The following is a 144,179-nucleotide window of genomic DNA, read 5'->3' as shown; positions in this document are numbered from 1 at the left end:
TCTCCATTTTCTGTCTTGCTTGATTTATGTCTTATACAAGTCACATGTCAGTGTTCTTATATTCCTCAAAGACATTGAGGAAAAACTGTAGGACTCTGTAGTATTTCAGTTATTGATAAATACCAGATTGTATTTTCCATTTTTATTAAGTAGGTGTTCCTCTGTTAGCTTTTACTCTTATCACATATTTATCAAGACTGCTAAGTAAATATTTAAATACACCCTCCTCCAAATTATTCTTATTATACAATGTATGTCTTGCAATTTATATAGCTCTCAAAAAAAAAAAAAAAAAAAAAAAAAAAAAAAAAAAAAAAGGAATGTAAATGTAGCTAAACTATCTAACAGGAAGCAATATATGAAACTTCCAAGTACAAGAGCATTAAAACACAAATAATGGTGAGTATTTAAGTGAAACAAAGAACATAGTTTTAGGATTAATCCAGCTATGGCAGATATGCAAAATCTGATAGGGTTTTTCTCATTCCTGCAGTTTAATCTGTTGTTCTATAAATAGCACCATTCTGTAATCCTCAGACTTCTGTTGGACCGTGAATATTTTGAGATAAACTTTTCCAAATAAGCTTGATAAGCCTAAACCATATTTAATATAATGTCTCATAACTTTAGGTAGCCTATTCTAAGGGGATGTTTTGTATGCATGTGTTTTTAACAAACACACATGGCTTCCATGAGAAGACACCAGAAAGTAAAAATGTCACTGATCTTTAAATATATGACAATTCTGGGAGAGTGGTGGCAAACCACAAAACTACAATGGAGGCCAGCATGACTAGGCTCTGACAAACACTAACAGTGATCAAGAGAATTTCTAAGACAAAGAATTTAACAAGAATCAGGCTGGATCAAGAACAAACAGGCTGGAAAGGCTCAAATTTTATTTTCATTGCTTGAGGACGCAGACTGGGAACAGAAGTACCAGGGACTTGCTGCAAGTCTTGGAGTCTGATCCTGCTGGATCATCAGGAGAAAAGGTGGGGTATTTGTTATAAGTGGCTAATAGAGAATGTCTGTAGCTGTGGGCAGATGAATTTTGCAAAATATCTCCTAAAGTCTTTAGCAAACTCCGCAAGCACTCCCACTTCCTTTATTTCCGAGTCCCTGAAATAATCTGGTTCTGTTGTAGAAATTTTGTCTGAATTTCCAACCATGACTTTCACAGAGTCAGGAGAAGTTAATCTCATACACTTTGTAGAAGTGGCCAACTCCAAAGTAAGCGATGTCTTTGAAATAAATAATAAAGATTTCAGCACTGGATTTTGAATATGATTCAGTCTCTTTCAGATGAGCAAATTAGAGAATGGAACAAGTTCAAATCAGTGTATTCATCATAACTTTATTACTTTGGTTAGGAAAGGAATTAGCCATTAAACATCTATTTAAGTATTTTGTGTGCATGTGCATGATGGCCAAGTTATTAAGACTGTATAAAAACACAAAGAAAAAAATACAATTCTTTATATAGTGAGAAGGATTAATCCATACTCTACATCAGTTTGGGGCCTATTATATATAGAAATGGAAGTGCTCTATTCAGCTTGAGTTGAGTTGCTCATAATTCTTTTAAGACACTAATTAAATGTCTTATATCTAGTAAGTAATAGAGCCTGCTGCCTCTGACAAATGGAGTTTTGGCCAAAACCTATCTAGTTCTTTAAAAAATCTCTGAAGAATGGGAACACTACAATACATTGTATAGAAACCTTAAATCTAGTTTCAGGGAGGAAAAAAAAGAAAAAAGAAAATATTCTTTGATGAACTTATGAAAGGAAAGATCTATTGCAGGATGAAAGTCTGACCTTCTGAATTCTACTTTGCAGGACCTGTGATGTGGGTGTCGTGGTTTAACCCCCCAGCTGAAACCAGCTCAGTGGTGAAGGTAAATTTCCTTGCTTAGAACATTAATTCTGTTTTAAACAATATATTTAAGTAGAAGACCTACGACCCTTACGAAACTTCAGAAATATTCCCTTTCAAAAAAAAAAAAAAAATAAACTAGTTTCTAAGGAAGAGTTTGATTCCTCCTTTCCCTCAGAAACCTCAGAATCAAATTATGGTAGCCCATTGTGCAGAAGCCCCTTCATGTGCATGGCAGAATTGTGGCTAATTGCATTCCAGTGGTGCGATTAACAATTTGGAAGGAAAAGTGTCAGGCATTCAGTCTCAAAATGTGAGCTGGAGTTCACAATCTGGAAAAATTGTCTTATCTATTTAGACATGCATTTTTTATTGTTTCAGCCTCCAGTTAATTAACACTGCTTGTAGAACCTTTCTTACTACCTGTTACATGTGGTACTTTTAAGAAGACAAACCAGATGATTTCTGCCTCAAGCTCTGACAGATTTTGCAGGATAAAAAAGGGCCTGTTGTGTATTAGGGGATGCCTCAGCCTCCTAAATTTTGCACCATTTACTAGAGCTGCAGAGGTGAGAATTGTTCCCAAAACTGCTGAGAGGAGAGTGCTTAAATCTTGTGTTCATTACAGCCATTATTCTCTTATCCCTAGGTTTTTGCCTAGAAGGGGCAAAATATGACTTTTTAAGCTCATGCAGGGAAGTACAAAGTTTGTCTCTTAAACCTAAAACAATAATCTGCAATGCTGAAACCATTTATTTCTTAGGTTCCCATACCATTTATCAGATCTGATGAGAACCAAGGTAGAAGGAAAAAAAAGGCTTAATCTGACATACAGGCTAATCTGCCTCATGAATAACAGCTTCCCTTCCCTTCCCTTCCCTTCCCTTCCCTTCCCTTCCCTTCCCTTCCCTTCCCTTCCCTTCCCTTCCCTTCCCTTCCCTTCCCTTCCCTTCCCTTCCCTTCCCTTCCCTTCCCCTATTCATCATGACACATTTTTTGTGTGGTGTTCCAAAGCTCTTCCAGTTTACAGTTATGTTACATTTGTGCAGCACAAAGAATAAAAATATGTTTCCCAGAGGTACAGCATGATTCCTTCCATAATCTAAAGGAATGGGAATTTGAACAATCCAAAACCATGCTCTGAACCCTGGTCTGGTGTCTCTGGCATTATTGTTCATGACGTCTAGGAGTAAGTGTGTAGGTCAATCACATAGCAATGAATATGGCAACAACAGGCAGCACCAGTACAAAAAGGAAAATTAATTTTGTTTTATTTTTAAAGACTTTTCAATTTTAAATTTTTATAGATTAAAGATTTGATTAAGAATTCACAATTCCTACTTGCTTGTAGATTTAAAGGACAGCAAAATTTAAAACAGGAAACACAAAATGGAATTGTTTATAGGGGCATACATGGTATGCCATGCATAGGTCAATGATTGTGAACCTGTTTAGTCAGAATTACTTCAGACACTCTCAAGCAGTAGTAGTGAAATAAACCCCAAAAATGTATGGGACTACTCTTGACAGTAATCAGCAGGTATTGAATTAAATTCACCTTTCTAAAAGCAACTACTTTTCTGTGTAACATACCTGCTGCAGTTAAATCATGCTCTGAATATGTGATGTTCATTTAAGTTATTAATGTCTGTGCTTTGTTCTGTTCAAAGAGCTAAGTCAGGAAATGTTTGCATTTTACTGTGGCTGTGCCACAGCTCAGAAGGGGTCAGGTGTACCTTGGGTTGTCTTCCTGAGCAAATATGCAGGCAAACTTTTTCATCTCAAATTTCAATTACACTTCAGTCCTTCTCCTCCCCCTCCATCTCCTTTAATGAGAAAAGAGGAATCAATGCACATTAATGCTTTTCCAGACCACGTAATTTATTTCTCTATTTGGCTTGCTTACACTGGCTTGGTCGTTGGAGGAATGAAATCATTGTTCCTTCAGGACTGCTTCAGCGTCTGTGCAGGGACTTGCAGCCTGTTGAGTTCTAAAACAAGAACAGATCTCTTTCTCTCTCTCTCTCTCTCTCTCCCTCTCTCCCTCCCTAATTGCCTTAATAGAAGATAAAAGGAATTGCTGGGTAATTCATGGTGGATCCCATTATTATAATGTCTCTGGGATTTCTTGAGTAATATAATAATTTGCAATCTTCCAGATAGAAGTGCCACTTTTTTTGTTCTCACTTGTGCTAATTTTACATCAGTATGATTTCTTTGAAGCCAAATGCATCCTATCTAGAGGGAAAAGACTTGAGAAATCAAGTTATTACTCTTCCCTGCCCCATTCTGGAGATTCAACTATTTCTGTGCAGGAAGTGCTGTTACCCTACTGACCCTGGCGTCAAAAATAAGTCTCCAACCAGCATCTGTTGAATGAGGAAAAGGCCCTAATTACATCTTTTTATATGCAAAACTGCAAAGTTAATTTGCATTACTTAAATGTTAATATTGTTAATAATAAGCTTTTTTCTTTTTTTTTTCTTTCTTTTTCTTTTCCCCTCAGGTTAAAAGGGAAAAACTACAGTAACAGCACTTTGCTGATACTGAGGGAAAATCATGAACCCAGAGTAGTGTGGCAGAAGTTTCAGCAATCACTTTTCCAAAATCATAAATATTTTCTCTTCTTTTTTCTCTACAGAGTGTGTTCAGAATTGTAGAACATGGTAGAAAATACCTGATAAGCAGAGAAGTTGGGGTTGATGCTGGACACCTTGGACTTTTTGTGGGTTTTTTTTCCCACTTCCAGGCCTTTGTTGTAACATAAACATCCTGATACTGTTATTGCACAAATGTGTTTTCCTGCAGTAAATATTTAAGTGACTGTTGAGGTCCACATAGTCACAGTTTTTGGGTGTATTTTTGTACACTGAAGCAACTTCATCACCACTTAAGGACATTGTCACCTAGAGAAGTAGTGCCTAAGCATTCTACTCCAGCCTGACAGAAAAATCACTCAGTGTGATAACAGCATCTTCTGGGAGGTTTTCCTGGGAGTCCTGAGCTGATGTGATTTTGCACTTCAGCATCCACTATCATATTCCCCTACTTCAGAACCCTAACACAGTGTGCACCAGTTGCAAGGGGCACATTTCAACTTCAGGAGTGGTTTTGTGTCCAAAGAGCAGAACCAGCCCCTGGCTCCCAATCCCTGAGCTGGCAGAGCAGCTCTCAGCTATCACTCAGGCTATTATTTGCTGCAAGAGAAGATTTTGTCTGCTGGTCATGTGTTACAGCTGCATTGTCAGCTTGGCCACACCTGAAAATCAGATCTGCTGACTTCCTGGGGCATGGTGAAATGCCAGAGGAAGATAAAGCTGTGCCTGGACCCTGGCTTTCCCCCTGTTCCAAGCACTCTGCCTTTGCAATTTCCAGCTGTGAAGTGGCTTTCTCTTATGTACCCCTTATGCCTCCTCTGGCTCCTGTCCAGACTCTTTTGTTTGCTTGCTTCTCAACTTCATTCCTTGCAGCCATCAGAACTGGCTGCTTGCGTGGCAGGCTGCCAAGGAATTTGTAGTAGGATTCTGGTATATTTGCTCTCACTTATTGATGCTCTCAACAAGGTGTTTGTAGCACAATCCCCTTCTTACCATGGCTCTCTTCAAGAGAAATACTCATATTTTTGCATTTCCTTAGCTGTAACTCACAAACAAGTCAATAATAGCCCCTTTATTGCTTGAATTCAATCTATTAGCAAGCAAATACCTGAGAAAATGGATATGTGACCTTTGCCTTCCTCTCTAAATTCTGTGGACGTGAGGCTTGTTTGTCATGGAGTGTATGAGGGGCTATATATTAAAAAACCGATATAATGACCCAAAAAACATTTTTAAAACATTGTACTTAAGAAGTTATAAATTGTATGAGTAGTTTTATTTTTTTTAGTAGTAGTTTTATAATTGGTGAGTAGTTTTATTGTGAATCTCTGCCTTTCATCCGCTTTTACCTGCCACTAGGAAATTTTTATTCTTCAGGACATCAGAAAAAGACTCGGAACAATTTTATATGCAGGTAATGTTCTAAAATCTGCCTGAAAGAGAAATATCATGTCCAATTCTGCCCAGTTGCTTTTCCATAAAGCACCAATGCCTCAGGCCTGGAATGGACCTCACTGTGTAAAGTAAATCAATTTGCTGATGACTTATGGTAGGAAAACAACAGCTTCAATTAATCCAAACAATGTGTCTGTGGAAAATGGTTCCAACAAATTTTACCATTTGTGGGTATTTTCAATAAATATAAGAAACAATGATATTATTAATTGCCTTTGTAAGGGTATAATACTTGGTTACAAACACTTTTTTTTTTTTTTAACCTTAGTCCAAAATTTAAAAATAAAATAAATAAAAATATGTGCTGATATGAGTATTAAACAAACAGCTGTTTGAAACTTAGATGTTATTTGGGTAATTGTGGGATGAGGAAGATCTGTTCTACACTACAATCCTGGATCCAAACCAAACTTTTCTCTTCATGGTAAAATTTTCAAAGTTAATGTTAATTTTCCTGTTATTTCAAAGGCTAGATATAAGAAAGTTTGTCCACACAGCATGAGTGAGATAATTTTCTAATAAGAGTTATTGTCTTTTTAGAAATTTCTGAAAGATTGGAAAGCAAATCATAATTTTTAGAGTTGAAGGATTAGTGCAGTTACTAGGAGAGAGGTTTTTAGTGAGGATGAGGGGGAAACTCAGATGTTAGCACAGCTGTTGGCTTTGCACATCTCATAGCATGTATGTTTGTAGTGCACACGTAACCATACAGCTTTAAAAGTCCTGTGAAGATCAGTGAAATTACTTACTCCTAAACCAAATGTGTCCAGTTAAAGAAACAATAAGTTTGGAAGCTAAATTTGGACATTGTTTTTAAATTTGGACATTGTTGGACATTTAAATCATGGTAATTTGTTATTATCATGTTCTGCAAATGCTATGTCTGTGCATGCATTTCAATGGCCATAGACATTTTGTTAATCAGAAATTGAATAGTTTAAAATTTACTGGTTTCTGAGAGGACAGATTGTTCTTTGAACTGCTTGTGAATGAAAAAAATACTAGAGCAGAATCACTGTTTGACTAGAACTGTGTAAACAGTTGGGATGAATAATTCATGCAACCAATTTATTTTATTTTACCCTTAATGGGTTATCTATGAAGAGTAGAAAACTGTCTTGATTTTGAACATTTTGTAAAATCATTTAATAAGAAATTTTGCTGATAAATTCTTGGCTTCCAGTTGATTTATTAAGAACACAGGTAGTTTACTAAGTATTGATTATGTCTACTATTTTTTTTTTTAATATCAGATTTCATTGCAAACAAAATTTCCACTTTTGGCTATATTTTTGTATTAAAAACAGATTATTGGGCCTTAAATGAAACCCTTGAGTGTTGTAAGCTCAAAATTAGCTTCCAGCACACATTCTCCAGTATTTACTTACCTTGAAATATTTTTACTGGCTAACTTGTTGGGGGGCAGGGTTGGGGGGACACCTACAGGAAGTAAATTCATATTTCACTGAGTCAGGCTAACCCATCTGTTGGTTTCTTTTAGCTTTAGAAATCTTGAATTCAAGTATTCTTAGGGAACTAGCCCAGTAATTCCAGGTGTTCCCAACTGATTTGCTGTTGTTGCACTACTTACAAGTGTAGCAACCTGGATCTATTGGAACTGGTGGGTATCTTGTTTTATGAAATGTGATATTCTCACCTGACAGTGTTCTTCAGTAAAGAGCATTAAAAACCTGGATCTTGAAGGGGCCTTGTTCTTCAGGGCTTTTTAATGCTGTTTTGGAACCCTGCTTCAAAGAAGAAATTTACTTGAAATATTTTTCTTCTATCAGCCCTTTCTTTAAATATGTGAAGTACTTGACAGAGATTAGTGTTGAGGAAGACAATTTGGTTAAGGAAAATGGCATAAATGAGGTATTCCTGCTGTTGCCACTTTGTCAGTACTCTGAATTGCCAAGTACAGATGCAGTGCTTTCTATGTAATACCTCCTGTAGTGCTCCACAGCCCTGTTGTGAGGAATTTAAATAAACTGTTTCTAAAGAGAGCTTTTTATAGAAATTTAAATAAAAGCTTATCATCACCCCTTCTTCCATTTGCTAGTAAATCTTGATGAACCATTTGCTAGAAGCAATATCACTAACTAGCCTGTCCACATAACGACAGTACAAAGTCAATGACTAATTTTTGCTGGTGTTCTCCACATCATTGGCCCTATGCTTCATAGGCAGAAAGATATTTTTAATTCTGGAAGTGATGTCTAACTTGGCACTTTGGAGGATGATGCCAGTTTCCTATATAGTGAAACATAAAATGTGTGTGTTTGTATGTGTGTAGACAACATAGAGTCAATATCTTCTTCAGATTTTTGCCTGGGGAGGTTGTATTTTCTGCTGACTGAAGAGCTTCCAGACTGAGCTTAATACTTTTTCTTCATTATAGCCTTAAATTTCTTAAGTCAGAGATGAAGATATGGTCATACCTCTGCCTGTCCTAACTGGTATTGCTACCCTTCTTTAACTCTTTCTTTTCCCTACCTCTCTGTCACCTTCCTAACAATGTGCACTGTATCCTGGGTGGCTATATGTGTTCAATAATGTATTCAGTCTATTCACTGTGTCTTATTAAATTTTAAAGCCACTCTATTGTAAAGTATTTTATGTATGTGTAGCTTTGGTCTGCTGTCAGTCCACAAGCAGAAGAAAACAATCAAATCTTATCCTGCAGTTCTTGTTCATGCTGTATTAATAGCACTGGTGAGCAGCAAGCCAAATGGATGCATTTGTTTCAGGTAGAAGATAAATGAAAGACCTACTTAGATGGAGCAAACCAAGTTTATTTCAGTACAATTCAGGTAACTATTTCCCCTCTTTGTTCCTCTCTTTAAGATTTCTAAGAATGAAATCAAACAAGCCTCCCTCCAAAAAACAGAAGTTGACTAATAAAGATTTGAAATCAGCAATAAATATATCCATTTTCTTTGTCATGCTGACAATTGTCAAACAATTGTAATAGTAGCAGAAATTAAGGCAAATTTATTCTGATTACCTAGACTATTGGTGAATGTTAAATTACAGCACAAAAGAGTTTGGTGACAAAACTCGCCTCACCCAATAAATCAAAAATTGTATGAGGAAATTAATATTTTAACAGTTTAATAGTCTAAACAATTAGTCCAATAATAATTATGCATTATTTGATCTAATAGGCCAAATTAATAAAAGCATTATGATATTAATAATAATTCATAATTGCTATACAAAAAAACCCAATAGTCACCCTTTTATTTTGTGTGATATTCACCTTTCCAGTGTCCCACTGGATCCTAAGGTTGAATAGGATCTGTATTTTCCTTGTTTAACCTTTATTCATAATTTTCGAGGAGAAATGGCTTCTTTGGTATCTCTGCTGAAGATTGTAAGCATTGCATGGCTGAATAGCATGTCAGATCTTCTAGAACATTTTATTTATTGGATATTTCTGTGTATTTGCATCCTTCCTCTAGGTCCAGATCCCCTTCTATGTTAAGATCTCTCTGTACTAACTTTAGGGGTTTTAGAAGCTCAGTACATTGATGCAGGAGATTCCTTCTCAGGGTGTTGATATCAGGGCTTAGATACAAGCTTTTACTCTCTTTCTTTGTTCCAGAAATTGAGATGTTTATCTTCAAAACCATGAGTACAGGGAACACTTGTCTGCCTTCCATGAGGTCTCAACTGCTTTATGGAAGGGCATAATTTAAACTACCAATGTATTAATTAGCTAATTTAATTTTTTATAATTGCAGTCCTGTGCCCAAAAGATCAAGGAACTTGGCTGCAATCAATTTAATGCATTCTTAAATAGAGAGCTATTTTCAATTCCTATTCTTCCACTATATGGATCACAGCCAGTGTGCTACACAAAATCCATTCTTTTAAGGATTGCTAATGACACAAACTAAGTGATCCTGAAAGACAAAATCGTTGGTGTAGTTTTCATTGATTTTGGCAAAACATTCAATGTGAAATCTCATTTGCCTTTTATTCAATTGTAGAAAATATCTCATTTTGGATATTTTCAGATCAAGCTGAAAAATACATAATTTGTCTCTTGAAACACAATGCAGAAAAAGAACTGAATGATGGGGAAATATTTAATCTTGATTTTGAAATCTCTATTTCTATATAAATTGATCAAATGTTTTTGTCTACTATACAAAAAAAATTGTTTCAAGAGGCTTTAATCAGTATCTAGCCAAATCTTTAAAATAGTTCAGAGTAATAATCCTGCATATTTTTTTCCATAGGGAAAGACCTGCTTTTATTCAGAGAGCTCTCTGAAGCCTGTGGAGTTTTTATTTATCAGATACAAGTCCAGTGACTGGCACCTTGGAGTTAAGTAGCATCTCCTAGAGAGCAGTAGAATCCCTGAAAAGGAGATGAATTCTGCTGATATTTGATGGATAAGAAGGGATGATGGACAGAGGAGACCAGCAAGCAAGCTTGAAATATTTATGCTTGCATATTTTTATTCTGCTTTGGTGCATTTCTGTTTATAGTTACAGAAGTTTCTCAGCCACTAAATGCAGGAACCGTATCATAATGACTTTACATCAGCTAATTTTTCTGGATTTGTTCAGTGTGCTAATAATTTGGGAGCACAAATACCATGTAATGAAATAGAAGTCTGGTTAAAGATTTTTTTTTTCTTTTGAGATAAAAGCTTTTGTTCAGTGCCATGTATGTATCTTGTAAAATCAAAAACAACTGAGGAAGAGAGGCTGTAGAAGGGCTGAAACTCATATTAAGTACAGACTTGTGGTTTTCTTATTTTGCATATAAATGTGTATATCCATATGTAACCTGCAAGGTTTTTTTAAGGGTCACACCATGAAAACTCCTCAAGTTCTCGAGCTGCTTTTTTGAGGAACTTGATAGAATTTAAGCAGTCCAATGCCAGACCTGCATATTTCTCACACTTTGCAAATATGCCTAAATCTCAAAAGATGCTCTCAAATAGCTCCTGAAAAATCAGTTTATGTAGCTAACATGGCATCAGCATTGACAGACTTGTGTTTACCTCTACTCTGTTTATTTACCTGCCTGGAAATTGGAGCTGGATGTCAGAGGACAAGCTTTTCCTCTTCTTGAGGGAATTCAAGCTTAATCTCCCTCATGGTGAGGGACTTTTCAAATCAGGTTAATGCCCATGCTGGAAGGAAGGTGTCCTTCAATACCAGCCATCACCCTTCCTACCAGTACTTCAGCTTCAGTTTGCCCATAAAGTATTCACAGGGGACAACAATCCAGGTTCTGAATCAGCTGAGATAGCAGGGAGTTCTTGGGGTTCTAGTTCTACTTGTGCACTTCACATGAAATAGCAATAGGATGAAATAAATGTCTGTTTTACCAGAATTCATACTTGAGCATAGGCTTCAAACTCTTTGAGGAGGAAGAGAAAGCTTTGTGTTTTAGGGTGGTGTGATTTTTTGATTTAGGGTTGTTTTGGTTTTTATTTTCCCCAAAAATTCCTGAGAAGCATTGCTTTTTAATCACATTTTCAGAGAATTTTATTTAATATTATTTCTAAGAAACTACTAGTGTAAGTAAAGTATAATGACATAGAAAATGACAGTCTGAATGTTATGGGTGAATCTCATCCAATGCCAGACATTCATAGGGTTGAAAAACAGACAACCTATAGCTGCTGCTGCTCAGAATTGACTAATTATCTTTAATGGTATAGCAAGGGTCAAAATCTTCTTCTGACAACCCTTACAAGTACATGAGGAATAATTCTAAAACCAGTAATCTGTAAGACACTGAGCTGCCAGAAGCTTTTTAGCAGGTGATGAAGAAAGGTAACTTTTCAAGGACTGCTCAGGAAACAAAAAAAAACCAAAACAAAACAAAACAAAAAAAACCACAAAAAACTCTCTTTGTTATATTCATAATAGAATGTTCAGTTAGTTAAGTATATTTTGAAATAGTTTGGCTAGTTTTATGGGCCACGAAATTGGTGTCAATATTTGTGAGAGGGATGAAACAGGACATTCAAATTTAATTTCTTGAATAATTGATCTTATTTTTCCTACATCATATTGAAAGTAGAAATCTATACTAAAACTGGGATCAACCTGAGGCCAGCCTTAAGTTAACCATGAGCCACAGCCTTAGGACTTCATCATGCATTGGCAATTACCGGGGAGGGAGGTTCTTGTTTGCAAAGCAGGACCTTTCTCAGAACTGCAGATAACAATTTTTTGATAACTGTTGGTAGTTATGAAACCATTTGATAACTTTGGATATACAATTGATAACTATTGATAACTAATTTTTGATAACTAGTTTTTGTGTAGTTATTTATTTAATAACTTTGATAATTATTTTTTTACTTTTTCAGTCTTGTCTCTATTTATAAACAGTAAAGAGTAAATGATGTAAGGAAAGATACCAAAGAGCTGGATAAAAAAAAACCTGAATAGTGGATTTCTGTGCTGAAAGCGTGTAAGAAAATCCCCACCATCCTGCAAGAAAGGCTGAAGCGGCACAGAAACATTTTGGTCAAAATCCAAGGCTGGAAGCTTAACTCATTGATGTTTTACTTATTGAACTTATTGACAGTCTCTAAATAGTGACCTGGCTTAAAGAGTTAAAGTATAAAAAGCTAATGTGTCAAGGTCCTAGAGCAGTTATGATATGATATGACCAGCTGCACTTCCATCTAGAATGTTGTGTAATGTTCTTTTCTTCTGGTCCCATTGACCATCTCTTGGTTCTGCTTTTTGCAGCATATTTTTGTGGGAAACTCCTCCCTGCAAAGCCCAGCACATAAACATATCCTGTGACTACTATTATGATTTACTTACTAGTAGTTCTTATGAGCTACTTGCTGGCAAGTATTTGTGACATGCTTTTTTACAATTTTTCTTTTCAGTCCCTTCACTCTCATAAAGAAAATTCAACTTTGGTTTTCTATAGATGTGACATAGAAATGAGGTAAGCAGACATTGCATACATACACAGGCATAAGAAGACAAAGAATGTGTTTAGAATTATGGGCTTTACTTCAATAAAATAGAGATTTCTAAGGGCTAAGCATTATTCATCTCTATAAATCTTATATTCAACTTTCCTTTGATATTTTGAACATAGTTTAGTTTTATTTATAGCTCTGACAACATTTCACATTGGTTTTTGCACTACATATTTTTCATAATTTGGTTGTGAGTATTCACTGCTGGGTAACTAATAAAAGGTAAAATTCAACCTGTTGGTCTGTGAAAAAAAACCCAAAACTTTTGCAAAAAACTGGGAAATGATGGATTAATAAAACTGGTCCTTTCACATGGCTAGGGAAACTCATGTAGATATTCAACTTTTTTGAAAAATATTTTTTAGTGACTAATCCTTTAAAATGGGGAATCTTTGTTTTTTTAGTACATATGTCTAAGTGAAAATGTGTGGTCTTAAAATTTGATCTTAATTTTTAATTTTTCTAATATGCTATTTATATATAGAGCTGTAAATGATAATAATATCCAGCTATTTTTCTCACATAGGAGATAGTAGCTTTAAATAATTATCACACAAATGTAGAATTATGCTGATATTAAACAAAAACAAAACTTGCCTTTGATCAAAAGAAGGAATTTGGCTTTGATTACACAATGCTCTTTTAATTAAAAAAAATATGCATCATCTTTTTAGAACTAGTATCTCTTTAGTATTAACTTTCATGAGTTGTTATTTCATCTGAAAGACTTTTGTATGGAAATGAGGCTTCCCTTTCTAGTTGAACAAATGCTAATAGAGGTGCTCTACAATCACTCACTAAAGTTTTAACTGAAGTCACCTTAATTACTTTTGTACCCCAAATGTAATTTTCCCCTCCAAATATCCCAGCAAATAGGGTTGCCAGAATGAATATTTACAAATGAAGCAAGTATCAAATGTTTGAATATTTAAAGTTTTCCTTCAGTAGTAATCACTCAAGATGTTGATTAATCAAGGAGCACATGTACATCAAAGTTGAACATCAAATGCACAGATCCAATTTCCTATTATCAATTAATTCTAGTGACCTTCTTGTATCCAAACTACTCTATAATTCCTCATCTGCCACCTGGCATCTGTGGCATACCCCCACAGCAGTGTCATTCTGTTATCAGCTTGAGAATAGTGAATGAAAATGCAAGGTGAGGGTTTGGTAGGTGCTAGACTGAGGTAGGACTGCAAGAGGCATTGTGTTCAAACAACTTGATACGATAAGTGCTTCTTGAAACAAGTGAATTTCTCACTCCCAGTGAGTCCCACTCATCAGAATAAGGTCCATACACAGAGATATTTACATCTGGGGGTTAATGTTTGGCTCTGAAATCTCCTCTGTATCAGGTAATTTTTTTTTATGGACTAGATGAAGCTTTTCCTGAGATCTCTTTAGTTCAGCAGCATCAGCTTTCGTGTGTTGGGTTGGTTCCAAGTCGTTGCTGATTAATCAGCATTCAACTAAATAAAATTCCATCAAAGCTCTTCCTTTAAAGTAAATAACCTAGGAAATATTGTTATTTTAGGAGGGAAAACAGGAAAACAAAGTGTATAATTTTTTATGTTTGCTGTGAAATATTGCTTTTCTTCAATGTTCCAGTCATTAAAAAAAACAGATATTCATTATGATCTGATCCATTGAAATTGATCTTCAGTTTGTTCTTTGCAATGGGACTTATAATTTATATTCTTTCAATGTAATTTTTTAATGTTTGCTATATGCAAAAAATGAATTCTATGAATTTTGGCAGGAGAAGGATGGGGCAGAAGAGGGTTTAGGTGGACATGTATTAGATTTCTATTATGAATTGAAATGCTGTGATGATCCGCCAGACCAATTTTTGTAAATTTTTAAAAAGTTATTTAATATATAATGATATAAACAAGACACGGTAAAAAGATTCTACCATTTGGCAAATTACTTTAAATTTGCATATATTTTGAATTAGACAAATACATTCTGTGTTTAAGAAAATTTTCTCCAAGTAAATGAAAGTTTTAAACTTGGAGTTGGTTACTCTTTTCCTGTCTCCTCTCCTCTATGAGTTGAAATGTTTTAGCTTGGTTTTTTTTCTGTTTAGAACTGTATTTTATTCTTAAAAGGCATCACTTTTATTGTTATTTTTGGTTCAGGTTTTATGTTTTGAAAGTATTTTCAACTTCATCTAAGGAAAGCATTTTACTGCTTAGCTCTAAATGATGATAAAAGCTACATCATGTAGAGAGGTATGGATTCATCCAGCTTATCATTATGAAAGATCATTTTGATTTAAAATTAAATTTAGGAGGTAGAATGAGATTAAATGGAAAGCTCAAGTAGAACATTAAAGAGAATGCCATCTAAATACTGATATGATTTTAAATTATAATAAAGGACTTACTGTTATGTTCTACAGTCCCAGTCAAATTTCAGGGATATTTTAAAGAAAATAGTGTAATAATTCAAAAGGAATAGACCCACTGAGCCAAAGAAAGAAATTATTCTAAAGGCTGTAACTGAAGATGGGAGAAAAATAACAATACGTTATAATTGTGATGTAATACTAAAGCTTTTTTTTTTGTGTGTGGTCTTTGTTAAATAGGGTAATTGATCTCTATCCCAATATCAGAGTTGCAACCAAGTTTTTCTAAGTAACCTGCTGAGGCTGTATGACCAGTTCTGGCTGGGTCAGCACAGCAGATTTTAGGCCATCACAGGCCTTAAGTGATCAAACAGCTATTCCCTTAGGTGAAATACAAATGTCATACCTCATTGAATTCTGTATGCTAACCCACAGGGAGAGTTCTTCAGAATTGCTTCTTTTTTTACTTGAAATTATATTATTTTTCTTTGTATGTCAAATTTGCATCATCAAGGAAGAAAATTTGGATAATGTAATTAATGAAAAAAAAAAAAAATAGGAATTGATAGCTTCTGGAACATGATGCTTAGGGGAAAAGTTGATACAGAATAATTTCCCATGACATTCTGCCCAAACTGCTCAGTGGATTACGTGAGCACTACACATGATGGCCTCTCAATTTCCATGATGAAGAAATAGGTAACCATGGGTCATGTAAATATGAACCAACCAAGTGTTGATCTTTCACCAACCAAGTGTTTACTCATCTTTCTTGTCCACTGAGTGCTTCTCTGTTGGACACAAGACCTCAAGGGAATCTGGAAACCCTGGCATCCAACCACCTGGATATTTGCTTCCCCTCCAAATGTACATCTCCAGGATTAACAGTCCCCTAAAATGCCTAAAAATTCCCCTAAAAACATGATTTTTTTTTTTTTTTTTTAAGGAAACATCTTAAAATTGTCAAGGTTATCACAGACCTCTTAGGCAGTGATGAGCAAGGAAATACTCTCCTGCCTAAACTTTGCACCACAAGAGCCTCTAAGGCAGCTCAATCCAAAATGAAGCAAGAGGTCTTTTGATTTTGTCCCAGTAGCTGTGATCCAAGAGAAAACATTGTATAATCACGCCATATTGCACAGATGGGTTCTGTTGGAAAGGTCACAAAGCATCTCTTACTCTTCTTTTCTACTTCCCAAAATCTGGACTTAGTGGATGTTTCTTGCTTTCCCAAGCTCTGCTTTCAAAAGAACAGCAGCAGGTTTGGAAAACTTTCTCCTCCTGAGCAGAGCTCAATCTGCATCTCCCAAAGTGACTAAAATGACCTGGGTCTGTGATGTTCTTGTTTCCTTCTGCTGTAGCTCTTTTGCTTTTCGTGGGGCACTTAACCTTTCAGTGAACCCTTGACTTACAAAGGGCAAGATCTGAAGTGGGTGAAGGATTTAGGAGAAAGATAATGCTGTTGTTCTGTGCCTGGCACGTAACTTGAGAAATGGATATTAGTACAAGAAATTATTGGGAGTTTTTAATTTCTTCTGAAATGGCCCTTTGCCTTAATTCTCAGAAGTTAAAGATTGGTAGACTTATCCCAATTGACAGAGTAGGAAAGGTAATTGAATAAATTACATAATCTGAGCAGACTGGAGTTTTATTGGATTTAGCAGTAGATTCTGCTTTAGCATTTAAACTGTAGATTAAAAGAAACAAACAAGAATGCTTATTGTGAAAAACAAGTCTCGCTATTAATTTATTTTTTAATTTAATAAAGGATAAAAGGGACAATATCCAGTGCTAGAGTGCTTGGAAATCTGCCAAAAATACCCCATTAGCTTAAAATAATTTTTAATATACTTTTCATTATAGTTGTTAAGTGTATATTAATGAGGATTATACATATTCAAACATTCCTGTGGGTTTACATGTTCTGGGAATTCTTTTGCTTGGTTTTAATCTTTGACTTGTCTGCATGCCATCCTGTAGAGTAAATCAATATATTTTATTTCTTTTTCATTCTGTTGTTTTGACACTTCTTGATAACTGGAGAGTCAGTAGTAAATATTTCTCTTGGTGTCCTGGTTCTTGTCACTGTTATCTTATCATTCAGATAAGATAGTCCACAAATACAATGAATCAACATAGCTATTTCACATCACTATCTGAGCTAGTTACACAAATAAAAGTATTTAGCAGTACATAGTCTCTAATATTATGAAAAGGTCTAAGCTACTATTCAGAAGATATATGGTGCATTCCAAAGGTGACAGATTACACTTTCCCAAAAGCAGTTAAAAAGGGATTACAAATTTTACTACATCAGAATCTCTGTGATCAATAATAACTTGCAAAAGCCAATACATAAGTGCGAAAGTCAATAACTAGATTGTCATTTATAACATTTCTTAATGTGACAGAAGAACCAGATCCTGAAATATCCTATCATATATTTCACATGTGAATTTAGAAGTGCAAGACATTTCCCCTTTGATTATGTAGCTACTTTTCTGAAGCTAAGTTATTGGCAGGTTGAAGTTGTTACTGCTGTGAAATGGGATCTTGTTTCTCTTGTTGAATATGACTCTGAATTATATTATTCTGCTGTACTTATGCAAGTCAACTATGTGTAGACCTCAAATTTAAATACTTAGTCTTGTGAGAGGTATCTCTGGGGGTACAGGTATCTTTCTCTTGTGTTGTGTTCTTCCTCAGACCCATTGAAACCTCTGGAGAATCATTTGGAGCTTGAACTTCACACTTTTTTTTCATGCAAACAGAGTAATGCTCAATTCTAATGAGGCTGAGCTTTGGGGAAACCTTCTTCTGGAGCCAAGTGAAAGGGCTTACCACCAACCCAGGAGTTTTGCATCAATGACACTTCATGACTGATTTCATTGGGATTATTCCTATGAATAAGAACTACAGATTCTGAACCCTGAGTACTTTATAGTGACAACTTCATCTTTTGTGTTCTGTGAAGTGCTGTTCATATTTATTATCCTGTGGGGAAACAATACTCTGCTAATAGCCTAAACCTCTTTTGAACTCTCTATATGTTTGGGATATACAAAGTGTTCTGCAACTTGTCTATTGTTCTGCTTCCCAAATTCTTCCCAGCTGGGGACAAATTACCATTTTTAATCTGAAACTTCACTTGTTTATCTTTAATTCTTGCTGGTAGTTGTGTAAAGTGGTCATGAACGGTGCCTTAATTGGGCAGGAGAGTGATTTTTTTTGATTACAGTATTAAATGAAAGAGCTGTAACATTCGCAGTCTAGTACGCCAACTGAAAAATTGTTTTGGTTTGTTTGAGGGTTATTTTGGTTTGGGTTTGCTTTCTTTTTAGCCTCTCAGCTGTCACAGTTCCCCCATTATTGTTTTGTAGAGGCAATGTAAAGAAGACTACACACAGTAATATTTAATGTGCATACAGAACGACAAATATCCTTTATTCATGGAATTACTGCTGTTCACTGCCCATGAGTGATCTTGCATACCTCAATTCTTCATTCTGCCATAGAAAAATGTTTTGATATAGCTCTAAACACCTATACAAATGAAACTATAATTGCACTTTTTACATCTATTTGCATGTCTTGTAAAACTTTCCTGTTTTGCTTATGCCACTCTCTGTAGTTCACTTTCTTCATGGTCTCTGCAGTGTCTTACTCACATTTGCTTCTACACACTCAGATGGAACATTTTTACAATGTGTATTTCATGCCCCTCAATGACAGCCAGTGTTTTCATGACTTATGTATTCACTTTCCTGATGAGGTATTCCTCAATCATAACAAATTAAATGAGTGACATACAGTATGCAGATACTTGTTTGCTCTTTGACTAGTTACAGAGAAACAGCTTGTGCTAGAAAAACAAAATATGTAATTCTGAATTACTGCAATATTGCCAAGCTAAAGGTGCCACAGTTTATTGAATGTTTTTTCCTGTTTCTGAATACTGTAGTAAAGGTTTCGTACATGCCCCAGTTATCATTTCTAACTGACTTTTTTTGAGAACTTATTTTTAAAAGTTTGATTTGGTCTAATATTGTGTAATTCATACTCTCAATAATGTATGCATTGTATTTTCAGGAAAAATTAAATGAAGGAGCTCTTATATGTTTTTTTAACAACTGAAGGATTTGGAGGTTTGGGTTTTTTTTAAATCTAAATGCACAAAACAACATTCTATAACATTTTCCTTCTTCCTAATCAGTATGCTTGGTGGTTAGAAGAAAGGAGTTTTCAATTCTTGAGTATACTTAGTCTTTCTGAATGGTCAGAAGGAAGCTTATAGCAAATTTCCTTTTTCTTGTATTATTTTCCTCTATATTGTTTTCTTTGCAGTAAGAAAGTTTCCTCATGTGTCCTTGCTGATTGCTCCCCACGTTTTGCTGGCCATGCCTTTAATTGGAATTCTTACCAACTTTGTACCGCTGTAAAAATGAGGAATGGTATAATCTCCACTGTTTTCCTGCTATATAAATTTTAATTATAGAGGTTTAAATTTTGGAAGCTATATTTTGTGCCAGCAATCCTAGCTTTCAAGTCCATAAAATAAAATTTCTTGGATGAGGTTGGTGATATTCCTGCTACAGTGCTCCTGCAGATTGCCAAAGGTGAAAAACGGGTAAGGAAAGAAATACAGGTTCTTGTCACCTGTGGGTCCTTGCTCTTAAGATTGTTCTGGAGAGCAAATCTCCTGCTCTTCAAGATAAGAGAGTCAACAACCTGTTCACAATGGAGCAGCATTAAGGCAAAGTTTTACACTTCAGAACATATGGCAATAAAATGACTTTCAAATGGTGCAGAGGAGATTCATTTGTCTTAATGTGAAGTAGATTTGGTAGACAAAAGTGATCCAAGATCCCAAGAAAGATAAGGAAAGGAAAAGGAAAACTACAGATCCAGATATAAATTATCTACTGTGAAAATAATTCTAGGAGTGAGATATGAGAAAGAAAAACCATAGAGGGAGATAAAAGTGATACCAATGGATCCTGGATTCTTTCCTATTTGGATTTCTAACCTGTTTGATTTAGACCAGTAATCAACTTCCCGTTAAGCACCCATAATGTTCCCTTTGTTCCTTTTTGCATCATCATGTGTGGCTTTTTAATTTGTTTTTCCCTGCAGGTGGTCTATCATTTATCAGCTTTCTTAGAGATGTTGTTTGGCAATTCTTTTTTTTTTCCAATGAGAATCTCAAAAATGTGAACATTTATGAACATATCTTTGTGAAGATAAGGGGTAGGGTCATAGATAGCAGCTGATTTATTTTAACAAGGCCAGATTTGGCAACACAAATATTAGAATCTGGAAATATGATTAGTTTGACAATATTTCTTAGATTTTTTTCTTTGTCTTTTTAATTCTGTTTTCATTAGGTACTGCAATGGTTCTTGAACTGCTGAATTCCATCCTGCATGCATTGCATCTCACTGTGCCAGAAGAAGCTCTTCAGCTGCTTGTGGTTCCTCCCTTACTTGCATGACTTAAACAGTATCTTCAAGACATACCAGAATGCTCTTGCATATCATCACGATAATTTTTTTTAACTTTTTTGCACCTAAAATTGCAATATAATGATGTCTTTCAATACATAATGGTAGTAGTGAGTACAAAGAAATTAATTTCTTTTTATGTGCCTTCAAAAAGTGGCTTGTGTGCTTTAAAGCATTGTCTGTGAATTTGGGGGTCAGGAAAAGACTCAGAATTCAGAAAGAGAGGAATAACAGTGGAAAAGCCTGCAACAAAACTGCAAGAAAAGCAGAGTAGAAATTCCAGCTTCCAAATCAACTGCTATACTTATAATTTATGTGGAAATCAGGCTTCTTTGGATTCAAATTCTATTGTAAAACTCATCACTTCTGTATGTTGCTAAAGCCAGTACATAAATCAGAGGATCACAGAGGATAAAGGGATGCCTTGCTTTGACAGAAAAAATGAAGTTGGAACTGCTCTGCCAATCTGCCTTATGATCATATTGTCACATGGTTTTCCACAGGTGAAATTATGGATTTTGCTTCTTTACCTAACGACATGTATTTTTTTGGGGCTAGATCCAGCAAGAGATTTTCCCACCCAGTTCACAGTGTTCTCAGGTTTCATACACCTGAGTCTAAAGCTGGGCTGCAGCTGAGGATTTCACACTGCTGAGTACACTTCTGAGTGTACTCCACGATGCATTTTTAATGTTGAGATTCCCCAATGATCAAAACAAAATTTTCCCTTATCTCCTTCCTTTCAAAGGTATTCTCAAGACACATTTAATGCATCATGCAGTGTACAACAGGAATTGCTTTTTTTCTTTTACATAACCTGAGGAAACGCTTACGCAATCCCAAAACTTCTTTTTCTGCAATCCTGACCTTGCATGGGGGCATCATCTTCACAGGGTATGTTCCCTGTGCTCCAAGGCATTTTGCATGTTCCTATTGTAGTGAGGATTCCAGTTTTCTTATGCTGGTTTTGACTCTGAAACGAAATATATATCTTGACTTCCATCTTACATGAAGACAAGGTAGATATATTTTCTGAAAATTTTAGAAAAACATAATTTAAAACCAACATCTCTGAAACGTCTCTCAGAAATGGTTTTTTTTTTTTTTAATTGTGTCTGACAGACTACCTTCTGAAAAGGTTCATCCTCTTAAATAAAAAAAAAATTATTTAAATGACTTTGTAGTCAAAAGAGGTATCCCAGATTGAAAGTGTTCCATCCTAAGTATGATCCTAAAATGATATTTCTAAAGGCCCTTATTTTGCTTAATATTTGGTTTTGCAACTTAATTTCTTTATCCAAATATTTATGCTAAATTCCTGGAATACAGCAGGAAAACAAAGAATTGCTCTATATTTGATTTTTTCCCCCCTCATTTTTATAATTTACCTGTGTATAAGAAAAAGTCAATTGATCAAAGATAGGATTAGTACTTGATTCCAGAAAGAATAGTTTTTTCTACTTTAAAACAGGTATTTGGAATGTTGCTTTCGTCCTTCTGGAATGCGAGGTGGCTTCCCAGCAACAAAGTGAAAACCTCTGTAGCCCAAAGCAGACAAAATGGATAAATGTGGATAATTCAGAGACATTTTGAGTTAATTCTTTTTTTTCTCTCTGTGCATGAATGCTGAAGTTCCCATTCATATTGTATGCATGATCCTGCCCTTCACTTTTGTTTTCTCTCAACCCCTGTTTGCTCAGAAAACCAGCTGCCTGTGCCCTTTTCCCTGAACGTGAATGCACTTCTGTTTTGTGGGATTAAAGGAATCTGTGGTGATACATGATGCTCTGAGCTGGAGAGTGTATCTGTGTGTACTTCTGTTTTACTTCACACAATCATCTATTTACAGCACCTAAGTATAAGATACTGAGACACATTGGTAGTATTTTAGAAGTGATATCTATTTCTTTTAAAAGAGTTATCCTTTGTGAGGGATATTTACATCTGCCAGCAAACTGGGGTACTATTGTAACTTCTCAGTTATATTAATACAGTCTTCTTAAGAAATTGATTTTGTAATGGGTAAGTAAAATGATGGATTACAAGGTGAACTATGTAGGTGGCAAACATCTGTTCAGGAAAAAGTGCAATCTTAGAAATATGGATTGAATGACAAACTTTTGCCACAACCTCAATAATAGTTCCTTTTAATAGCAGTGCTGAAATCACAGTATCTTGTCACAGAATGTGTTCACTGTAAGCCGATGTTACCAGGTTCATTTCAGACATCAGAGTGCATGAATCTAAATAAAACATATTTGATTTGTGATGTTCATTCCTGATAAAAATATCATGGGTTTCAAATTCACTTTTCTTTATTTTTTAAATCATTTGAATAAAAAAAGAGGCAGTTTTTATACATATATATATATATATTTTTTTTTTTTTTTTTTTTTCATCCTAGAGTTGCAACTCTAATCCCAGCACAGCAAGGTCCTCATACTTAAGTACCTGACTTCATGCTGGGTAGTCCTGCTGACTTCAACAAAGTCTTGCTTAAAGCTACATATATTAGTGTGTATTTGGGGCTAGGTTTAGCTCATTAACATGTGACCTACTTTACAGGAGAGTGTGCTTTATGAATTTTTCACCAATATTCATGTCTATATTCTGTTTCCCTGCCAAGGTAAGCATTAATGTAATTAACATTGATAAATTCAACACACTTGTGTGGGTGGTTTCTACCTGAGGAGATGATGAATCTCAAAGCTCAGGTCCTTCTGTGGAAGCTCAAACTTCACAAAAATTACTGTATATAATTCAATAAAATAGCCCTTAGATGGAATGACTCCCTAGCAATCATAGTTACTGTGTTCAGAGGAGGTGCTTTTACAAGAGGCATTGAAGGAGGATAAGGAATGCTCTGGTTCTGTTGCATGCACAGAAGACTGTGCTGGTAAAATCACATATGTATGAGTTTACAGTGACTGAAATCTGATGTGCTCGAAATTGCTTGAAATTTCCATAGTTTTAAAAATTTGGCCTATGAAGCAGGCAAGGAACAGACACAGTAGCTTTAGTGAATTTATTTTTCATGTTGAGATTATGACCTTGAACTTCTTGCAGAGTTCGCACAGCATTAAACTATATAGCCTTATATTTATTTAACTTACAGTTATAGTAGTAATAATAACTATTGCCTTTTAAATTATTTGCATTCAAATTCATAGGAAAGTCAATAACATGGCATTGACATGCCTGAACTTATTCTCATAGGTAACTGCTTAGTCCTTTTGAAAAAATTGATTGTAACACACTTACCTGTGTTCCTGTTGCATTATTGGCCTTGTAGGTATCCAGATTTTGAAGACAAGCTCCTTAGCAAGACCCCAGAAGACCAATTAGATGCCCTAACTTCAAATGTAGGTTCACAAAGTCAACCCAAATCTAACTATCTATTAATTTGGATCATTTTGTAAAAAAAAAAAAAACAAAAAAACAAAAAAAAAAAAACCAACAAAAAACAACAACAACAACAACAAAATAAATAGCCCTGACAAGGATTTCAGATTTTCCATTTTTAGGCAAATTTCTTGAAAATAAAAGTGTGATAGTATCTTAACACTCAAGGGGAAAAAAATAATCCAAATCCATCTTATTTTAAAGTACATTGAAGCTTTATATTTTAGATTTTCTTTTGCATGCATTCTTAAAAGCTTTTAGTACTAAATTAGCATTTCTAAAAATGACAACAGCCTGATTTCAACATGATGAAATGCTTCTATTTTTAAAGTCTATACATTTATCTGAACTTTTCAATTCAGCTAAACAACATTTCTTAGGGGAGAAATACATTCCAGAAAATAATGAAAGTGAGACCTGACAGGATTGGAAATAAATTTATAGCGAGTCTTTATGTGGGATGCAAGGGAGCTTGGGAAAAAACACAAATGTAATAGCCTGCTGAGCATTAGGAGTCAGAAAGGGAATATTCAAGATATAATTTTAGTGGTTTGTGCATTCACAGTATTTATCTATGTTATAAATCAGATTAGATTATTTATATTTTCACACAACATAGGAACAGTTTTCGGGGGTTCTGGTTTGATTTCTTTTTTGGTGGCTGTTGTTGTTTGTTTTGTTTTTATTTGGTTGGTTTTTTGGGGGTTTGTTTTTTTGTTTGTTTGTTTTTTTTTAAATTTTCAACAGTTCTGTTTGGGCTACTGTACCTCTTGACATCCAGGTTAGTGGGCCAGTCTCTTAGGCTATGCTTGCACTGTCAATTTTAGGAGCATTTTGATATGCACTTGTGCTTCTTTGCCAGAGCTGATGGGGAAATAGGGAAAATGGAGTTATTAGGACTCCCCTATGTCATGAAACATTGACATGACCATAACAGAAGTCTCATTGACTTGAATTTATTTATAATTCTTACTTGCAGGAAACTCCCCTTGCCTTCATCTTTTAACTCCAATCTTTTTGGAGTTTATTACTGATGACTGAAGTAGCCTCTAAAACTCTGTACTCTCTAAAATCAAGAATGGTCTAACAAAGATATAAAAGCAATGCAATTTTCTTTCTAATTCATCATGTTTTCTGATTTCCTAAAAACCATATCTGTTGTCCACTTTGCAATAAAATTAAGGTTCACAGAGGCGATCTGATAATCTGAGTCATCTTTTCTGACTTTACACTGAAGAGTCCTGTAATTTAAACATGAAAAGAGGCCTGAATGGGACTATATGAATGACTATGGAAAGACCAGAAGAAGTCGCTCAGGACTGGCACAGTTGGGCAACATCTACATTAAGAGGTTATGAAGATGTGGGTGCATTTCCATGCAGCTTCTCAGCAGCTCCAGGATTAGGAAGAGGGCAGCTTTGTCAAAAGACAGGAGTCATTGGAAAGCAGCAGTAAGAAGGTGAGACATGACTGAAGTTTTATCTAACCCAGATAAGAAATGAAACAGTAAACAGATGATAGTGACTCATGGAGGTGAACTCCAGAGAGGCAAAACGTCCTGATCACCATCTGCTCAGAAAGAGTGAAAAAGGCACATCTAAAATCAGCACATGATTACTAGCTTCAAAACTTTCCAGAAGACATAATAAAATACTGATAGTCACCATCCCTTCTCTTCCTAACTAAACCTTGGCACTACCTTCCCTCTCAGCCATCATCCCAAGGAAAGCTAGCTATCATGACCACTTGAACATGCCCACTGGTGTGAAAGTCTGTGGGTGAAAACAATTTTATTCTAAAATAAAATCACCCTTGCTACCAGAGAGATGCATATGGTGCTTTGCTTTTCCGTTGCTACAAATCCACAATCTTATTTGCTTTCAAAGTGTTGAAGGCCAAAGGTAGGTTCTCAGCAACTCCTTCCTTATGACCCAGGAAAATGAATAATACCCAGATGTCTCTGTATTCAAGACTGCAAAGTCTCCATCTGCCTGGCACAGAAGTCTGAGTCCACTTGAGGCTGAGTAGCTTCATGCTGAGCTCCTAATGCTTAAATCCTATGAGAATAGGCACTTTAGGCATCTCTTTGATCATAAAGAACTGCAAAAAAAAATGAATTGAGAGTTGAAATTTCCTTTCCTTGCATTTCCTTTACCTTTTAAATATAAAAACTGAGCTTTTAGAGCAGTACCTTTAATGTTAAGGGAACAAAATCTGATGTCTTGCTGTTCACTAGTCTGCCTTATCAACCATGTTGTAAGTTTGATTTTTTGCTATTGTTGACAAAATTAGCACATCAAGAAAAATAATTAAAAAGCAAATATGTATGAACTGATATGGTATGGTGGAGCTCTCTAGTTCCCATGGGGTCCTGTAATAGTGTTTGTATTTTATTCATAGGTTACTTAATACAAAAATCTTCAAAAGGCACTGGAGCAGAGAATGAAAATCAGGTACCTTCAATTTCCTGGTGAATTCCTTGATATTCTTACCCTCACCTTTTCTACCCCAAAGATACAGTCTATCGATTTTGCACAAAACATTATCAAAAGCATCTGAGTGTTTTCTATGAAGTCTGGAATAGCAGAGTAAGGCACTTCATTCTCAGTTTGGAACTGGGAGTTTGAAACTGCTCACTTGAATGAATTTAGCCATAACACCCATATAAAGGCTGAGTGTTATGGAGAAGTGAATTATAAAAATTATCACAGGAAATATTATTTCTTGAGCCAGAATGTGATTGATTGCTCATTTGTGGAATAAAGGCTTGTCTGTTTACTCTGAGCAACAAGTTCAGAATGAAGGAACCTTAATGGCTAAAAGGATGCTTAACATGTTTTACTTTTCACAGCACTTCCTTTAACTTAAAATTCCAGTCCAGCTATGCCTGCTGCCTGGGTTGGTACCTTCAAATCCATAGTTGGAGCATAATTTATATGTGAATGCATGTAAAAAAGAGGAACTCATTATTCAACAGATCTTCTTCATGCCTTTGGTTGCAGCTGCTTGTTCTCACTAATAAAGTGATAAGCCTTTTTGTGTGGGTTTGTGGGTTGGGTTTTTTTCCATTCTTCCTTCCTGCACCTTCCTCCTGGGACAATGCTGAAATTGAATTCTATCCCACCTTACTATGTCTTGAGAAGAGTTGCTGGTCATGCTCAAGACTAACTCAGTGGGAACTGAATATAAGTTTTCTCTGTTTCCTCGGGTCCTTCATAAGCACAAAGCCTGGAGTTTGATTCCAGTATGCCAATCAAGGAGTCTGTGGGATTTTGGTTGAACATGGTTAAATTCAGTTTTACCTTGAATAATGGTATAGTAAACAGCATTCATTTATCTCTCAATCCTCTGCATGTTGAATGCTAGAAAACAGAATGATTTTTTTATGAAGAAAAATTAAAATTAAAGTTTTACTGGAAAGACACCTCTAAGCAAGCTACAAAACCCTCTAAACAAGCTGAATCTCTACTTCTCCTTCACTTGGGCTAACAAGACTTAAGGTGAGGGTCCCAAGTAATTCCCTTTCCTGGAGTTCAGATTAAACTGAAATGCTGCATCAATAATCTGATTTACATCTCAACCAACACCTTTTATGCCCAGTGTTTCCCATTAGGACCTTTTATTTTGTTTATTTTAGCCTTTTCTCTGCTGAAAGCTGCTCCCAGCGCCGTGTCCTTAGGCTGGGAAGGCTGTCACCAGGCAGTGGGATGCCTGCTGCTCAGCAGGGTTTGTGCTCTGCCTGGTGGGGTGGGTCGGCAGAGGAGCCTCACCACCTGGCGTCGGTTCTGCTCAGCAGATTTTGTATCTCTGTTTACACTCCGCTCAGCTATAATTGACAGTTCTGTCATCATTTCTTCACCATCTTTGGGTGCATTGTTATAGCTGAATACATACTATACAAGGGAAGAATCCTTGCTCATCACAGCTGTTGCTTTCCTCTTCTTCAGTTCTTCTTGTTCTTTTTTTCCTACGCTTTGAGTAGTGTAAGTCATGGTGCTTATATTGCATATGCATTGACAGATTTCTTGACTGACATGCAAATTAATTCAGAGGAAGAGGAAAAGAACATTTTTGTTCCTGACACTTCTTTATTTTTATCTTTGCATGCCATCTTTGACAGGCTTTAAAATCTTATTCGTATTTAAAAAGTAACTTTAAATAAAGAGCAATTTGTTATATCAGAACTGTGCTACTACTGTATCTTGCTTTCCAATTTGTTCAAGTCCACACTAAGAAAAGCTTCTCAGTGATTTGATTCTGATACTAAACAAGATCCCTGGAGTTCCAGTAAATTTATTGTCTTTTTATTTTTAATCTACTTAAGGGAGTTTTTATAATAGTCTTGGGCAAGGAATTTGCCTCTGGTGTCCTTTACTGTGCTCCTTCTGGACTGCACATGCTGAACCCTGAGAAATATTCATAATGGCTAAAATTAAAGAGGATTGGCCCAGAAAGGGCCGTAACTGAGAACAGAAAACACATTCTCATTAATCAAGAATAACAGCAAGAGTACCTATTGTGTCAGTATCAGTAATGGATCAGCTGCTGCAATATGAGACTCTTGAATTTTAAACCTTATTTATTGGCTCTCAAATGACTGCTTCTGGCTTTCTTTTTTCCACTTCAACTGATCTCCTACTATTTTCACTTTCTTTCAAGAAAACAAAGGGTTTATTTGTTTTTGCTATTTTATATTTACTTCCATTGGGATTAAAATTACCTGTGACCGGCCACCTCCCCAGAACATCAGCCTTGGAATAAATCTGTGAATTCTGAGGAAACAGGAAAGCAATTTTATAGGGAGGAAATTGCCTTCATATTTATAGTAGATGAATTATAATCTTGTGTGGTTTTTTTGGGTTTGTTTTGTTTTGTTTTGTTTTTTTTTTGCTAAAAGATCACAATTCTCCAGTAGAGTAGTGACCTCAATTTTTTCTCTTGTGGTGGGAAATTGTTGGATGTCTTTTCTCATTTCCTGTTGGGGCATGGTCAACTTTGAGACCAGTGCTACCCACTGGCTGCCCTGTGTTGTCCACCCCAAGAGTTCAAATGCAGTGCAGGAATTTCTATGTTATGTGTTAGTGGTTTTCAGGGAGGAAAAAAGCATCTATTGATTGAAGAGTAAGGCATGTGAGGAAAAAAAAGAACAGTGACAGTAAAAGAAAATATAAGCATAGGGACATGGGTACTGAAGAAATAGAAATGTCATTCAGAGAGGAACTATGGAACTATGGGAAAGGAAAAAAGTATAAAATTAATCCTAGTTCTTTATTGTCATTGTTCATGTCTTTTTCGCCATTCCCCCAAAATATGTTTCTTTCTAAGATAAAATACTCTCTAATGCAGGAATATGTCACAGACAATTTGGCAAGAAGCTTATATTTTGCAGTAAAATTTTTAGAATAACACATGATTTGATGCAAAAGACTAATAACTGATTTGTTGTTCTTCTTGTAGAGGTTTTTCAGTCCTTTGTGTTCTTGTGGCTGGTGCCTTGAATTTAGCTGAAAGCTATGTTAGTCAATGGATGTGATGCTCTTAGCTAGAGAGGAAAACTCATACAAACATGAAGAGTGAGTTTTCATTCCAGTCTGAGTACTTTAAAATTCTTTGCACTTCACAAGCTTCATTGTGCTTGATTTGTGCTCCTGAACAGACAAAGGAGGAGGAACAGCTTTGGAAAATTCAGCCCTTTGAAAGCCAATGACAAACCTTTTTTATTTTTTTTTAATAACAGTTGTTAGTCTTGCACTCATGGAGAGTTTTAAATATCCAGGTGTTACAAGATGTAAGAAATAATGGGGCAGAATAGTGATTATGAGTGGCAATTAGTCACTGATCAGCTCATTTTAGTGGCTTGTTTAGAATGATGCTTTTTTCCTACCCACAAAGTAGGAGTAAGGATTTAAATATTTTTCTTGTCTACTGGTTAATAGGTGTCTTAGAATAAATTTACAGTGACAGGTCCTTGTATCAATAATGAGTGTAAGTAATGAAAAGCCAATAAACTTTATCAGCCTGTAGACTTTTATTTTGCTTGCTACCATTTACCTTGTTTGCATTTCAGAGCAGCTATAGATTCTTTCCTTCTGTTTTTCCTCAGGTATTGTAATTTTAAGCAAAGTTCCACATACTGCTGCAGTTACGGAAAGCAGATATTGAATTACTGGGGTTAAAGCTAAGTATGGAACAATTTAGTTAAAAAATAAAAAAAGCTAAAGGAAATTTTTTGCTTTAAAGATAAAAAGTTCAAGTCCAAATGCTAACTTGAAGATGAATCTGTGAATCCTGTGCAGATTAACTACCTTGCTTTAAGTACTTCTTTTTGTTTGAAAGATATAAGTTTCTTTTTCAGTAAACTTATAGAAATGTAGTTTTTACTGACTTTACTCCATCTCAGAACACTTATTTTTGAACAATTCATTTGAAGGTTGCTTGCTATGGAGAGATCACAGTTCTCCCCATCTTCATTTGTCTGACTTCTTTCCTGCCCTCCCTGAATGTGCCTGTAATTCATCACTGCTTTCCCTATTTCTGAGGTCTATAGGAATGAACATCTTTTAGACAAATAAATAGTTGTACCTTTCTTATCACCTCAGTATTTTCTTTTAAAGTTTTTCTTACTACCTTTAGGGCATAATGAAAAGTCTGGAGAGGGGCGGAGATGGCTGTTTCCAGCAGATCATGTTTTTTCTGTTCCTTTTAGCAGGACAGCTGACAATCTCCTTTCCTTTGCACCAACTCATCTCCTGCCCCAGACCTGGAGAAGCTTTGAAAAATGAGAATATCGTACTTGAGACAGAGACAACAAGTTAAGCTGTGTGATTCTATGAATGAGTGCCTTGTTGTCTTTGCCTGCCAAGGCCAGCTCTGCAACTCAGGTGCCAGTGAATTTAAAAGCACAGCGTGGGAGCTGAGTTCCATCTCTAGGAAATTCTGAACAAAGTGAAAGAGGTGATTACATTCTGGATATCTTTTCATAACAAAGTTTTTGAGACAAATTATTAATATTTTCTGCCTCAAACACATCATTTAGAATATCTTGACTGAATCCCTGGAAAATAAGTAAAAACTGATGTTCCACATTATAGGTATCATTTGGCTGGGTTCAGTAATGACATTTTTCTCAAAACCGAAGAGACGATCATAAGAAAAGATGTTTGGAAGGGTATTGTCAGTAAAGCAGCATATCGGGTGTGGTAATTTATTTTTCATTTAATCTGTGTGTCTCCTCTTTCATCCAATACTTATGGAACATTTTCATTAACAGCCACCTGTGTAAAAGTCTTCTTAGATCCTCTCAGTTCATGTTTCTGTTATGCTGAGCACTGCTTAGCAGATGTGTCCCTTGGATAAGCGGAGTTCCAGGGAATTATTTTAAATTCTGAATGATCTATTTTGAATATTAGTTTATTTTGCAGAATAAGGGGGGGAATAATTTCTTTTCAAGAAAAGTTATCTCTATCACTGAATTGTGAAATAAGATTACTGGTAAATCATAATTTTTTCAGTGCAGCTGATGGAAGAAGTAAATCCATCTAGGCACATCTAAGCAAAGTATTTACAGCTCGCTTAAACAGCCTTTCTAAGTCATATTTCCTGTATAAATCAGTCTTGTTTGTGACCTTGGAAATACATCAGAATTACAAAAATAACTAAATTGCTTTCTGCCAACTCAAGCTGAGGTTCTTTTAACTTACCATTGCCTTCAATTTCACAGAAAATGTCCTCTCTGATTAAATACAATTTTAACATTACAAAATGCTTTAGGAAAAAAAAAAAAAAAAAAGGCTAGGTCTAGAGTTAAAGTGATACTTTCATACTACCAATCTGAATTTTTACTACCTTCTATGAGTTTGACCACAATACACTGTAAATATCTGTTGACATACAATCACAGAAAGAAGTCTGGCTCCAAGTCTGTAGTTATAAATTAATTTTAAATTCTTTTAAAAACCATTGCATTAGAAGTGCCCTTCTTTTAAGCTAAGATATATCCCCAAAGGAATTTCCTAACACTTCACTGGAGGTTTTTTGTCCCTGGGCCAAAAGGCCAAGACAGCTAGCCTTCTTTTTGTTCCCTGTCTCTTTTGAGGCTAACCTAGACTGCCTGCTGTTTCTTTTGAAAGTTCACCCTGCTTCCACTGACACAAGTCCTGACCCAAATGCTTATTGCAGCTTGTCTTCTGCCTTGTAGTTTCTCAGGCACAGAGAGCACAGCTGTCATAATCCTTTAGACTTTACTGATGTCAATATATTGATGTTAGATAAAGATCAAGCTGGAAGATTTTGGTCACCTTGCCTTATATCTGGGCAATGTCCAGACATGGTAGAATATAAGTTGATGACAAGGGAAGTTTTTGGTATTTAAGAATGGAGTGCTGATAAAAATCCAAACCAAATAAAACCAAAGCAGCTAATGAGAAAATACAAGGCTCAAATACCCTTGGTTGGTTTGGGTAATCTGCGTGAAAGTTCAGATTTAAGAGGAGCATTAGTGTTACTACATTCTCATTAGTCTTCCTTCTTTTGAGGGAAGAAATGAATGGAATTTTCTCTGAACTAGAAACTGTAATTTAACCTGGCTCTGCAGGCAGCGATGTTCCAGTTTCCTCACATAACAGTAATGTGTTCATGCATGAAGTCTTGTGAACATCCATAGTTTTACCAAAAGTAAAACCATAATTTTCCCATTCCCTCTGGAATGGTAAGTTATCATTCCTTTACATTCTGTACACCCTTTTGTACATTTCCTTTCCATGCAGAAAATCATACAAAACCAAAATTAAAAGTTTAAAAAAGGCTGGCCACAGCCTTTAAAAGAAAACACTTCACATTTAATCTGTGGAGAAGTTAATTAGTAAAATCTTAGAAGATTCCACCTACATTGAACGACCAATTCTTGTTACTCCTGTATGACATGGTTAGCACCTAAGAAACTAAAATTTACATGAGGAAAGGTAAGCAGGAAGAGAGATTAGCAAAGAAGAGGCAAAACAAAATAAATAATTGCAGAGGCTGAAAACTGAAGGCATAAATTTGTTGAAGTCCAGAAGAAGATTTCCAACTTCAATACTTGACTTTACAAATATTGTGTTTGTTTGTTTTGTTGGGGAAAAGGGTTATGGGAGATTTTATTGCAATTATTATTATATTTGTAATGCAACGGCAATTCTGCACAAAATCTATGACACAGCATGCTCCCTTCTAATCTGAAAACTTCCCCAAAGAAGAGAAGAAGGCACTTTCAGAGTTTCCCATGATGACTGAGAGGTCCCAGCCTTCTGATGGGGGTTCTCACTTTCCTAGAGTAAGGGACAGTGTGGGACACTGCTTTTATGTGATATGGGGATAGCAGAGATTTGCTGCCCAAGGGTTTGAGGAAGTGGGTATTGATTTCAGCCCTCTGAAATGCCACAAGTCCTATGTGCAGTCCCTGATCTTGCCTCGTCTTTTCATCAAGGTGAACTAAATAGAGTTTCTAAGCATGGGGATCCCTGTCTTATTTCTGCCTGAAGGTATTAAAAACACAAACTGATTCTGCAGTTACCTTTATAATTAAAGGTCAGTGCAACTTTATAGCCTTCAAAAATGTACCCCTGATTTACAGGAAAACATAAAAGTCAGAGGAGAATTAGGTCATGTAATTTAAAGATCATTATTGTCATTCGCTTTGAAATAATGCTTCCACATTGGAATTGAAGTTACATTATTCATTGTGATTTGTACTTTTAAAAAATTGGAGATGGACAATATTTTTTTCAGGCCTCAACCTTTAGCTAGAATGAATTATGGTAATTGTTGTAAACAGTATTAATGTTAGCAAAGAAAAGATGGCAGCAAATTAAAAGCAGAACTGTGCCAGGAAAACATTCAGGAAAGAAAAATTTATGAAGGATAAGGGAAAACAGTAGAATTGGAATATCATTGTGATTGGAAGGCTATTTGTTTAAAATAATATAGATATAATTTTTAAAACCAAAACAGAACTTAATATTGGCTTTGACAGTGCAAGAATGTGCATGCAGATGAAGATAGTGGAGCTTCAAGGGGTAGTTTGGACAGAAGGAGAATGGAAAATTTATGTGTGGAGTTTTGTATTCATGAACAACATTTACCTGAAAAAAAGAACTAAAATATGCAGGTTGTGGCTTCTCCTTCCCTCCTCTCAACACACTCAACAGGGTGAAGGAGATTTTCTTTCCTTTTACCTACAGTAAAGATTTAGCAAACTCTGTAGGTTGTACATTTATGCTCCTCTCAGCCTGAAAAATCAGAATTTTAAAGGGACTCAAGAAAACACAACTAAGTTTGGCATGAGAATGAAGCCTCTGATTATTTGTAAAGTGGGCAGAAATATTTTTCTTTCTCTAAGTGTTTAATTTTTTTTAAACTAGGAAAAATATAGCAGCTACAGAAGTTGGACTAGGTACTGCTAGTTGCATTCTAACAGGCAAAAAACTTTCAAAAGAAATCACAAGTTGTCCTGAATAGATCTCAGAGGATCTAAAGTAATGAATCTCAGACAAATTAAACCAGAAGACTTTTTTTTTTTTCTTCCAGTCTATTTTGTTGTATATCTAAGGAAATGGTAAATCTTTAAGCAAGAAGATAAGAAAAGGTGATAGTAAGTGAGCAACTGATTCTTTCCTGAATTTGTTACAGCTGCTTTCTCCCTCTGTCCTGGAGAAGTGCTATTCCAATTTAAATTGACAGACTCATCACAATGTAAAAGGGATTTTTTCTTACCTTCTTTACTCTGTGACTAACTTACTGGGCAGAAAGGAAGCTGACAAGAGGAAATATGAGGGGGATAGAGGCTACTACTGCATCTTTGTCTTAACTAATATTTCAGGTGCTGGTGTTAGCAGAAAAAGATCTAAAATTCTGCTTTTACTTTCCATTTGCAAATGGAACACACTAGAGTGATAGTAAAAGTCAGGGTTTCCAGCCATTTGATCAACCCTAGATATGAACTAGCTACTCACAGGAAAATCCTCTTTTGCTGCATTGACATATATTTCTGATTTTGCACCTGTTTATATATGTAGATTGAGTTTTTTCTTTCTTACAGACATTTCAATGTAGATTTATGACTGATACTTTGATTAAAAATTAATACCTTTGCTAAGGCTTTTACAGGTGATATTGGAGCTTTTTGTTCCTTTCATCCAAATGCAATGCAGTACTACAACTTGCAACTGAAAACTTAAACATTTATAGAAATATCAAGTTTCTGCTCTAGGTTCTGAAAGTGTTTTTGTAATAAAAATCTTCCTTTTTTGAAAATTATTTTCAGTAGCTTCATTTTTAAATGGGGAAAATCTATGTGGGGATTCAACAATGCTCATTATATTATTTGTTCCATTTTCATTAAAATCAAAGTAGCATATCAAGGTGATTTTTTTCACCAACCTGCACATTCTGGTCACATTCATTATTTTTCACATGGCTAGGCAAATTTCATAAGATAGAAGCAGATGGTGACAGCTTCCTCATACCATCAAATCAAATTGAGATAGCAAAAATAAACATTGGTCCCTTGCTTAGAAACTAGGTGAACAGTCTGCCTTCTGAAAGCTGTGCCAAAATTTAGAAACCATGGATAAAATAATGTTGATTAAGAAATAACCACGAACCTCCAAAAAGAATTCTTAGGAGAATATTGAAGATATGAGACTACCTAACACTTAATGTTCTATATCAAGATGGGGTTTGTTTGAAAAGTGTGAGAATTCTCCCTCCAGCCTTTGTGTTCAGAATGTTCTCTGATCAATAATTCAGTGCCACCTGAGGTTCACTATTTGAAATTTAGGAACTACAGGTAATATTTGCAGTGCTTCCTCAACCCTCTCTGTGAAGCATTAAAAAATTGTAGTACTAAAATTCAGTAAAAATATTGTTACTTTAGGATGCAAATCTATGTAGTAAATATCAGTGTCTTAATAGCAACATTAAAATTTGGTTCTGTCATTATCTCCTCTTATAAATTTTTTTGTGTATCAATTTTTTCATCACTCAGAAAGCCTTGCACCATGGTACATGGGAAACAACTGCAGGAGAAGAAACAAATACTTTGGGAATATCATACGTACAACACATCGCACCAGCCTAAGATGTACTCCTGATTTTGAGCATAAAGTATAAGAAACAAACATTTTCACTGATACAGGACTTGCAGCATGTTTGCCAGAAGGAAATGCTTGCCTGGTCAAAAGAGTGAGAACACTAGATTCTTTCAGTGAAATTATTACCAAACTTCTAAACCTAGGTCAAATCTCTCTGTGTTCTCAAATAACAAAACAAACCAAAACCAAACCAAACCAAAACCCCACAAATAAAAAAAAAAGCCCCAAAACAAACAAAAAAAACCCAAACATCCCTCAACTTGAAAACAAATAGCAAACTATTTTTCCATATGTAACATTTCCATCTCAGATGATTATCTTTGTTAAATTTGTATGCCAAGGAACTTGGGCATATTAATGATGGAAAAGTAGAGCAACTGATTGAAAAGTGATAAAATTTCTATATTACAAAACTGTTGCCTTTGAATGAAGTGTATCAACCATAGGTAAATACATAAGTAAAATATCTATTTTCATTAATGTTTTTATGGGACAGTTAAGGTGTGTGGGGCATTGCAAAGAGAGAGGTTTTATGAGAAGTAGGCTGGGACAATAAAATAACATTTGCCTGATACTAGTAGCATGTATTTTATAAATAGAGAGTATAACACAGTTCAGGCAGAAGCATTTAGGAGTCCCTCCATTAGGAATGTTATCTTTGTTATCTTCCAGAGGGTGACTTATCCTGTAAAAACCATATTACACAACCCATTATGTGTCTTGATATTCATCACAAAGTAAATGTTACGACAAATTAATTTAATGAGAAGATACCATTAAAAATATCACAGCAAAAATTAAAAGTGTTGTAATTAACAGAGTTCTAGTGTAGTCAAGGCAGGTTGTATTTTAGATTTTTGTAATACTCTGTACCTACCTGAAATAAGTAGTAGCTAAAGTTGTCATCTAAAATTCAGATGGCAAATTGTTTGACCACCAAGATGTGTTCCAGATGTGCTAACATAGGACTGAGGGAAAGAAAATCCTCTTGTGTGTCAGTGAATAATACTTATGAGTATTATATTAGAATATTATATATTATTTGTATAGTAATAATATTATAATACTTATAATTTGTTACTGTGTCCATACATATGGAAATGTCAGTCTTACAGTGATTTTTCTTGTCCTTCAATTAAATCTTCCTATAATTTTGAGGATATGAGAGAATCATGAAGGGTTACTGTTAATTTCAAGTCTAAATCCATAATCTCACTGGAGTAATGGGGGTATTTACTTCCTGATCTACATTTCTGTGCTGCCTGAGAAATTTGGAAGAGTAGTATCATGTCAGTTTAGATATGTTGCTTAGATTTCTTTTTTCCTTTGTAATCCCAAATGATATAAGCTCTTTTATTTTAATAATAACAAACTATTTTTTAGAACCTCAATCTATGTATCAGCCAACTTAAAAAAAATGCTATAAATCTTTGTGTCATGGGCTATGAAATGTGTTAATTTTCCTGCTTACTCCTGCTATACTTTTTCTTCTATTTATTGCATTGCTTTTAAGTCATTAGGCAACACATAGCATGGATTTCCATCTACTTCCTTGCTTATGTCAAGGATCCCTTTGACATTTGATTGCATTTTTCAGACCCCTCTTTTTATCTTTCCTCACCATTATTTATCTTTTCCCTACAGTGTCCTTTTCCCTCAAGTCTTCCTTTTACATGAAGGGATACACTGAAGAGGATCAGTAACAATTTGGGATTTTTGCTTCCACCTCTGTCTTGGATCTATTTTTCCTTAATTCAAAACTAGGAAATTTTTTCGAAGTCTTACAGAACAGCAACAGCACTAACTCTGTCAGATTCTTTTCCTGACTCCAAGTTGCCTTCCCATCCTCTGACACAGAAGTCTGTTGCTTCAGGGGAAAAAGGTAAGCCATTAACTAAACTTCAGACCTTAAAATTGTGGAATTCTTATTTTCAAATTATCTGAAACATAGTCCGAAAACAATAAAATGGGGGGAAAAGATGATTACTGTATACTTCAACGGATACATTATTGCTGAAAATGTGGGGCGTACATAATCAAATATTTAACAAAGGAGCTCGAACTTTGATTTTAACATGAATTTCCTCCAAGACTTCCTTACAAATTGCGTTGACATTTAAATAAATTTAAATTTATTTACCACAAGATATGTTGCAATGAGACAGCATATGTCCACTAATTTAACAATATTTCTGACAAGTTCATAGCATTTCCCTCATTAGAGCCATTTCTTCCTTACAGAAATATTCTCCAAGGACTCCTTTTAGCAGGAGTGTTTTGGTGTAAAAGCTCCTCCTGCAAATGTTCACAAAGTACTAACATGACATTTCAATAGTATTAAAACCTGTTCAAGTTTACTTGCCAACTTATGCCCTATTTGCAAGTAAAATATGCCTTCCTTTCTAATCATCTGCTGCTTTAAATGATCATATGATCATTTCCCATTCATTTAATAATATATGCCAAGTGCCTTCCAAACATGTTTTATCCTTAGTCTGTCTCATGATCATCTTGTGTGGTAGCAGTGCCCCTCTCAAAAGAAATGAACACCATAAGGAACTCAAACATCTAGGTGGAAGCTCATGCTATAAAAATACAAAATGTCTGTAGCAAGACCTATCTAAAAGACACCAACACATTTTTAAAATTCAACAAAAAGTGGAAAGCAGCTGGAGAAGCATTTGGGCAATTTTGATAAATCAATGACTGCTTTAAACAACATCTATTATTCGTGAGTTGAAGAATCTGTAATATATTACCATAGAGATGATACTGGAAAAGTAGTATCAGTTTCTAAAATACTAATTGGAAAATAATAATGATCCTGATTCCATAGAAATAAATGTGTTACACCAGTCAAAAAGGAATTACTAGTTTTGACTGGAGTGCCAAAAAGATATATCCATCAAAGGGGAAGAAAGAGCTATTTGTGTTTGCAAACATTTTGTGAGTCAAGTTTAATTTTGTGAGTAAAAATATTGCCACTGTTATTTGAGAGAGATTTAGGTAATCTAGCAACAGGATAACAAGTTAGCACCATCTTCCCCAAATAGCTTATGAGACCAGCTTGTGGAAAATGTTCAAGATGAATCTGGGAGAAGAGATATTTTTAACATCTTTACAACAGTGCAGCTATGTAGCAGAAAAAGGTATGACATAAATAAAACAAAATAAAATAAAATTTAAAAAACAAAGGATGAAATAAGATAAAAACTAATAGAAATTAGGTCAATCATCTTAGTATTTTAATCCCCTCTCCCACGTCCAACACTTTTAATATCATATTACTTAATTCTGGGCCTAGGCATATATTTTATATTTGGATAACTGTCACAATCACAGATTACTTTTTTCCCTACATGCTTCAATTGTGACTAATGGCCATGATATGGAAAAACTAGTTCTTCTTTTGCACTTGACAATTTAATATACAGTTTGAAGGATTTTTTAAAATGTTTTTGTTCTTTGTGAATACTGGTACCTCATTCTGGAGGATTTTTCAATTTTCTGTTTTAGAAAATGCATGGTAGAGTACAATTACTTCATAACACTCAGAATATTCACTATGGTAATAGAGCTGATAATCTTGGCACAGCTAATGAACAAAGTTCAATGCTATTTCCAGAATGGATGGGTCTATGCAAATTTTAAATACTACTTACAGCGTGTGTGCTCTCTCAGAATTTTATTAATAAAGACAGACAATATCTGAGCAACAAGACAAATAGTGGTACTCAGAAAATGCAGCACATGTCTTAGGCAGCTCAAGACAAAATAAGCAGTTAAAGCACTTAAATTGTGCTTTACAGTTTCAAAACAACTTGTTGATGGCCACAGCACCAGTGTAGGGTGGGTTTGTCCTCACAGTCTTGACTACCAGCCTACCTTTCTGTGGTGGTATCAAGTCAGCTGTTACTGATGAAATTATTTACTTGCCATTTTTAGGAGATAAAGAAATGGTGTTTAGGAGGAACCCAAAGCAGTTTATGCCAATAAGTCATCATGTTTGCACTTTTATTTTAGAAATGTTTGTCTGTGGTTCACATAGAGTTACTCATCACTGGGTATCAGTAAGTTGATTATGCAAAATAACAATCTGTTTTCAAGCTTCCAAAGAGATCCAGTATATCAGCTGCATCTAAACTCCTTCGTGTTATGCACTGAAAGTCAAAAAAAAAAAAATTATATTTGCTTCAGAAAATGCCATTATCTCAGGAGATGTCAACATTTCCTACAATATCCAAAACCACAATATAATCTTATGATTGAAATTTTTTTTTGTGCCAAATAGAATAAAACCTGTTAACAGAGATAATGTAATACACTTGTAAGCTTATAAGCAAAATAAAAAGCACCAACACCTCCTCTTCTCGCCCCTCACCTCTCCCTGCCAAAAAAACTAACCCATGCTGTAATTTTCTTATCTTGTCTGTTTTTCCTTGTCCCCGTTCTGTTTTGCATCCCCTCAGTTCAATACTTTCTCAACCACCATGCCACCCTGTTTTTCCCTCTGTCAGCTTGCTAAACAGTGTGCCATTAAATCTGAACTAGTTGGCTTTTAAGTAGTTCTCACTTTGCCCTTTGTCTGAGTGCAGAGAACAAAAGAATTGATACACCCTACCTAAAGGCCTCTTGCCCCCCTTATCTTACAGCCTTGTTTACAGTGAACAACATAAATAAATATGTTTAGATGTGAACAAAGGTAAGACAGCACCAGAAAGATCTGTAGGAATTTCAAATGAAACAGAGGAGTTCATGGAAGCAGAAGCCTTGAAAACTGTTGAGCACTGCAGAGAGAAAACAAGAAAAGCAGATTATAAAGTTTCTTCTTGTTTGAGCTCATGTGACACAAGCTGCTTTGGGATCATGGAGAACATACCTGGAGCTCTGAGCTGGAAACTGCCCCTTGTTAGGTGAATTTGTCTTTTATGAAGGAGATTTAATTGCATCCATCTTCAAACAAATTGGAAAATAACCAGGAGGTAAGTGAAAGATTCATTTAATAATCTTAACAAGACACAGCCTAGAGCATATGAAGGACTTTAACAAGTGCTAATGATTATACCTGAGAAAATATCTGGTTCTGACTCAGAATTATTAATTTAGGAGGGAGGATAAGAATTCATAACTATTTTAATGGAGGGAATTAAAAAATTAAAAAGTGTAAAACTGAATAAAATAATTAATGTTAAAAAAACTTCCAGACCCAAATATTTACTAGTTCTTTAAGACATTACTTACTTTGTCTTCTATGTATTTTTCAATATGGCTTTTCTATTGTCCTGTGCATAGTTGATTTATTGATACATTCCAACATATCCTAATAATTTCCCCAAAAGAGTTTTTCCTTTTGCTCTTGAAAAACATATGTGCAGAGTCACAGATCTCTGTAATGTCAGGGGAAAGACCTAGATGATATCTGAATCAAATACACTCCATAATATTCAGTATAACCTAAAATCATAATATATGGTCAAAGTAATATAATCACTGTAATATAACCAGGATCCAGCCTAAAATCAATCACTTCTTCATCCAAACTACAAGAAAAGAAAAACAATCTGGTTACAGAAATGAATCAAACCAGGGTTTGCTTGTGGTGGATCTGCCTTCCACTTCTCAGGTCAGGGTCCTTGGATCATCTTGTTGTGTGGTACTTTGTGGTTGATTGTTATAGTTAGGTCACTGAAGAAATACAACAAAAAATCATAAACACATTTGTCACTATCTTTTCAATTGTGGGAATTGAAAACTGATAATTAATTATTTAATTTTTTTTAAAGAGGTCGAGCATTCTTGAGTCTGCAGTACTGAAGCCAGAAATGCTCCTGTATCTTTGTTATCTGATGAGAGAAGCCTTGAACAGAACTAAAAAATCTGACTGTGATACACTGAAATTTTTCACTCAGTTTTCAACAAACTACTGCTTTGAGTCCTTTCCATGTTACACATCATGCCAAGTTTTCAGACTCTATGAATATCTGTATTTTATATTATTTTCCTCAAACATATTAGTTTGTATTTTTCCCATTTGAAGCTCATTTTGTAATTTTCTGCCTGATTCCTTAATCTCACTTGGTCCCATTTGTATTATGCCTTTGTGCTCTCTGGTGTTCACCTCAAATTCTAATTTATTCTCACCTGCATACTTCATTAATATATTTTTACTCCCACATGCACATTATTAATAAAGACGTTAAACTGAATGACTCTCTACAGAATGCTATTAAATATTCTTCCCCACACTCCCAATCTAATACTTTGAGCCCTTTTTTGTACTGCCAGCTCTCAGCCCTTGTGACAATGCTCTCTGCAAGTCATTGGGAAGTAATTTTCAGTAGAATTCTGCAAGTTATCATTCAAGCACCTCACTAGATTCCAGACATGTATATTGCATTCCCTTTATTCACTAAGTAGGTGATGGTGTCAAAAAAAAAAAAAAAAAAAAAAAAAAAGGCAAAACAAATAGCAAAGTCTGTTTTTAAAATAGGTGCTTTGTTCATTACTTGATGACTAGGTTTGAGATTGGGGAAAGAATTTTCTGAATTACTTTTTTTTAACCTTTGCACCATGATTTACAGAGCACTGTTTTCAGCTGTACCCAGGGTCACGGAATCACAGAATTACAGAATCACAGAGTTACAAGCTGGAAGAGACCTTCAAGATCATCGAGTCCAACGCAGCCCTAACACCTCAACTGAAACCTGGCACCGAGTGCCACATCCAGTCTTTGTTTAAACACATCCAGGGATGGTGACTCCACCACCTCCCTGGGCAAACCATTCCAGTATATTATCACTCTTTCAGCGAAAATCTTTTTCCTAATATCCAACCTATATCTCCCTTGGTGCAGCTTGAGACTGTGACCTCTCATTCTGTCAGCTGATGCCTGGTGAAAGAGACTGACCCCACTTGACCACAGCCACCCTTCAGGGAGTTGTAGAGAGTGAAGGTCACCCCTGAGTCTCCTTTTCTCTAGGTTAAACACCCCCAGCTCCCTCAGCCATTCCTCACAGGGTTTGTGTTCCAAGCCCCTCACCAGCCTCGTTGCCTCCTCTGGAAATACTCGAGTGCCTCAACGTCCTTCCCAAACTGAGGGGCCAGAGCTGGACACAGCACTCGAGGTGTGGCCTCACCAGTGCTGAGTGGAAGAATGACCTCCCTGCTCCTGCTGGCCACCCCATTCCTGACAGGCCAGGATGCCCTTGGCCTTCTTGGCCACCAAGGGCTGGCTCATGTTCACGTGGCTGCTAACCAGCTCTCCCAGGTCCTTTTCTGCCTGGGCACTGTCCAGCCGCACCGTCCCCACTCTGTAGCACTGCAGAGGGTTATCGTGGCCAAAATGCAGGACTTGGCACTTGGACTTACTAAACTTCAACTTGTTAGACTCTGCCTATCCATCCAACTGTTCCAGGTCTCTCTGCAGAGCCTTCCCACCTTCCAACAGATCCACACAGACTCCCAGCTTAGTGTCATCAGCAAACTTAGTAATGAAAGACTCAAAAGTCTTTTCCATGAAAGAATCAGGTCTTTTCAGTTCCCCTGGTATCAGCACCTGTTTCTGTTGCTTATGATTAGCACCAACCCTTTGCTCTCAGGATGGATAGCAGGGCAAAGGCTCCTTCAGACCAACCTTTCTGCTGATCTATAGCTCTACTGCCAGTGTTCCACCAGAGACAACAAAGTCACCTTTGTGCTCTCTGCAATTCTTCTATCACACTCTTACGTGGGAGAAATGGCCCCAACTCAAACTCCTGACCCCAGTTCCTGGGAAGGCAGCATGCCTTCTGCTGTTATGGTTTTACTTTACTCGGTCTGCTTTCAAAATACTTCCTATTCTGTTAAATTGTTTCCCTCCCTAGCAATTTTCTCCCAGATACTCATGTTCTCCTCTAATTACCAGGCACAATTAGAATAATTCTACTGCTTTCTACAGATTCTTCAGTTTGGCAGTGGAATTGGATTGGGATTGAGTTCAGCTGTGGTTTTCTGTCTAGCAGAGCATATGTGTGCTTCAGGAAGGTAAGTTGGATGCCTGGTGTGTATGTCCAACTGTTTAAAGCAATACTCAGCACCAAAACAACACTGAAACCACTCATTAGGAATTTATGCACTGACTGGAAGGAAAAAGTCACTTTTCTCCATTCTTTATTTTAGATTTGTGCAAAGATGCCATCAAAAGAGTCCAGCCACAAAATGAAATTTGGACTTGTCCCATAGATGCAACAGCTAAGAAAAAAAAACAGTTTGCTTTAGAATGACTGTTGGAATAGCTGCCTTTAAGACTTACTAAACAATTCAGTTCCAAACAGTGTATTTTGACATCCAAGCTGTGTGCCCTGGTGTTTCAAACCATACACTAGATAAATTATTAAACCTATGTGGGCTGCTTATTTCCATTTCAAATAAAACACAAATCAAATATGACATTTGAAACTTTTCTATAATGTCTATAAAGAGTGCTAAGAACACAGGCTTGTAAAAGAGGCTTATTCAGTGCTTTTAAGAGTGACCTATCAATAATGAAAGTCACTAAAAATACAGATCTTCCATAGGATTATTTAGGAGAATATTTGTGGATTAAAATGTTGAAACACTGACTGTAATGTCTGTCTCAGTTTTCCCTAGACTTCTTTCTCCAAATCCCTCTGGCCAGTGAAGTCACTCATGATATAGCCCCTCTTCCAGCTGCCCCTAAGATGTTTAGTTTGATTATTTTAGTGCTAAACTATGTGGATTCTAGTTTGATGAGTATTTTAGTTATATAAAGACAAGACTGCTCCTTTCTGTAAAAAAAAGGACAAGGTCTGGTAGGAGTTTTGTCAGTGTTTTCAGGCCTTTATAGCTAATAAAAGCTCATTTGCAATAAAGCAGTCCTCGAGTTTCTCTAGTTTGAGATTTACCCTGTTTATAAAAAGATTGTGCATAAGATATGGGTGTGATGTTCTAAACACTGATGTTGGGCATATTTTCTATGCTTGTTATGATAATATATTTAGAAGTTGCAAAGAATTTCCAGAGCTCAGTAAGCACAGTAAGAGGTAAGATTCACTAGCTCATCAGAGTAGGAAAAATAATGACTAAAGAGTGAATTCATGCCATGCTAACTTAGATATTCTGAATGCTCTCTGAGTAAAATTATTCTGGCACTAGAGTCAGGACAGTCTGCCATTTTGTTTAGATATATAAAGACAAGTAGTTAAAATATATGTGGTTGTTTAAGTGTCATAAATTTTATTTTATAATGCACATAAATGGAGTATTTTAACTTCACTGATATTTTAAAACTTGTTATGATTTTTAAGTATATGTGTAGAATTCAGCAAAACTAAGCTATGTCTTTAACTATTATAAATGTTGAGATTTATGATAGATTGGGGCTTCTAAGAGATTTATGACAGCTTTTTCAAAGTGGTCAAATTTAGAAAGCCACTATTAGGGAGATGGATCTACGGAAGCTAGGACAAAATGTGTACCTGAGAGTTTTCTTCCTGGGTGTTCAGTTTGGTTGCCCCAGCTAGAATTTCTAAAGTTCAAATCTTCTATGTTCGAACAGCAGTTCTTTAACCATGTCCCTGAATGAGATATAAATCACTGCAGACCATGCAGCAGATGTGCCATTGCTTCCCCTGAGTGAAAAACTTGCTAAGCAGACAGCCATAAATAGAGGTACAACCTGAAATTTCCAAGACTCCTTCAAAGAATAGTTCTAATTGCTAAAGTTTTAGTAAGAGTTTCATGCAGGAACATAAAATACATAGTCACCCTAAGTTAAAGTTTAGTGTGGTGTTGCTGGAGGAAGATGTAAAAAAAAAAATCAGGAGCTGATGAAGATTGACAAGGACATAATCTTTTGAATCTTTGTAACATGTCTGGTCAAAAATCTGCTGTTGAAAGCCATTTCCAACTTTAAAACAACAATAGTAAAAATAACTTTTTATTAAATTGATGTTTTGCTGTCTTTCAATCAAAGAATTAGCATTAAAGAAGTCCAAACTAAAAAACCTTGAACAAAATCTCCAAAAGACAATTTCTCTCTTCTCACTCCCTCCATTTTGCTTGCTCCATCAACATGCAGAGATGATAAACTCTTACTTGATTAACTTTTGACATCTCTCGACATTTGTTCCCTGTAGTTTTCTTACAGCTACTGTTTTGTTAAGTTTTAAATTTTATATCCAGACCTATTATTTTTTGTTCAACTCTGGCTGACAAATTTGTCTCTAGTCTTTAACACATATTTGCAAACCTTGTGGTATGGGAAAAAGAAGGAATTGGTTTTTTTTAAATTTGCTCCTCATGTCATGAAGAATAAAATAAGAAAGTAATTAGATTAGACTCCAGCATAAAGGAACATAGATCAGATACTATGAAGATTTTGATGATAAAGATATAGAAAGGAACAGAATAAATTGCTGGGGAAAACTGTAGCTGCCATCATGGGACACCTTTATTAATAGGTTCGATAAACCTCAGCCAGGAGTGACAGAGATAAAATTAACCTTGTGTGAGGCGAGGTGCCAAACAAAGCTTCTCGAGGTACTTTACAGACTCACTTTTCCAGGATTCTGTCCCGTAGGTGTGGATGTGTCATGAGCAGTTTCACAGCTGTCAGTGGGACATCTCAGAAATGCTAACCTCTTGTGAAAGACTTTCCATGGTCTGACTATTTACAGTCTGACTGAAGCAAAAAGAAGAAAAAACATATATTTTGGTAGCACTCTGTTTTCTGCTTTTTGTGTTGTTTACCATCTCTTCTCTGGCAGAAGTTGCTCAACATATATTCTATACTATGAAGAGATAAATGCTTCTTACAGGGTATGGAAATGGTCACATTATCTATTCCTTGGAAAATTCCTTTTCTGTTCTAAAACTGTGCTTTTACATAAAGGAATATCCTGCAGAAGGCAAGTGTAGACAAATACATTAACAATCATTACACAGTCTATCTTGAAAATTTTTAAAGTTAACTTGGAGAGCTTTGAGGTTTCTCAGGTTTTCTGTGTTCCAGTTTCCTGTTAATTCTCTAGTCACTAGGGAGATGAGAAACAACAACCTTAGAGAAACACAAGAGTTATCCAGCATCCCTGAAGCATGGGAGGCAATTCCTCATCAGGAAGTGCAGAAGCTTGAAAATTGTTACCTTAGCTCCCCTAGAGAGCCCTCACTGCAGCTGGAATTGGAACTGCAACTTGGAATTGTCTGAGCCACATTCTTCACTGATGTGATGCGGTGAGAGTGGGCTGCTGGAACATGCCTTGCTTGCCTCATGCCACAAGTTTGTTAAGCCTGTTTTCATAATTTTCACAATTTCATATTTTTCAGTCAAAATCTGCTTTTACTTGGAAAACACACATGCAGGTTTGTATTTAATGCTTTAAGCTTTGGATGCAAATCTTCTAAATTAAGTTTGTAAGGAAAAGCAAAGTTGAAACAAACAAAGAAAGAAAAAACAAAACAAGACAAAAAACAAAAACAAACAAAAAAACCCAAAAAAACCACCAACAACAAAAAAAACAAATTACATACCAAAAGTGAAATATATTTGCCTACAAAATCAAACTTATTTTATATACTAGGCTTTTATAATTCTGCCAATTTTTATGGGCTTCTAGTTACATATTCCTGAGGATTTTCATATTTTGCTCCTCTGTTGCTGTGTGGAAAATCTGTGCCAGCAACACATGAATTGACTAACAAACGGAGTGTATATTGGAAACAGTTACTTTGTCAATACACAGTGTACTGCCAAATGTAAAAATGTCAAACAAATGGGAAAAAATAGTCAAGAATTATTGGTTTAGCTCTTGTAGTTAGTATAGTTTCAGTTATTCCTTGTAGCAGTTGCAAGCAAACTGTTTTCAGGGAGAAATTATTTTAATTGGAAAATTTTCTTCAATATTACGTACATTTTAACCCAATGAAAATTAAACAATTAGCTTGAAATTGCCAATGTGAATTCACTGAAGACTAAGTTTACTAACTTTAGTCCTGGTATTTTATTCATACTTGGGTTGTTGTTGCTATGATGTTTTCATTGTGTTGTTAAAGAACAATTGGATGACATTAATATAAACTGCTTAAATATTTATGGTATGGTATTTAGCTTAGTTGCTACTACTGCATAAAAATAAGAATCTAGTCCACTGTATTTTAGGCAGACTAGGTTGAACCCTGCATATTCTGAGTAATGAAGAGATTTCTTGGATGGGACACTATATGGAAACCAAATCAGAAAAAAAAAGGGGAAGGAGACAGTGAAAGATCACAAAGTGAAAGATAAATTGCCAATACTTAAAACAGATAAAAGGAATCTGAAAAGCCTTTATATGACTGTATTTTGACAATAAATAAAGTCTGACTTGCAGGTCTATTCTAAGTTCTTGCTTAACAGAAATAGTTATTTTTTTTCTTTGTTTACTCAGAACAAGATCTTCATTTCCTTCTCTTCTTTCAGTCTGAAGCTTAATGACTGTGACTGCTAATTTTGACTACTTTGACACAATCCCATTGATTTTTTTTAATTAGCTTTAGCTGTTGTGGTACACCTGAGACATCAGATTTTAAACTCCACATATCTTGCAAGACCAATTTAGTGTCAGCAAGTCAGGTTTTTCCTATGTGCCAAAATTCACATCTGTTTTTACAGATGTTGGGGTGATTTTTAAAGAATATGTTCTGCTTGATTCTTTGTGAACTTGTCAGTCTCAAAATCCTTATAGAATGCTTTGCATAATGCAGTCCTTCTGTTTACTTATTCTCAGAGCACAAGTACTGTTCTCATGTATTGGGCATTCATATGATGGTTCTCTTTTTTTCTACAGCTTGGTGTCCTAGACAAAAAGTTTTGTTATTAGATTTTTCAGGTATTTCCCCCCTTAATTTCCTTTCTCCTTAATACTTTATGGTATTTATATACTGATTTATCTTTTAATGATTGCTTCTTACAGACCTTTTCAGGGACTATCTACTGTAATCTAGCTCTGTAATTCAATATATGATTTTTGATACACCTATTTATTTTGCATACACAGCAGTTCAGGGTTTTTTCCTGTGTTTTGATCCTAAACATTTGCTTGTTCAAATTGGGAAGGAAAGAGGGATGAAATAACTTTAAAAGGGTTCTTTAGAAGACATTAAATTTGTAGACAAATATTCAACCAAATCTTTTATTTTTTTCTAATTGCACAAAAGCTGTAGGGTGGATGTGTCCTCTTTGATGTGCAGGCAATAGTTCTAGAGATTTTCCACAGAAAGTACCCAAATCAAATGTGTCAGTTCACAAACAGCAAGGTTGTGTTAATGTGGGTACAGGTTTGCTACTGAATGTTTGGATTAAGACTTGAAGTGCCTAAGGTTGAACACACAGCTGAGCAAGGGCCAGGAGGAAAGAAGATTTTTCTTGAAATTTGTTTCTATTAATGCTAGATGTAGACTTCTTCAAACCCTAGAACCCATTTTGTTGCTGGCTGATGGACAGCATAACATTTTATTTCATTGCTCCAAAAAGTGCTGTATAATGGAATTATATTGAACATTAACTAGGAGGGGTGACTTTAGGTTGGAGGAGAATATCTTTAGATTAAATATTAGGAAAATATTCTTTCCCATGAAGGTGGTGAGGCCCTGGAACAGATTTCCCAGAGAAGCTGTGGCTGTCCCGTCCCTGGAGATATTCAGGCCAGGTTGGATGGGGCTGTGGGCAACCTGGTCTGGTGGGAGGTGTCCCTGTCCATGGTAGGGGGATTGGATGACCTCAAAGGGTTCTTCCAACTGAAACCATTGTGCAATTAAGTAAATAAGCATTTGAATTTAGAGAAAATAAACCAAAGATTTTTTTTTTTTTTAATTCTTTGCTGCAGGTCAGAAAGTCTACAGGAGTCCAACAGAATGTAATAGACTTGGAAGATACGTAGAGCGTTATCTTTCTTATACCTGCTAAGAGTTCTAATTGTTTCATTATTGGGATAAACAATGTGCCATCTCTCTGGGAACACAGGCAGAATTTATGAAATATTTCTTCTTAAAGGCATGCTGCACTAATAGCTATAAAATAACCACAGAGATGCATTTTTGGGAATGAGACTGGCTTGGGTCACCACAGGAGATACACTGATATTAGCCATTCAGCCAATGTTCACAACTGTGCTCAATTTATTGATTTTGTGCTGAAGGGAGGAAAAAGGCCAATCTATCTGCTTTTCGTGATGAAAATCAAAGAACAACATAAAAAAAACCAAACAACTCACTTCTCTTTTCTTACTAGATCCGTGACATGCCTTTCTTCACTGGCACTTTTAATGATGAGAAACTCCAATGTGATTTGGCTGCTATAAGCCAAGCTAATTACACAATCTGAGATCTTGGTTTCTGTGAGTCAATATTCAGAACAACTTAAAATCTATTTGCACAATGTAGACATAAAGGTCAAATTAAAATATTAATTCTTTCCAGCTAGGTCCAATATATTAAAATATATTTTCCTCTGTGTTTGAAAAGTTTCAGCTTTCAAAATGCAATCAAGATACTTTTGTCAATTATCCATTTACACCAAATGGCCAAGGAGGCAGCTTTGTACTGTGAACACTTTATTGAAATTTAATGATGTGAACTTTCTTCTGTCAGACATAAGAAATTCCAAAAAGTGACCTCTCTGCAGCTTCTTTAAGTGGTTCTGAGTAATACATAATTTAGCTGTAAAAATATGGACTTGTAGTCACTCAACATAGTTTTAATAAATAATAAGCCTGAATTTTTTCTTAGTACATGGTAATATCTCTTAATGCACAGGGTGATATTATTATATATTGAGTTCTATATTTTGTGAGTATTATTTTTCCTTCTTTTCATAAAACTTCAGACACTTCTTTGTGGGTTAGGTGGTGGTAAATTCAAGTCTGTTATGGAACTAAATACATTTTAGGGTAGCAGTAGATAACACATGCAAAAATTTCTGTAAATATCTTACACCAGGTGTCATTTTTTCACCCACCTCTGAAGAATAATATCTTTATTCTTCTGTGTGTTCCTGTTCTATTTGACTGCATGGCTGAATTTCCTCAGGTTGTTTGTCAGGTTTAGTACAAAGTAAATGTTGCTTAGATGCTCCAAATTGATTATGTTCACCCTCAGGCAATTTCACAATAACCTATTGCAGATTAAAATCACAAAATGCTATGTCACCTCCAGTCCTTATTAAGATAATTGACCCTCCTACTGAATTAATAATCTACCTCCTGGTTGCTTAAATACTCTTGCTACTAAATAGTTCTCCTAAAGTCTAAACCGTAATATATTTTGATGAGATAATTGAACTTGTTTTTCTTCTTATTCAGTTAAACATCCTGGACTCATAAAAGCAATAAAATTCATCAAAATACAATTGGAAGGCCCAATATTTGCCAGGGATATTTTCCATAATTTCTAAGTTAATTTATTCATGATAATTCTGCTATTCAAAAAAAAAACTACAGGTGAAAATTTAAGTTATTCAAACTCAAAATTACCAAGTCATGTATAATTTGACATTATAAATGTATTGGCTTTGAAACAAAGCTTTTTCTCTGGTAGTAGGATACCTTCTATATTTTTCCGTAGTATGGGTTTACTTGAATTCTCAAATTAGTAGGAAATTATTTAAATATGAATTAAAATGAAGCTGCTCTTGAATAATTTGTAATTTCTCATTGAGATAATGAGTTTCAGAAAGCTTTGAATTTCTGTCAGTGTGGTGATACAGGCACACATTTAGCAAGATGTATGGGAAATAGATTTATTTTGTTGGGGTTTTTTTATTGCCTACCCTTTGCTTTCTTCCCAGATGAATACAGATAAAATGAACAGACAGAAACACATGAGAACATTTTTTTTCCTCATTCAGGCAACAATTATGCATCTGATTGTCAGTTTCTGTACCCCACTGCTGCCTCATCATATTCCCTTTCTACCCACATCCCTTTTTTTATGCTTCTCCTTCTTCTAGCAATTCAGGTAAATATAGAATTCCTCCAGATAGGGCAGACAAATGGTATGGTTCATGCAGCCTTGCTTGAAAATATGAATCCCTTCATTTCTTAACTTTTTCTTTTCTCCTAATTACATAAGAGATTTATGTGGGGTGGGTGACTTTTAGTTAAAGCAATGGCAAACCCATATCCATGACTGCTTGGCTCATAATTAAGTAAATTGATCAAGTGGAATCCTGCTACCATGAGTAAACCCTGATCAATTTCTTACCCGGGAAAGGAACCATAAAGGAGCCCTGGAAGACAAAACATCTGCTGTTTTCACCCTTTAAATACCCCTGTGTACTTCACTGTCAGTGCACCTGCTCTTATCCATTGAATCAAAGCAGTTTTGGGTATTGTGTCTCAAGGCCTGACTCCACATGGTGCATTTACATAAGTAGCCCCTGGGGAGTCAGGTAAGCTACTGGCATGAGAAAAATGTTGCTGAAATTTGAACTTCAGGTTTTACGTCCTCTATAAAGAAGACAGAAAGTACTCTATAAAAATATATATCCAAACAGAAAAAGTTCAAAAGAAAAAGATCTTGTATGTGGAAAATTCTTCATTCTTGGATGTATTTTTGCATTTACTGATGCAGCATCATAATTTCTTTTCAGCTTAGAGGATGACAATGCATACTTGGAATTTCATACACTGACCTATTGGATAACTGGGCTAATCAGTCAATGCCTACTGTCAATTTTATTTCACTGCATCACACCTTGATCAAAACCCCTGGGAGCTGTATACCTCTGCTATTCTAGACCTACTTAGCAGTCCTGTCAACATACTTCTTTGAACTTCTTTTACAGTGGTACTGTATCTTGGTAACAGCTTCTTGCACCAGCCAGCTACACAGAGGACTAGTCAATAAAAAAACCTAATCAAAATACTATATAAAATATCCACAAAATGGCCAAAGGCATTGAAAGAGCTGAAATTAATTCTCTCAGCAAGCAGGTGGTGAGTGAGTCCAGTATACCAGTAAAATTTTTTATCCTTGCTGACTTTAAAGGACTTAGCCTTTTTCAGGAGCAGATCTGGAGAACAGGTTATTTTCTCAAGCTCCACCAGTGGCACTACATTTAGCCTTCTTTCTTTGTTTAAAACAAGAGTACAGAAAATAAACAGTGATTATAAAATGCACAGGTAAATAGATCTGAAAAAAAGTCCCCATATTAACTTCCATATTCACCTCAGTGAACAGTTTACCCATCCAACCTTGAAAATATCCCACACTAAAAAAAAGCATCATCCACATAAAGGAACAGTGTTTAGCTGTCTGAGATGTCTCCTGAAAACTTTCTATCTGATTTTCTGACATCCAGTTTGCAGACATCACTATATTTTACAAAAGTAGAGAGCTTTCTAAATAGAATTTGCTTTTAAATCGTAATTATTGTAGGTAAGTAGTTAAAAATGCATTCTTCCATTATAATTTATAACAAAGTTTCCCTTTACTTCCCTCAAGGCCCAAATTGCCACAATTTGATCTTTCCTTTTTTCCTTTTCCTTTTCCTTTTCCTTTTCCTTTTCCTTTTCCTTTTCCCCTGAGGCATTGCTTGCTCTTCCACATCCATATATCTGATACAAGTTTTTCACCCTAAAGCAGTTCTATGTCTTTATAGAGGATCAGGACCTACAATCTGTGTTATCCCTCATCACTCAGACCTTTGGAAAGGTGAAACTTTGGCAAAGTGAGCATGTGGGTTAATTCTTAGCAAAATATTCTAGTGATAGTTCTTCCCTGTAAATAATTGTTTCTCAGAATATTGTAAACTCATTCCTATACCTCTCAACATTTACTATAATACAGCAAAATATATTTTTAATTTTTATATAGTTTAATTTTTTTTCACTGTGGAATTTTCTGTTGACTCTAATGAAATTGTCTGGGGCTCAGGAATTATCATGGTTTTGATTAACAGTATTAAGATCTTTGCCATTCTGTTTCTCACCAACCATCAAGGTTCTAGATGTTTCAGGACTGATCACATTCATAATTAAGCTATGACTGTCATTCCCTCCATGAAGTGCTTTATATAGTTAGAAAATGAGAAATTCCACTAGGTTAAAAAAAAAACAAAACAAAACAAACAAAGAAAGACATAAAAAATATATTTTTTTTTTCAGTCTCTGTCTCTTTTAATTTGTTTTCCTTGGGGGACCCTTTTTTATTATGTATCAACTGAACTTACAACCTAAAAGGTTAAAAATTTTTGCTGCAACTCAAGATGACTGCTCAAGAGGTAACTACCATTGTGCTTTTTTGGCATATGTGTAAACAAAAAGCATAAAACACCAAAAGTTAACAAATTTAGTGTCTCTCCTGAGATGTGCTGGAGTGGGATCACTTCTACACCAGAATGAGAGAACTGCAGAGCAGATCCATGGCATGCTTGCTGTATTACAGCTATTAGCTTCTATTCTAAGGGAATTACCTTCATTCTTCCTGATCCTAAAAAATATGTGTTTCACTAGACCTGTAACCCTTATCTGCAGGAAGTAAGTGCTGGCTATTCTTTCTCTTATTCAGCAGGCAAGTTATTTGTTAACAAAATAATGCCTAATTAGAATACTACTTGCAAGCAGCACTGACTAGATAGAATATTAAAAATCCATTTAAAGAAAACACATGCCTTTTAGAAACAGGAGACCACTGGCTGGCTCTTGGTCACTGGGTCTTCAGTCTAACACAGTGAACTGGTGTATAGGAGAAAACATATCCATATTTTGTTATCAGTTTTGGTTTTGATTATTACATCTAGGGCCTGCATTTGAAAATGCTCTGGTGCTGCTGCAAGAATCAATTACATCAGTAGAATATAAACTTATTAGTAAAGAGCTGTAGGAAAAAAAAAAAAAAAAAACAAACTCTTGAATAAAAGCATGGTAAAATGGAGTATTTTCTCCCTTCAGATGCAGTATCTGGGATCTAACAGTACTGCCTCAGAATTTTTTGGTTGGCAATAGAAACCCAAGTAGAATGAAGCAGTGATTTGCTGTTATGTTGGTTCATGGAAGACTGACTGCATAATCTTGAGGAAAGGTGCTGTGCACACTTATCTTAGATTTACAACTCTGTAAATGCACAAAGTTCTGATTCATCTAGGTGTTCTCAATGTAAAAGATGTAAAACCAAGTTGGCTGCCCCACATAAATATTTAATCCACTGTAACCAAGTTAAGGACACAGCGACAGCATGAACACAAGCTTTTACTTTTGCATACCATATTAATGTGAGTCACTACAGTTGATTTAATTTGAATATTTTTAAATGTACACTTCTGCAAGAGAAATGGGTGTTAGACTTTTTTTTTTCCTTACATTGTGTTATAGATATCTATTAGGGAATTACTTTATTCTCTGTGTGTGCAAGACTAATGTTTTGAAATTCAGATAACTTGAGTACTTTTCCTCCCTAAAAACCCAGATTTTCCTCCCTAAAAGCACTATTTATATTCCTTAGTTGTTTTTGGCCACAAAATAGTCTCTACATGATTTTCAGTGCTGTAACTGCTGTCTTGTAACTGCTTCTAAATGTTTTTTCTTCCCACTATTTTTTAAAACTCTTTTATATAGCAATAAACTTTCATTTATTTTCTCACCTTGTGTGTGAAAAGTGAAGGAAAAATCTTTAATTTTAACACTGTTTTTATGATGTGGTGTATGAAACTCAGTTTCATGTGTGGTTTGGTACACGAACTCATGGAGTTAAATTATTTCTATGAGTCAGGGGTAGTCAAAGTGTAATCAGCCATGAAGTTTGTGTTTCACAAAGCTGCTTACACTGAATAATTCAAAATTTGAGCTTTAATGATATTTGAATAGGAATTTGTATGCAGACTGTACAGTGAATAGATGAAAGAAGGCAGACAAACTTTTGATTTCTGGTTGAATCATTCGTATGAGATCGCTTTTCAGCCTGCTGTGGGATCAGCCCTCCCTGACCCACACTCCAGCACCTCCACAGGTTGTGCACAGCCCCTGTGGCTTGTCACAGCTTTTCCCTGTGGAAAAAGGAGACCTGAGCCACAGAACACCCAGGGGCGGCTGACGCTTCTTCCTCTCTCAGCCCCAAATTATTAGACTAGTCCAGAGATACGAGGCATCAGGAGATGGGCAAAGATTCCAAAGGAGGCCCCCGATGTAGTTGTCCAGCTCTTTATTCCATGAGGTCCGGGGGGAAAGAGCAGGGGAAAGAGAGAAAACAGGGGTTTATCTATGCTCTGGACAGGGGGGGGCTTCTTGGCTCTCCGCCAACCCTGTCGGGGCAGGAAGGAGGGAACCAGGCTTATCTTGATCAGAGTCACAGGGGTCCCAGGGAATGGGGAAAGGCATAGTCCAAGTGTACTGTAACAAATGGCCTCTGATGGCAGAGCTGTCATCATTAGGGATGTCATCGTGAGAGTCAAGAGGCAAACCCCGTGGAGGTCAGGGCTGGCACTGCCCAGGGGACATTTCCATTCCAGCTTGGCTGGAGCCCCGGCTCAGGAGGGGTTTGGGCCTCTGGCTGGGGGGGGACAGACCTGACCCATGGCTCCTTGTCAGTGCCAGATGGGAGGGAAAGGGTGGAGAGGGAAACCAAAACAAGTCCAGAACAGAGGAAACATACTTCAGAAATGTCTGCATGGGGATTTTCTGCCTATACAAGAACAGCCTCTGGCCTGTTCTCCACAAAGTGTGATGGGGGCATGTGTCAGTGATAGGAAAGGGTAGAAGCTTATTTGTTGTGGTGCTTGAAGCATGGCTCTCCTGACCATAGACCCACTGGTAATCCCTGGAGCCAGGGCTGAAGCTGTGCTGGGCTAGGCACAGTGCAGGGGTGCTGCAGCCCCCTGTCCTGATGCACCACCCAAGCAGTCCTGCTGCAGGGCTATTGTAAATGCAGGCGAACTCAATGGGAAGAAATGACAATGTTTGGCTCAATTCAGAAGGCTGAATTATTTCTTTATTATAGTTATGATAAAATACATTAATATACTATATGAAAGGAGGATACTAAAACTACATACTACTTTCTCTGACTTTATCTCTCACTCTAACAAAACGTATCCTTCTCACGAGAGTCCAGCCCCAGGTGGGTTGGATTGGCCATCAGGCTCAAACAATCCTCACCAGAATCCAACTAAGCACTCACTCCAGGTAAACAATTCTCCAAACACATTCCACATAGGAAAAACAAGGAGCAGAAATTGAAATTGTTTTCCCTTTCATTTCTCTCTGTGCACCTCTATGAAAAATCCTGAGAGGGAGAGAAATGTGCTTGCCACACAGGGCTGCATCCTGCACTGCTGCCCCTGCTGCTCTGGCACAGGACGGTGCCGTGCTGGCCTGCCCTGGGGCTCTGAGGAGCTGTAGGATGGTTGCTCAGCAGACAGGAGCTAGGTGAAAGTTCTGTGGATGTTCTGGTTGACAATCATGTGCAACTAGAAGCCAAATGGGCTGGTTGCCCTCAAACAGCTTAGCAGCTCTGCCATGTGGACAAGAAGATCCTGGAAGGGCCCAGGCCACGACAGGAGCTTTAATCCCAGGGAACACTGATGGATTGTATTGCCATGCCCAGTCCATCTGGAAGAGCCCAGGCTCCTGTGATCAAGAAGTTCCACCTGAGTATGAGGAAGAACTTCTTCATTGTGCTATGACCAAGCACTGAAACAGATTGCCCAGAGAGGTGATGGGGTCTTCCTCACTGAGGATATTCAGGGTCTGTCACACTATGCCACATGCACTCACTCAAGATGTAAAAGAAGGAAATGAGGAAGTTTTATTTCTGACTTTGCAATATATAGAATTCCAAAAGTGACAGTGGATTGGAGGGTGAAATTGCCACCTCTCCAACCACACTTGTCAAACCAACAGTCCATCAATTATCTCCCACAAAGAAGAATACAAAACAATCATTATTTACATGAACAGTGTGAGATAACTCTAATAGAAATATGTAAACATCAGAAGACATAGCAGACTTCTAAAATTTTTAATAGAACAGGGCAACAAGGATCTGTCTGGACAATCTTGAGTTTGGGACGGCCCTACTTGAGCGTGGAGATTGGATCAAGGACTGCTCTAGTCCCTTCCAATCTTGTCCATTCTGTGATTCAGTAATTCTGTGACAAAGAGATGCAAATATAGGTATGCTGTGGTATGGAAATGGCACAAAAAACCTTTTACATAAGTCAGGCTTTGATAGTCAGTTGGATCCTAAATAACTTTTGAGTATATTCTGTCTTCAAGCAGACAATAAATCCCAACTACAGTATTATTATAGTATTATTGCTATAGATTTCTTCCTAAATAATTAATGTACTTAAACATTTTCTGAAACAAATTTGAATCTGAAACAAATATTTCTGATAAGCCACCCTAGTGCCCATAGTCATACTTTTCAGTGTGCTGTATATTTTTAAACTTTTGATTTAGATGGTATTATGTTATCACCATGTTATGAAGGATTCAGGAAGAAATGAGAGGTACAGTCCAAACTCCTGCATTATCTCAAGTAGACTGTACACTGAATTTCTAATAGAATTTCTTTCGAAGGGTCTTAATCTCAGGCTCTTTCTAGGGTAGTCTGAAGAGAACAAGATAGAATCTGCTTATCACCCTTTCCCCTTGAAAGCACAGGAGAGGTAAACAAGAAAGGCATCTTGTCAGCATTGAGACAATTACTTCTGTTTCTAAGATCACAGCTGAACACTGATAAGGGACTTTTATAAGGGGTTTTTGTATCCAGATTAGAAGAAATCAGCAAGTGTGCATGGGCATTCTACTATCTAGATTTCATGTTGTTTCCTGTGTCCTTATGTATCTAAGGGCAAAGTCGTTTCACTTTAATTTCACTTTAATTTCACTTTACTTGGTGTCAGAAAAAAAAAAAACAAACTAAGACAACAACAACAAAAAAAAACCCCCAACAACAACTAAAAAACACAACAGAAAAAAAACACCAACAAAATCAACCCTATTGATTTATTCTGGAATCAATTATTTTATTTCACCAGAGTAAACTATGAGAAATGATGCAGATCTGCATTGCCTAGCAGTGGAAGACACACCAAAAGAAAATACTTTTTCCACAAAGCTACAGATGTGGCACCCCAATGTTTGCTTTGCTTTCATTTAAACCTTGGTTTTTTTGGGGGGAAAAAAACCACAAAATACTTTTTTCCTTTTCCTGAACTAATTAGTTTATCATGAGGGAAAATTTCATTGGGAGAAATCTCTTTACTTAACAATGCTAACCTATTTTATTTTGAAAATTGAAACCACAAAAAACCATGTCAATGGTACTTAATCTTTGTATAAAATACTGGTCAAAATAATTGTGTACATGGTGAGCCTGTGTACCTTATCTTCTATGACCTCACAATAAGGATCTTAAAAGTCCTCACTGAGTGGAAGCCCAAATTTTTAATGTATCTTTAATCATTCATGTGGAAACAAAAAAGAAAGAGAAGAGCTGACAGAAACACTTTTTAGTAAATAGCACTTCCAAGACAAAGTTCACCATTGATAATCAAGAATTAGTAAATAAATCCAACATGTTATTATGACTGTAATAATCTCTTTCCAGGGTAGAATCACAAGCAGTTTATTCATTTTCCTAACCACCAAGAAAACCTTCCCGCAGAAGTTACCTATTTTTTTTTTTTTTTTAATAACAGTGAAATTTTTCTCTAGAATGCACAGATGGCACATTCAGTCAAATCAGGGAGAAAAGTTGGAACAACACTCAAGGGCAGACTGTGATATATCTGATTCTTTTCATTAATGCTGTGATAGTCTTAACCACAAACTAAAATGTCTATCAACAGGCCAAAGGCAATAAACCTGCAGTCATTTCTCAGCCCAAACCTCTGTCAGTCTCAGTTCAGAGACACAACTTGGGCAAAAGTGCAAAGCTTGGGTTTATGATATACCTGTCAATGCAATGACACTTTGCAAAATTTTCACTTTAAAGGCAGCCCCATAAATAATCTGATCTTAGATACACTAGCACTACATTTCTCTTCAGAAAAATGCCCCATTTTTCAGATTTATTGTATCTGTTTGATTTTAGTATAAATCTTTCATTAGTGTAAAAATTAGTATAGTATACTGTAACCAATACTGTGCATTGTGTGTGTAGTGTATAAGAAATATAAATAGGTTTTATTTAGTGTTACTATGTTTTAGTTGAAGGAAAGTAGTTATTTTAAAACATGATTATGTTAATATTTAACATCATGTAAATATATTAATAATTTAATATATTTAATTTTATAATGTTAATTTTTAAATACACATGTATTATTCATTAAGTGCTAAAATGGATTTTTTTAAAATGCCAAAATCCCAAAAATGGGAATTTTAAAGACTGTTGATGGCAACACAGAGTAGTGACAGAAATTCAAACTTTTGTGTGTGAAGAAGAAATTATTTACTTATATGTTTAAAGATGCATTGAAACTGGGATAGGGATAAGAAAATAAAAGTGACACTTGTCAAAATAAATGCTGACTTTATATTTGATTTAGATGAATTCTTTTGATACAGACCAGATAATACAATTCAGTTACTTCAAAGAAAATGGAAAATACACAGTAAACACTTAAATTTATATCATTCTCAAAGAGCTGCAGCAAGATAAAAAAATTTGTATTATATTAAAGTAATCACCACTAGTCAATCTAGTTTTTATAAGCTTTACAAACACTCATGTAAGCTATCTGTGTATGGGCTAAATGGATATTCTATTTTTTCCATGGGAAAGTATCTTTTATTTGAACTGTAATTAGCCACTTTCTGTCTCTCTCTCATTAGAAATTGCTTCTTTTGAACCTAATCCCACCCAGAATTTATGTAAAATCTGTGCATTCATTGAAAATAGCTGCATAAGGCTTAAAGTTCCCTTTAAAAAGAATTCTAAAATTATTCTTCTAGGCAGTAAAGATTTTTGCATTAAGTGACTGGTAGTCAGTACTTCTGAGAAATATATCACCTATTAAGATCTTTGAATTAGAAATGGATTTTTAAATGTCTCTAGTCCATGCTGGCAGTCTGGGATGTGAGACAAATTTCTATATATCTTTTGTGGGTATTTTGTTTCTTGATTTAGGAGCACAGTCTGCATTAGAATCAATTTGTATTTTGAAGTAATTTAGGCTTTATTCTGAACTTACAAAATGGGATTTTAAAACCAAAATGGCATTGGCATTTGAGCTGAGTATGAGAGCTGTGCTCCCTTCAGGGGATATTCAAAAGATCGTTAGGTGTCTCAGAATGGGGAGTTTTCAGAGATAAACAAAAGAATTCACTGAGGACATGGTCACATTTAAACCAGACCCTAGTATTCCAGGGATGTTGGTGCCACATTACTGCTACTAGGTAGGAGCTTTCCTTTTTCAAGTGGGAGTGTCTGAAAGGAAACAGCTGCTCCTTCATTAATTAATTATATCTCACTTCAGAAGGAGGAGCTTAGAGAGGATGTCCTGCCCATTCTCCCCACTTTTGCTGATGCAGCAGTGATGAGAGCAACCTTAAAGGTCTGAGTTCAGTGCCCCCTGGGCAAATTGATATCTTTTCAGTTCTACTAATCTGCAGGTATGTTGGAAACTCTTTATTTTCCGTATAATTCAGTGAGTCAGGCAGGCATAAAAAATTGCAGACCGAGTGTGTAGGAAAGTGCTTGGGTCATCCAGCTTGAAGACGGAAATTCTGTGTTTCAGCTGTGCTTGGAGCACTCTTTGTTTGTTCTGCATTAAGGGATCACTGCATAAAATATTGAAATACTTGAAAGAGGACTCGGAGCACAGGCTGCGTGGCAGAAAGGAAAAGAAGTTAAAGGTGTGTTTCATTAATGCACATCAGTGGGACTTAGATGTGAGAAATCCACTGAGCTGCTCAGCTCAGTCGAGTGATGAGTGTTTCTGAGCACACCAAGAAGATTGTTCTGTCATTCAAGTATTGAAAGTAATGTGTGTAATTGTTTAATTATTTAAAAATTAGTGTTATATGAACTTAGGAAATAAAGGTTGGAGTTTTGAAGATCTAAAGTCAGAGCAGAGATGCCCTGTTTTTCTGGGTTTGTTGTTAATTACTTCTGGGAAACCTTATGTGTGAGCAGCATGGCTTGTGGTCTCCATATGTAAAAACATTATATGCTGAATCTTAATAGGGAACTTTATTTCCCATCTAAGCATCTGATGCTGCATGATGACTCATAAAAGCATCTATAATTTACAAGTTCCATGTCTATTTCTACTCCAAAGATACTAAACTGTCAAAAATTCTGCTTACTCTTGGCCTTGGATTTTAGAATTGTGTTGTTGCTCTTGACTTTTTTTTTTGTTGTGTTAGTTTGCTTTGGTCTAAATATTTGGTAAAAATGATGGTTTATTGCAGCTTAGGATTTTCTGGTAATGTTTTTTAATCAGCTTCCTTCAAAACTGTCCTGTGAGCTGTCTCTTAAATACATAGAAATCATCAAGTCTATGGTGATGTTCATATATATGTGCTGTGGTAAGTAATGTTGTAGATGTGATTGAAAGAATTAAGTAACAAAGTTGAGAGGATGTTTGTGCCAGGGTTAATGGGAGGCAAGAGTAAAATTATGTAAAATGTTATTTTTCTTGACCACTGTAGAATTGTATCTCTATATCTGCTGGGAAAAAAAAACAGGGAATCACTGCTCCAAGTTCCAATTCATTGTGCTTATACTACCATAGTCAGAATTTGTAAGGAGAATATTTTACCAACACAAGGGCATGAGATGTTGGATGGAGATGAGTACTGCCTGGAAAGTATTTAATTTTCAAAAAATTGTGTTCTGCTTTGGAGAAAGGGGTTATCATTAGGAGCAGTAGATAATTGACAACTTCTGTTGGTTCAGGAGTACTCACTTGTACCATTGCAGAATATCTAGGTTCTGTATCTGTTCCAAATCAGATGGATAATGTATTCCAATTCCAAAATAATTAATATTTTGACTCTAGAACACCACCTTACAGGACTCCTTCTGAAAAGTATGATGAAAAAAAAGATTTAAAGTTGTTTTCCTAACATAGAAAAATTTCCTTAAATTATTCCTTATCAGAGGATTATTTCACTGATTTGACATTATGTGAACACTTAAGAAATATTATAAGCTAAGGAGTAGAGGGTAGTACTTGCTTTGTTTTCCTGAAGGCATTCGAGATGTGGGCCCTCAGTATCTGAATTACTCTTATAACTCTGTACAGCATGTCTCCAGCACCAGTAGCTTTCCTCCTCCAGCCCATTGTTATATCAAAATTCCTTTTCCTCTGGGACTAATATATATTTAAACACTATTCTATCTCTTTAGCCCAGCTCAAGAAGTAATTTGTTGAGTGTATTGATGTGATGTTTTGCAAAACTAGTATCTCTGTAAATCTTATCACTCAGGGATGCTGTTGGGCATTTATCATGGGGTGTTCTACTCACCTCAAGCAAGAAAAGGATTTGTCATCAGAATGAGAAGTGTAAGAAAGTTCTGTTGGGCTAACTGAGAGCTCAGCTGGAACTGGAGTTTTCAAAAATGGTAATTTATGCCTTTCTGCAATGAGAAAAGATAGCAAAAACACTTAAAGAGGTAGATCATTATTTTCAAAATTAACTTTTAAATTAAGAATTACAGAGATGTGTGGAGTTGAAGGCTGAATGAAACACAAATTCTAAACCAAAAGCAAATTTATATTTGCTTTGTAAGTCTACATTATTAACTTTGGATGTTGTGTTTGAGTACCTCCTGTACTTTTCATGTCATTTAACTGTAATGATGCATAGATAGACCTGGGAAAAGCCTTTTGGAAAAGAATGGATTACAACCTGTATTTCTGAAAAAAAAAAGTAAAAGTTAATTCCTCTGGAGTACAATGTAATAGTAGCATTGCATTGAGACTGATGAGATCAGCACCCTTCTGGTAGCCTCCACCCCATCTGTATTTTCAGAAGCAACAGTCCGTGTGCTTTGACACTTATTCTAAGTGATGCTGTTTTAAAATAAAAGCTAAAGGGAAAACAAAAGCTAAAGGGAGCATTCAAGTGTTTGGAAGTGTTCCCAACAAGTCTGGATGGAGAGACTTTGCTGTACACATTTGCTGTTGGTCTGTAAGCTGTTCACTGATTCAAACGTATGAGCTCCTGAAAGAACTGGGGCTGCAAGAGTAGAAACAAACAGTACAAACTCCTCATGGGTTCTTATTAGCTGATCAATTTTGAAAGAGTAGCCAAAGAACCACTATTCATACTTCAGAGCAAATGCAGAGAAAAAAAAAAAAAAAAAAAAAGGCTTGAAACTCCTGCTGTATTTCCCTGCCATCAGTTGCCCATGGCCAACTAAAAATAAAGCATGAAGAATGCAAATAGGTTTCATATGCACATAAATATTGTGATTTGTAAAATATAGAAAGCACCTCTTTTTAGAGCTTAGTCATTGCAGCTCTGCTGTAGGTGAATTTAGACAAATTCAAAAAACTGGTGCATTGCTACTGGAGGACATGGGGAACTAAAATACAAGAATATTCTTGTTGCAAAGGGATGCCTGTTTGAGGTGTAACCAGAGCCTTGTACAATGTCAGCTACTGAGGAGTCTGGATACTTTAGTCAAATTTGATGGGCTAGTAAAGTTTACTAATGCCACCCTAATTCATGATAGCATGGTAGCAATGGGAGTTTTGCTCAGCAGTGTGCAAGAACTTGTCCACACACTCTTACTCAAACCTTTCTGTGTAGCAACTTTTACCAGTGCATTGAGAAACAGTGATAAAAAGGTCTGACTGCGTCCACAGACAGAATAGTTACAGCTGGCAAAGACTTAGCCCTGAATCAGAGGTGCTAGAGCTGCTTGCTCATGATTTGTTCTCTCCTTGGGGCTTTGGTGTGAAGTGTCTTGCTGACCATTTTGGACACTAGAGACAAAATAAAGAAAACAGAACTCCTAAATTTTTCTCGCCTGACATTACAAGATATAAAAAAATTATGTGCGTCAACAACAGGAACATGGAACCTTGAAGAAAATCTTCTGTGAGTTTGCACAAGGCTCCCCAAAATACCAGTGCTTGAGGGGCTCTGTTTAAAAACTCGGAGATATTACCAGGATTTCTTGATGTAACCTGAACACTTTTGGAGCTCCTGCAGAGAAATATTGATTATTGTGGTTCTGCTGTTCCTTTTGAGCCTTTAAGTACAACACCCCTTCCTTTTTAAGTTCTGGAGTACATTATGCACAAAGTTTCTGGCATGAGAGCTGTGTGCACTGCAGTTAAAGTAGGGTAGTAGGGTTCCTTTACAGCTCCTGTGTTTTTAATAAGATTTTTTTTTCTTTAGGTTTTTAATACTTATATCTGCTCCTTACACAACTTATTGCCTTTGTGTGCTCTGGTAACATGCTTGTTTCTGTAATAGTCAAAAAATAGCAGAGAGTCAGGAAAATTACTTTGGATAAATTGGGAGGTAATTTTATCTCCCCCTGTTCTATAAAGGTAATTTTTTTTCTTTGCAAAACCAAAATGTTTTATTCTTGAAAAAAACAAAAACCCCCATACATTTTCAAGTAAATTTGAGCTCTGAGAATGTGATATTTTTGCATAACGTGAAGCAAAATGCCATTTGTGAAATACTTTTTCTTTTTCACTTTTTTATAGTTTTCAAATTAAGTATTTTATAATTGTCTCTATTTTTCTTTTAAGTAACTTGGTGTGACTAAAATAATTGTTTAAGTGGTTTCCTTTGTGTTTGGACTTCTTGGGAAGTCTGAGTGTGGAGGGAATGAAAATGTAAAAAAAAAAAGTTTCTGCGGAAGAACCCTTTCCTGTTTCAGCTGCCTAGCTTCATAGTTTTTATATGTGAATAAATTAATACATCTTTTTCAAAGCACCTGTCTCAAGTCATCCATAGTAAGGGAAGAAAAATTTAGGACCTTACCTGCCAATAGACAGATTCAATAACAAAAGCTCAAAGTATCCATCAATAATTCAAAGGAACTGCTGCTTTCACACACTTAATGCTGCCTTCTGTGTTATGGGTGAAAATCTGCCTTAGGCAGGTGATCAGTACTAGGCCTGTGTTCTGTCTAAATCCCACATCAAATCCTCCATGGTTTTTTTTTTTTATATATATATATATATTCATTATCAACTCCTTTTCCATCCCACAGCAGATAATGCACCACAAATGAGGATAACTGAGTCATTTTCTCATTATAAACTACTTTACAATTCAATGTAAAAAAAGGAAAAAAATCCCACTCTACATTAATATGTATAAGAATTTTTAAGGTTGAGAAATGTTTCACATAGAAGCCAAGTCAATCCCCTTCACATATGTACTATTTTATTACAGAATTATATTTACAGTTTAGTTTCATGCTTCTGTATACTTCTGCATGTTTATACCATTGTAGAAATATTATGGTGGCAAATACCTTCAAATCTGATAACCTGGCATACAAAACTATTGTTGGGTGGAATTGCTGTTGGTATTTGTGAAGTAGAAAGAGCAAAATCAGGATTAAATCAATAATTCATAATTAATTGTATATTCAAATGAAATGTGCTTAAGATTCAGTGTGAGATTCAAATGCATTTTGTGCATAAGTATATTTATTTCATGCCTGGATCACTGCATACTCAAATAAGCTATGTTCAGCTCCCCGCATATGGGATGTGGGACTTGAATCAGTACTTTGCACGTTGTGGAAATCTTTTATATACTCAGTTTTCTGCATTATTATCCAAATATCTATCACCATATAAATTTACTGAGGGGGTGGGGTTGGGCGTGGGCATGTTGTTTTCTTTGTTTTAGGTTTTTGTGGGGGGTTTTTTTTGAGTTTTTTTTTTGTTGTTTTTTGAAAATGTTTTGACACAAGCAATACTAAAAAATATGCTGGTACCGAAAGAAATATGGTTCAGTAAATGCAGAGCAAAATTATGACTCTGTTTAATCTGATGTTAAATCTCCAGGTGACTGAAAGGGGCTCACTGGTGCCCCAATCCAAGCAGGGCCAATTTTTGTTGTGTGCTGCCCTTTGCCAGGAATAGAAGTATAGATATTTTTTTGATTAGTAAGGTATTCTCTACCTCAAGCAGTAGAAATGGATGGTAAAGGGAGCAGTCTATTTGTGGCTACTTCCTTGATTTGAGATTACTAAACTCTGAGAGAGGTGGTCCTGAAAATGGGAGGGAATATTTCTTTCACATTCTGGACAGAAACTGCCTGAAATGGACATAGAATTTTCATCAATTATTTTATTTTGCTCTCACTCAGATGAAATTGTTTGAGTCACCAAATGTTGCCATTCTTTGAACTGTCTCACACGAATCACAGTTTAAGTTTCTCATGTGCTCATTTCTGTTCTCTACGTGTCCCTCTAAGGCTGGATGTCTCTGAATGTGTCATGAGTATGTGACTTCTCGTGTGCTGTGTTAGCAGCAAGGTTCAAGTAGGTTTCAGCTGCTCTAAAGGATGAGCTGTGAAGCCCAAACTCCACAGTAGGGCCAGGAGATGTACCTAGACACAGCTGATCCTCTACTAGCACAAGCAGACACATGATGGGCTTTTTTTATTTTTTTATTTTTTTTAATAAACTGACAAGTCTACTTAGAAGCTACTCAGATTTATCCTTTGCTTGACAAGCAGTCCCCAAACCTCTCAGCTTGAACAGTCAGGAATTGTCAGCCCCCAGGTTGTACAGGAACACATTGCTTCGGGTACATTTCCACAAGGAAGCTGGGCATCCTGCAGAAGCGCTGCCTTGCTGCCAGCTGGCATCCCAAAGGGCTGACAGGAAGCAGAAGGCCTCGGGAATTCCAGCTTTCAGGCATGCTGTCCTCACTTTTCTGGGATCAAAGTGTACATAGCTTGCAAGGAAATCAACACTAGAGTTGTTTTAATGACAATGGAGTACAGAAGACATGTTTTTGCGGGGCACTGTAAAATCCATTACTGTTAAAACTGAAATTAACTAGAATTTTATAATATTTACCTCCTCTCTGAAATAGGGTTATTATTCTTACCCTGTAGGTAAGAACCTACACATTCCCTTCAGAGAGAATAATCTTTCAACCCACTGTGAGATCTAACTATTCTAGATTTTGGTTAAATCACCTTGGACACAACAAAGTCTGATCACTTCTTTTCTTTCTTTATGTCACTTGGTACTTGTGTCATCCCATACAGCGTTCAGATCTCTGACCTTCTGTGTCTGTCATTGTCCACTGCTTTTCTTTTTACCTTGTGTACGTGTAATTTTACTTCCAGCACACAGTAATGATGTTCTCAGCCATTTGGATTCCTGTGATTGGCAGCTTATGCATTTTCACTTGAAAAGAAATAATGGCAGCTCATGGAAACATTTTAGGGTCATTGTCAACACAATGTATTTCAAAAATACACTAATAGTAAAATCCTGGCAGAATAAATATGTTTGTGAGTCACTGAAGACAATTTTATCTGTGCAGATATTTTGCATTTGAGACAGTAATTTAACTGAGGGCCTGGTTGGCCATTCCATTCTTTGTGTGCATGTGTTAATACAGAAGACTAATCTTTTAACCAAAGTCCCCTGTTATTTGATTTATTATACTTAGTTAAGGCTTATTAGTTGGTTTTGGGTTTTATTGTGTTTATTGTTGATTTCTTGGTTAGGTATGCTGACAAAACTTTTAAGTTTTTGAGGTAACAGTAAAGTTGAAATTAAATAGCCTACATGGTGTACTTCTTTTATCCTGTCTCTCCTCCAGAGTTATGTATTTTATTAGCTGATGTGGTACATTCTGATTCTGTATTGCATTTTTAGATTTTTTTTCTGTTTTTAAGTAGTCATGCAATACAAAAGGTACCGTTTGCCATCTGTTTTGCAAGACATCTGAAAAACAAGCTCCCCGTATTTAATTACGGTTGGGTTTTTTTCTAAAAATCTAGAGCTACTGTGGTTTAGCATATACACAAGATTGTAGCCTTTATATTAGAGATCTTATTTGGCTTGTGATACAGTAAATATAGGATAATAATGTATTATTTTCTGTGATAGTAGTTATATTTTCAGAGTCTATTTTGGTTTTTCTTGCTGTGCCTTTTTGTAGGAGTATCAAGAGAATAATTACTGGAAAAGTCATATGTATATTTATGCACACACCATACATGTACCTTTAAAGCAGACATTTTTGTTGATCTCTCTTAATTTTGATTTGCTTCAGACTTCTCTTTACATAAAGACACATTAACGAGAGGAAAATCAAATCTCTACAGATAATCTCTGTAAAATACTTTGCTTTGGATGCATGTAAATAGAATTTTGTTGACATAAAGACCATTTAAATAATATAAACTTGTTTTTGATTTTATCTTCAGCATGACCTGTTAATATTGAGCCAGTACACATTTTTCTGTGTCTATACCATGATTTTTAATTAGTTTGAAAATTAACTTAACCTTTTCAGGTCATGCCTGCTATTAATACCATTCTACTTGTAAGTTCTTGGCTGTACTTAGGTTTTCTGTGCCAGTTCTTCTTTCTTATGTGTGAATGATAAATCACTGGCACAGTTTATACTTCTATTATCCAAGTGGAAGTAACTTAAGCTCCCTGAATCTGGGTTTATGCCTACCCTTGGATGAAGCAGTGATACCCAGGTTTCCAACAAAGACAGATTAGATAGCTGAAATCAAGAAATCATATGAATTTGAGATTTTGTAGCTAAAATTCTATTTTAGGTGTTTACACGAGTGTTTACCCATTTCTCATTTAGGTAATTTCACAACCAAAAATTTTATTTTAAAGAATACTGTCTGACTTGTGATCTAGATCAAATGCAGACTTTATGTGGTGACAATAAAAAACCAAGCCAAATCCTAACCAATTAGAATTTACATATAATTCTCGTAGGCATGACTTCTTGAATTAAAGATCGGTTTAGACTTTAAATACAAAATATATTTTTCTGTAAAGTATTGGGAACTGTGTTTTATACAAGGCAGATAATGTTAAATACAGCAGAAGGAAATAAATTGCTTAGGAAAGAATTATCCCTTACCAATAGTTTGAGCATTAGCTACCTTCAGTCATAAATTGTGCAATGTAAGATGTCCTGACCCCTGTGGAATTGAAGCCAATTAGAAATAACTTCTTTATAGATTTCATTTGCAAATAGAAGGGTGAGGGGTGGGGAAGAAAGAAGTGAATAATACCCTTACATTAGAATGCTTTAAATACCTGCACAGACAGAGGTGAGATGTTGATGGAGCAATATGACCTTACTACATTGGACTGCCTGTCTTCAAATTATAAATTACATAATTCTAAGATGGTCCCTTTTTGCCAACAAAAAGGCCCAAAAGTAAAAAAAAAAATATTAAGAAGTGTTGTAATTATAGAGATTTCCCTCAGATGACAGTTGTCTGCAAAATATTGACTGGAGCTCTTCTCAGCTGTCTATTGTACAACTTAATAGACACCACATTCCTGGAAACACAGTGGAATTTTGATTGTGGCATAGAGCTATTGACATGATCTTTACTCTTTGAGAATAGCAGAAAATATCTAGGAAGAAAAATAGAGATGCTTATGTTAAAGCTATCATTTTGACAAAATTCTCTGTTGTACCTGGCCTTTGTGGTCCTGGCAAGTTCTCGAGGATATATAGAAGTTCGAATAAGAAAGCAAACATCATCCATCAACTCTGCCAAGGGCAGATAGAATAGGCTGTGTCTACCTTTCCCTTCCAGCACTTCAAATGCTGTAAAGCAGGGTCAAGCCATATTCATTGCTGTGACCCTCTAGTGAGGTTACACAAGGCAACTCATAGTCAGAGAGAGCAAAAGGCCTCCTACAAAGGCAGAGCATCTCATCTAATTCATCCATACACATCAAGGATAGTGTCAGGAACCCTATCACAGTGTTATGTTTGTAAATGTCTGTGCAGTTTTGACTCATTCAGAGACAGACATGAAGATAATGAAGGATACATGATTATTCAGCAGCCTCAGTAAATTTTGTATTAACAATTAGCATTTCAAAGAATAAGTTTGTGCTAACCAGCATAAAATAAATAGTGGAGTTATGCTGAAACAAACATAAAGGTGATAATAAATACACAGTGACAAAATTCATGTTTTAAGTTCTCACAAAAAACAGGCAAGGAATGAAAATAGCTCTCTGTGTGTACAAAAGAGCTGCACTACGCACTGGAGTCTATAGAACTTTGTGGAAGCAAACTTGTTTTGGTCTGGTGCCTGGTGCCAACACTGCAGAGTGATGATTAATACTGCATTGCCCTGCTTCCTTTGCTCTGCACAAGTGCTGAGGCACAAAGCTGTTACTCACGATATGTTAGCCAGAGACAAAGGGGGAGCCTCGTGTTGTCTCACTGAAATTGTTCTGTTTAATGTCCCGCTTCAGCTTCAGGGTGAGCAAAATGCAAAGAGCTGGTGATGGTTCTGTTAAGGCTGAGTTGTAGTAGCTTCCAAGAATAGGTGGCATGACAATCCTGTCTGAGGGATGGAGCCCAACCTGTTTCACAGGATCAGGTTTCAACAACGTGTGCATGAGCTGGATTTTATTTGATTGAGAGTGGCATCTTCATGGGGGCAGAACAGAGGGAGTACTTTCTTAATGCTTTTTTCTTGCTTTTGAGCAAGCAAAACCAGAAAACCAACCCAATAGCTGAAGCAGGGTGGACTGCAGGAGTGCAGGCCTGAAAAAGCCCAAAGAAAATGAGGGAAAATGCATTTAAATATATTAATAAATATTATTATAAAAAAAATATTTCTTACACTTTGTTATACTTCACCAGCAGTAGGCCATTAAACAGATCTATATATATAGTACATGAGCAACACTAAATTAAACAATTAAACCCTAAATCCATAGACTGTTTCATGCTGAGGATGCAAGTTGTGTTATTTCACTGTTCCACTCAAGAAGGGTATATGATATCTGGTATCTATTGTGAATTAGCAAAACACAAAGCACGCATTTTTTTTCTAACCTGATAGGCAAGGAAGTTTATAGATAAGACTAATAAAGATTGAATTCTCGTTCTTCGGGAATTTATCGTTTCATTTTCAGATGAAAAGTGTTTGTGAAGGTAATGTCACTATAGGGATGCTGCCTATAGGCTATAAAGGGAGAAAAGGAAGTATTTAAGCACTATCAGAAGACCTCATGGGCTTATAGTGAAGATACAGAGCATAATTATGGCTGTTAGGTGTGCCAAGTGTTGCCACTCAAAACTGAAGTTGAAGCCTCTTGTCCTTGTGGTATTCTGCAAAAAAAGCCCACTATTTCTGCAGCATTAAATAATACAAGAATCCTTTTAGACAAGTTCTCTTGTCAGCTGTCTAGCAGAGGTCTCCTTCCCCAGTTAAAATAAAAGGGATCACACACATATGCAGTTGTTTTATTTGCAGTTGTATTATTTTTCCTAAGAGATTCTTTCCTCTTTTTTGCCTATCACTATTTGACAAATATGGACATAATTACTACCATATGTATAAATAATTACTTTAAAACCCACAGATGGACAAGAGCTATATCAAATCTGTCTTACTGAAGAAAAACAAGGGCCAGAAAGAATAAAAATATGCCAAATAAGAAAAATAAGACTATAAAAATAAAGTGTAGATATGATGATATGACAGGTCATTTAACAAGGAAAGACTAAAAGTAGTGTTGGGAGAAACGTAAAGCTACCACCTGGTCATTACACAAGTTATCTTATGATGTAATCTTGAGTACTATAATCAGATCTCATTGTGATCAATGTGGGTGTTCCCCAAAAAATGTTAACAGGATGTATCTGTGGCTAATGATATTTATGTTTTTGTAAATATATAAATATTATGTATAAGGCAGAGGGAGGGATAGAATTAAGCCAGCTTGGTAAGTTTTCTGGCAATAGAAACCAATTATGTTAAACTCAAGAATGAAATCAAAAATACCACAAATCTCCTTGCCATTCCTTAGTCTCTCAGTTTGTATAGAAATTTAATCTTTATCTGTGAGACAGGAGAATTAAAGATAAATAATTAAAATTGACAAGACTCTAACATACACAGACATTTGAATGTGGCCAAACCTATTGTGTTTTCTAATTCAAGTCCATGTATTGATAAGTAGTGAAAAAAAGAGACATGCTGGCAAGGGTGAGAGTGGGTTCCAGGAAACAAGCACAAAACCCAAGAATTTATCCCAGAATCTGTTAAAATGATGGATTTTCCACTATGTACAGGGAAAATTAATGTGCTTGGAGCTGACTCAGAAATCAGGGGTGACAGGCTGCTGTTGACCAGCCAAAGCTTGAATAGTGAACTGCCTGTGTAATTATCAATATTAAATCTCCATTTCATGGCAGTGAAAAACCTCATCCTATAGATGATATTCACATGCAGTGAAGGCTCCAAATGACAAATAACAGTTGAAAACACACTGAGATGGGCTTACTGGTGGTTATGCAGCAAGAGGACAAGGCCTGTGCTGGAGCTTTTTGTAGTTGTTATCATTGGAGGATTTGCCATGTTGGAGATAGTTACATACTTTTATCTTTCATAAACACAACTGCTTGGTGCTACAGCACATAACCAGAAAAGTGGTTTAGCCCAAAACTGATATAAAGTAGCTTCACCTCAAATATGACACAAATCTCATTGCCATCAGAAATGGCTGAACTTTGCAAAAAGATGTTTCATTCTACTCAGGCTGTTTCTAATGCAAGAGCAATTTGAATAAAACATATGAATAAAAGTGTGAATTTCCCTCAGCTTTCAGTGTAAAGCTATTAATTATTTATCGCTTACAATATTGCATTTGCATTTTTAGTTTCACATGACAACTTATGCTAATTGCTTAGGGCACTTACTATCATAGGCAGCTTTTATATTTATTTGCTGTAAATCTCTGTTTAAAGCAAATGTGAAGTTTATTATCATCATCTTCATCAGTCAATATATTTGACTAAAATATAGAAAAATTCTCTTGAAATTGCTATGTGTGCAAGGCAAGTACAAGTGCATAGTGACTGCAAAAGGAATGATTTTGCAAACTATGGCTTTCTCAAAAATTTAAGTGATTGGAAATTTGTGATCTGCAAATTTTAGTTTATTCTATTTACATTTTGGTAAAATATCACTGATAGTAGTAAATTATTAACAGAGGACGGTTAGAGATTGTATTCTGTTAGTCTATGAGAAATGCATCTAGACTGGTAAAAAATAGATATTGGGCAAGACTTTAGTTTTATTTTTAATTTCTTTGATGCAATTGAAGGCACTAAAGCAGATAAGGAATTTGACAGTTACCTTTAGTTCTTTTTTTATCCTGGGCACCAGTTAGGAAGAAGGAACAGTCTGATTATAAAACTAAATGTAATCTAAAGTAAATGTCTAAATACTGGATTAGAAATCGAGCTGACTGTGTCCCTTGTGGATAGAAGAACCAGTGTGATCCTGGAGGACATCAGGGTGGCCAGAAGGTCTAGGGAGGTGATCCTGCCCCTTTACTCAGCCCTGGTGAGGCCATGTCTGGACTGATGTGTCCAGTTCATGGTTCCTTGGGACAAAAAAGACAAGGAGCTACTTGAGAGGATCCAGCAGAGGCCAAAAAGATGGGTAAGGAATATTGTAAATGCAGGTGAACCCAATGGGAAGAAATGATGATGTCCGACTCAATTCAGAAGGCTGAATGATTTCTTTATTATAACTATGCTAAAATACATTAATATACTATATAAAAGGAGGATACTACTACATACTACTTTCTCTGACTCTAACACAACTTGTGACCCTCTCTTGAGAGTCCAGCCCCAGGTGGGTTGGATTGGCCATTGGGCTCAAACAATCCTCACCAGAATCCAATCAAGCAATCACTCCAGGTAAACAATTCTCCAAACACATTCCACATAGGAAAAGCAAGGAGCAGAAATTGAAATTGTTTTCTCTTTCATTTCTCTCTATACACCTCTATGAAAAATCCTGAGAGGGAGAGATATATGCTTGCCGCAAAGGAACATCTCTCTTGTGAGGAGAAACTTTGTGATCTGGGCCTGTGCAGTCTGGAGAAGAGAAGCCTGAGAGGGGATCTCGTCAATGCACATAAATATCTCAAAGAGAGGGGCCAAGAGGATGGTGCCAGACTCTTCAGTTGTTTCCAGGATGAGGAACAATGACCCTGGAATAAAATGCAAAAGGTCTCAAATCAACAACAGGAAGATCTTCTTTGCATTGAGAGTGGCAGAGCACTGGAATAGCTGCCCAGGGAAGATATGGATTCTCCCTCTGGAAGGTTCCTGTGTAACCTGCTCTGGGTGACCCTGCTTTGGCAGAGGACTTGGACTGGATGATCTCGAGATGTCCCTTCCAACTCAAACTGTTCTGCGTTTTTGTGAAACTTTTTTTGAGGAAGTTCTGTTCCACATAAGCTTGGTTAGTGAAGACATGATCTTGTGTTCAATGTCATGGAAAAAAGAAATGAGGCAGAAGGAAGAAATTACACAGGGCAAAAGCGGGGGTTTATGTTCACCATCAGGTTCTAGTTGTACCATCCCAAATGGAACACAAACTGCTGTCATTAATGTGGTGTTTACTAGCAATTGTGTTCTTTTTATAGCAATTGCCACAAAAGACCACAGAACTTTTGCTATCATACAGGCTACATTCAAAGCTAGAAAATCTTTCTCACTGGATTGTAAAATAAATATCTGAGATACAGTCAAGTTGGAACAATATCAATGTCTAAAAATTGACTTCTTCCCCCTCACCCCTTTCCACTCCCCCACTTTAAAAAACACCCCTTTTCACAGAAACCTGTTTTTTATCAACATTCAGATGAAAAGTTCCCAGATGAATCTGTTGACCAGTATGTTTCACACAACAGCATCTGTCTGTCTGGAAGTAATAGTCTGCTACGTATTCCATAATGAGGATAATGTTATCCCAGGGAACATATAAAAAGGAATATTAGAAAGTATTTTGTACTTGACTGAATTTTCTTTTTCTTGTCTAATTCACATCTCAGCTTCCCTGATTTTTTTTTTTTTTTTCCTGAAGGGTAAACATGGGTTATGCTCTAATAATGAACAAAGTAAAATGCAATTTGTGGGAATGCTGCTCAAACTGACAAGACTATTTTACTACTAGGTTTATGGGAAGATTTTCATGGTTCCTTTTTTGAATATAGGCTATTTACTCCCAGCTGGAAATACTGTCAGCTTCACATTTCCCGAGGTCTTTAGATCCTGGAAAATGAAGCTGAAACAGAGTATTGTTAGTTGCCATACTATGATGTGGAAGGTTGGTAAATGTGAGGCAAATTATATGATATTGGTATACAGGTCACTTTTCTCATATACAGTAAATTACAGCACAAGGGTGCATAAAAGCACTTAAGTGATTTGTGAACCAGGCTCTAGATATATTCAAAAATTACTAAGGTGAATTTCTTCTTGAATTGTAAGATAATTATAGCACCAGTCTTTTACTCATCAACAATGTAGTCCTCATACAGGCACCATTCCAATGGAGTGCTGTATTTTTGTATGTGGCCCACACTCTAATTAGCACATTCTAATTTCAAACTTAAAAGAAAACCACAAGAAACATATGGCTTATAGCATTTTGTTATTAACAACTAAGCTGTGTATCTCACTATGAGACAAAAAGCCAATCTTTCTTTTCTTTGATTCAGCCTTGCTCCTTGCTTTTATATTTCTATCAGATAATTAAATAACCCAAACAAGATGAAATTAGTTACTTAATTTCTTTAGGAATTAGAGGTAATTTAGATTTAAGGAACTATTTTTTTGGAGTGTTTGAATGTTTTGTTTATAACAGCTTAGTTCAGCCTGTTTGTTCAATCATTTCATCGGCAAGATTTAAAACTAATCAATGACGCCCTGAATTCTGGCTATATTTAATGAGAGAAAAATGCTTGTGTTATTTTGCAGTTAAATGTTGCATACTTTCCAAATCTCCCTCCATTCCACCCTATTTTTAAGCAGCACATTAATAGCATTAGTCTGCTAAGCTGAGGATGTTGCTAATAGCAGAATCACAGAGCATGCTAATTACTTGCAGAGAGGTCACGAAGGTTGGTGAGAGACAGATTGTGATAAGGTGGGACAATTGCAATATTCATGACCTCCTTTTTTTGTTCCTCTCTAACTTTTTTCCCTCTGAAACGCTCACAAGTCTGTGCCCACATTGCCGATGAAGGGTAAGACGTCTTCGTGTGAGCGGATCTTTCTTGGAGGATTTTTGTGGTGCAAAGCAGATGGCAGGGCTCCTACTGTCTCTTCAGAAGTGAATACATTAAGGGTAGTGCCCCACTGGCTCTTTGATGAGACAGGTCTGAAATCATCAAAGTCTGGCCCTCTTCTCTCCATCAAAAAGTACAAGCAGGGCCTATAGAGACCACTGTCTATGGAAGATGATAGCAGTAATTAGCCTTTATGATAGATAAATCTTCATCCTCTGATGATCAAAGACAGCTAAAATTACCAAATTACATGTGGCAGTTTTGTAATATGAATAAAATGAGGCAACTTTATAATCTCTATGATCTTGTTGCATGGAGTGCTAACTCTGTTTTAAGTGCATTTTATATTAGTTAGGTTAGTTGTTTCAAACACAGGAGCTTATTTTTTATTAGAAATATTTATTTATTTAACAATTTGTTTGTGGTGCAATAAAACAATTTAATAAAAGGTAGAAAGAGAGGATCAGCATAAAGTGAACGGGGAAATTTTATTCTTGCTTGTTTCCCCTTTTCTCTTTTCTTACTTTTTTTTTTTTTTTTAATGTGCCATTTTTTCCATCTTTTCCACTCTTGCATCCCCATTACAGGCTTATTAGGAGTAACATTTTTTGGATTTCAAGAAGGAGATGGGACCCAGAGGTGTCCCTCAAGATAAGTCCTATCTGAAAAACAGGAGCAGGTGACCCAGCATGACTGGCTTGAGAGAGAACTCTAATTTTTGTAAGAGAAGACAGAGATTTCATTCATGTGCTAATATCAAATCTCTTCAGTGAAGCAACGCACTGAGAGTCTGAGGTCTGTGTTGCAATTTTGGAATCTTGTGAGGGTTTTATGTCCCTAAAAAGTGAAGATCCCTATTTCTATGATCTGTGTAGACAATACCTTTTTTTTTTTTTTTTCCATACTAAAATCCCCATCTTATAAGTAGAGAGCAACCCTTTGATGTCATCACTGGTGAGATTACAGTTTGGGATTTAAGCACGTAAATGTCATTTAAAACTGATGCTAGGTTTTAATTTCTTGTTTGGAATACAAGTTTATGTTTAAATGTCTTTAGGAAGTTTCTAAATAAAGCAACAAAATAATAATAATAATTTAAAAAAATAAGTAGCACTCTTTGAGAGCTATCATCTAGTCATGATAATGACCTGAAAACTTCAGGGTCAAGTACACCACTTTACTTGCTGCTTTCAGATGATAATAGCTACACATTATTATTATGTAAAAAAATATGAATGTACAGTATGTTCTGAAAGGGAATAACTTGTTGCCAAGGTTACAGAGTAGAATACATCCCAAATATATAGGTAATTTAAAAAAAAAAAGAGAATGCTAAAATAGTTGGAGAAAATAGGTAGGAGAATGGTGGAGTACTAGAAGGTATTTAACAATATATTTCATTTTAGTATCCAACAAGAGAAATTGCTTCAATCAATAACAGACTAATTTGAAGCTGAAAATTACTATTATTATTTCATGATCATAGTTTAGTTTGTTTCACATTTTGCTCAGTTTTATCTACTAGAAGCCAAGGTTTTGTTATTTACCTGTGTAAGATATGTTTGTGACTAAATAATTTGAAGAAAAGGGATGTTTGCAGCACAAGTCAGCATTAAAATAAGATAGCTTTGTATGAGTGTACAACAATTTTTTTGTAGTAAAATCTGAGTATAGGCCTAATCATTTTATAGTCTTATTTTGAGCCAGAAGTCCTTAGCAGGTTTCTGTCTCTTGGCTGCATCCAGCAGTTAGTTTGCAGAACAAAGGACATACCAGAGGGAACCTTCATGGAAGAGGTAAAGGGCAGAATTAGGGTGAGCTTATGATTTGGTGGTACTAGCAGAATTCTTTCTGGCAAATAACTAAAGGTTTGCATTTTAGGAAGCACTTGGGGTCCTGCTTTGTCAAGGTTAGCTTTGCAATATGGATACACAGTGCAGCAGTTATTGAACTGTCTAGGTGTCATGTTTTCCTTATCATTGGGATAATAATTGACAAGGAAATGCATTAAAAAAAGGCAAACATGACTGGGCAGAAGTACATTTGCTCAAATGAGTGTGAAGGCTTTAATTCAACTTAGTCCTTCATTCCTGATAGTTCCTAGGAAAAAAGTTATTGAAAGTTATAGATATGATTTCATGTTGAGACATGTTCTACAGCAGTGATAACAGGTATCCACATTTGAATGTGGATGGGACATAAATATTTTTAATGATGTGTATAAACCAGGAAATGCAGATATCTCAAAATATTTTTTCGTGGAGTATTAATGATCCAGTTAATGGAATTATGAATGAGTTGAAATATTCAGAAGTCATCACTAAGCTGAGTTAGCTGGCCTGCACAGCTGACAGCTGGAACTGTTTCTTTGTGGCTGTTTTAATAAGGGTTTTGAAAGGAGCAGTTGTATAGAGTATGCTATACATTTTTCATCAATGATACAGTAGCACATTTAATATGAGTTTCTTGGTCCAGAAGTGAGCATTGTTAACTGCTCCATTGCTGTATTGTCTGTCTGAGCAAAACCCACATTTGTGAAGCCCTTTGTTGTAACCAGTCCCTTAATGCTGAGATTTTATTTGTCCTAAGCATAATCGTTGACTATGGTTTTAGCCAATGTGAAAACACACATGAAATGTGTGGGGGTTTGATGGTTTTTAGGTTGTCTTATGGTGTTTTGTTTGGGTACTTTTTGGTTTTTATTTTGTTGGGATTTTTTGGGGGTTTTTTGTTTGTTCGTTTTTTGGTGTTGTTTTTTGTTGTTTTCTTTTTAATGTGGATGATGAAAATTACTTCTCATGGAAGCACAGTAGATATCTGGATAGGTAGGAATTACAGAAAACTATCTGAAATAAAAAAAGTTTCTAATAAATTGAGTCAACCCAGTTTATGGATATTCCAGTCAATGTGTTAATGAGTCAAGAACTGCAAATACTTTTAGATAAACAGAGAAAAGTGTTGCATCAATTTTGCCTATAGAAACAAATAAAATTTACAGCTGCAGCTATGTTTTGTAAGCAAGCACGTATATCAGGCAATGCCAGGTGGCAGGCATATTTTTGGAATCCTGCTACTTTGCTTGTTTTCTTGAGTATCAGGTTGCTTACTCTTTAATAAAGCTAATTAATTTTACTATCTGATACTAAAATAAGCAGATAAAAAAATGTGCTAAAGAGGTTTCTCTGTAGCAGGAAAGCCAGCACTGCAAAACTCTGGTGCTGAATGCAGCTCTCATTCACACACAAGCTGCCTAATCCATGGCACTATGCTGAGATAGAGCAAGAGCACGTTCAGTTGCTCCTAATCCACAAGATGTGTAGAGGCAGCACAAAATGGAATGCTCTGTTCCCTGAAGGACTGAAAGAAAATGGACCCTTCTGCCTCTCAGTCCTGCACCAGATATGGTGCCAAGCCAGAGCTTAAAATGCAGCTTTACAGGAGACAAGGAGTTTTAGTGATGATGTTGGACACATCCTCCCCAGAGCACGTTTAGGTTTGTATTTTCTCCCTGGCAAAGTGTTCCAGATGTTTCGTATTCTAGCATTTCACAAATCAGATCATTGTGCAAACTGTCCTTTCCTCTGCAGTTCCTTAACCCTCTTCCTTGTAGAGTCTGGGAATGAGGAAAGATTCAAAGTGAAATTCCTTTCTTCACAGTGCAGTTCAAGCATGTCCATGGAGAGAAGAAATAGTGATATTGCCTTCAATAAGCCTTTTGCATAATTCAACTTGCAAACTAGATCTTAGTAAATCTTAAACAAACAAAACAAATAACATCTTATGGAGAACTGCAGTAAGAAAGCTGAAATAACACAGTGAAAAATCTAAAGATTATTCCTGTAATCTATGATGTTAACCTTAATTCTCCTTTATAAATAAGTAGTGAAAATTGAATACAGTCTATGAGCAAGAAGAGGCCAGACATCTTGGCCAGTAATTGGCTTTTTTTTCCCTATGGAAAAATAACTCTCTAGTCAGAAAAGGTGTTGATGTTCGGACTGAATTATTTAATAGGAATCTACATGTGTTCTGAACTGCTAAACAGTTTTTGAAGTTAACCTGTGATGTGCTCTTCCTCAGCTTGTGTGGTGCTAGCCCTTTGACTTTCCCTCTCTTCCTTCCCTTTTCTTCCCACCTGATTTTTTTGCTTTTAAAAGTTTTTTTTTTTTTTTTTTTAGTTTTAGTCCTTATTTCTCCCTCTAAAAATTCTTATGGTACAAAAGGATTTAAATAAGTGAAATAATTCTACTCGACATCAGTGGAAAAAAAAAATTAGATTCTGAGCATGCAGGCTTATTGGTCACATCTTCAGAAAGTTGTTCTTTGCAGACTTTATTTCTTCTTTTCTTCCTATATATGATCATACACAAATCCTCTGAGGCCTTTAAAACCAGTGGTTAACTCGCATAGTTAACATATGTCTTGAGACAGGAGAAAAAATAAAAGGAAAAAAAAAAAAGTTAAACAATCCCAGCAGACTGTGCTTTTCAGTGGAACAAGGAGAGACAGTGCCGGTCAATGAAGTGCAATTTCCATGAGACCCTGGGATCAGCTGATGATAAAAGACACTCTCCAGAGGAATTTGTCCTACATAGACCTGCACTGAAGTGCTCAGCAGGCAACAAAGCCAGCCCTGATCTTCACACATCAGTCCTTATTCCATGTGGTGTGCAATTTGATTGCAAGTTTTGTGTAGATGTGTTTGTGTGTTCCTGGTAAATAAAGCCACATAGGTAAACAGGTTTTCTTTTCACTTGCATTAAGAAGGAATTACATTAATGAGATAGAAATTTAAAGTTATCTCTTTAGAACAATCTTATATTCAGTGGATACATTTCTAGGTATACATCCTTTCCCATTTTGTTTTATTTTAGATTGACATTTTCCTAAGCTACTTCCCGCTGTTAGTTTTAACCTTAGATAGCAAATGGGGATTTCTGACTGATAGACTTGAAAAAAGGAAAATAAAAAAAATAGTCCTCTTTCTTTTCTCCTTATAGCATAGCAACAGGAACAGATTTTCTGAGGGCTCAGACTCCATTTCACCAGTACCTTCTGATTAATTTCAGCCCATCCCTAGTTACTGGCACAATCCTCTCCAGAGGTAAAACATGCTGACCTCCTTCATGTTGCCTTTGAATTTCTGGTTTCCAGCAGGTGAATAGGGTCAAGGAAATGAAGACACATCTTCTAATGAAGCTCCTTTGTGTCCTGCATTTGCTGCACATTACAAACTGACATTATCATGCAATTATTACCTTTCAGCTTTCATCCTGTATAGGATTCTATTGGATGACACAATCTTAGAGATGAAAGTGCTTATTTTTTGACTTTATTTTCTTTTTTTTTATTTTGAAATATATTCATATTGATATTTTTGTTTTTCTGAACCATAATATCTTTACATAGTCTTTTGCCTCCAGATGAGTTGAGTAACTGTGTAAGATTACTTGTTACAAAGCTGAAATAAGGACCAAACTGCTTATGATTTTCTTGGTTAGAGTGTTTTTAATTTCATGATATATTACAAATTTAAGAATTTTTGACCTGAAAGTACCAGTTTTTTTGCATATCTTGATCTGCTCAAGTTAGTTGTGGAATTGAGGAACATATTTTCTGCTGAGATACTACATCTGAGAATATAACTGGCACCAAAGCTTAGTCTGATCAATTCATATAGCTGGTGAATGTGTCAGGATTTGTAAGTTTTCCTTGTTGCTGATGTAAGTGTTCCTGTGAGTTCCTATAAGTACTGAATTAATTTTTCATTTTAGACACTGAATGAAAAGAGGAAACTATTCTCAGTATGAAGTTTAAATACTTTTCTTTGAATCTCAGGAACACAAGATAACCATGATTATTTACTAAAAAAATTAAATAAATTTAATATTATTTAATGTTCTCATCCAACAGAAAATGTATATACTTACTTCAATTCCAGATGGAACAGGGCTCTGGAATTCTTTGAGACCTTTTCCACCCGTTACCATTCATTTGGTAGTAGGATGAAGCTCTGCTGGTTTTGATATTAAACAATCTCCACCAAAGCCAGCTTTGATTTTCTTGTAAATAAATAAAAAAATTATCCTGTTCACATAATATAGATGTGTAAAGACATTTTATAGACATGTAATTAGGTGTGAGTTTTGATGAAATCATGGTATAGCCTCAAATACATGGAGGGAAATCAAACCAGGTTGGTCTTTCTTGCCTCTCCTTAATCAGTTGCAGACTGGCTCAGGCATAAGCAAACACAGCTCTACCAAACCCAGCCAGTCCAGTGTAATGAATGGAAAAACTTCCTCTGACAATCAGAAAAAAATACCATGTGATTAAGGTATAGTTAAATAAATGGTCTTTGCATCTGTTTAAGAATTCAGTTCATATAGCTTAAGGTTGAGTTAGGAATCTGACATGGAAACATTACTGTTATGAATGGTTTGTTCTTTCTGTAAATGCTTGTTCTTAGGGTTTCTTTTGGGTTTTTTAAATCATGGTTTCCTGTAAAGGAAATATGGTACATAAAGCAAATGGCATATACAGTGTTGCCTGTGATTTACATAATATAAAGATCTTTACTTAAAGATTTGGGGAAAAAACAAAGTTGTGAACCATTGGAAAAGAGAAATTCTGGTAGAGGGCAGGCAAGTTACTGCAGAAATGTACTGCACTGAGCCACTGAAATAGTTATATTATTCTTAAATCCTCAGTATAAAGTGAAAGCATTTACATGCCTTAAGGAAAACAATGATTTCTCTGCCTCTGAGAGAAACCTCTTTGCTTTCCTACAACATTTTGATCAGTGTCTTTTTCCTTACTCCTTTTCTTTTCTTTTTGTTTCTTTCAGTATCGTTTCCCCCCTGGCAATATGTGAAATTATTGTGTTGCAACATATGTGCAATGTACATGTCACACACAACAGGGCTGATGTCTCTAGGGTGCAGCCATGCTGACAAATAAAACACCACTAACCTGTCAGCCAGCTCCCTGCCTCTGTGTCCAAGTGCCCCCAGCAGCCCTTCCTAAAAAATCCCTCAAGTGTGTTCCTGGGAATAGCTTCTGATGAGGGCTGGGCTGCTCCCCCAGACAGGGCGAGTAGAACTGCACCAGGTTTGTTCCCCCTTAGAGGTCCTGGCCCTCAGTTATGTTCACATAATTTCATGTTTTTAAAACACTCTCTGAATGGCTCCAGCAGGGCTTATTCCTACAGGAATGGAAACCAAACTGATTGCTGTTATTGGCACATCACCCATGTGGAAGCAAGGCCAAATGTTGTACAGTGTAGATGTGGCCAACATGCCCAAAAAGATAAAATGCATGTTCTTTTTGAATATCAGGTAGGCTGGGTATGGATTACTCATCCTTGGATTACAGATCTATCCCTGAAGGCCTTTCATTTAGAAGGATAAAGAATCCAATATTTTCTAAAAGTATGCAATTGATCCTCTAGTAAGATGCCCTTTGTTCTACTAGCTTCATATTCCATTACTGAGGAAAGCTTGTTGAAAACTTTCTTTTGAATGGAAAAATGGTTTTTGTATTCTGAAAATGTGTATTTTTGAAAATTTATATAATTAAAACTACTAAAACTGCCAGGTGTAAATTGTTTTTGGGGTTGCTAAGTAAAACTCTAAGGATTGTCTCAGGTGGTAAACTTTGTGAAGCACTGGTTTTGGCTGATATTACAACATGATGCATTATGAATTATGCTAAGTGAAATTATGGGAGAGGAGTCTGGACACCAACACAAAGTTTCCATGCTCCATCAGCACTGGAGTAGGAACTTGCTCTTTCACAATACTTAAAACAGTGGTGTTCCCAAGCAGAAAATGGAGAAATGGCAGAATGGCTGTAAGAATAGCCAGGAGGGACCAGTACATTTTACAGCTCAAAATCTGGCATTGGAGCATCAGCAACAAAAGTGAAAAAGAAAAATCCAAACCAAACAAAACCTAAACCCTTTGCACTGCAATTCTTTAGTAATCCTTGAAGCATAGGTAAAGTAGATCTAAGCACTTTTTTTCTTTTTTCTACTGCCTCTGGGAGATCTATTGTAATAAAATCTGAGTATACAACGTCCATTCTGAGATCAGTTTGGCTGATGAGCGTATGGGAGGCAAAAGGGAATGCAATGCCTATTAAAATGCTTATGAAAAATAGATAAAGCCTTTCAAACTTTAATAACATGCTATTTGATTCTGTCAGTAGATAACATTATGCACAAAGTATTGCATAGCCATGTTTAAGGGCTTGAAAGTCATCAGTCTAAGAAGGATTCCAGGAGACACAGTGCAGGATAGCACATATTGACAACCTGCCAGTTTTGAGGGCATGAGGAGGACACAAGCACCATAGTTTTACTTGATTTTGTGGAAAGGAGATGGATAGTGTCATCAGGAGTGAACAGATGGGGCAGACATCAACTGGACCAAAAGAGAAATTTCTATGCAGACATTCTATGCATACAAGATCTAGTAAGGGAAGCATTACTAAATGTGTTTATATCCTTCCCAAGATTCTCTACACAATATCTTTATGCCAAAAGTTTCTAAATATTCAGTAAAAGATCTAATAGCCAAATAAGCAAAATAAAAACCTTGCAAAAAGCATTCATCACTGTAGGATTTTTGGAGCTATGTTGTTTCTACTCTGGCTGTTTAGGATCAGACCACAGACAGAATGATATGATCCATGACATTCATCAGGATTACTTGATCTAATATGCTTGGGGGAAAAAAGGTCATAGGTTCTCTTTACATCCCTTTGCCTGTTTTCCTTGGATTTGTCCTTAATGCATGTGAAAGGAATGAATCCCTTTCACACTCTGCCATTCCAGCAATGCTCATGGAAGAAGCCCTGCCTTCGTGGCGAGGTATGTCTGTATGATGTCACTGTAAATGTGGTGTGGTGTGTGTGCAGTCAGCACAATGGTGTTGCTCTTGTCCCCTGCCTGCCCTGCACTGATCCCAGAGCACTGGCAGAATAGTGGGAAAGCTGATCTCTCACTCTGCTGCACACAACTCCCAACAACACAGCAAGCAGGCATTATAACTTCTCTTATTTATTCTTATTCAGTGTTCTGACCTCAATTCTTGTTGCCGTGCTTAATATGATTTATTTATTCATAAGATGCTAAACTAACAATATCGAGTTTAGTGTGGACTGCCCAAGAGACACTGAAAAGAAATGCTGACATGTTATTGCTAAGGGCAATGGGCAGATTACTCTGCCTTGCATTCACACGGTGAATTTATTCACCTATAAGCATTTTTATAGTGACTGTAATTGTAACACCTGGGCAATATATGTGCACTATAAAAATGCTGAAAACTGTCCATTAGGACAATTAATTCTCTGTCCAGCTTTTGGTTTAATTGAGACATTGTGCCTTTAGCCGTGTTACTGTTTTTAATTTAAGGCATGCAGTAGGGCAAAACTAACTCTCCCAGCTGTGAAAATACATGGGTAGGTTCTTGGATGCTGGAGGCTGAGGCAAAGCAAGAGAGGGACAAAGACTCTGCTACAGAAGCAGTTCCAGCACAGTTTCAAAGATTGTATTGTTTTCTTTATTGTAATGACACTGGGTAAATCTTTTTTCATGACTGGTAATCAGAATAGAAAATTGAGCTTAAAGGGGCCTGAAACTAATCAAGGTTGAATTTGACTAATAGTTCTGGTCAGAACAAATGCAGGGAGAAATTTTAAAAATGTCAAAACATATCATTTTGACCTTTCTGAAATGAAATGTTTCGTTTTGGAAATGCCAAACCATTTCATTTTGACATTTGTAAAATGAAACTTTGACTTTTTGATTCAAAATGTCACTTTTTTTTTTTTCCTTTAAAACTGACCTACATTGCTTACATGGTAGAAAACTAACGTAAAATTAAGGTGAAATAAATCCAGACCACTTTGAGCTGTATAAAAAATTAATTTTTTCAAAAAGAGATAAAGGAATTCCATTTTTCTTGCAGTTGTATTGTGTACTTGTTTTGTCTGTCCCTGTTGATACGATGGTGATTATTATTGTTTTCATATTCAAATTTCCCTTTTTCTCTCTGTTTGACACTAACTTGGAAAATCTGTACTTGTTTTGCCATATTTTAGTTTGAGATTTTTCTTGGAAAGTATTTTGAGGTGGTTTTTTTGAGGTTTTTTTTTTGGTTTTCCTTTAATTCATTGGAGATTTTTGATTACATATTCAAAAATTAGCACAAGACTGATGCTCTAACTTTAGGACAGTGCTGTTGCAAAATTTTAGGTGCATGGTCTAGTCAAGTTATACACATCCCCACGTGCATATTGCACCACAAGAAACCACTTAAAAGTGTCTTTGAGCTGCTGAATCTTGAATTCTCCAATGTGCTTGTTAAGTTTGAAACAGATTCTTGGGAATTTCCCAATCAATTAACAGACCAAAACAGCCACACACATTGAAGCAGAATGTTTAATGCTTCCGTCGGTAGCAGGCGTTTGCCAACAGCCATCTTCAGTGCAGTCTAGGAAATGGCTCTTTTCAAGAACCAGATTTATTTTTATGATTTTAAAGTAGACACAAATATAGAAATGCTTGATGGACTGCCAGGCAGTGAATGAACCTAGATCAAAGCTGGTTCCTAAACTAGAACTGCATAGGCAGATAGTTTAGCTCAGTAAATTCACTGGGAATGAAGAACAGAACTGAGTTTCATGCCCAGTCTTCTGCTTTTTCCAAAACTCACTTAGATGAGAATATTTTTCTGATAGTCCAGTTAGATGCGGTCCTGTAGGGTGCAAATTTAGGGTCATTAAAACACCACCATTGGAAAACAGAGTTTACTTCATAAGCAGCAAGGGCAGGCAGGAAAATGAATGTACAGGTATGACCAAAGTTTTCTAAATAATTTAGTAACGGTATATCTGGAAATCAAGATGTACAAATTATTGCACAGTAATGAGCAAGACTTGGAAAAGCTTTTAGAGAATGGAAGCAAGTGGGTTTATGTGATATTTGAGTACAAGCCTGATGTAAGTGTAGAAACAACACTGAAGGTCACTTATTATTGTTATTAAAGTATGAAAAAGTAAAGGATTCTTGTAGTTATTCTTGCAGCTCATGAGCCACATCACACTATAAATGTGATATATTTCTTTCAATGGTTTACATCATCATCCAGATTACACCCTTTATTAAGGTGCTATCCTTGTGAGAGTTGGAACCTAATATTGGCACTTTTCTTCAGCTGACAGTGGAGTATTAGTTTGTTACTCTTTTTAAAAAATCCCTTGATTATGAACAAAAACTGAATAAAATAACCGAAGCTTAACCAATGGACTTGTAATCTCAAAAGGAAATCAAACAAAGAGGTTAGACCAGACAAAATATTTTGTGAGATGACCTATGGAAGAACATTGTAACTTTTTGAAAGTCATGGGCTTTTTGTTGTTCTAAGTGTCCAGATCAAGGCACAAATCCCTGTGCAAAGCACTTGCCTCCTAAACAAAGTGACTGAGTTTGTCAGTGCTGTAGTGTGGTTTTCTGGATGGTGATATAAATTGCACCAACTCCTCTTCCACTGGAGAAAGCTGTGAGAAAAAAAGTAAGAAAACAGTTTCTGCATTGCTTTGAAAATTGTAGGAAAAACCCCAAAAATGTATTTGTTCTAATCTACAGTAATATAATTCCTGTATTCTGCTAAGAACATCTCACAGGCCTTTAGTTTAGTATGTGGCAGGAATGTTGTTGAAGCTAAGTTTCTTCACAAGAGCTTTTGATTCATGGAAGATCAAAAGTACCTCAAGGAGTTTTCAGCTAAATGAATTTGACTAGGATATAGCTGATTTTAAAGCAACAATACCAAGCCTGATGCAACTGAATGAGAAAAAAAATCTTTGTTCCTTGGAGAGTTGAATTAATGAAGTCTAATTTTCTATCCATTGTGTCTCCTAGCGGGAGTCTTTAGGTCTAATCTTTTCACATACTTTAGGTATTTACAGTCTTGCTATCCTATAGACATACTGAAGTGTCTCATAATGGTTGAGTTGATGCTGCATCCTTTTTCAAAGTGATGAAACTGATTCAGTGTTTGCCTATTTCCCAAGAACATTGTAAATACTTAATGGCTTTAATAGTCCTAATTTTCTTTCAAATGTGACTGCACTTTTAAACCAGTTATTCAAAATTTAATAAAGAAGAGAAGTAATAGGATGCAGGATCACAATATTGGGTGCTACTAATTTTTCACATTTTGGAGCATATAGACAGGCCAGATAGGCCAAGACCAATGGTTAAACCAAACCAGGTGCCAGGTCCTAGTCTTGGTCACAACAGTCCCATGCAGTGCTGTAGCCTGGGAAAAGAGTGTCTGGAAAACACTCTTTGAAAGTGGCCCAGCAGAAAAGGACCTGAGGTTGCTGGTCAGCATTGGCTGAACATGAGCCACCAGTGCCCAGCTGGGCAAGGAGGCCAAGGGCATCCTGGCCTGTATCAGCAGTGATGTGGCCAGAGGACCAGGACAGTGACCATCCCCCTGCACTGCTGAGGTCACAGCTCGAATCCTGCATCCACTTTTGGGCTCCTCAGTTGTGGAGGACATTGAGGTGCTGGGGCAGATCTGGACAAGGGCAGTGGACATGGTGAAGGGTGTGGAGCACAAGTCTGATGAGGATTAGCTGAGGGAGCTGGGGGTGTTTAGCCTGGGGAAAAGGAGGCTCAGAGATGATTTAATAACTTTCTACAACTCCCCAAAAGGAAGGTGTAGGGTAAATGGTGAGAAGACAGCTAGAAATATGTGACTGTGACTTAGCTATCTGTAATACATGAACACTCAAAAAGCAGGAAGGTAAAGAACAGCTTCTTTTCCTCTGTAAGATTGCCTAGAATGTAATAAAAATAATATTTTTAACCAGTATCATTAATCGGATTAGAGAGCATTGTGTTTTGTGGGTTATGAAATTCTTTTAAGTATATGGCTATAAATATTATCACATTTTTAAGGTTTGTATAACTCCATAGATAAATTTATGGGGTTTTTTTTGTTTATTAATTTTCTATGCCAGCCTTGCTCCTATAGAGTTAAAACTACAAATATTAGGAAATTTCTTACAAACTGTCACAGAAAACCAAAAAATCATTCGGAAATATAATACTGAAGATATGAAGGACAGAGACAGACTGAATAAGAAGATCACCAGTCCATTAATGTTAAAAGTGACAAATAACCAGTGACTGATGAATGGCATGATAATGATACAGCTAGCCAAACAGTCTGAGCTTTATAAGAGAAATACTATGAGAGTACTGAAAAATACAGCCTTTTCATATTTATAATAGCTATAGTTGTTGCAGTGCTCAGTTACTTGCTGTTATATTCTTATTTCTCAAGTATTGAAACAATATTTAAATCCCACAAACCTTCTCATGTGCTTTGCAGTTAAAAGTGAGCAGCAGTCCCTCTTTACAATTATTGGCATATGTTTCTTCTCAGCATCCCCTGAGACTACACTTGGGAAAGTAGTTAACACCTTTATTTCTTTTGCTAATAGGTTAGCCTGAAATAGATGAGAAGCTCACCCTCTTCTCTGAGTTGCTGAAGCTCTTCCTTATGGCTGACTATTTATGGAGGTATTAATTATTTTTTTAATTGTTTGTAGGCTTTTTTGACTTTTTATGTATTTATACATTTGTTTGTGTGTCAGTGTGTCTTTCTAATCTGGAACATGTATAGTCTGATCATGTGTGGGTTTCAGCTTGTTTCAGCACTGGTCCTGTGAAGTATACCAAAAACCTTGAATGACACCCAAGGCTGCCTGAGAGTAAATGAAAAACCAAAATAAAAATACAGTGTCTGTAACACAAATATTTTAACATCAGGTATTTATTCTGAGAGCACCAAGGTCCAAAGGCGATTTTCTGATGAGAGACATCATCCAAGCCTATCTCAGAATGGGATATCCTAATATTAGTGAACAGAGAAATCTCTAGTCTATGCTGAGAACTACTGGGTAAAACTTCACCACCCATGTTAACATTTTAGATGGTCTGGGATAACTTTTTGCCTTGCACTTCTGAATGATGATTTTCTCCAGTCCTATGTACACAAGCACTGAGGAAATCTCTTTGGGATAAATTGGGTTTCTCAATATAGTATTAGACATCCATGGTCAAACAACTGACCTGCATTTATTAGATGTGCTTTAGACTAAAAAATTTTCAGCCATCACTGATAGTTTGCTTTTGATAATTTCCCAGTTCTTTTAAGACCCAGGTTGCAGGCAAATTTAGGGAGCTGCTAAAATAATTCTCTATGACTCCTGAGGAGCCACTAATATCATGTTTTCATATGTATGGATTCTTTTTTATTTGGTAGCTATTGTGGAATGGGGGAAAAGAAATCATATGTGCATTACTCAAATTTGCAGGATATTCTGATTTTTATATTCATCAATTTTTTGGATTTTATACCCTGCCAACCTGAGTTTCTAAAATATATCTGTGTGTGGATCAGTAGCATGATAGTGCAAGCTCAATCCTGAGATATTTTTGAAATTGAATGAGTTACATTGGGGCATATCTTCTAGTCTGTACTGTGTAAGCAGATGCATCTTGTTCTCTACTATATGAACTATCTTTCTCTCCATTTCATTTAAGAGTAAATTTTTTCAAGTATTCTTGCCTATGAATCCATGCTGCCAGCACAATTCCCACAAACTGACATTTGTTGCCTTTTAAGCTACAATATCTTTTACATGCCCTAAAGTTCTATCACTTCAGTAAAGATACATGAGAACTGATGATCTGCAGATCTGAGATTTTTCTTAAAATTTATTTTCATAACATTGGTTATAAGCTTTCAGTTTTGGTTCCCCACTGAGACAACCAATTTGTCTTTTCAGGCTGTTTTGGGATTAGTTAGTTTTTAGGTTAGTTGACTGTATAGATTCTCTTCCTGGCAGACGATGCTGTGAATACTCAGTAGTTCAGCTAATCAGGTACTCAGGAATAAACAGAAATTACTCATGTCACGTCACAGTTTCACTTGCAAGCTTCTCACTATTAGCTGAAATAAATATATATTTAGATGTATTCTCTTTAACAGAGGGATGGCAAAGCAGTTCAGATTATTCCTCCTTTGGCCTCCCACTGGGACATAAATTACGGGGTCTAAAATAAAATGGGAAGAGGCAGAAACACTGAATGTGACAGTAGTGTTCCCTACAGGAGCAGGACTCACTTCCCTCCAGTTTCCTCTCTTTTCCTCTTCCATGTACTGGCCAGATCCTCATTTTACTGAAGCAGAGACTGACTCCAAGGACACTGGTGTATCTCTTGAAATTAGAGATAGGGAGTAAGAATATGCTGTGAAGAGATAAAATGAAGTTTTAATTTTAGGAGACAGGCTGTATTTCTGACAGATGGACCATCCTTCTGAACCATATAGCCTCCAGTCCCATCCTGCCAGTGAGGAACACGTCAGCCTGAAAGATTAAAGTTCAGCAAAATTATAGGCCACCAAAATCAGGGCTTTATAATGGGAACTGTCATCTGACGTGAATAATAGTCCCATTCGTAATACTTATACTGGATCTTAATCTCACTTAAAGTGAAATTACTCCAGGGACTTAAAATAGGAGTATTTGTAATTTAAAATGTCTTCTGAGACTCTTTACACCTTGGATATAGGGTACAAAGATGAGCTCTGTGTGCTCTCTGGGAACATGTCTGCATGTGTGTACAACTGTCTTTATATCAATATATATTTTCTTTTTCTAAAAATAATAGATATTATCATACAGATAATTATGAAACCAAAAGTCATAATGATTATTTTCTTCTTTAATTTTTCCTAACATGTTTTTATAAAACTGACAAAACATTATTTTCTGTTCCCCTTTCCGGTGGCAAATATAAGAGTAAAATAGAGAGTTCAGAGGAGAGAGAAAAAAATGAAAAAATGCAGGTAATAAAAAGAAAACTAGTGTTATGATCTGTTCTAGAGAAAAAAAAAACAACTCAGATAAAATTAAATATTTCTCTCCAGAAAAATATTCTATTGCAAGGACTATAAGGCATCTATACAGCCATCTTTGTTTTACGCCCCAAACTACCAAATACATTCTGTGCTCAGGCCTATGCACTAGAAACACTGAATTGAATTTTCCCAGGGCTAAAAATTTTTAATATTTTTAGCATACATTTATACCACTACTCATAAACTTGCTATTAGAGACACGCTTGCAGTGAATTCTCAGTAGGATTCAGAATTTCATGCTTCTTATGCAGTGCTGGCCATAGCTTCTCCTCTTCAGTTTCATCAGTTTCAAAACCTCATCAGTTTCTGCAAATTATCATTGCTCTTCCAGGTAGAACTTTATTATAGATTATGCACATATGCCAGACTCATCTAGTATTATAACACTTTCTGTCACCTTCATCCAAACAACATCTGGCAGCAGTCCCCAAAGTGACATTTCAGACATGGAAGCAGAACTAATGTGAAGAAAAATATGGTGGCAGTGACAATACAACCAGAGAACAACTTCCTCCCCAATTAAGTCAGCATGCTGCTATCCTTCATTCTCTCAGGAGTCCCTTCTCTTTCTCAGCAGTCTGTTTTCTCTTACGTAGTTTGCAACAGCCTGGGTTTCCATAGTGTTCTAGGTCAGCCCGTATCCATGAGAAAGGATGACAAAGGTTGAATTTAGCTCTTTGAACCTGACATCCTGACTCAGGTAAAGATAGGCAAAGACCTCGACTCTGTGAGGTCCTGTACACAAGCATTTTCTTTCTCTGTGTTTAACGTGCTGTGAACGGAATTCAGTGCAACATCACTTCAAAGTCCCCTAAAGCAGAAAGCCCGCTACAATGTCAGATTGTATTGTTGCATGTCACTACTTGGTTAGCTTGTTCAAAAGGGTTCACTCAAATCAACCAAAACCATAAAAAGTATGAAAAAAAAATTGTTTTATTAGATGCTTGAACATAGTTCTGTGGTATTAAAATATTGTTCTTAATTAATCAACCTTAATTTTTAATATAAATGCAAATTTAAAGAAATTCTAACAAAGTTACAGTTTACAATTTCCAGAGGAAAGAAGCTTGAAGAATTTTAGATCTCAAATACTTTTGCTGAGAAATTAATATAAAATTTCAAAGACAAACAGATTGTAGACTTTACCTTGTCACTGCTTACCTACAAAAGAAAAAGAGGAAACTTTATTAGAGAGCCTCAGAGTAACTTCACACTTCCCACAGTAAGACATCTAAGTCTTTATCACATTCAGCAGAAGCACACACCCAGTCCCTTCATTGGGTCACTTGCCCTTCATGGCTTATGTAATTCTTACTTCTGCTTCAAAAACAGGGTTATTCACCCTAATCTGGAGGATTTAGGAATGGGACACAGACAATGAGAGAACATGGAGAAATTGTTATTTGCCATTACTGCCATTTCTTTGGATTTTTTTTTTTTTTATGTTTACAGTGTAGCTTTTTTAAGCCTTGGTAGAGCAAATTTATCTCAGAATTCTTTTTGCCCCCCCCCCTCGCCTTTTTTCCCTTGTCTCTTGCTGCACTGTGGGTTGCTGAAGTTTTTATATTTCTATGTTGTTCTTTCTATGCTTCTTCCTTAATCATTATGGCTTCTGTTTCCATTGCAAGCCACTTGCATGTATCTTCTGTAATTTCCTATATAAAAACTAGAGACAAAACAAAACCAGAAACATTCCCACATACCAGAAAGAACAATAAATATTTTAAAAGTGACAGGTCATACTCAGCATTGCCACAAAACAAAGTAGTATTACTATATAAAAGCTTGTGTTGTTATTGTTGATTTTAGTTAAATGTTAAAAGGAAATTCTTTGGTGAGGCACTGGCAGAGGTTGCCCAGAGAAGCTGTGGCTGCCCCATTCCTGGCAGTGTCCAAGGCCAGGTTGGATGGAGCTCTGAGCAACCTGGCATCATGGAAGGTGTCCCTGCCCATGGCAGAGGGTTGGAATGATTCTTCCAACCCAAATCTTTCCATGATTCTATGGTTATGGTAACCTTGAGAAATTCCTCTTATATGCTGAACAGTTTTTAATTACTTACCCTGCTGCAAACATTGGAATTCACCCAGTCTCCTCTTCGTTTACCATTCCGTTCCCAAGGGACCAACGAAAGGAGAATACAAAATGAATTTCCATCATTTCAGCTTTCTGAGCAAGCACTTATATCTATTTGGAAGCAAAAGAATTGTGGCACACTGAATACTTTGGGGATCCAAGTCAGGTTACTATCTTGTGTTTATTTAAGAAGTCAGAAATGGAAGAAAACTATCAGAGTTTATCATCTGGCCACAACCTTTGTAAATGCAGCAAATCTTTCTCCTAGAGAGGCTGCAAATAGAAGGCAACAACAACTGAAACATTATCATTGCATTCCCAGGAACTAATTGCAGAGGTCAAATAACTTTACCCTGACTTCAGTGGCACCCTGCAACCTTCAGGCTTCATCATTTGGTTTGCATACCACCATCTTTTGATATAGCCATGGGACACCTGCCTGCAGGTGACAGTGCCCTGTGCTTCAGCCAGGTTCCTGCCTTCCACCTGTGGCTCTTTCCCATGTGGAAAACATCTTGCAACATGAGCCTAATGGAGAACCAGAATGTCGTGACAGATCTGAAAGCTTTCAGTCAGGTGATGAGAAAAAGAAAGACAGATCTTCCCAAAGTTCCCAAACACTAGCAGAGGAAATGCAGAGGATTTGCCTACAGATTTGTACTCCATTGCTGAGCCTGGTTGTTATCACTGGACTTGCTCTTTGGCTCAGGCAGTGTGGGACAGCCCCTTTTGGCAAGGTCTCAGTGTAGAAACCAGTGTGAGTTATCAAGCAACTGCTCTGCTGAACATGCAATCCAGGCAGGATTTGGCAGGTGCCTTCAGATATATATAATGTTTCTTGTGACTGAGGAAAAAAGATCAAGTTATGAATTACAGTAGCTGAAGTAACTGTTTTTATTCATGAAAGTGCTCAAAAATAGTTCAAAATTTGTTTTTTGTTTGCTTAGGTATAAAACTGTGAGGCAGGTTGCTTAGGGGTAATCAAGGTGATATAGTGGTCAGTAAAAAAGGCCAGAAACACTATGCTCCTATATAGATTAATATAAAGTTGATTTTGTCTCCAACTACTCTTGGTAGCACAGATCAATTAAAATCAGCAGCATAAAAGTTTGGAAATTCAGCTGCAAGGCACCTATTCAAGAATTCTGACTTTTGGATCAGACATCCTCTATCATCAGCAGGGGAGTATTCCCTGGGCATAATCCCACTGCCAGGGGTAACAACTGGCAGACAAAATCAGTTTTTATAGCACTGCTGGGGCATGAAGTGGCTGGAAGCAGTAGCTGTCCACGAGGGAAAGGCACATCCCTGTAACAGACTAGAGAGGAAGCAATGTGCAGGATCTGCTGGTGTGGGGGGAACTTGGGAGATTCCGAGATTTAAACACCAGAATTTGACACAATCTTACCTGACATGGCAGTGATTCCTGAGAGGGACGTGTGAATAGTCAGGAAGGGATTTCTGAATACACGGAGGAAATGCCTCAGGGTCTGTAGGGAGATATTGTACTTCAGGTCTTGGAGTCTGCCACAGGATGAGACCTGAGACTGTCGAGATGGATGTAGTTTACCATTTAATTGGCACTGACATTTGTGCCTTGTTCAGGACTTCTACATATCTGTCCCATGGCTGAAATGTCTCTTTTCCATTATGCCCCATCTGTAGGTCAGAATTTTAGGTATGATTGTTAGGAGTGCCAAGAATGGCATAAACTGTTGGATTTGGTTTTTGTTTCTGAGGTGTTTCCTATTTCAAGGCTCTCACATATACAGCTCTCATGGGTCCTGAGGTTAATTCTTGGATCTTTGATCCATAAACATTTCAAATGCTGGGAGAAGAGCCTAGGCACAGAGGCATTGTTGGTGTCTGCAGTAAGAATGTGGCTGCTGGGTGGGATTTTGACAGGATTATGTCCTGTCATACATCTGCACAGGAGTATGAAGCATTCTGATTATATAGAGTTAATAACCAGGAATAGCCTCCTTTCTCTCTTTTTTATTTTTTTTTTTTAAATTAATAGCAGTGACAGTCTTCCTTATGTTCTCCTCTTCCACTGAAAGTGTTGTCAGACCACTTGGATGTAAGATGTACCTTGTTCACCTTGGACTGGAATGATCCAGCATTTTTAAGGCTTAGGAAGTTTACATTTTCTTTCTTAGGGAAAGAAAATGGACAAAAATTAAGGCTTTTCTTCAGATGAGTGAGACTTGGCTCTGAAAGCTAAAAATGTCAATAAAATAACCTTCAAACCTAAACCTTGCAAAACTTCAGCAAGTTAGGTATGCTTCAGGCATATCATTTTGCCACAGAGCCTATGCTTTGGCATTAGCCAAGCCAGCTTGATGAGCTGACTGCTGAGCAAATTGTTCTGTATAGGTTTTCTACTTTGCCATCACACTATTCAGCTAAAGGTGCTAACCTGCTCACAGTTTCAGTCCTGCAAATAGAAGACTGAATCGATCCATAGGCCTTATTGAAGAATTTTGATTGATATAGGCCCTGGAAAGTAAGGATGAGTTTGTCCTTATGAATGTCTTTGATATGAAAATCAGCCTGGTAGACAGAGTGCAGGGTCAGCAAATTCAAGCAGTTTAGGTTTGGCAGCAACTGAACTAGCAAGAAGTGACAATTGAGTGATCTTATCAAGGTTTTTACTTTAGTTTTGATACTCCTGTAATTGAGCATCTTTCTTTTCTGTCACCTCTCTAACTTCTAGTTATATTTTTTTTTTCATTTCTGATTCAAGTTAGAGCCATGGGAAACATAACTCAGCTGTAGGAAAGAAAAGCAAAATTTGCCCTTTATTGATATGAAGGTAAATTGAAGTATTAAGAGAATAATAATCTAATAGTATCCATAGTATCCTAATTAATTTTAGATTTTGGGAAGCTTCTGCTTTGCAGCTTTGATTTTTTTTTTTTTTTTTTGTTACAATTAAAAATGTCTTGAGATTATATATATATATATATTTGTAAAGTTATTTGTGTTTGGTTTGTTTTCTTTTTTGCTGGGAATTTTACCAAAAGAAAATCAGGTAAAATAATCTGGGCTGTGTATCACCATGCAAAGATTTTTTGTTTTGGCTTTTTCTGGTTTGGTTTTTCTTGGTTGTTTTTTTTTGTTGTTGTTGTTTTTTTTTTTTTTTTTTTTTTTGTAGTGTTTAAAACAAAGATTTCCTCTGGACTAGGAATAGACTATAGATAAACACCAGTGTGCATTTTTTTTTGTAGCTTAGGAGTGAAGAAAACCAATATCTGGGATGCTAGCAATCCTTGGGAACTGGAAAATGTACCCCGAAAATTTTGATTTTTTCCATTAGAAAAATCCAGCTGTTAATCTGAAGGCTGTTATCAAATATGTTTGCCCCCCATATATCACAATGTCTTCTGCTGTTACGAACTTTAAAGAACTTGAAAAGGGAATGAAGACTGAAAAGCTGCAGCACTAATGCTTGCTCCTTAGAGATTGTAAAGGGCCTTATCACACATAGACAATGCAGAGACTTAGAGTTTTTCTGCTCTCCTGGTACAGTGGTTTTGGGTTTTTTTAGATCTCCACAAGAGAATGCAGGGGAAGGAGCGGGAGAACCCACATGGGTGTTTAACTGAAATCACAGAAGAATTGCATAAGCTGCTGAATTTTTAAAATATTTTTTTTAATAAGGCAAGACTGTGATCTCTTCACCCCATTATCTAGGAAGCAAATAATTAGTGAAAAGAAGGAATTCCACCAAAACAGCTCCACAACTCCTGAAAATAAAACTCTATATCAGGAGTCAGGCAGATATGATGGTACTTATTTCACCTCAAAACATAACCAAAGAAAGACAGATTTGAAATAATGTCGGAGAAGCCCATAATAATGCAATCTCCTTTGGGATGGTATTATCTGCAATGGAAAATTTGAAAACCTCTGAAGATTATGAAGTGAGAAGAACAATAGCTACCTGCTGCTATTCAGGAGAAATGAAAAAGCCATAACAATGGACATTATGCAGTCTTTGAATGGGATACATTCCCCATTTGGTGAAATCACTTTAGCCACTGATTCTTAATGCTGTGTGAAAGGAAGCTATTTGCTGCTTCTAAAGAAAGACTAAAACACACTATTTCTTCTAATATATCAATTCTTACATTGGCAGACAAAAATATCAACTTTTTTCTTCTGCCTTTCATTTTCTCCTGCCTGACCTAGTGCAAAACTGGGTTTTGTTTGGTTCATTATTATTAGTTCAATTCCATTGTCATTAATCCTATAATCAACCACTGTGTTCAAAATCTGTGCCCAAAAATGAGCTCTATTGCTGACTCTTATGGCCAGTAGGACTGCAAGTGCTTGAAGCAGTGCTGAAGTCTGCCTCTGTCTTGCTTTATTTTCCTCAAATGCAGTATTCAAAGAGCATTGCCCCTGCCATGTTAGAGGACTGCTGTTTACCCAATCTATATCCCTCTGAACAGAAAGGCATTTATCAAAGCAGAGATGTCCCCTTTTCTCTGTGTTCAGCTAAGACTTCATTTCCCCTAATGCTTTATGGCAAGAATGTCACTCTGAGCTCACTGGGATCAAGAGGAGCTGAGCCAGGACCTTTTAAGCCCCCAGCCCTGAGAGAGGGGCTGTGTCAAAGAGGACCATGAGGACTCTGATGTGGCAGGAGGGAAGAAAGAAAGAGCAGCTGAAGAGCCCTGCACCATTTTATCAGCACAGCCCACACAGGCCTGGCAGATTCCTGTATCTGAAATAAGTTCAGTGAAATTGCTGCTCAAATAAGTGATTGTTATCTTAGTAAACTAAAGGCTCTGATCTATTCCCTTCACAGAGTATGATCTCAGATGAAGGGAGGATAAGGTTAGTGATCCAATAATTTGGAAAAGTCCAAACCTGACCCCACAAAGTGACCAGTAACCTTACCAAAGCCCCTACTGTGATATCTGTCTAGCAACCCAAGACTAGCAGTATCTATAAAGCCCCTAACTTGAAATTCAGGCACCTTTGAATTTTTCCTCTAAAGTAGATCCAAAAAGCATGTTTTATGTATTATCCTGTTGCCTTAGGTTTTAGTGTTTATATTTTTCAGATTCTGTACTGCTTTAGTGTGTCATTCTGAGCTTCATATTAAGGGATGTTAAGCTCTTTTCAAAGAGTAGGTAGACAAAACAATTCCTTTCCCACCTCGGGACCAAGGACAACCACCCAAATTTCAGGCCCAAGGGCATTAACAATGTGGACTGCATAGAGAAAAACAAGAAGGATGCGACTTCATAACTAAAGCTGTGTTTGAATAATTAACTCCAATTTGCAAATGGACCAGAAAAATGAGAGACCTTGGGACTGGTCATTCATTTTGTGACCATTTTGGTTCATCTTGGGTGTAGCCCTGGCCGGGCTCTTGTACTGCCCAAGGTGCATCCATTGAGGCCTTCTAATACCTATTTTATTCTTTAACTCTGTCTAGCCTCTGTTCTAGGTCAGCCTTCTCAAGGCACCAATCCCATAAATGTGATATGACCCTTATGTTCCAAGGCTGCTTGCATGGGGCTTTCCAGAGTGTCTGCTTCTTATGGTCATGATAACTGAGACAAATTTGCTGCTGCTCCTGCTGCTGGAACCACTTAGTGACATCTGAGTTAAAATGCAAAAGTTTCTTGTGTCCTGAAACATGGGGAACTGGCATTTATAATTCACATTTACTATGGTAATTTTGGGGAGACCTACATTATGTATTGAGTGAATACCACGTAGCAGTGTCAGAACAGCACAAAAGGGCATTACATTGTTTTTTTGATAATGTAGATTTTCATGTTTCTTGGAATTGCTGCTGTGTCTGTGCCAGCTACAGTAGATTTGGGACATATGACAGAAATTAAAGACTGCCTTTCCATGATTGAACATGGGAGTTAGTGCAAGGCATCTTTCAGGTAACAGTATTGTAAATCTGAAGAGGGCCAACGAAGTGTCCTAGAAAGTTTTTCCATGATCTCCAGTAAGCAGGTTTATTGCTCCGAGAGTTGCACACTCTCTCTGCAGTCAGATATTGTAGCTGATACCAGTATTAGTAGTTCCTGTGTTCTTTCTCTGGTCATTATTTATTGCCTATGTGGTTCAGTTTTTGCCTCTCACAAAGTCTGTTCTGTGGTGAGTTGAGCAGGAAGCTGGATCATCTAATTCCACTAATTTAAGGTAATCTTTTAAAGAAAAAACAACAAAAAGACTGTAATGTGCCCAAATCAGTTGTGACAGATGGCATCTGTTATCCCTGCCCTTGCTTTATGTGCCTTTAAGAAGCCTGAGCAAGGGGAAGCCTCTAAAAAGACAAGGAAATTGTTCCTTTTTCTGGAGATGTGTTGTAGCTGATGGGTGAGAAATGGGTGGCTTGGGGGGGCTGCAGAGGGCAGCCAGATGCAGCTACTTGAGACTCCTTGAGACTGCAGTGAGGATTAGAGAAATGGCAAAGGCTGTGCAAAGTGACTCTGCTCAAAATGTCATCAACTTATTTTAAGTCTAGGAACCAAGGAAGGGGGGAAATTTCATTTCTTGTGTGTTCACCTACTTGGTTTGAACTTACTAAATTCAAAAAGATTGCTGTCATTTTTATTCTAGAAGTCCTGCATCCTTCTAGCTCTTTCTTTAAAAAGCATGCCATGAGAAGAGATTTGAGGCAGGTGCGGGTCCCCATCAGGCCATAGCCAGATCTGTTAGATTGAAACTTCAGCCTTATTAAGTAGCCTGTAGGCTTTATTCATAGCCAAGGTCTTTCAGACATTTACTGATAATTTTTTTCTCATCAAGTCTTTGCTGAAAACATTTGCCTTTGTATGAAAGTGTGTGTCTCCTAGAAGCCACACTTGGTTCTTGGCATTCCTCTTGTTCCTTCTTTTGCCATTTGATCATTTGCAAACATTTATATTTTAGGTGTCTCTTTTGTCTGATGTGAAGACACTTGGCTAAAATAGGCTTCAAAGAAGTGTTGGCTCTGTTAAAAGAGCTCCTTCTCAAGCCAAGAAAATCCCCAAGCTGTATTTCAAAGACAGACAGAAGAATTTTTGCAAAATATTGCTGACTGATTTTTAGCAAAGCCACAGCACGGCTGGTTTTGTTATAACCCTACCTCTTCACAAGAAGGTAGGGGAGAAGGTGAGGAGAGGCAGAGTTTCATCTTGCCTGAAATCCTGGAAATTCTTTACTGCTTCCAGAGCTGAAGGAACTTCAATGATTCTGTGATTTGGTGAAATGTAAGTGTAGCTGTATGCAGGTCTGGAGACAGCTTAAAAGTATACCCATTAAGCTATACAAACTAAAAGCATATATATATTTTAATATATATATGTTTATATATATATATATATATATATATATATATATATATATATATATGTGCAGTCACTGATGCTGGAGATAATGAGGCCTGTCCTTAAGGGCTGTTATCAGTGAACAAACTTCTACCAGAAGATACTATATATAACACCTACTCTATTGTATTTAGTCTACATGGGTATCTTTAGCCCTCTACATGCCTTAAATTTGTAGACTCGTATCTTGACATAGATTAAAAATTACATGGGAGGTTAAAAGATTTTTTTTTCTGATGAGCAGTATCGAAATAAACTGGATTTTTTTTTTTACAATTAAAAGACTGATACTTTGATAATTAAAAGACTGATGGAAACAACAAAGTACGGCAGTTATTTGTCAGATCAGAACATTCTGCTAGTAAAGTAAGGATGGGATAAAAATGCATTGTTTTCCATTTGTATTTTGCAGGTGATGTGTGGTGTTTCCCTTCCTCTCTCCCCCCCTCCTTTCCTCATTCTCTTTTTGCAAGGAGAGGTAGAAGGAATTATCTGCCACTGTTCAGAGATGCTGCTAATTATAGACCAAACTGCCCAGTTAAGAGTCTGCAAAATCTTCTAAATTCATTCCTGTGAATTCCACTTGCAGAGGAATCTGTTTCCTACTTCTCCAGCCCCAGACTGATTCCTGGCAAGCATTGCTGACTCGGAGCTGGCTTCATGCAGTAAACGAGAGCTGTTTGATGGTACTCAGGGTCCATCAACAGTTTTCACAAGGAATAGCCTGGAAAACTACAATATCCCAGTTACTTCATGCAATCTCATCTCCTTACATATTTTTTTTAATAAGAGCTTTGGGACTTGTACTCATTTTACTCTGTATTTCCTCATAATACAGTGTGCAGAACTTATCAGAAGTTCCAGGCAGCACCCTGCTTGAAATCATTTATAATAGTACTTCACACTAGGGAGTTCCTGCTTGCAGATTCCAAAACAAGTTTTTACAAAAGAAGTGTTAATACCCACATATCACTGGGAGAAAAGGGAAGGAAAAGAGGTTTATTATGCAGTCACAGAATGTGTCAAGGCAAAAGCAAGGGGCAGAGTCAGCACTACCTGACTGACTCTCTCATGATCACTCTTGGTGAAACTGCTGGTGGCATTTGCAGAACTCCTCCCCTCCTCCTGTGCTACGGTCAGGGCTCAGTGCATTTCCAAATTTTGGATGGGGAGGGGAAAGGCTTGGAAATCCCTGCTTGTGCATTGCTATTTCCATTTCTGCTCATAATAACCCACAAAAGATTCAAGCCACAACACAAGCGAGGTAGAATATGGCTGCAGCAGCCTGACCAAGAAATGGATAGGATGTCACTCGCTAGGATGTAACTCCCAGTACTCATCTATCTCCTGTTTACCTCCCTCTTAGTGATTTACTGTGTAACCTCTCCCCACCATATATCTGTAGGGAGCTCCTCTGCTCACCTTGGTTTCTGCCTTTCCAGACGCTGCCCTGCATGATGATAACTTCAGGGAGAAATGACTGCTGTCCATAAAGGCAGCCAGCCATGCTCTGCTCTGCATTGCCCAGGGGAGCTCTGCGTGCAGGTGAATGCTGATGGCAGAACGCACTCAGAGAAATGGCTGTTGCTGGTCTATTTGCATACAGAAGTATCTGTAAAGTATCCCATTATTCCATTCCTTTCTACTTTCCCCAACAATCCTTCTCTGAGGACAGAACTGTAAAAATGAGTCTTAATAAAAAACAGTGAGGTAACCGTAAGAATTTTGTTTATTCTTGAGAAAAAAAGTTTCATTTCTTAGTGTGTAAATAGAAATAAGTGAGAAGGTGAGAGAGAATTGAATTCAGAAAAAGTGAATATTTAATTTTTCAGAGCATTTCAATATTCTGCTTTGGGCATTCTTTCTTTATTTGGTGTGAAATATGTCATTTTAATTCTCTGTGAAAGGAAAGAGAAATGTGGACTCTGGGAGCACTCTGTCTCTACATAGAAGGAGTCCACCTGATGTTTTTCCCCAGAGCCCTGATTTAGTGAAGCCTCAGGAACATCCACTCTGTCTTCTCAGCAGCCATTTGGTGAAATTCTCAGGGAGTAGTTTGCTGTCCAGCAAACTCCCCTAGCACCATGGCAAAGTTGAAATATCATCTCTGCATCTCATTTAGAGTTCAGGAAAACAGTAAATTCTGGTTAATAAAAAAAAAAATCGTTGCTCAAACTAGCTACAAAAAAATATGGGTTTGTGTGTTTAGTTAAGTTTTACAACCAAAGTAGTGCTGCTTTGCACCAGACTGTATAAATTTGTATTAGTGGATCACAAACTACTTCCAGATAAACAAGCCTTAAAGTGTATAACTGCTCTAGTAAAAAAAAAAAAGGAAAAAAAAGTCTTTTGTAGGAACTCTATGCCATTCGCACCAGTTCAAAGGATGTGTCAGGGTGAGAGTGGGTAATAGGAGACAGGTCTAGGGAATGCAGTTATTTCTTCTTTCTGGAGTCTGACCTCCTGCAGGAAAATGGACAAATACTACAAAGTTGCTTTTGTTCCTCACTGCTTGAAGCAGGGGAAAAGACTTGAGAAGCGTGGACTTCATTTTAAGAAATGTATAATTATTTTTTGGGAGATGAGGGAAGAAGCTTTCAAGTCCTTCAGGGTATTCAGAAAGAATAGCAAGCCTGCTTACCTGTAAGTCTCTAATTTCTAATGTGTGTAGAAAGCAGGAGGATTATCATTTCAGTAAAAGCTACAGGCCTTTTTCTTCCCTTTATCTCATCTATTTTAGATGTTTCTCAGTGGCATGTGATTCAATTAATGTCATTCAATGAGGTAAGTTAACATTTCCTTGCCAGGCTGAGTTCTGAGCTTTATTTCCAATTTCTTGTTCTTTAAGGCTTTAAGTGACACTGTGAGAATTCTGCACAGGTGCTGCTGATGTCCATTATTTGCAATAGGTGCTGGAGAGATTTTTTTTTTTTTTTTTTCCTGCTAGTCTATGTTCTTTCTATCTGGTCCTCTTATTCACTGCTATTAAGCAGACAGATATCTAATATTTCTGGCAGAAATCACCATTTTAGTTTAAAAGCCTTGTTTTGTTTTTATTTTCATTGATGTTGTCACTGTAGCTCTGGGGAGAGTGTTTGCTACATGCCCCTTGTGCCCCAGAAAAGTATAGACAGCAACAACAACTATGTTTACCTTTACTGTGTAAATAAGGCTCTTTATTCTTTAATAAATGGAATATGAACAAAGCTTTGGACTACAGAGTAATTTACTGTGCATACTAAATATTTCTGAGGTAAGTCAAAGTAGGCATGAAATAGAATGTGAATATAAGCTTCAATCCTTTTCCTGGATACCTTTTTACTGAACTTAGGCTGCAAATACAAGACATTTTGCAAGGCACTGAAGGAATGCAGTCAGTTCATGACTAAGTAGGGCTGCTCATCTCACGGCTGGCAGGCACAGATATTCCAGTCTGGAGATGTTTTGGCTCACTTGAAGATCTTTTGGTTTTCACTTAGCAGAAAAAAAAAAAAATAGAAAACAAAACACTTTTGGACTTGTGAAAGCTGCAGAAGCTGCAGTTTCCAGGTCAAGAGTCCTACAAGCACCAGGAGAGTGCTTTGAGCCTAAAAGTCTGGAATTTTCAGTTTTGTACTCCTTGTGGAGTGTTGCTGAGACACCTACATGGTGAATGTGCAGCAAATATTATCAAATACTTGCAGTATACAATTATATTTCAGGCTAAAAAGTAGAAATATAAATAATAGTAACTAGGAATTTCAGTTTGTGATATCATGTTAAAATTATAGGGTTTACTGCTTTGTCATTCTGGCAGCATTCCTGAATCCCACAAGTTTCTGTGCCACTCTTAGCCAGGAGTTGTTAATTCACAGCATTTCCTGTTAGCAGCACCTGCTATCAGTACCCAACCTTGCCTGTGTTAACTCTGTAACACAATCACACCTGGTAAGGAGCAGATGAGCTGACCTGCAAGATTTGCTGTGGATTGAATTAGTGTTTATTTAATTTTATTTTCATATTTATTCAACCAGCTGTGTGGCCACATCTATTTGTTTAACTAGTGAGATGATTTTTAACCTGTGGTTGTTAAATATATATTGCAACCTAGCTTTTACCACTTTTACTGGGATAGTGGTTGCTGGCTGCTTGTTCTTCTCACTGTACTTAAAATTAATATTGGTCTAAAGTGTGATATGAGTCAAGCAGGATTTGAATATAAAGATGAGAAACTGTATTCTGAAAGCTAGTCAGATTTGAGAGTGAGAACATGCAGTTGGGTTCCTCACTCAGTATCTAAGCGTGTAATGATTTTGTCCTGTGGCAGCAGTGTGGAGAATCACTTTTAAAGGGGTTGCAAGTATATTACTTGTGAGATACTTCTTTTTATTTTTTTCTTTTTCTTTTTTTTTCTTATTTTCTGAAGAAGAAATGCATATGCAGGGATTATGCTGCAATCTGCAGGAGATGCAGAACTTTACCAGCCAAACCCAGGAGGATCAGTAGGTGCAGAAACTTGATCTGAAGGAGGGTAATTTTCAGCCAGCAGCAGGAGTGTTTGGGAAGGTGCTTCCAGCTGGGAGCTAATTAGATGCTGCTGAGCCTGCAAGGGCTTCAAGGTGGCAAATGCCACACATCTCGTGTCACCAGCACAGCCCAGCAGTCCCATCACATGCTCCTGCTCCTCAAAGGGCTCTCTCACATCTGCTCGAGCTGTGGGAATGCTGAAGGCATTTTCTTTCAGCTGTGTTTTTCAGTCTCAAGTATCAGCTGTGGGCCCTGTTACACTCACTGCTGCTGCCTCCCATTTTATTGCTTCCCCTGCTGGGTTGTGATGGCTTAGAAAGCAGTGCTCAGTGGGAGAAGGCAGCATTGCTGCAGGGATTTTGTTTATGTGGGCATGGGAGCTTAGCAAGTGATGCTCGAGGGGAGCAGTACCTGCTCTATCCAGGTGTGCCCGTGCTGCTGGATCCTGAGGCACCTGCAAGCTCAAACATGATTTATTCTGGGTGTCCACACTACCAATTCCAAGATGTCTGTAGCCTGTGGCTTGTGATGTCAAGGCATCCTGGAAGGAGCCTGGGCTGAGGTCTCTGCTGAACGCTGGGAAGCCCAAAATTGCCAAGTGGCAGTGAGAGGGATTACAGCACACCTGGCCACAGGTGCTGTGGTGACTTCATCTTAATCAAGTCCTTATGACTGGTGGGGAGTGCTTGAGGTAGCACTGCCCCAGCTCTTCCTCTTGGTCTCCATGAAAGCTCAGCCAAAGCCAGAAACTGAGTCTTGTCCATGCCTGAGCAGCCCAGAAGGAAAGGCAGTTTGGGTGTAATTTCAAATGCATTTTGGAAGAATCTGATGAAGGTTATTGCTTTGAAAGAGAAAGAGCAAGAAGGCAAAGCTAAATAAAAGCTAAAATTTAAAAGAAAAAAGAAAAGGAATTTGTGGCACACGTTAACAGAACTGTGTGGTTGGAGTTTAGAAGTTAATATGGGACAAAGTGAGAGCCTCAGCTAAGCTGCACTCAGGCTGCCAACGCTGCTTGCTTAGACTCAACTTGGAGTTGCAGTAGGCAGTAGTGGAGATACAAGGCTCTTTTAGCCTTGAAGCCTAACTACATACTTAGAAGTATGACCTAACTTTGAAAATGTAGCTCCTTCAAACCTGAAAAAAGGTTTGAAGTAGCTTTCTTCATTACTTGAACAGCTCTGAAGATAGTCAGATGGTATTCATCATAAAAATTATTCAAGATTCTCCTTGTCAAATATCTTGCAATAGTCTTCATGCAGTTTTTTAATTCTTTATTGGCCATCTTTAGCTGGTTTGGTGGCCTGGCTTTTCAGAAGTATTGAGAGAGAGCAGCTCTGTGCAAACATCCATGGCCATTATAACCATTCAGTTTACAGCCAGCCAGTGCCTGTGAAAACTGCAGATTAAAGACAATCTGTTCTTGCATAGCTGGAACAGCAGGAATTGACTCCATAGGTGGTTGAGCAGCTCTGAGCAATACTAAACTGTAATGAATTTGTTTTGCTGGAAAGAGGTGAAGGCTCAGAGCTACATCTACACAGGACATCCGTGGAGCAGAAACTTGTGGGAATACCATGAATTGCCCAGAGACACAGTGGGATTAGTGTGTGTTTGCTTCTTTAGTACTGCCCCTTTATCACACAAAAACAGTTATTATTTGAGTTGGTTTGGGAATACACTGTATGCATTTTCCATAAGTATTTTCTGTGAATTGGCTTTTGTGAAGTCCAGATATTTTTTTACTAAACCCTTTTGAATATTAAATGCATTGCAAGTGTCTTCCTTTCTTTTGCCTTGCACAATCACTAGTTTTAATTTTTGGGCTTTTCCTGATGGTGTTATTACATTTTACAAAATTATTTCTACAAGATTATTTTCTTCATTCTGTATGAGAGGAAATAGCACTGCAGTTTTTAAAATAGATGCATTTGAACTTTCTGTGTACTTCATGTTCAACTTAATGTTTCCTTTAATGATATTAAATATAAGTAATCTCTAAAACATAATTTTATTAATTGTAGGGGTGTCGATTTTTTTCTTCCTATTTTGGGGAGGGGGTGGGGTTTAGTTGTTTAGGCAAGTATATCTACAGCTCTATGAACTGAATTGAAAAAGAAAGAAAATCATCTGCCTTTGGAAAAAGAGGTAACTGATTACTCTTCCTGCAAAGGTTGGGACAATGGCAGAAAAATCTTGGGCCCTTGTGGCTTAGAGTCATTGTGGCCTCACTGGCAGGAGAAACTGGGGACAACAGCTCCATTCCCAGCATTTGAGACAGCAGAAGGAAAAGAGGCTCCCAAAACCTAGCAGTGTCCCCTACATTTCAGGTGAAAAGGAACAAATGCTCCCTCTAAAAGGAGCTCTTTTGTTCAAAAAAAATAAAATTGGATGTAGTTTGAGAACTTCATCACAGCTAAAATTAAAATTAAAAATATAAGGGTTTGTCTTGTTATATGATTTCTAGCTTTATAACAAGCCTCTCAGAAATTGTACATGAAAAAGACCCAGAGAGTCTACAAGTTAATTAAACTTTGCTCTAGATTCTAACTTAACAGAGAAATAAGCTGCTAGATTTTTTTCCTAATTAAACATAATTTTCACATTTTACTTATGCAAACCACATTATCATATGTAAGCAGCTGAGACTCTTTCCTTAACTCAAAATATTAAATTTTGAAGTATAGAAATGTTTTAACTTAGTAAGACTAAATCCCAATCCAGTCATAGATTTATGTTAATAATTAAGAAATTCCAGGCATTTAATATTATTAGGAGTTGGGTACAGCAAAAGCTTCAGTATTTTAAGAATGTTTAGAAGACAAGTGATTAGGTTATTCTTCCATAAATATTTTAACATGACATCATGGGTTTTTTTCCCTAATATTATAATTTTTCTACATAAGAGGAAATAATTGCTGAGGATTTATATGTATATAAATATATATTTGTGAAGATTTGCATGTATATGATGCTAGCTTTATCAGTCTGATTCAACTTATTTAACACTCATGCTGCTACATAGCAGTGGCCATAAGAAAGTCTAACTAGCATTTTTTTTCTGCTGGGATTTGTTCCACTTAATTATTTTGTACCTCAGTGCGGAGAAAAAGAAAGGTGTCTCTGTAAAGCAGACATTACAAATAGATTATGGGGCTGTAATGTAAAACCTCTTTATAGCCAGATTTCATTCACTACTAATCAAAAAGAGATTGTGTGGAAAGAGTGTTTTTAATGCCCTATATCCAGTGGACTTCATTTCATTCTAATTTTGGTGCAAATGCTAAGTTGTTGGCTTTTTTCCCCATTGGAAAAAACAGGTGCAAATGAACAGAGAGAAATCAGCAGCCAGTAAAACTGGTATTTCAAAGAAGAGAAAAAACCTAGTATGTGTAGTAGATCATCATGAGAATTCAGAGCTCTCCATTAGGCAGCTTCCACTAATCATCACCATTTTTAAAACTCTGAGCAGAAGTTCAGCAGAAAGTAGATATTAGTGCCTTTACTGGGCAGCTTTATCATTGCACTCCTGACCTCAGGCTAGGGAGGTAATCGGAGGAAGAACACAAAAGGTGCAAGAAACTTTGGTTCACAATGAGTGCCTGAAAGTTTTTTTCCCTTAGAAGTGTGGCCTCAGCACATGTTTGCATATCCCACCCTTTAGCAGAGTAATCCCACTCAGCTCCCATCCTTGAACCCTGCTGTCAGTGGGTAGTGCCTGCAGGGAGCTGAGGACGAGGACAGCGTGCTCACACCTGTGCTGCTAAGCAGATGGGTTGTTTTATTTCCTGCCAGTTGGCACCAAGTGTTCTTGCAGCTCTGGGTAAGGCAGCATTCACTTTCAAGCTTGGCAATACCTGCAATAAACCCCCAGTTCCAGAGGAGGAAAGTAGCATCCACAATCAATAATACCTGAGATGGGTGAATGTGGCAACCAGCATTATCTTGCTAAAATGAGCACTGAAATAAACTGCTAGATGGATGTGTTGCAGCTGGAGATACAGTGAGCTGTAGTAATTCGGGTGGCTGGTGAACTGTGGGGCTTTTTAGTTCATCTCCACACATGGTAGGTAATTACTTCATTCCCAATCTTTGTTCAGATAGCCACTGAGGGAATCGATAGTGAGCCTAGCCCCCAGGTGAAGTGTGTTCACCTTTAAAACATATTTTAAGTGTAGCAGCTGCAAAGTGCTTTAGTGCACAATAACATTTTCCCTGGGTGTCAAAATCAAGTGACTGAAAAGCAGGATAGGCATTGCCAAGGACAAAGGTAACGTTCTATTACTTAAATTTATGGCATGTTGCCATTATTTCATTTGCAGCATTAAGGGGAGTAGAGATAGAGCTCTGCATATTTAAATGCAGAACACGTTAAAATGCAGGCTAAAGAGAGCTACTCTGTGCTTATTAAATATAGCTGGGTTTTTGAAATATATTTATTGTAAAATGTGTGAGAACATTATTAAAAAGTACCTCTTTGTGTGTCATGGGTAATTAACAATAATTATCTTCTTAGTGGTCAGTTGAAATACAGCTGACATAAAAAAGAAATTTCACATGCATTTAAATTAAAAATTAATTAAAACACATTTTTAAAGTGACCCAATTTGACATACAGTTATATCTGTCAACAAATACCAAGTTTTGCCTAAGTTATCTAGGCTTAAGGAAATACTACCTGTTCAGTAATGCTTGGTTTAATAACAATAACTAAAGATTCCAAACCCTATAGTATCATTCTAGGAAAATACATTTCTGCTGACCAAAAAAAAGCAGCTGGGAGACCTTCATTCTATAATCTAATTTTGTTCTCTTTAAGAAGAGGCCTCAGCAGTTTAAAAATAAAATACCAGTCATAGAACAAACCTTACTGCATGACTCAGGAGTTTTTGTGAGAGCTTAATTCTCACTGTTTCACATAAATGCTGGCTCCTCTTGTGCCTGGACAACAGTGCTTGGTATCAACAGTGGAGAGAGGCAGTTTTGTTCCCCTGGTAGGTCTTGCTGCTCCATGTTTCCAGTGTCTGATCAAATTGCTTAACTTGGGTAACCTCAGGATTTTTGCCACTTCATCTTCTAAGAGCTTGGGCTCTGTCAGGTGACTGAGGTCTCCCTTCATGTCTCTCATCCAAGGCTGATGGTTTCTCCAGAATCCATGAACACAGAGAAATAGGAATTGACTTAGAGACTGCCTTGGAGACAGCTTTGGGCTCTACCCAGGAACATGGATAGAATGGTTGTTGTGACTCTGATGGGATACCAGTTAATTGCTCAAAGTCTATTGAATCTGAACTGGAGTTGTCAGAATCTGTCTTCTAGTGAGTGAAATTTTAGGTAGAATGTATTTTCTCTCATATTTTAGCACCTTCTAAGTCAGGGTAGTTCAGTAATGTTGTGCAGAAATGCTCAATTCTAAAAGATCTAAAACCAAAACTGATTTACTGAACTATCCATTTTCCCAGCTCTGATTAAGGGAACACATCCAATTACATAAGTATATTATTAATGTTCATCTGTAGTGTAGTAGAATTAAAATTGCAATGTCTCCCAATCACAGTCTAAACCACGCAGTAATCAAGCATGAATTTAGCAAGTTCATTTTTCCATTATGCTGTTTTCAACACAAAGTTACCAGATTAGCATATGGTACCATAACATTGCAGCTCAAACTAGAAGAAGGAAATTCTTTACTGTGAGGGTGGTAAAACACTGGCACAGAGAGGCTGTGGGTGCCCCATCCCTGGAAATATTCAAAGGCAGGCTGGACTGGGCTTTGAATAACCTTGTTGAAGATGTCCCTGCTCACTGCAAGGGGTGGAACTATGGAGCTCACCTTTCAGATGCCATGATTCCTGCTTGGGACTGCCCTTATCTTTAATCAGTTTTAAAATGGAAGGTAAGAGAATGTGTTTGAAAGCCCCTAACCAGTAGGATTTCCTGAAATGAAGAGTAGAAACAGCATATTTAAAAGGCTTGCTATTTTAAACTTTCAATGCTTTGAATTCTCTCTCCCTCTTGACTCTTGCCCCAATGGACCATATCAAAACAGGATTAACCTTATGCAACTGTACTGAGTTCAAATCTACAGCACAGTGTCCAGGAGCCTAACTCTGCGGAATTGAAGTTATTATTTTAAGTATGTGCTGCTGTATTTAAAGTAAATTGGAGAGAAGAAAATTAGATCAAATTAGAGAGGAGAAATAAAAGTGAGTTTGCTTGGTTGATTGTTTTTTTTTTCTCTGTCTCTATGTGTCAAAGAAAATTTCTTTATAAAATAATGAACTGAAAATAGCAAAAATCCTTAAAGGTTTATCTTTGGAAAAAACAAATAGTGTCCTTTGCACTGTGCCAAGGTTTAAAAAGCAATTATTTCTCATTATATAACTTCCTTTTCCCCCTTTTGTTATTAACTCAATCAACCTTCTTCTTTCTTCAGACATCTAGTTGAAAATAGGCAAAACTGTGCAAATAATCCATCCTCTGTCTGTCATTCATGCTTTTATGATGTGCATTGCATTGGTTATTTTACCTACTGTAAAATTTTTGGGTTTAGCTAAGATTAACTACACTTCAAAATACTTTCAGTGCTAATAATACAGACTGTCTTTACACAAGCAATCTGCTCATTTGTGAGGGTTTTAGATTTTACAATTTTGTGATCATCTAGGTCTGTTTTTCTCCAACTCACTCGTCTGCACTTGCATTATGCCACCACTGAGGAGTATTTTCCTTAACAGCAACCATGCACAAAGGAGAGGTATGGTCACAATTCAGATGATATGAGGCAAGGAACATTACCCTCAAATAGAATCTTTGTCTAAAATCCAGCACACAGTTAAGCCTGCAATGCTTTATTTAAAAGAAAAAAAAAAAAAAGGAAAAGGAAAAAAAAACCCTCAACATTTAAAGAATGATGCTTTTTATTTAATGGACTAAATTCACTCTACTGGGAAAAAAAAAAGAAAAAATCTGTTTTTTCTTCTACATTTTGCTACTAGATCATGACTATTCCCTTGGAGTTTATTCTCTATGTCACTTACTAATGTTGTTTTAAAAAAAATCCAAACACAGGCAGGTGCTAAACCATTAAATACTAAGTGAAGACATGCTAGCTTGCATAACTAATAGCAATGTAAACTGAAAATAATAAGTCAGGGAATATAACTTTTATATTCTAAGCTTTTGCAAAAGCAGACTTTGACTTTATAAACACTAATGACTACTTATGGACTCATATATTGCTCAGTATTTTTACAACCCTGAATATGCATCATGAACTACATAGAAGATCTTATGGGCATTTTATTGGAAAAGAGTAGCTAGATGTTAAAATTTCTATATATAAAAAGTTTTGGGGTTTTGGGGGGTTTTTTTGGTTTTTTTTGGTTTTTTTTTTTACCTTTTCCTTATCATTAAACCCACAGCAACGTCCCATATTTTCACAGAACAAGGTGAAACAGTTCAAGCAACACATTAACTGGCTGGAGTTTTTCATACTGTTTTCTGAAATTAACCTTTTAAGGTGTTAAAGTTGTTGTTTGGGTTGGTTTGTTTGCTTTCAGAGGAGGCAGGCAGGACTGTCCTGCTGCTCCTGAGACATAATGACATTTGTTCCTCATGCCGACTTCCCAAATTTTCCTGTGGCTGTGGGATATCCTCCCGTTCCAGGGTCACTAGAGCTGCCTGAACCCCCCTCTAGGACCTGTAACTCTGAACATATCATGCCTTATCCAATCTTTTCCTTACTAATCCTTCTCTGCCAGGTGACTGCAGTGGCCATGATGTACTTGGAGATACTCTGTGGAGGGCTGGAGATGCTCACTGAATTATCAACTGGGAGTCCAAGCTCCTGCAGGAAAGCCATGACCCCAAAACAGCCAAAGTGTGACCTTTTTATTCAACACCAGCTGCTACTAAGAATTAAATTGTAGAGGAAAAAAAGGTGGGGAAAGCAGTGTAAATGGGTGCTCCCCATTTGCTCCATCAGTAGCCAAGAATTCTTGCATTTATTTCAAGCGCAAATGGAATTTAGCAGTTGGAAATAAGCAGCTGTACGAGTGGTAGTGAAAAGTAGGACATGGTTGTCATTGATTTTTATTGTGAGGTAATGGTGATATAGAAGATGCCTAGGTGGGATCTTGGGGTTAGTTTTTATTTCTTTAGAGGAAATTCTGACAAATAGGAAAAGACCAGAAAGCCTAAGAGTTTAGGGATTTTTTTACCTCTTTCAAGAAAGTCCTAAAACTTTTCATTCGGTTCTGTCATTTGTTTAAAAAATATTTGTTTGCTTGAAATTACTTTTATGCAATTGATGCAAATTAAAGAGAATAATTTTAAATCAGTTTCTATGAAATTAATGTAACACTGAGAATCTGCTGGCTCAGCTTCTCAGCAGGTCTGAAAAAATGCTTCTCTGACTTAAAGGAATAGGATCCAGTATAATTTATATCAGTAAAAATAGGTAGATTTATGCAATTCAAAAAACCCCATGATCCTAAAATAGAGATCAAATAGGTTTATGATATATACCTGATAACTGGAGCAATGTAAATTCTCAGTACAAGGTTGTGACAGGGGATTGTTTTAGCTTTCTTAGTAAACTGTTGAGGATTTTTTTAGAGATACTATTAGCCCTTCTGAGAGTTCCTGAAGAAACAAATGAGGCAGAAGTAATGTTTGGGTTTTGACCCCCTCTGTCAGAGGCTGTCAAGAAAGGCTTATGTCTAAATTCAGCCATGATTAATGAATAAAAATTATAAAGGGGGTAGTAAGATCAGTCACAACAAAGCATTGTCTCAAATTCATAAATCTGAATAGCTGAAGAAGAATTTATAAATTCAGGGATAATAGCCTATCAATTTCCCTTTGATTTATCGTGGTACAGTATTTTGCATGTGTTCTCAAAGCTTCCTAGCATTATCTGGACATGTTGTGGTAAGTTTTCACACTGTTTAACAATGAATTTATGATTTTTACTACTCATTCCAGAAAACAAGAGCCCAAATCATCAAATGAAGGAATTAGTTGAGGAATAAGTATTATTAAATTCTTTGCTACTACTTTTGTGTTTTTCATTGCAGGATTACTATTTCTCTAGGCTACATAAAGAAAATTATATAGAATTTGCATTTATAGATACTCATAAATATTAATTTGAACACTGATGTGTGGGCTTTGTTATAGGGATACCAAAACCCTAATTCACACATTTCTTCAGTCCTGATGGGTGCAGACAAAACCTGACTGATCAGACTGAAATACTGGCACTGTAGAATACAATTTATCCACTTGAGTATACACTGGTTATTTTTGCTGCTGTGAATCTCTTTGTCCCATGGGATTGCTCTAATAGAAATGGAATAATCTTTTCTCCCTGAATATGAAAACTGTAAAACCTGCCACCTAAATAGTCTGATAATATGATTTCCTGAAGAATTCATTGCAGAAGAGATGGGGAAGTATATATATTCTATTTTATATATATATAAATATATATATTCTCCAGCTACAAGTAAGGAACCTATTTTTCAGGAAGATAAACTGGAGGTTCTCCTGTGATCTTGTGTCTGTATAGAAATCACATGTTGGTTTAGGTTTGATAAAGCCTGTCCAGGGGGGAAGGTAGGTTGTTCAGTGCCTTTAAATGGCCTTTAGACATTAATTACTGTGCTGAATACAAGCTTGTAGAAGTATTGTTATTTATAATTTGACCCTTTTTCCCTGCTTCTTGCTCTACCCTGTCTCCACACCTCCCTACTCCCAAAAACCAAGACATTGTGTTTTGCTACCTTGGAGAGATTTGACAGGAGATTAAAAGTCTGCAAGATAATTCAGTTTTCACACACTTATTAAAAATAAGAAAACGGGGAAGAAAGTGATTTTTAAATAGTCACTTTAGATTCTTTTTGGTTGATTTTTTTGTTTTTTGAAACATGGTTGTCTGCAAATTGCTGCCAAAATGCATGGGAGAAGCTTATATACATGGAAAGGTAATAGAAAGCCTTAGGATATTTCAAATTAGTAGTCAAAGTGCCAGGAGATAGGCCTGTAGGAATCAGGAACTCAGGTGCTCAGAAAGCTGTTTATTATCCACTTTTCATTGTTTAAGCCCAAGAATAGGCTTCTCAAGCAGATGCTCAGTTGCTTCAGGGTTTCGTGGGGTCTGTGACAATGTCAAGCACATTTTAATGTTGTGCTGGGTTAAGTGTTCTGCTCATGCAGCCCTCCTGCTGAGCAGCCCTTGTTCAGATGTGCTTCTAAAATTGTGGTGTCTTTTTAGCTGTGAAGAAAACCCATAGGTCTCAGGGGAGGCTACTGTGGGTCTTGTGACATTTTATTTCCTGACTTTATGGACAGGCTTCATTCCAGCAATAATTCCAATTTGGTTTTTAAAAATAATTACTGAATTTCATTTTTTTTTTAATTAACAGTCTGAATGTATCAGGGACTTGTATGTATTAAAAATTAAAATCTTTTTTTTTTTTCCATAGAGAAAGATATTCAGGGATTCCATTTGAGCTGCCCCAGGATAAAACAAGTTAGTAGCTCAGACTTTTCCCTTTTCACTCTTCTTGCAAAGGCATCTGCAAGAATTTTAATGATAATCTCACCAATATCTATATCTGGCCTGTTCTTTCACGGGTGATAATTACAGAAGTAATGGAAAAGAAATAGTAGAAACAGATGAACAGGCATCAACTTGGATGGCACTGCTGGCAAAGTAGCAAGGCAATTTTCAGTATATGAAGAGAAAAGTGCATCTACTTAATGAGGGCCAGAACTATACAGAGCCAATTAAGTGAAGATGAGCACAAAAGAAGAAGGTAATAGTGAATTTACAGAGATTTCTTGCATGTTTTGGGGCTTGCTCCGTACTATTTTTTTTTTTCTGAGTACATCCTCCATTGCCCTTGGCAAGTCTAAGCATGAATTTGCTGTGTAATGAATAAGGTTTCTGAGTGCCCGTGGTGTGCTGGAGGCTGTGGAGTCAGCCCAGTAAATATGGGATCTGTTTGCAGGCATGTAAAGGAAAACACTGGGCATGGGAGGCACTAACCTGCTTTTAATGTTCTTCAGGCTTTGTGTGCATTTGCTGCCAAATGGCTCTGAGATTTCTGTTCCAGCAGCCTGCACAGCCAGGGACAGCAAACATATTCTGTGCAGAATAACTTGGAGAATTTCAGCTCCTGGTTTGTGACCTACTTATACTTAAAATGGTACTTGGAGATGAATGTGCTTTCCCCACATATACCTATGCTACGAGGAGATACTCTTAAATTTAATTTTGCTAAATGTTATGCAAATTCAGTGCATTTTAACTTTCACAGTCTGGAATAGAAGTGCTATGCTTTACTTTAAACACACATTTTGCATAACAATATTAAGATCCATATATTATCTTAAAACGCAAAATGTATAAATCTACATGGCTGCAAGAGCATAAGCAGAACATATTACTGTGTGAAAATGGAAGCATAGTCCCAGCAGCGTGCAGCATCTGTATATTAATCAAGCCCACTGATAGCTTTGTTTCAGGAAAAAGAAGTTAACTTTAACTTTTCTCTTTTTTTGCTTTAATTTATGAAGAACGAGGATATATTAAGCAATAATGCACTCCAAGAGAGAGCATTTAACACATGAAGAGGTTCACATTTTTATCCTACTAGGCTAAAAGAAAAGCTGTAAAGTTTTCAAATATATAATGCTTAGGCAGAGATAAACTCCAGAAATCATAATTTAGCTGTTTCTCTGTCAGTCAAAAAAAGCAGTTACAGTTCAGTAATCAGATCCTAGTTATTAATTTTTCCCTCTTAAAAAATGAAAACCTCAAAGTTTTCTTCACTGAGCAGACAAATTTCCATCAGTGCAAATAAAGACTCAGGGGACAGAGAGACATATTGACTGTGTACCATCTCCTTCTCACAGCTCTATTCAGTGTGGAATGGGGAAGTGGCAGGGCCAGAAGAGGCTCCTCAGTGGTGCTGAGAAAGGCAGCAAAGCAATTTTTTAATTAAAAGAAGAATATTCTTTACCTCACTTTCATTTCCATCCCTCCCCACTGCCTCCAAAGGCAACAGGATTTGCAAAAAAATGCAGTGGCTGCTGTCATAAATGTGGGAGTGGAGAGTCTTGGGGTTGTCCAGCCTGAAAAAACCAAAAGGGGTCCTACAAAAATGCTGGTGAGGAATTTTCACAAGGGCAGGTAGTGATAGAACAAGGTGAATAGCTTTCAACAAAAAGAGGGTAGATTTAGATTAGATATTACAAGGAAATTCTTTACTGTGATGGTGGTGAGAGACTGGCACAGATTGCCCAGAGAGGTTGTGGATGCTCCATCCCTGGAAGTACTCAAGGCCAGGATGGATGTGGCTTTGAGCAATCAGATCTAATTAAAGTTGTTCCTATCCATGGCAGGGTGCCTGGAACAAAGTGATTTTTAGTCCAACCCAAACTATTTGATGAATATCATTCATGATTACTATTTTGACATGTTCATAGTTCAAGATTTTTAAAAGGTATTTAAACTTTGTATTCACAGAAATGGTTCTCAGTAGTTTCCTGCATCGTCTGCTGAAATCCATGAGATTTGCTTTAGCACCATTCCATTAAATGTAGACCATTCACCTCTGTGCTTAACTGCATGTTTGGGTTCCTAAACACTTCTGAGAATATAATCTTAAATTACTTGTCTGCAATAACAGAAGATTTTATGACAGACTGCCATAATTTACCTGCACTCACAAACATAATCTGTTCCCTACCCACCAGAACATCCTTTAAAATGTACTGAATAAATCACCTCGGCCTAAATAATTACATGTTCAGGATATAAACCATTAAGGTTCAATGATTTATTAAAAACCTTTAGAATATGATGCTCTGGTTTGGTAAACATTCCCAGGCATATCAAGAAGCCATACTCCTGGCAGAGGAACAAGGCAGAGAAATGGTATTTCTGTGGTTTTATCTTTTCTCACCAGGTTCTGCAAAGTGTATGTCCACATGAATAATCACATCGAATTCCTCACAAAATGTTTAGGTGTGTTGTTTTCCCTAATTGAAGGAAGCACAAAAATACAAAATTCTTTCTGCTGTTACTTTGATAGTAGTAGTGGGAAAAGCTGAAGTGATTGCACTCTGCTCTCTTATGTAGAGTCACATAGTGCCATAAATAGTTATACATTTCTCAAACCAAATGGCAAAAAACTTGTGTTAAAAGCTTGTGTATTTTCTGGATCACTGTACAGATTCTTCTCAGAGAAAAATCATTAAGTCCCTACTGGCTTTTTAAAGCTGTCATAAATGTTTTGACTATATTTAAACTTAATTTATGCCTTTCATGTGCAGTACTATAATATAAAAATAAGGAAAAGGGGAAAATGAAAACATGACTTTCTTTAATACCATATTAATTAACTTTCCTTTTAGATTCTATAGCACGTTGGTAACATGACAATTTAATGTTAGTGTGTTCTGGCACCTATTGACTGATTCTGGGGGAGAATCTTTGGCATGTATTTGTAGGAAATTAGCTCTTGTTATTTGTTGGTTGCAAACTTTGTTTTTTTGATATTGTCCTTAATTGTTCTTTATGTGATAAAGTACTTTTTGCTACACATCAGACTGAACAGCTTGGTCACTTCTTTCACATGATAATAAGAATGTCATAAACCTTACAAAAGGGGAAAGGATAACTCCTGTCTTCTCTGTGATCACTCAGAAAAGTAATTTCTAGCAAGACTGATTGAAAGGACTTTTTGATAACACCTTTTTGGGTGTTCCTCCCACACTGCATCTGTTCTGGGTATCACTGCATATATCAGTATCCAGACTAACACTTTGGGTAACTCTATTTTTAGTTTTATGGCTGATACTCCACACTAATGTGGACTAATAAACTTGGACTGGTAAACTCTGCCCTGAATGCCTGGGAAATCAAATTTATACTCCCCTGTTTCCTTAGGATGACACAGTAAGTTAGAAACTGAACTAAAGTTCTTTTGACTTTACTATCTAGACCAACATAGCAAAACTTATAGATGTATAGTTCCAATGAATTTCATGTAATTTGCTCAGGACCTTGTGCAAATTACAAGGTATGCCTACCACCTGCTACTTTCTGATATCCAATGCTTTTTAAAAATATTTCCTAAAACCTCTATTAACAATTTCTCCAAAGGCTTAGGAAAAGTTGGAGTTTGAAGAGGTGATCTTAGATGTAATTTTCACCTGTGACATTTGATTTTTAAGCCCTGAGCCCCTGTACTTAGGGAGAATAAGCATGAGCAAGCAACCTAAAAACCAGCAAACAGTGGAGCAGCACAACAGAAATGTGTGGGGGATTTGTTTCTGTTTTATTGTTGCTGGATATGAAGAAAGAAGGGAGAATACAGGACAGGATATAGAATAATTTTTCCTACTCTTCAGAGAGAGCTATGTGTTTAATAGGTATTAGTTTGAGCAACTTAATAAAGAGCCAGAACATTCCCCCTGCACTGTCTGGCAGAAGAATGTGTTTAACTTACATTGTCAAGGTAACACCAGCAGCTTTTGCAGTCCCCCTGAGTGCTTTATTTTCCATTCTTTAATATTTGCTGGATATGGTGAGCAGAGTTGCACACCCCTCAAAATGCTTCCAAGGGCCAGCAGATCATGGTTGCAATCTACCCATGAGACCCCTTTACTTTCTTAATGTGATCTTGTAGCTGTTGGAGGAAACATCATTTTTTATTTCTTTCCAAGGATGACAAGTTTCAAAAACCTTATCTTAAATAATTTTTTAAAAATTTCCTTGATGCTTGCTTGACTGGGGGAGAAGAGAATTTTTGTGTCTTTAAATATCTCACTTTCTAACATGAGCAGAATTGTGCTGGACGCAGAACACAGAATTAGGGTAATGTTTTAAAATACTTCTTTGTAATGCAAGGGGCTCTGCATGGACTAAAGCTTTGTTGATAGAACTGTGGAAATAATTTCACAATTAATTTGTTTATAGTGCACTAATTCCCTCTCTTACTCTGCATGTTAAACAATATGTGTCCATAAATTAGTTGCAAAAACACACTGGCAAAATTATTATCTCCCTGGCCCAGTCTCTTTGCATTTTTCATCAGAAGGGTTGCAGTCCCCACATTGGATTTCACAGTGTGGTGACTGTAGCTGCAGGAGCACTGTGGGGCTCCATTTGTGAGAAGCCTCATGAATTGATTCCCATGGTTCTGTCTGCAGGGGGTGACTAACAATGAACCAGCCCCTGGATATTAAAATATCCTGAAGAACGTTTTCAAGGGCAGCTGCCAAATGGTTTTCCTTTTTAACAATTAGCAGCTAACTTCTCCTGCTCCCTTCAAAGGCCTCTTATTTAACTGCATCACTTCACTTTGATTATTCCAACACACTCAGCACTATCAGTGTGCTCCCTTCTCAGCTGTCTCTCCTCCAGAATCTTTTAGTTTCTTTCCATCCATGCCCCTTCTCTATATCAGGTAACATACAGAGCCTGGAATGTAAACCATCACATTTTGTGAGTAGGATCGACAGGAGTAGCTAATATACTTCCTTAAATGCCAACAGAAGTACACAGAATGTGTCTTCACAGGCATTTGAGCTCAGATCAGAAATGTGCTGTAGCAGTGAATGTCTCAAATGTAATTTCCCATGCTGTGGTCTTAGTTGCTGGTTGGGGTTAAACTACAAGCAGCAGAAGGGTTGGATTTCTGTTGGGTGAAAATAGACTTGAAGATGCATTCCAAGAATTCTCTGAACTCTTACAGTCACTCAGTCAACGGGGCAAAAATAGAGCTAATCTGTGGTGGAAAAAAAAAATATATATAGACAAGATATCAAGTCCTCAGAAGCAGCAATAGTTTTTCTCAATAAATCTGTGTAAGATGGACTCAGCCAACACTAAGTCTCATTGAAATCAATGGCACTTGTATATTTTCCCCAAATGCTGGGAGAAGTGACTTCATAATTTCCTGAAATGGCCAATAATTTACATCTCTAAGAAGACAAATAGTAAGTTAAAACTTTATTTTAATAGGTCTGTTTTTCACTATAAATTTGTAATAAACTCAGTGTAATTTCTCACTGTATGAAAATCACCCCAAAATCACAGTCCCTTGTGAAATTAAAATATTTCTGCATCGAATAAACAAAAAGCAATGAAAACAAGAATCCCCTGTGCTAATTTGATGCACTTATCTGTAATTTTAGGGAGAAAAGAAGACTTGAATGCCAGTTCTGTAAGGTTCTGTAATTCCATACAACTTGATTTGGCTCAGATAGAATAATAGATAGGATTACCTGTCTTCTATTAATTAATTTTTTGTGTGTTGTTGACTTCCAAAGCAAAATTCTGACTAAGAGAGACCCTGGATGAAAAGTAATGTGTTCCAAATTGCAAGGAAAGTATTATTACTCAGTTGACAGCTGACCTGTCATTTATAATAAATGTCAGAACAGCAGTAAACCAAAATGACTACTTTTCCAACTGATATAACTTGTCTTCTGCCTTGTCCTTTTTAAACCTCTTTCAACACACTATATCTATTGGAATATCCTTCTAAAATCCCTTTCAGTACTGTGTTTTGATCTCTTTTGCCAGTTGATTCCATTTTCTCACAGTGTACTTTTGTTTAATTGAACAATGTTCTCTTAATTAAGAAATAATTAAAGTGGAATTTCACTGAAAATATCTAGGTCTTACCTTATTTCCTGTTTTGCCTAGAAGCCAATCTGTTGGAACAGCTGTGTGAACAATAAAACACACCTTTGTATTAAGGGGCTAATCTGTTTTAACCATAATAAAAGTTATCTTAGTACTGCAGATATCCAGAAGGATCTTTTCACTCTCTTCCTTATCTCTCTTAAATCTCTCAGAGAAATGAGAAATCTCTTCTTATATTCTCCTGGATTTAATTTACATACTGTCAGCACTCTTGACTGGTCTCACAATTGACACATGCAAGAAAACTGAAAGAGGAATAATAAGTTGATCTATTAAAGTAAGTGAGAAGGGAAAGAAATGAATATTTGTGAAGAACATGCACAGAGTATATAGTAAAATATAAAATGTGGAAGTTAAGGATGATGCATGCTTTTTTTTTTCTTTTACTGTAAGTACATAATTATGACTACCATGTCTGAAATCCTATTAGGTATTTGGGAGGAAAATCCTTTCAAAGACTTTCTATCATATTATCTTTATTCAAAATTTAATATCAGTGAAAAGAAAATAGTTTAGCATAGAGCCTGAGTGCCCATGGCTATCTCATATATACATAATACATTAAATACATATATATACACATTTTTATATATATTATATTATGTATATGTCTAAAAGTCTTTTGTACACCGTGTCAAATTGTATTAGTAACAACCACAGACTAGTGCTAATTTAAACTTTTATTAGGTTCTTGCTGGTATCTCTTCAACTTCATCATTCCCTGACAAGCACAAGGGGAAATAATGTGCCGCTTTCCATTTTCAAAATATGATACATTTAATAACGGAAGTACTGTTTTTGAATTCTGCAATTTGAATGGAAGCTTAGTAAAGTAGAACATTTTAAATAAGAGTGAAGGGCTAGGATCCATCTTGTGGCAGAGCTGACCACTCAGAAGTTGAACTGAGGAAAATCAAAGGTGTGAGACTTAAGGATTGTTTTAGAGAAAAATAAGCAGGACATAGGTATGTATATGTATATAAATTCTTTCTGTGTGCTCTTGAAAAGTAGTAAGTGTTCAGAGATAATTTATCTTTTTTTGGAAAAAAACAATTGCAAGTTTTGAATTATACATTTGAACTATCTCTGACAATTGATACTTCTGTTAGTAATTATTGGTGACTGAAAACTGTTGTTGTGTGCATATGTGATAGACTCCCCAGAGATAGCATGGCAAATATTAAACCTGCTGCATGTGCTTGATCTGAACCATAAAAGCAAGTGTATAATCAAATAAAACAGGCCTATAAAACACACTCAGATTTCAAAGCTTGCTATTAATGCGTCTTTGTTGGATTCAATGTTTGTTGGGCTTCAGTGACTTCCAGGGAAAATGTGCTAATTTTACTCAAGGCTTGATATATCCCTTTGAGGAGCCAGGAGGACTTTTCTGTCATGGATGTGCTGGACAGGGAGATATTTCATGGCTACAAATCATATCCATGTTACTGTGATTGTATATGTGATTGTGAGAGATTACACAGCATTAGCCAAGTGATGGCAGCTGTTTGCCTGACCTCTCTTTTTCAGTTTCAAAATTTACAGCTTTGTTTCTTGTACTGGTTTTGACTGGGATGGAGTTTTTTTCCTCCACAGTGGCTACTACAGAGCTGTGTTTTGGATGTGTGCTGAAAGCAGGATAACTCAGGAATATTTTAATTCTTGCTGAGCAGTGCTCACACAATGCCAAGGCTTTTCCTGCCTCCCACACTGCCACACCAGTGAGTGATCTGGGGGCTCACCAGAAGTTTGGATGGGACACAGCTGGGACAGCTGATCCCCACTGACCTCTGAGATATTCCACACCATACTGGCCAAGGCTGCCATCACTTGAAGATTGGCTGGGCATCACCACAACCACCAATTGTGGCCAGCAAATTATTTGGGATTTTTATCACTTGTTTTCCATGGGCTTGTTACCTTTGATGGTTTATTTTGTTTCTTTTCTTTTCTAATTACTAAGCTGTTTTTATCTCAACCCAATTTTTTTTTTTTTTATTTTATTTTATTTTTTATTTTTACCCTGATGGCTCTCTCTTCCATTTCACTCAGTGGGGGGTTAAACCATGATGCTGTTGTACATGAGTGTGCACATAGATGGTTTCTGTGGAGTAGCTGAGATGCTATAAATCCACATCTCCTCTTGCTTTGCTGTGACCTGTGTTGCTCTCCTCTAGATACTCACACACACTAAACAGCTCCTTGTGATGCCAAGGATGCTGGAAAGTAAATTCCATTGACATAATTCAAATATGTCATAAAGAAGAGATATTAATATATTCTTCACTTATTCTACTACATTTCCCTTTTAGGGTTTACAGCAGCCAGTCTGCCTGGGTTCTTTTTGCTGGGTTCTTTTTGTGGAAACCGTATCCCTGTATAGGAACCTAAAGAATGAATTTAATGTTTGGAATTACCTGGATTGTAAAATTGAGCAAATATTTAGTCCCATGAGCCACAAATAACAGCAGTAAAAAGAAAAAAAAAAGTTATGGAGAAGGGCTGATTAAGGGCTGGGTGTGATGCCAGATTTCTGAATGGCATGGGGATGTTTTGCAGCATTGGGATTCTTGACACACATCAAGGGGAATCTTTATGCAGCATGTAGGATCTATAAAAGAGGCTGTGAAAAATTTAATGTTTAAAAAGTCAAATGAAAAGAATAAACACAGATTTTGAAATAATCTTGGATGTAGGCTGTGTTGTTCCATTAGTATCTTTCATTGGTTTTGACAGTAATTTGCTCTCGTAAAATATCAATGGGATAAAATACCAATGTATTCCATACAGGTATGGTATTGGTAAGAGCAGCATTCACATTTTCAATGCACAAATGATACTTTAAATTGACATATTTTTATTGAATTTTGACTAGTTTTGTTAACAGTTCTGGGAAGCACTTATGGAACCAATACTAAATGTATATAATTTCACTTCATTTATTTAAAATTTGCTGGTATAAACTTTTGGAAATGGAAAGTAATATTTTTGATTCTGCAGCTCTTCCTTTTGCATTATTATTTCAGCTTCCCAAAACCAGGTGTTAAGTGCTGCTGCCTAAACAGCCTGTTACAGGAATTTCTCTGCCTGCTTTGTGCAGCTCTAAGTGATTAACTAAATTATTATACAGAGAAAATTTCTCATAAGGAAAATAGGTTAAAGGTTAAAAAAAACCCAGCACATTCTTCCAAAAGTAGAGGAAATGGTGGTGGTACTTTCCTAATCTCCTTTCTTCTATTTATCCTCAACTACTGCTTCACTTTAATTCTTAATCCTTAAAGGCTACAGTTAAAAAAAATAAACAAAAAACATTGATTGAATTGGAATGAGAGTAGCTCCTTTCTGTGAGGTAGTAGTTCTGGGTCAAAATTAAGATTATTTGCTACATGAGTATGTTTATTTCTTAAATCCAGTGAGGTCTGCTTGTATTATGTACTGTTTCTTTCTTACCTTCAATAATTCCTCTAAGTGCTGCTAGATTTAACTGAAAGAAAATGTGTTTGAAGAGTAGATTATAATGTCATCTGTATTAAAACAAACAAACTCAATGTGAAAAATGCATTGTTACAGAAATAAATCTTTTTCTCCTCCAGTTTAACAAAAATAATTAAACTGCATTATACATTCCACTTAATAATTTTGCTTAATGCTACAAAATTTTGAACTAAAGGATAAATAGTAAATGACTCACATATATTAATTCAGGAACATCTGCCTGCTTACAGATAAGAAGCAGGGGAGGAAGGCAACTGTGAAGCTCTTTCTTAAAAAACAATGTTTTCCTATATTGTGGGGAAAAAAAATGCAGCAGCAGTAGTTGATTAGTGGATTGCCATTATTTCTCAGATGTCATTATCTGGAGAAATGCTCAGGTGCTTTAAATCCTTGCTGTGTCAATCTCCAGTCTTGAGGTATTTTGGAATTGTTGATTTTTTGTATTGCTGACAGTCTAAACTGAAGTGTATGAAATTCTCTCATGGTGAAATTAAAATGACCTCCATACTGTGTTTGACTTTTGTTTTGGTCTGTCTTGTGTTTTGGGGTGAGTTTTAATTTTTTTTTTAGGGCTGCACAAAGCCAATTTATTTATTTTGAGTTATTCTGAGGTAAGGAAGAAAAAAACCAAAAATCCCAACAAAAAACACAAAGAGAAACAAAGACAAATGTGTGCAATCCCAGAAAGGAATGTTGTATATTGTGAGCTTAAGGGAAAAAAAAAAGTTGTTGTTCAGCTCAGATTTTTTTTGTTTTAACATAAACTACAGCCCATTTTTTGCCTCTTTTAAGGGATTGTTAAACACTGGTGTGGTGGGAGGGAATGCAATTATTGTACACTGAGGCTAAGTCGGTTTCACCCAAAGTGATTTACTTTGCACAAATGTAATGCATCATGAATTTATGGTGAATGCATAATGCTTTTCCTTGCAGTACTTGTTATCAGACGTAGCCAATGCCAAAATTTTATTTTCACATACATTGTATTTTATTCTAATTACAGTAAATTAATTTGACCGGAAAAAGAGAGATAACAGTGCAGGAAGAATGTGAATGATAGTCTGCAAACATGCAGAGAGACAAAATGGAATTAGTTTAGAATTTTTTTAACGATTGTCCTTTTAATAGCTGGGTGGGGTGGTGACTGAGACTGGATTTTCAATTACTCTTCAGGTCATTAATGTTGATTACATTCTTCTTCTAACCATAACTCTTTATTTAATGAAAATGTATGCTACCCACTAAGCAGGCATGTAGTTAGGGAACAATACAGCAGGATTTGATTGCCCTATTAACAATAATCATTGTGAGACTTTGGGAGTAATAATTTAATGACTTCTTGCACTCTTGTTCTACTTTTTGGTAGTGTTCGTTCAGCATGTACTACAGTGATATCTTTAATGAAATTTAAACTTGCCAGAAAGCATTATTAGCTAAAGATAGGCAGGTACAGAAATACTAGACCTAAAGGGGCTCCAGCAACTGCCATTAAAATACCTGTAGACCAGGTAACTTAATTTGAATAAAACAAGGGCGTGTCTTAGAAAGAGATAATTTAATAATTTGCAATGAGTGACAGTGTTCATGTGGAGCAGGCTGGGGGCTGGAGAGGGGAAGAAAAATGTTGGGTTTTTTTGTCTTTCTCCTCATCACAATTCACAATCATTGCCAGCCTTGTGGGCAAAGTGCAAGGCTGGTGGCACAGAGCTGGAACTGACCCAACCAGAGAAAATGGTGGGACTGCTAAAAGGTTCCCTTTCATGGAGCTCACTCTTGCTTACAAACAGGTCTGCTGTCAAACCCTCACTTGATGGAAGCAGCTGCTGTTCCCAAAAAAATTTGTTCTTCTGCATTCTGAATTGACCAGTGGAAGTTGTTTTGCTGACACAAAAAATAAACTGTCAAGGAAAACATTTCATTCAGTCCTTTATGAAGAACTGGAGAAAGTAGCTGCTGCTGTTCCTTGTGCCTTCAACAGTTTTTTGAGCCAGAATAGAGAACTCTGTTTTTCAATAATCTGGTTGTGTGTTTGCACACGTTTTCTCCTCGCTCAGCTAATTCTTTGAGATTTGTTATACACATTCAAGCTAAATAATTCACTTAGTAATGTACTGGGAAGAGGCCTGCTGCTGAATGATGTCAGCCACAGAAACACAGCGTGCTCTGAGCATCCATCATGGGCACTCATGGTCTGAGGTCAGCTGCACGCTTTCCCATGAAACCCAAGGTAATTCTTTTCCAAAACACACTTCAGTCAGATGTTGCTTGATGTCATAAATATTTGATTAGTGACTCCAACAACTGAGAATCTGTCAGTGAGTGGGTAAGAGTTCCTGCTCCATTCCAGAGTGAAGTTAAACCTTACTGTGCTTTTCTGAAATTAATCTCTCTAAGAGCAGGCTGAGGCTCTCAGGGGCCTCTCACGAGACCAATAACCACACTGTGGCTTGGAGGCAGAAGCTAAGGGATGGAAGCCTGAAGAGGCAGCTTCACTGGCATAACTGCTGATCAGAAAACCTGCTGCAACTCAGCTGAGATCAAAGTGTAAGTCATTTGCAGCACTAGCTGAAGGCAAACATTCCCACTTAGAACTGAAGGATGGTTTAACAAGCTGTTCCTCTTTTTATTCCACTAGTTGCTAACTAACACAGAGCCTGAAGTTTGTACTTCGTTTGTTGTCAGTCCATCAACTGCTCATGTTGCAGAAAGGAGGACATACAGCCTTGTCATCTAAAGTAAATCAATTTTCATCTCATGCATAATTATGTTTTCATTATACTTGGAGCACACATTTCACATTTTTCTATTTTTATATAAATAAATATATAAAGATAATATAAGATAAACATAAGAATATAATATTATGAGGGTATGTAATATATCATGCTTACACTTCAAAGACCTTTCTGCATCATCTCTTTAAACTGCTGTGGTTAGGAATAATGCCAGAGTTAGAACAGAGGAAGACTGTAAAAAGTGAAAAGGTAGTCATTATGTCCTAGAAGGTAGTAAAAATATATATATATTCTTGTTATCTTTACAATATATGCCAACTGCCTAAGTAAAATTTCTTACACATGTGGAGAATCTCCAATATCATTCCATATTTAATGTAAATATAGAAGCAAAAATAGATGTTCATTAAGGAGGTTATATCCAGCTCTGCACTGAGACTTGCTCTAAAATTTCTTCAGCAGGCAGAAGTGGCCAAAACCCTTGTCCCTGACCTGTGGTGCTGTGCAGCACTGGCAGGCCAAACACTTCCAGTAACCATCAGGCTAATTGAACACATGCTGTACCATTATCCCAGAACAGAATCTTCCTGGCTTTGAATTGTTTAACTATTTCTGGACCCCAGTGATGTTCATTTCAGTAACTGACACCTTATCTCCTTATTATTCTTGAGATCTTTTAAGAGAGGAGTAAGACTGACTTTAGTAGTTGTTAACTAACAAACTGATTGCTGTTGGGCAAGGAGTAGAAAAAAAGTTTTATTGTTTGTGGTCTTTCCATGTTGTATCTCAGAAAATTTGAGGACAAAACCTAGTACTAAGCAGATAGAGTCTTGTAGGCAATATAAACCACATCAGCACTGGAAGGCAGCATAACAGGAAATGTTAAGAATATCAATCACAGAAAGTGTTTCTTTATATCCTATAAATTCACACACTGCAGTCTGACTGACATACAATGTCAAAGTCAACATTAATAGACACAGTATTTCACTCTTGATGCTCAAACCAAACCTGATGTTTTCTTCTATTTGCAAAGCACTATAATTTCAGGTCAAAGAGAAAGGCTTTTGCTTTACAGCATTTATCATGTCCAGGAAATGCACTGATGGCTCCTGTGGAGTGACTGTGGTCACAGAGTAGGAGCTGCAATGCTGCAGTTCTGTCTGTAAGCCTTTACTATTGAAGGCTTTACTCATTTCAATAAAATTCTGGTTTATTAAAGTGACAGAGAGAGTGCCCCTTACTAGGTAAAAAAAATGCAGTAATTTCTAGATAATGATTTTGGGTTTTTTTTTATTTTCCTTTTTTTTTTTTTTTTTTTTTTTGGTAAGTGTGGGTCTACAAGACTTTTTTCTAAACATTTTTTACATAGACCCAGAACGATGTAAGCTGTCTTTTTTACATATTATTTTTTAAACTGTATTTTTTTACATATATTTTATCTTTCTTTGTATCTGGTGAAGACTTGTCAAGAATTATTTAATCTGTTTATATTTTATACAAAGTGCATTTTGAAAGTGTTTGTCTTGTTCATATGGTTAGTCTTTATTTTCTCCCACTTCAGGGAATTCTCCATGTTAATTTAAAATTTTATAGGGGAAAAAAAAATATGTCCAGGCATTTTTCACATGCTGCTACACAGAGCACACAGAGTTTGAAAAGGGACATTTTCAATCTGGCCTTGGCAACCTTTCCTAGCTCTTCACTTAAGTGGTTCTTCATCTTCCATCTGTCCTATTAGGCAGAGACACCTTTGTCAAGCATAGGGAACTGACCTGTATGATTTCTTTTAGATGCCTGCCTTGATTACCCTATCTATTAGCAACCTATATTGCTTACTACAGAGAATTTTCTGAATATCTGAGGCAGATATCAAATAGCTGAATCTAAATCTTTTTTCACAGAAGAACTCTGACATTAGGAAAATTGAGATCTGTTTTAGTCATACAATATTAAAACTCTTGTTTGACATTTGAAGGATTGTTTGGTACAGATCTTCTACTAGATTCAAGTTGGATTGCTTTTGGAATCAGATTTCAAAGGGAAATAAAATCTTCAAGAGAATTTTAGAAGTTCCTCAGAAAATTAAAAACAAAAATATAGATTGTTTGATAATTATTCAGTATAAAGGCTTTGTTTTTAATTCTTGATAGCTCCAAGACCTTCTAAAGCATGAAAAGAGAATTAAACTAGCTTGGCAACTTGGGGGTTTAGGGTTATAATAACATAATAACATAACATTGATGATTACAAATCAGGAGGCTTGGTAGAGTCAGTAATTCCATGTCACAATTTAGGGCAACTGAGAAAGTGTGATAGTTCTTGTACTTCAGTTTTGTGTAATAAGCATGTTAATTCTATTTACTTATCTGATTTAAAACCTCTTCAGACTGGGGTGGGAGGGAAGAAGGCAAACACCACTTCTACCAATAAAATATAAAAAATGTGGAAAAGGAGACAGAGTTTTTATATGAGTAAGAAGTAAATAGCAAGCAGGTGATTTTAGGGTATTTTCCTTTTATGTTTGGAATCCTACAGTTTACATTATTTCTCATTATTTCTTTGACACAGAGTGGTGATTATTTCTGTCTTACAGAAGTGTGAAAAGTCTCTATATTCTTAATGTTTGGAGCTTCTCTAATTTATGTTCTGTTTTGGTTTGTATTTCTAACATCTCCAGAGACTTAACCACCTTGCATTCCTGTTTATGTATCACTTATTTTGGATATAACCATGGCAATACTTCTCTGTGGGCAATTTTCCCCTCAAATTTCTTCCACTCACACTGCCATTGAAAGAAGGGGTTTGAAGTTGTCCAGACTAACTCAGAGTGGTTCATTTCTTCCGGAAATAGAGAATAACCATGAAATAGAGAATAATTATATATTTCATAATGCATGTCCAGCTAATTGTTCTCCCTGAATAACTTCAGTCTCCCCATATTTTTATGGTGTCAAGTTAAGCAGCTTCCTACAGCTACTCAAACAGATGCATGATAGTAACAATCATTTAAAAAAAAATCAAATTAGAACCTCCAGTAGGAGATGAAGGTTTTGGAAAATTGTTTCAATGAATGTCAGTTTTTAGCAAAGCAGTGGGACTGAAAACTGGTTATTTTCAATTTCTTCATTTCACTGTTTTATATAACAAAATTTTAATTTTCATACCAGTATAAGTTGTTTCTGCTTTTGTAAAATCCAACTTTGTTTCCATTATTAGCATTTTCACAACTAATTATAATAATAATAAATCAGAATATGGCTTAGACTCCAACTTCTAGAATTTTCCATGTTGAGATATTTGAGAATTAAAAAAATATGGCCAAACTTTTGTAAGACAGATTGTTTTTCCTAACAAAATCTCCATATAAGTACTTAATTGATAGAAAGGAAGAATTCTACTATTGAGTCAAGTACTGGTGAATCAGAATCATAAACAGTATCTTACACCCTTGTTCCCTCTGGGCCCAATCCCTATGTTATTCATTAATGGTAACATGTTTCTTACAATTTATCCAGCTCTCTCTTTCTGTGGGCATATTTGTTCATGTACAACTGTTTATATTTTCAAATGTCTTTATTTACACCTGAAAAATATGTTTGTGGAGAGCATTCCATTTTCTAAGCACTAGACTGCTGGTTTTTTTTCTGTTGAATTTATGCTTATGTAGTCCATTGTGTATAGGTTATCCACTTGAGATACACAATAATGGATGCTGATAAATTCCTGAGGAACCAAAGAGCACTGGGCTTGTTTCCTTAAATAAAATATAAGTCTTCACCAAGACAGCTTGAAATGTTTACTTTCTTACAGATCTACAAAGGATTTGGATGCTTTGCTAAAAGGAAAACGTTTTGTACCTACTGCATCTCCACAGACATCACAGTGTTTGCTTTTTGAAATGATCGCTGCTGCCTTTAACAGCGTTAGGATTAGATGGAGCTAAATCAAGACTTCCAAGATTGTGAGAACACCTGGATCTACTGCAGATCTTAGTCACATCCTGACATACCTCCAGGTCTGACTCTGTTATATCTTAGTCCTGCCCAAACCCAAGTTTCTGGTGGAATGCAGCTGGAATTTGTCGGGTTTGTCACTGTGTTGCTCAGTTCAAACAAAATGGGACACCAGGGCTGGGAGTTGTGTCTGTTCTGAAGTCTGGACACACACAGTGGCATTTTGCCATAGTTCACCACTGAGATGATTCTGAATTATGCTGTTGGACTCACTAGAATCTTTTATTCTTGAGTGTAGTCTTGTTTTGTATTAAGTATCTCTAAAAGAAATCCATCTGAATGCATATGGTCAGTGAGATTAATTCATTCAAAAATTTAAAAAGAAGCTTTTGAATGCCAAAAAGTGTGATTTGACCACAATCTATCTGTAAGCACAAAACCTGGCATTAAAAAGAAATAAATATGTCAAGGCTAGACTTTCCAAAGAGAGAACCAAAGGTGAAATGGACCAGGAATAAATAGATTTGAAAATATATTTTCCCCCTACCCACTGAGTCCTGGCAGCAAATATTCTTCTTAAGGTTTCTCTTCAGCCTGGGAATCAGGTATTTATGAGAATAGGAGGAAGGTCCATTCAGCACTCCTCAGGTCCTCAGGAAACACTGCCTTTTTGTTTTCCAAACTTGCTAGTGTTTCTGGCCACATGGTTCTTCCTGAATTTTCTCTTCTTTTCCAGGTTGCCATGTGCTAGCTAAATTCATATTGCAATGGTTTTTTGGGGTTTTTTTGTTGGTGGTGGTGGTGGTGGTTGGTTATTTTTTTGTTTTGTTTTGTTTTTGTTTTTGTTTTTTAATTTGATGTTTTGGCCTTAGTGGAAATGACATTTGCATTCAATTTAAAACCCATCCTTTCCTGGTTACTACTAGATTTGGTAGTATATATGGTGTAATTTAAAGCTGGCTGGAATTCCAGATCATAAAAAGCAGTATCTTGCTGGAGTCACAAAAAGATCAGCCTAGGAATTTTTGGGTTTTTTGGATATTTTTGGGGGGGTGGGGAGGGATTTATTGACAGTTTTGTCCCAAGCCAAGAAATTGCAGAATCAGTAATTCATCCCTTTTTCCGTTTTCTTAACCGAGCTTACATGTTGATTTTATTGTTTATTCTAAAGTCCTCATGCTGTTTAGCATTGTGCTGTCCTGTAGCTCAGAGGTGATAGTGATACTGTATTGCTGTCAAAATAATGGTGACACTACAGGTGAGTAAATACATGGAGAATGTCACATATATTTTTCTCTCCTAGCAAAGCAGTGGAGCTAGAAGAAAGAGAATAATGTGTGTATAACCCTAAGGGAATCTCTCTGGTCACTCATCTTTACATTTTTGTTATCATTTACCTTTCTAAAAATGGGGCTTTTTTACAGACTTTTGGCTTTTATCAGTGAGCTGGCAAAATATGGTTTCCATGAGGGATAATGCATATGAAAAAAGGAATTATGTGAAGCACTGTAATAATACTTTTGTGATGGTATCTTGCAAGATGAGGGAGACTGAGGAGTTATGTACTACAGAGGATATTTAAGAGTTGGAATCTAATATCTTTACCCACTTTGGCTTCAGAGCAGCTTGTCTGTGAAGTCAAGTGCTGTTCTGTGTGTATTTCGATTTCCACTTGGAAAGGTGGATTTGTAGTTAGGATGGCCAAGGAATTTGGACTTCATTCTCACATTCCACATTTTTCCTGTCAAACCTTGGAAAAAATATTTGACCAGCCCCACAGATAGAAAAGTTATTGTTATGTTAATGTTATCTCAAAATAATGGTATCTCAAACTTTTTATTTTGTTTATGCTAAAACCTTGGCACAGGTGAATCCCTGTTAGATATGATATATGTTTATGCCTTTTTCAATAAAATCCCAAGTTTTTCTCATGGTCATGGGTCTTGGACTTCACTCTTCTGTGTGTCCTTCAATATGCCCCAGATGCAACCACATCTTAAGATGCCTTACCGGTTTCAACCTATCATGTTTCTAGCAGACACCAGTCTGCTCTTTTCACACTCTAGACAGTAAAAAATCACCAATTTGTATGCAAAAGGCAGTGCTTTGGGACCAGTCTGCAGCTCCTTAGCTTCAGTCTCTCCATGAGCAAGATACAGTCTGATTTATAAATACTGGCAGAAGTTGATGCCTGGTAGGACCTCAGTAATCCAGCACTGGTTGGATAAAACTTGTTATTAACTCAAAGGTCCTGTAATACTTCTCTGTAAAAGTATAAATAGCTTCAAATAGTACCTCCCCAGGTTAATGACTTTGCTGCAAATCAGTGCAACAGCTACCTACTGCAGGAGTAGCTCTATGAAATAAACATAATGACAGTCAAATCTAATGTATGCTGGAAAAGGTGACCTATGCATAATTATTTAATTCTAATTCTCTTTCTTCGATTTGTGGTATTTATTTGTCGCCAGTGATGCTAGGGGTGCAGTGAAACAAAATGAAATCTGCTTCTAATACATCTTTAGATTCCCATTAGGGTAAGTTTTGAATCATAAAACAAATAAAAGAAAAAGAAAAATATATAAAATGGTATATTTTGTTTCCCCCCTGTGGATGGAGTTTACAGCAAGAAAGCAAATGTTAACTTATTATAAGTAACCAGCCATCCACTGGATATCACCTTTTCAACTGAAGGGGAAATAACATTCTTTTTGATTAAAACCACTTCTTTTATTTGTGTTAAACATATGCACTCACTCAGTAGATTCTCTGCAGTAGATCATAAATTAAATATGAAATAATATTTTAAAATCTATACACAATGCACACATAATATAAAACTTTGTGCAACTACTGCTGAGCTTTTGTATTCCCTGTAATATCTACTCCAATGAAACCAAAATCCTCACTGTGTTTTTTCTTCAGAAGTAAATAAGATGTGATTTTGGGAGTTTGGTAATGGGTGTTTGTGGATTTTTTTTTTCCCTCATTTTTCCATTCCTCGATCCAGAAAGTTGCATTGTTTTTTTTTCAAAAATGCAGTTTACTATTGCATATTTACCAGTAAGGTAATTAAAAGCTTAAAGTCTTAAATTAAAAGCTTAAAGCAGGAAGATTTATCCAATTCTTTGGACATGGCACCAGAGGTTCAGGTGAACTTTTTGTCTGTTTTATAAAAATTTCTACTGTCTCTTCTTTGGCTTTGATGTGTGTCCTCAGTCTTCAGAGATCTTATTCACCACATAGCAACAAAAAATGATGGTAAGTCCTCAACCTCAGATGCAATAAATTCAAAGAAAGATGCTGATTTTAAATAAGTCTGCAAAATTATGTGCTTATTTTAGCTTAGAAAATGTCAAAAGCTCCATATAATCCAAGATCAAGTTGGTTTTGTCCACAATTTTGGAGATGCTTTAAAACATTTATTGGCAAAGCAGAGCATTCAGTGCCATGTAGATTCCTCTTATTCTTTGCTGTGTAGCTGCAGACTTCTGGCTTCACCAAGACCTATTGCTGCAGAAGCTGGCGTGTCCCAGCTTTCATTTCATGAACATCTGGGGTGAAGGTCATTCATGGAAAAAGGTGTGAATAAAGATGATGTTACAAAAAAAAACCAAAAAAAAACCCAAAAAAAACCCCAACCAACCAACCAAACAAACAAAAAAACCCCAAAAAACCAAAACGAAACCAAACCCCAAAATTGTAACTATCATCACATTTTACAAATATTTTGTAAGGAGTGACAGAATTATGTCAGTATTTTGAAGGCATTAAAGTCTGTCTCTCTTCTGGGGAGAAACCTTTTTTCACAGCTCATTGTGCAATTACTAATGAAGTAGGAATGGTCACTGTTAAGCAATATTTTCTTTAAGTAATTATTTCCATTCCTAGGCCGTGCCAACTTATTTTCAGTATCACTAAAACTATTTACAGTGATTTTATGGACTTAAAAGTCTGCTGTTACTTATGAAAAATCTGCTACTGTCTTTTCTTACATCTGTCTTTCAGTTGATTCACATTTGTCATGAACCAGTGCAAACTGAAAATTTTAATAATGGTAATAGGGTTGGGGCATGGAAAAGTATTTTAAAATATTTTGGTTTGGGAGTATTTTTCTTATTCCAAGTAGGTGTTGAAAGATATCTAACTTTCTACAGTAAAATAGTTTTATGCTAAATATTATGTGATTATATTACCTTATTAACTTCTGCATCTGTTTCAAAAGAGAGCAGTTGCAGAAAGAGACTCGAGCAATAATCTCAGAGATCCAACAGAAATTATTTATTTATAAGGCCAGATACCATGCCTCACCATCTGGCATTTAAACACTAAGTGCAGTCAAGACAGAACTGTGTTCAAAGGAATTTTATATAGTGAGATGACTAAAAGGGACAATCTGCTGTACAAGGGCTGAGCACAGACCAGAGGGATCTTGCCTTCTTAAGAGCCATGCTGAATGAAGGGCAAAGTGGGTAGGAAGGCATTCATGATTCCTATCACAGAGGGTTTAGTTTATTTTTGCCACTTTTCTCCTTAGAGTTCTTCCAAGAAAGTTGAGCAGAAAATGCCACATCCAAAGTCTCATGGGAAATTTGGTTACAGACTCCAGAACCTGCAAGAGAGGGAAGAAACCCTTTGTTTGTTAACATTTCTTCTTGAGTAGATTGCACAGCTGTAACAAGAGCTGTGGTGCAGTTCTCCGAGTGATTTAATATCAGTTCCATTTCCACAGGGCCAATTTCCAAGCAGCATTTATGCTCCTTGGATCCCCTTAAAAATTAACAGGCCTAATCATATCCTTCTCAGTTTCTGATATTTTTTCTTCTGTAGTAAAATATTTTTTTCCCTTCCTTTCTTTATGGACAGCCCATAATGCGGTAGGCAGAGGTATCTTTCTCCATTTAGATCATAGAAAAAATAAAATGGACCAGATCAAGTATAAACAAAATATAGAGTGAAAAAAAATAAGTAACATTCAAGCAGGGTGTGTAGTACTGTGTGTTACACTAAGACAAGTTCTGAATGGAAAAAAAATTCATTGGAATTTTAGAAGATTTCAGAGAAATTAATTCAAGTGCCAAGCAGAGTAATAAATATTTTCAAAACTAGAAGTCTGAATATGCCAAAGATAGAGTTATATTAATTTGGTTTTCCTTTATTGTTTGTTCCTTCTCTAGAGCAGGGTTCTTTTGTGAAGATATAGCCTTTCAACTGCAATTCACATTGAAGGAAAACGGTATGATGTTGCAGGAGAAAGGTAATCATACAATAAATTAAAAATGACTGTTAAGTTCCTTTTAGTCAGATGTTGATCTATTATTGATTGTGACAGTTTATAGTCATAAGGTTTGGCCTTATATTAGAAGTTTTCAGCAGAATCTAACATGCTGTCAGCCCTTAGTTGAATAATACATATTGTAAATGCTAAATAATACTAAGAGATTAGTTGCTAGAATAAGCCTTTTTAAATTTCGAACAATATTTGCATATCTACTTAGTTGTGTTTTTTTCACTCCACTATTGTGGTGCTTGAATCGTCACAATTAGCAAACTCTGAATATGAAACTAGGGAAGAAGAGAAACAGGCCAGTCACATTATTGTGTCATATCTATGAGGTTCAACAAGAATATAGCACAAATCACTTACATAAATAGTGTGGACTTTATTTACAAAGTTATTCCAGCTCCAAATTCTGATTGGCAGCTACAAGCTAGAGATCTGCTAGAGATCAACTGTCTTGTATCTGCCTTAACTTTTCATATTACAACCTCTGTTGTTCACTCAAAGTTTTCTGTGTTGAAATAAGTATTTAAAGCTTCAGACAAAAAAAAAAAAAAAATATGTAAAGGCTAAGATATACCTGTATCTTATTCAGAGAGCCCAGAAACAGAATAAATTACTATCATTAGAAATGGGTGACAGGAAGTAATGTACTGTGATCCTTTTTCTAGACTGGGACCTAGAAATGGGTGAGCAGGTTGAAAAAACAGTAACAATGGCAGCTTGTGTGGGAACTGGTGCTACTGGGAAACTCTAGAAATCAGACCTTGAGTCTAGACCTGAAAAAAAACATATCTGCATGTGGCAAATCATTAATTTGTAAAAGTTTGTTTCTGGTAGTGCTGTTGAAGGGATTTCTGCATGTAAGGTAACAATAAAAATAGAAGGGTTTAAGTCTGAGCTGCCTTTTTAACAGCAGATCATAAGAATTCATCTGCAGTGCATATGAAAGGGTAAATCAGTCTCGTGAATCTCAGGAGCGAAACTGTGTGTTCATAAGCATCATCCATTGGCATTTTATGTATCAGATACTTCTAACTGGATAGATCTCAAGCACTTTTGTAAGAATTGTTACCAGAACTACTTTGGGAATGTCAGTGGATGTCTCTGGAGTTTGGAATAGTTTCCATGTGCACAGATACAGACTGTGGGAGATGCTGTCAGGGGGCTGGGGTAGCAGTGTTTTAGCAGTGAGGGCTGGATGCCCACCACTCACTCTGCAAGGGAGACCTTCCCTCAAGAAAGGATCTAGTCAAGGAACCCTGGCCTTGGTGATAAAAGCTCTGGTGAAATGACCTCATTCAGTGGTTCCAGCCACAGATGCAGCTTTCTTCTCTGGGGTCTGGTTATTCTTAGCTCAGTTGTTCCAGATGACAGCATTGCAGGGGCAGTAGACAGTTGTCCTGGAGCTGATTTCCAGTGACTATTCCTCTGCTTCAGGCACTAGCCAATCATCATTTTGGCTGCTTTGTTCCCTGTCTCTTCTCCTGAGCAGTTGTGAGAGAATTTTCTCTGGTCTCTTTCCTAAGTGGTGCCCTGACTGCCATGCACAGTGCCACCGGGTGCTGAGCTCCTGAGGAAGCACCCCCTGATCAGGTACAGCGAGAGTGGAGCACCAAAATTTGGGTGATCCCCAGTTAGGGACTCTCTGGCCTTGGTATTTGCTATTGGCCTACATATGGAACATCTCTCTACATTTGTGAGATGGGTCAGAAGCTATTCTCCATCCCTCAGGCTGAGTAGCACAACAACTGCTCTGTCCAAAAAAGGTAAATTCTTTGTTCTTCAAAACAGAAGTTTTTGAACTGAACTGCTGAGGGACAAGTCACTGCTTTGTATAACTGAGCATCTTCTGGACCAGCTGCTGAAGCTGGGAATGGATAATTTTCTCCATTTCTTACCTTCCTGCCATGTTTTGGAGCAGGATGAGCACAGTGCAGTGGAGTTGTGCCATGTCTCACACACAGCACTCCTATCTAAGCCCTCAGTACCAGGCTGGCTGCTGAAGCAGGCTCTAGCTCTTCTGGCTTTTTGCTAACAGGCAGCATTGTTTCCCCTGCTGGGTAATTAAATAAAGCCTGGGGCTGGAGAATAACACAGGATCTGCGTTTTTGCATACCCTCAATTCTTCACAGCAAGTGTTTGTGAAATAATGGAAAGTATTATGGAGCAATTTGATTTCATGAATTGTTCATACTGATGGCAAAGTGTTCCCTAATTGTATAATAAACATCTGTTCTGCTTGATTAAGTACCCTCAGAACAGAACCATTTCACAGTCTTCTTTCACTTGCTTAACCAATACAAACAACTTAGTTTTACTTTTTTAAGTGGTCCCTGAAACGTGCACTGACCTTCATTTGACAAAACTAAAATGACAGCAAGGAAAACAAATTACTGAAATTAAAAGGCAATTGTTAAACTCTTTAAAGTGTCGATTGATGTCAAGCACAAATTCCCAGTAAGAAGATTTAGAGTTTGCCATGTTGTCTTATGGAAAAATCTTACGCTTTTGCAGAACTCAGGTTTGATTTGTATAGCCAAAATGGTAGCAATTCTCTACCTCCAAATGCCCCAACAAGAGAAAGGGTTAATTCTTTGAGTATTGAGCTTTCTTCTTTCAAAGACTAGAGCCAGGAGAGGAAAAAAAAAAAAAAAAACCCAAAAACAACCAGAGGAGCTGTTTGCAATATTGAAATGCATCACACACATCAATGGATTGCAAGGAGAGGAATCTTTTGTGTGGAAGCCTCTAACAGCCCTGCTAGGACAAGTCACTGATGCAGCAGGTTTGGAGTATTCACTCTTTATGTATTTCACCAGTAACAGACTGAGTGAAAGCAAAGGGCAGTCAATAACTCATCAGACATAACATAAAATGAAACTAATGTTCAATCAGTTAGGTACCATAAGCATTCCATGAAAGTATCAATTGGAAATAAAAGTAGTTTAAGTAATTAAGCAACCTTTTATAGGCATCTGGGGATGGGTTCTGTTTTCACAAGTGGCATATTCTAACAAGAATCTCTTGTCAATAGCTGCCAGAGATGCATGGCTTTAGATGCTAAACTGGGCTATTTCCACAAATAGTACCTCTAGCATATTGAGTTCACTGAGATAACACAGTGAAATTTTTGTCATCTTAATTTAAATACATTTCTGCAGTTCCTGAAGATGCATTTACATGTGCCTACATGTATGAGAAACACAATGAAGATTGAAGGTATTGTAAGATTTATTTCATAGAACAAAAATTTCTTGGTTTATGCCTTAAGTTCTGTTTGCTATCTGCTTCATCTGTGCAATACCTATGAGAATCAATTAAAGTTTTTTTTGGCACAGTTGAAGGATGTATGGTCCTATTTATTTTTGTTTTATTTTTTATGTTGCAGCTGAATGACTTTAGTTAAGAAGTTCAACTAATTTCCATTGTTTTTCTTTCCTCTTTTTCTTTTAAGGAAAAATCTCCTAGAATCTCTGTAGAACAGAAGCTAGAATTTGACCACATTGCTTATTCTGTCTCTTGGACAATTTGTGGCAAAACGTTGTTTTCATTTACTATGACATGAGTGTGTGTTAACATAGTTTTTTTATTATTTTTGTGTATTAGGAAACAATTGGTTACTAAAAGAATAGGATCTGTGGAGGAAATGCATAATTTACTCTAAGGTTATTACAGCTCGTTGCAAATATTCTGTTAAAATGTGCTGCAGATAAATAAGTATTTTCAAAGTCAGAGGATTTTTTACTTTTTTTTTAATATTAACTCTTCATGAATGTATTTTTTTTTGTTTTTTATCAAAAAAGCACAATAATAAATCTGAATATTTTCCTTTTTCTTAAAAATGGTTTCATTCAATTGAGCTGTGACTAGACAGCTGTGACATAGTTACCTTGTCTCCCTTATGTCTTATGACATAAATTACTTACTGAACTTCAAGTATGAGGCAAAAAAAAAATCCTTCCTGCCTTAGGAATATCAGTTACTGTCCTCTGATAGATGGGTGGTGATTAAGTTGGACTAGTGTACTGAGCAGCCCCTGTGAACTCCAAGTCCCCTGAGACAGGAGACTTTGTTGTTTAAAATGGCAAACCATGTGATGAAATGCAGCTCATTTGGTAGCTTTGCAAACAGCAAGAATTTGACTGCATCTGCTTAGGCCAGGCAAGTCCACCATGAAAGGAAGGTTGCTGTGCATTAGGAATAGAAATTGCAAGATGACAATAAAGCTCAGATTTTGCTAGAGCTATACTAACATTATGTTTCGTATACAGAAGTAAGCTTAAATATCCTGTTCACTAAATAGGCCTTAAATATTGTAAAGACTGAGGGGACACATCTCGTTCCTATGGAGACCATTATTTGAATTTTGCAAGGTGGTTGAGCCATTGCAGGCAGTATCTTTCTTACAGAAAGAAAGAATGAGAATTAAAGTCCAGTTTAGCATTTCATGAGCACCTCAGAGAGGAAATGGAAGGGTAGTAAAAATAATTGTGGGTTTTTC

This window comes from Lonchura striata, chromosome 2 (genome assembly GCF_046129695.1).
Source record: "Lonchura striata isolate bLonStr1 chromosome 2, bLonStr1.mat, whole genome shotgun sequence".
Classification (NCBI taxonomy): domain Eukaryota; kingdom Metazoa; phylum Chordata; class Aves; order Passeriformes; family Estrildidae; genus Lonchura; species Lonchura striata.
The sequence above is the reverse complement of the archived record's forward strand: the minus strand, read 5'-3'. Positions refer to the sequence as shown.